The sequence below is a fragment of the Ictalurus furcatus genome, chromosome 9, assembly GCF_023375685.1.
Source record: "Ictalurus furcatus strain D&B chromosome 9, Billie_1.0, whole genome shotgun sequence".
Taxonomy (NCBI): Eukaryota; Metazoa; Chordata; class Actinopteri; order Siluriformes; family Ictaluridae; genus Ictalurus; species Ictalurus furcatus.
The window spans coordinates 24,921,971-25,061,970 of NC_071263.1; the positions used below are offsets into that span (position 1 = coordinate 24,921,971).

Here is a 140,000-nt window from a genome sequence, read left to right on the forward strand (position 1 = left end):
TCGGGGGTTCAAGCCCCAGCACCGCCAAGCTGCCACTGTTGGGTCCTTGAGTAAAGTCTTTAATCCTCTCTGCCCCAGGGGTTCTGTATCATGGCCAACCCCAACTTTCTAACAAGCTGGGATATGTGACCAATAAAGGCTTCTTCTTCATATTCCCTCAGTTGGTATATTGATGATGATGGGGTGGAGAGAGCCACTTGTCAAAAATCTCCAATTAGGTTGGGATCTAGTGACTGTCTAGGCCGTAACATATCTGCCCTAGGGGTCTAAACCGTTCAGTGAGGCCTCATGCCGTGTAGATAGGAGCGGACTCATCCTGGTAGCACCATCATGATTTGAACAGGGTGAAACGCGTAGGCGGGTGTTTAAAATGGAGGACTTTGTAGATTTTCGGTAACAAGACGAGCTACAATTTTTTTGTCTTCAGGACAGACTGGTGATGGAATGACTGTTAATGGCTGCTGCAGCAAAAGTGGTAACAGGAACGAACTTGTTTCATGGATTTTACACAACATTCAAGTAACTCTAAATGGATAAAACAAAATCCTCATGACAGATTCAGTACTACTACAGTACGTTTTCTTTCCCCAAACTGAGCTCTTGCTCCGTCGTGGTTTCAGTCTGACCGAGTGACATTATAAAGTGGGGCTTTATGTGCTGCTTGCTCATGTGTGTAAACTGCTCATGAGCTGAAACATGCTCAGTAGGCGAACGTCCCCCAGTCTGGCACCTGTTGGGTCACCGGCTGTTAGTTTCGAGTTAGAGGAATTGTAAGTAATGTTACAGTTCTTTGTTAAAGGAATAGCTGCATGGAGTTTAATTTTCTATAACGGACAGAAGTTCTGGCATCAAGGCAAACATATTTATGCACTCATTTATATACCTTATTCTTCTATCGCGACGTCTAATTCACAGAGACTTGTACAGTGGATACGACACATCTAAACCAAAAACAAATTTAATAATAAAAGGATTGAAAAACATGTATGGTTCTTGATATCATAAAGCTTTTCTTTAGGGACATATTTAGTGTTGTATGGGAGGGATGCTTTGTTTGTTTTGCTGGGGTTTTTTTTTTAATATCAAGAGAGAGCGAGAGAATAAAGAGAGGCTAGATAGGGAACAACTCTTTATAGCTGCTGGAATGTAAGTGCTAACAGGAACTAACTTGTTTTGCAGACGTTCCAGAGAACTGAAAAAAATAGTAGGACGTGCCTTTGTTCAAATAAAGAAATATGATCATTATTATATGGTTATAAATACGATAACTAACAATAAGTGTAATATAAAAACTGAGTAAGTAATTGTTGTGATATAAGAGGATTAAACCACTTCAGGTCATGCTTTTATTAGAAAATAATCAACTCCAGGGTGGTGGGGTGGTGATGGGCCACATCAAACCACTTCATTGTTGACTATTTATATATATATATATATTTAAAAAAAACCTAGTGTTTAATTCCTTGCTTATCACCATTGCTTAGCATTATCACATCCAAAATGTTGATGTTGTTTAGGACACAGCGTAACTTAAAATATTTTATAAACATAAACAAATCTTCACTGTGTAGCTGTATGTGGTAGTTGTTTCGTGGTTTATTTGTTTGTTTGGTGCGGCCATCTATAATCCTTAGTGCAGCATTGTTCTGCCCTGTAAGCGTCCGCTTCCCAGAGTCTGAAGGCAGAGTTGTTCAGAAGCCTGTCATGTATGCAGGTGATAGTATATTTAGTTCCACTTTCCACTAAAAATGTGTTACAAGGACCGAACTGTACAGCTTCGTTTAGAAAATGGTTTGTTAAAATATAAGGTTATGTAGCTTAATGTGTCATTCAAAGTGAAAATATTGGATTTGTGCATAGGGCTGGGCGATATATTGATATAATATTGATATCGTGATAAACGATTATACGATACACTTTTCTGCGATTTCATTGGTATGGTGATGTATTTTTTTTTTATGCTTTAAATAATTACATATTAAATGATACTGAATGGATGCCACTCATTTTTTTTCACCTAATCTTCTTTGTCTTTGTAGGCATTAAAGAAAAATATCGTCAAACTCATTTTAACGGGTTTTTGTCTATTGCAGATATTTTGTTAGCTAAATTATATATCGTGATACGCATCATGTATCGTAGAAACGTCCTCAAGTATCGTGATATATTTTTGTCATTTCGCCCAGCCCTGTTTGGGCATGTATTTAAGGAAAAGATTTTGTTATGAGATAGACGTCCACATTAGACCAGCTGCATTAGTCTCGTAGCCGTAGTGCAGAACTAAATAAGCAAAACATCGGGCATGAAATTTCTTTTTCTTTCTTTACTTATCGATCCCATTCAAAGGAAACTGAGCAATGTTTAAATGTGATGTTTGGATAGAGCAATATGACACTGTTCCTGTCCTGATTGTAAAACAGAAGGTGATTGGTTGGTAGGGCGAGAACGTGCTACGATTAGTCAGTGCAATGTGGCGGTTATCCGATTGGCTTGAGTAGACAGTGGGCGGAGTCCAACTATTTGTGGATTTGTGTGCACTCGGCAATCCACAAATGCACAGGACGCGATCCACAAATGAATAGTGTTTGTGACATAAAAACATATATATATACTACTAACATATATTTGTGGATCTCATTCAATGCATTTGGGAATTTGTTTAATTTTTGTAAATCTCACTACATTTGTGGATCGTAATCTATTTCTTTGGAAATATCAAACAATTCTAACCCCATAGTACTGCCTCAGCACTTGTAGCAGAAACACTGCCCGTGGTGATAACAGCACACATTTACAGGCTTCTGTATGGCTTCTGTATACTTTAGTTGTGTGTGTGTGAGCTTAGATTGAATCGACAGCCACTTTCCAGTAAACACAGACACAAAACAATGGTGACCTCCAACTCTTCAGGTCTCAGAAGTGTGAGAAGACACTTTGTCCTCTGTTTAGCTCCAAAGCAGGAGTTTAATTACCCATCGATCTCCCATCCATTACTGCGCTTCAGCACCGTCAGCCTGCTAACATCAAAGAGCTGCATATCAAAGACAGTAGAAAGCTGTACTCTACCTTTTTCTCTCCTTCTGCTTCTGTCCCTGTATTACCCTGTCTGTCTGTATAACACACACACACACACACACACCCACACACACACACACCCACACTCATTTCTTTCCTTTCGCACTGAAACCTTTGATGGCATCATCAGTAATTCAGGATGACCTTTTGAAATATAAATGTGTATGTGTGTGTGTGTGTTTACTCTAGGGTGTGGCATATGCATTATGTGTGTGTAGGCGTTCTCAGACCAGGCTTTTGTTGTTTGGAAAGCTACAGTTAGACTGGTGTAGCCGATAATGTAGTTACATTGGAAAACCCCACTGTACATATGTAACTCAGATGTCATCATATGATAAGCTTTGTGGGATAAATACAGAACACCGTATCTCAGGGTGTTTGGAGATAAATATAAATTTGCAATACAATTCGTACTGTTAATAAGTTTCATGTCTGGGCTGCTAAGATAAAGCATATCTACCGATGAACTCACTAAAATATTCTGAAGAAGGTCTGATCTTGTCTTAATTTACAACCTAAGATCACATAAATGTACACTTAACATTAAAATAAGTTGAAAATATACACACTCATAAAGCTCACTCTGAACAGGTCTGTACGTACTATACAGTATGTAGTCAGATTAGCATTCACCAACCACAGGTTTTATCTTATTACTCAGTAGCCTATGAGATTATCTCATTTACTCACCACTAACTACATCACGCAGAACTCTTTAATGACTTTTAAATATCGGATTTCGTGAATTTGACTGAATTGAGTCCAGCGATCAAGCTCGTTGTGTCATGCTGTTCAAAAAAAAAAAAAAAAATGCTTTCCTGAGCAAATTTGCAGAGAGCCAATCAGATTCCAGCCTTCAAGATCCTGAAGCTTGTGGCCAGAAAAGTGAACAAAACACTGGGCGATATATCACTCATTATAATATCAATACCGTGATAAAAGATTACACGATACACTTTTTTACGTTGAATGGAACGAAATGGATGCCGTTGATTTGACGTGATTTAAAAAAAAAACTTTTGTTTATACCGTTTATTTTACTAGAGTTTTGCGGACAATTTGTTAGCTAAATTATATATCGTGATACGCGTCGTGTATTGTAGAAATGTCCTCAAGTATCGTTATATGATATTTTTGTCACATCGCCCAGCCCTACCCGTGAACTGTGAATAGAGGGTCTGAGACTAGTGTGTCCATGACACCCTGTGTATAGTATATGACCGTATACTGTCATATAGACATAGACATGATGAAGTATATAGACATAGAAAAGCATAGACATGATGACGCATGACTAAAATTCTAAAGTTCACATGTAATACACTCTGTCTCAACGAAGACTTGAGATTGATATTTTTTTGGTCCAGTGAGTTCTGGATTTCGTTTTCAGTTATCAGGCGAGGCTTTTTCATTTTCATTACAGATCAGCACTACAGATGAGTAGAGGAGGAAGGGGGAAGGGTTGACTGTTGTGCCATGTCCTGTATGGGTGTGGACCCTATTTGAAGCATGTGTGTAAAAGGTGGCGATTTAAACTCTTAGGAAGTTGCGAATCAACCACAACATTTACAGTTTTTGGAGACGTAGTATTATTAACTCTTTGTAGGGGTTGGAACGTGTGGGAATTCTCGCTGGCATTCTGAAACATAACAAAGCGAACGATTTTACACCGGACAATGGGTACAATAGCAAATCTGTGGTCCCGTATTGTGTGGTTACTTCCTGTGTTGTATTGCGGAATCCGTACTGAATTTGGTTATTATGTGAGCTGAACTGTGGCATGTGGGCGGATGTGGGCTATAAATTGTGCACTATTGACTATTGATTGGCCAAACATAATTATCAGCGTAGTGATTAATGTTAATAGTGTAGTGACTCTCTACGAGAGTTTTTGTTGGCTTTAGGAGGCACACCATATCACAATTGTATGATATATTTTTTTTTTATTTGCTTTTATTTATCTATCGAGTTTCCTCTGATAGTTAACACCATTTTACATTTATTACCCATGTAATGTAATTACCTCATTGTAAAACCTGCCATGTCCAAGCTGAATTCCAAGTAGCTTTAATGATATAACCTAACAGCTTGTACAGCTGTACTCAACTACCAATTGTTGGCACCCTGGGCCTTATTTGGGTCGTTCTGCACCATTATGGCAGTCCAACACAATCACTGGGTCTCATGATCAATAGTTAGACAAGTGATAGCGCCATGCACATATTAATATAGAGTTAAAGCTATATGCCAGTCTATTAAATTTTGCATCAAAGAAATCAATTTGGAAATTTCAAGTAGTAATTTACTACTCCTGGCCATCACTACATCACTGGCCATCACCCCACAACCTCCTGAGGACTCCTCCTTTTGAATGTTTTGGGGTGCCCGTGTTCAGCATTGAATTTATTCATGATGTCAAACTCCACAGTAGTGGTTCATTGATCATATGAAAGTAGACACTCCGGGTATTAAGAATTTACAGTTTTTCAGCAAATGTATTTCTTTTGGGGTTTTTTTTACACAGCCTACAAGGTTTAAATGTTATCATTTTGTTGTGGCAGTTGTATACGGTGTTTTAGTATCAAAAAAGCGTTAGTTGTGCTGTCTGATTTATCTCTGTACCAGTGTTATAGTGGAGAGGTGTGAATTAGTTGCCCAGTTGGGGGCTCACACCCCCTCCCCTCAGTTAAACACAGAGTCACGAAACTACACACAGAAACCCAACAGCGTCCTGACTCATCTTATAACAGACTTGCAGTGATAAAAGAATTCATTTGTTTATACCGATTGAAAACGTGTGATAAGTCGATTTCTATTCCAAAGGTGGAGTGAAACGCCAATGTACTTTCAAGCAAGGGTTACACACAGTAAACACAGCAGACTTTTAGTTACATTAATGTTGTGGAATGTCTGAGAAAACAAGTTAGTTCCTATTATCGTTTATGCTGTAGCAGCTATAAACAGTCGTTTCTTCACCAGCCTCACTCCTTCTTAAGGTTACAAAAATGAAGTTGGTCATGTTTCTGCAAAACCACAAGCATCCAAAAAGCCTTTCCCATGGCAGAGCCTACTGACTGTTACAAAGCACTGACACTCGAGACTCCTTTCATTAACATGAAATAAATCTCCTTGCAGAAAACTTCACCAACCTCAATCAACGATCAAGTCTTTGTGTAAGTTGTTACTATAGAAATAATAACACGTTTCATTACAGTACGTATTACAACGGCATTAATATAAATCTGCCGGAACTGCTTTCAGAGCTGCTGTTATAGAAAATGAATCAATACTTTCTGACCAATCAGAATCGAGCATTCACCAGCGCTGTTGGATAAAACCAAATATGAAGCACTGAAGGCTTAAATGTCTGTTTTAAAGAGCAACATCAATGTTAAAATGTGCTTCAGGTCTGGTATTTTTGGTGAAACCTAAACTATTCTCTCTCATAAGATGAATTAGTTGGGTGCAATTGCAAGTCATGTAGGCTTGGACTATGAATTGAACATTTGTACCCTTCTTTTGCAATTTAACATTGAGATTCCTTTTTTGTTTCTTCAGAAACATGCAAATGTGTTTGAAAGGGTTTCAGTTTTTTCTCTCGATGGTGACTTATTGCATTTGGTTACACTGCATAGAAAGAGTGCTTACTCATCACTGTGGTTTAGATATGAGGAAAGGATCTGACATTTCCTCTCAGTTACCCGTGTACGTACGTGTGTGTGTGTGTGTGTGTGTGTGTGTGTGTGTGTGTGTGTGTGTGTGCGCGTAAGCTGCTGTGACCCAAAACTTTAGTCTTTACCCCTTTGTGTGATGCCGGTTTTTGCCTCCAGGTTCTCAAATAGAGAACTGGATTGTTTTATTTCATCTGATTTATTTTATTTTTTATTTCGTAAATTTTTTTATTAGCAGTTTTTTAGAAAGGGAAGTATTGTGTAGTACTGTTGTTCTCCTGGATTGCGCTACACCCTGGTGTTTTGAGTAATGAGGATGGATTTTAAGGGTCCTGGAACTACTCCAGCCATCTAGTTTTGTGCGAGTATCGCTTAGTGTGAATGATTTCAAATCAAAATGATGTCCTCATGAGATTACAGAAATTGATGAATGGTTAGGCAATTATAGTTAGTAAAAGATTTATTCTGGTCAAGGTTGTGGTGGATCCAGAGCTTATCGCAGGAACACTGGGTGTAAAGCGGGAATATAATCTGGAAAAGCTTGAATTTAATCCAATTTGGAATTGGAACCATAGAAATGTGCCTTAAAGTCGGTCTGATTAAAGTCATAGAGATGTAAAAGTTTAGTTCCTGGTCGTTATATCAAATATCTTCACTTCTGCTTTCTCCAAATCAGTATTAATCACTCAGAAACGTTTCTCTCTCTCTCTCACACACACACACACACACACACACACTCACACTTTCTAGTACAGCAGCTATAATTCAAGAATCCAAGTTCGAACACTGCCAACTTCAAACCTACCTCAAACTTATTTACATGTTTGAACTGTCTAGATTACGAAGCTGGCTGGTGCACATCTGTTTTTCTAGAGAGGAGAAAAAGGAAAAGAAAATAGGATCGAACTACAGAAACTTGGCCTTTCTCTCCTTCCACCTGTTCTTTGGTCCAGATGTTAGTGACAGGTGGAAAGCTCGTTCAGCTTAGGGACAATGCCAGGCCTCTTCTTTTGACTGACTCACACACTCTCTCTCTCTCTCACACACACACACTCATAGATGCATGCAAATGGAGTCAAAAATTCAGAGACAGTGACGTCCTTATGCAAATGTGCATAGGATTCAGCGCCCACACACACACACACACACACACACATACATACATACATACATACATACAAAGCACTTTGAAATCTTGGCACATGATTTGCATCCTATTTTGTGGTTACATTTGATTCCCTATACGAAACTCATAAAATGCAATGGACTGTGTTAGGTTGCCAGTTATTTACAAGCAAATTAGGAGATAATGTTCAGTGTCGAACTCCTAAAGGCTCCTTTATGAAAGTTTTTAGTTTCTCTTTTACTTTGCATCCTGAGCCAACCCTGATCTTTTTTTTTACCCCCACTTTAATTACTGTAAAATTCATTTTAAAGCTATTGCTGTCCTCATGCAGCATTTTGCATTATTATCATCTGTCAGTTATGAATTTGAAAGGAGGAAATAATTCAGAGAAAATTGCCAGTGAGCATCATACAAGTTTACAACAGATAAAAAAAATAAATTAATCATTGGATAAAAAAATTCGTCTTATTTCTTCAGATACTGTATCAGTCCAGCACTGTAGGACAAGACTGGTCTGATGAATGTCTTCTCTTTTTTTTTTCATGCTATTGTATCCATCATATTAACACTTTTATCATGTTTTAGTAATAATTCTGAATAAAGTAGTAATAATTCTAAGCCTGAGGATGGGTGGTTTAATTCAGTCGTAATGAAGCAGCAATGAGCCTATAAAGGGCGTTCCTCTATAGGTAACACCACTTCCTGGTGAATTGTGGTTTCAAAGCCTTCTTCCTTTCTCAGATTATGGCCACACTCCTGAGTACAGATTAGGGCAGTGATTGGGCAGTGATTGCATTTCAGTGTGACATGACTGCAACGGTTCGATTCCCGGCCCACGTGACTCCACATGCCGAAGTGTCCTTGGGCAAGATACTGAACCCTAAGTTGCTCCCGATGGCTACCATTGGTGTGTGTGTGAATGGGTGAATGAGACACAGTGTAAAGTGCTTTGGATAAAAGCACTATATAAGTGCAGACCATTTTTATTGTAGACATGGATGCTAAAATCATAAAAATATGAATAGTGAGCACTTGAGCATACACATTTGTTCATGTGACCTGTCCAAATTGATGGCATAAATGCAAGCCATAATGTTTTATTACTCTTTATACCACAGCAAGTTGCTAACAAGGGCATTTTTGATGATCAAAGAAAGACCTATTGCACGGGGGGCACAGTGACTTAGTGGCTAGCGTGTTTGTTCGCACCTCTGGGGTTGGGGGTATGAATCCCACCACTATTAAGCCTTGTTCACACCGGGAAGATTTTCACAGTGCGAAAAACGGTACGTTTAACACCCCAATAGCTGTCAGTGAGAGTGTTCACACCCAGTCGTACAACGTGTGGCGTCAAAGCGTCAAATCTTTCTAATGTCAAGGGGTTAGTTTTGATTTTTTTGTTGTTTGTTTTTTTTTATGCGTAGCGTTAGATGAATAAAATAACATAATCTGTGTCTTCCCATAAGTATGTGAATGCTATTGTTGTGACTTTGATATAATTCAAATCATTACTTATTTAAAAAGTGTATACTGTTTAAAATGAGAACTTCAAGGATTTAGCTTTACGGTGCACCTATTATGTTTTTATTTCCAAATATGACCTTTCTTGTAGTTATATAGAGCTGTTTGTGAATGTAAAAACATCTGCAAAGTTTCAAAAAATCAAAGCGCACGATAAACGGAGTTATTGACTCCCAAAAGAAGGAATCGATTCTGAACAGCTGAAACGAGTCGTTAGTGATTCCAGACTTTACTTCCTGTATAAACCTATGTAGGTTTGTAACAAAAAGCCCCGACTCTGGTCTACATCGGCTGCTCGCTGACAGACGGAGCTGAAACTCCTTACGTTAGTGGGCGTTTCCTTTTCGACACACACTGACAGCGGTTGACCAATCACAACAGACTGGGACATCTGACCAATCAGAGCAGAGTATGCTCTCTGAAAGGAGGAGTTTAGAATGAATCCTTTAGAACGGATCATTTAACGAGTCGTGTGTGACACTGAGTCAAAAAGGTAATACTGCAATTAAAAGTATGAGCACATTAAAGTGTTTTTTGACCTTGGATGCATGTATATTTATTGTATGCGACCTTTAAAACAAAATTAGGCACGTTTCAAAACCATAATAGGTGCGCTTTAATTAAGTATTTGTTGCAGTGGCCAAATCACCAAATACCTTACATTTCAGAAAACTGCATACGTGCTTTTGCGAGTTCACAAAAAATGTGTGAACGTCTTAAAGGTGTAAAGACTAACTCTCTTCTTCTTCTCAGTGATAAGCCAGTGTCAGAAACGGAAAGTTGTGCAGCGCCACCTTGTGTACCGGTGTATTTCTGCTTTTCAGAAGCGCCATCTACTGTCAGGGAGTGAATTTGCACTTTCATTCAGCGCATTGCCCGCGTTTAACACCTGGGTGTGAGCACAAAAAAACATGCTGGGAAAATCGTCCCGGTGTGAACAGGCCTTTACAAAGCACTGACACTGGACACTCCATAAATGGTAAATAAATATCACCGTACAGAAAGCTTTACCATATTAATGTTTTTTTTTTTCTTCTTCTCTCCCAGGCAAAGAGGCGGTTGGATTTGGAGGATCCCCTCTATCTCCCAGATTTCCGCACACCCAAAGGAAAAGGGAACACGCCCTTGGCAAGGCTGTCCAGCCCAAGGAGTGAGTGAGAGAGAGACATTGTGCTCTAAATAACTGGTGATATGAATGATATACAGCATATTGTGCTATCATGTAAAAGCACTGATTGGCAGGCTATAAACAACAACCAGTGCTGTCTCATTATTTTTTAAGTTACTTAAATGTCTATCACATTTCAGCGTGCACGTTGCCACTAGCTTAGTGGTTAGCACGTTTGCCTTACGCCCCAGCATTGGGGGTTTGATTCCCGCTGCTGCCCTGTGTGTGTGGAGTTTGCATGTTCTCCCCGTGCTGTGTGGGTTTCCTCCGGGTACTCTGGTTTCCTCCCCCAGTCCAAAGACATGCATGGTAGGCTGATTGGCGTGTCCGTAGTGTATGAATAGTTGTGTGAATGTGTATGTGAGTGTTCCCTGTGATGGATTGGCACCCTGTCCAGGGTGTACCCCGCCTTGTGCCCGATGCTCCCTGGGATAGGTTCCAGGTTCCCTGTGACCCTAAAAAGGATAAGTGGTATAGAAAATGGATGGATGGATGGATGTTGCCACTATAAATTTTACCTTCTGTCACATTAGTGCAAAAGGCAAATATTTCAGATTCTCACAGGATTATACACGCAATAAAACAATCTTCCAATATTGTTTCATTTCACAAGACTTTTAGGCATTTCAGGCTTAGTATGAACTTTAGGTCCAAAGTGCATTTTTTTATTTTTTCTTCCTGTCCTCACCATGACCCATCGTACCCTAGACCTAGATAAAGCTGTACTGCAGATGAATAAATAAATGATTCTTGTCCTCTTCATCACACAGCACCGAAGTCTCCAGGCGAACGAACGCGCTACGACACCTCCCTCGGACTGCTCACTAAGAAGTTTGTGGGGCTGCTGAGCGAGTCAGCAGACGGCGTTCTGGACCTGAACTGGGCCACCGAAGTCCTGGAGGTGCAGAAAAGGAGGATTTACGACATCACCAACGTGCTGGAGGGAGTTCAGCTCATCCGCAAAAAATCCAAAAACCACATTCAGTGGCTGTAAGTGTGTTCAACCCACAGCACACTGTTAAAAAACAAAAAAAACAAAACTATCCATATATGACAGTGTTAATAAAACATCAGGGATGGGGAGAGTGATTATAAAGATCACTTAAAACATGACATGAGACTGAATAAACAGCATATTATATTTACAACAGTTTCCCAAATCACATAATTGAATACTTTAGTAAACATCGCACTGTATGTAATTTAGGACATCATTCTGCACTTGATTATCTCGCATCCCAAACCTCCTTTGAATTGCCGGAGTGATCTTACAGATTGTCCTAGAGGTCTGTATGGGACTAATCCCACTCTCACCCACTGCCAAAGAGATGACCAATCATGTGCATTCCCAAAAAAAAATCATGACGAATTCCACCCACAAAGAAAGAAATTGTGGCCAATTCTGTTCATTCTCAAAGGAATTATTACCAATCCTGTCCACTCCCAAAGGAATTACCAATCCCGTCCACTCCCAAAGGAATTATAATCAACCCCGTCCACTCCCAAAGGAATTATAATCAACCCCGTCCACGCCCAAAGGAATTATAATCAACTCCGTCCACTCCCAAAGGAATTATAATCAATCCCGTCCATTCACAAAGGAATTATAATCAACTCCGTCCACTCCCAAAGGAATTATAATCAACCACGTCCACTCCCAAAGGAATTATAATCAGCCCGTCCACTCCCAAAGGAATTATACTCAACCCCGTCCACTCCCAAAGGAATTATAATCAATCCCGTCCGCTCCCAAAGGAATTATACTCAACCCCGTCCACTCCCAAAGGAATTATACTCAACCCCGTCCACTCCCAAAGGAATTATAATCAATCCCGTCCATTCACAAAGGAATTATAATTAATCCTGCCCACTCCCACAGGAATTATGACCAATCCCAACCACTCCCAAAGGAATTACCAATCCCGTCCACTCCCAAAGGAATTATAATCAACCCCGTCCACTCCCAAAGGAATTATAATTAATCCCGTCCACTCCCAAAGGAATTACGACCAATCCCGTCCACTCCCAAAGAAGTTATTACCAATTCCGTCCACTCCCGAAGGAAATATCACCAATCCCATCCTCTCCCACAGTTATTTTGTTTGTATCGTTATATAGGATATAGGATCATACTGAACATTCTGCATCTTTACAACCCAGTGTTTACCTTTGTGTCTATATGACCACTATAATGATCTATAATCCCACAATCTGGTGTCACTAAGAAGAGGATGCATTCCCTTTTTTAGTAGGTTTCTCTTAAGATCGTTTTTCCTTGTTACTGTCCTCTCTGGCTTGTTCATTAGGGATCTAAATCTACATCCCGATTTAGTTTTTTGTAAAACTGCCTCATGACAACGTCTATTGCTAAAAAAGCGCTACACAAATAAAACTGAATTTAATTCATCATTCACCTTTTAGAAATGCGACATCAGAAGCTGATGTCGCATGTTGGTGTGTTTTACGCCTAACAAACTATTACATTTCTTATTGGAAAGGTCAGAGTGTTTTCTTAAAAAGTGAACTTTATTGCTTAACGTTATTAACTAGTGTGTTGAACAAGGTTTAAACGTGTGTCGAACCACGTTTAAACCTGCTCTGGTTTAATGTTTTTGTTTCTGGATGTGTGTTTTAGGGTAACTGGAGTGTTTGAGGGCTCTGCGAGTGCTTCGGAACGGACGAATGCTCTGCAGAGAGAACTCGCTGAGTTGGACAGGAAGGAGAACGCACTGGATGACCTCATCCAGTCCAGCACCAATCAGCTGCGAGAGCTCACTGAAAACAAAGACAACCAACCATATCCTTTCAGCCCCATCTGTGTGTGTTGAAATATTATATGCAGACGCCCTTTTGTATGTATGTGAATGACTGAGTGTGTATTTGAACAGTTTATTTCAATCAGATAAATGTACATGCCATGCAGTCATTAGACCTTAACTCACACCCACATTTGGATATGTGACATATCAGGACATTCGGTCCATATCGAGCCTGCAGAAGCAGACAGTGATTGCAGTCAAAGCTCCTTCTGAGACCAAGCTGGAGGTGCCAGAGGTATCTGAGGTGAGTGTCAGGTCTTCATCTTACCCCTTCCTTTAGGTCTTCAACCAATCATCTTTCAACTCTTTCATCCTCCAGTTTAGAGCCGATCCCTGTCTCTCTTCTCCCAGGGTCTTAGTGCTAAGCCGATTACACTCCTTCCTCTGAAAGTAGTAGTGGGAGTAGAAAGAGCCTCCATCAAAAAACATTTCGGGATTCAATACAAACATCAGTGCCTCTCTTAATATACAGAACAAATACACGATAATGTCGTTATATTTGAGCTATGCAACTATGTTCATCGTGTGTGTAAGATCATTTAAGGTGCCATTCAAATCTCACTCAATTCTGTGTATTGAATATGATACATTCAGTCTCTTTTTTTCTTTCTTTGTTGGCATCAGCAGGGGTCTATGCAGATCTACCTGAAGAGTAAAAACGGTGCTATCGAGGTGTATCTGTGTCCAGAGGAGGTGCTAGAGGATGAAAGCCCGGTAAAGTGTGGCTCTGCCAGGAAGGACCACTCATATGGGATCCCACACACGACTCACTCCAACACGCCGTCACGTCCAAACACGCCTAAACAGCCACATGGCCTAGAAGGTAAGAGAGTGGCATTAATAATAATAATACAGCTAACACTGAACACTAGCAGACCGTGGTCCACATGAGGACCCTCTCTGGTCTGATTAGAGAACTGATATGATTTGTTGAAATAGTTTAAACAAAAAAGAAAAAAAACAGTTTGTTTTTTTTTTCTCCTCCACAGCTACACCATCTAAACCCCAGATCCTCAGTAACAGTAGCAGCTCCACCCTGATGGATGTAGAGGGCATTCTGGGGCTTCCTCCCAGCCTGCTGCAGATCACTGAAGATCAGCTCCCAGGCACAGCCTTGACCTCTGACCCTTCATTCGTCAGTTTCTCGCCACCTCTCGACCACGACGACTACCTCTGGGGGCTGGAGAACGGAGAGGGGGTTTCGGACTTTTTCGACAACTACGATCTGGGGGATCTACTCCAGAGCTGAGACCATATGTGAAAATGGTACAGTCCTCATGTGTGAAGCGGAACAGTTTTTAGCTGTACGTATAATGGGACGGTCCTCGTTTTTATGTTAAATATGGACTACTTTTTTCTAGGTGCAGTTTGTGCTATGTTCGAAAATGTGACGAGCCAAGGAAAGAAAATGAGTCATGAGCCATTTTACCCAAAACATATCACGTTGTGAGTTTTTGTTTTTTTTTAGAAATAGTGATATCAGGGTTTAAATCAGATCTAAAGCTTGAACATTTTGAAAACACAGAGGATCTCAGAAATAACTCCATGCTCTTGCTGATACTCAAACACGCTGAATCACAGAGCTCCCCCTAGTGGAGCTAACCAGCCCTGTCTTTTACATGCTCCTGATTGGAATTATGTCTCAGATATGAAAAGGATATCATCTGTAGGCTTTTACGACAAAATCTAATATTTCAATGAAATTATACCATGTTTCCCAATCCTCCTTCTTCACATTTAGTTGTGTTTGCGCTAAAACACTCAGTTTAACCTCACAAAGTGCCTGTAAATGCACAAATTTGGTGTGTTCGAGCATGAAAAACACACAAAATGTGTGGCAGAAGTGAAATGACACAGATCAGGCCTGGGAAATGATGAACCTAATCTGAGGATAGGTTTAATCACACTAGAACGCCATCACTGATTTGCTATAGCTATAGGTAATTAGGTAGCTAGTTAATTAGTTCATTGTAATAGATATTTTCTGATAAAGCAAAGATATTTTTGTACCTTGTAATGTAATTTAGCCAAAAAGACACTGTAGGAAATTTTGGTTGGTACAATTGTTTAAATTTTTATAGTGTTTCCTGTAGATGAGCTGAACATGCATTGTTTTATTGTTTTCATTGATTTTGACTGTAAACTAAAACTCAGGAGTTTTTTATTTTTAATTTTTCTGATGTCTTGTGATGTCCAAAGCTAAGCATTTGTATTGTTGTGAATTGTTTATTTAGATTTTTATTATTATTATCATTAATATTATTATTATTATTATGATGATGATGATGATGATGATGATTTTGCCACTAGAGGGCAGGAGTAGACCAGAATCACTCTGTTGTTCACATATTTCATATCGGTGCTTCTTATATCCAGTATGTTCTCAGAAAAAAAGGGGTCCTAAACTGTACATTTCCTTGTTTCTGGGGTGCTACTCTTATCTTTTAGACCGTTAATACATACTTTTCATATAGAAATCTGGATGTAGTGGCTTAAAAAAAGATTTAAGGTATATATTTGAACAGTACTTACTGTATACTATATGCAATATGTACTATATGTATAATATATGCAGCATAAGATATGTACTAAAGGTACAAAAGGTTAAGGGTACCACCCCACTGATGAGGAATGGTACTTGGGGTACCAGTACCCTATTATATATATGTATGTGAGTGTGTGTATGTGTGTATATATATATATATATATATATATATATATATATATGTAAAAGACAATTTAACCGCCACTGAAGCCAGTATTTCATCTCTGAACAAAAACCCAAAAAAACTGTAGTGAGACATGTACACAATAAGAAATCTCACAGTCGTGCCTGTGAAGTCCAGATCTAGCCTAAACTCAGAGCTACATAATCCAGAATAATCCAGGCTAGCTCTCCAGCGCTGTTCTTTCTACCTCTCAGGTTTGACGTGAGTGCGTTACCACTTAAACACAAAGGATATACAACGTTTTGGCAGCTAAAAGTTCATTGGCGTGATCCTTTTGTTTTTGTTCTAGAATTTCTGATCGCTTTCTATTATTATCTATACACAAATGCTCATCGATCCATAAATCTGGATTAAAAGAGAAATCAGAGCGTTCTGATTTTAACGACTTGTGAAAGGAAAAAAAACCAAAAAAAAACAATGACACCAGTTTCCTACTTATTGCAGATGCAGTCAATCAGCCGAGACTAATTTTCAGGCCTAAGTGATCACACATGCTTCAAGTGACATTGTTAGGGACGACTATTAACAATAATAGCGTAATAAAATAAAATACGTAATAACAGAAATACGTTTTTAAAATGATAATTGATCAATGAAGTGGGATATCTACATCAATAAGTCATAGATTTTTATTTGACATGCACTTAAATAGTATGTATTGATCATATTACTTGATTAAATCTCCTTGTTTTATTTCACAGTATAACACTTATTTTACAGTGTAATTTGAGGCGAGTGTGCGGTGATTTTGGCACGCAGTTTAAATTGGTCATGAACAACATTATCCTCGGTGGAAAATTCGACATTTTGGCTGATCTACATTGATTTCTTTCTCCAAAGAATCCGTTTGGAATGTAGTCACAAATCGCCTTCCTGCAAGAACAACAAAGGCGATGTTGTGTCTAATTTTTAACGTCATTCCTGCCCCACCAGTCCTAAAGGCAGAACCAGAACTAGTCTGGTGTGGGCAGATGAGCCAAATCATGGCTCACTTTAAATGTGATTCAGCCTCGTCTCTCGCCGTGTGCTTAACACTGTTTCTAAAAGGTGATACAGTAGGCTGAAACGTTCAGTGACTCATTTAAAGAGGGCTGAAATTGTGCAGCAAATTTTATGTTTCAGCTTGATAGAGAAAGGCTGACATGGGTGTGATTTTAAGCTTTATTTAAGAATTCAACCTTAGACAGGATTTTATCTGTCGAAGTGATTAATATTTCCATAATTTATGTTATAAAACTGATTTTCGTGAACATTATTGATTCTCCAGTTTCAAAACCGAACCTAAGATTTGCCTATGTATGAATGTTTAGATGGTTTTCTTCCCCCCAGGGTTCCTTGTTTACTCGTCCCACATGTGGGACTAACGTCCTGTCCTAACAAACTTGAAATTTGTGTGCTTTTGAGCATGTGTGTGTGTGTGTGTGTTTGCATGATGAGGTAATAGGTAGCGAGTTTCATTTAGTAGTGAAATTGTTTAGTTGAATTTTATAGCATTCTTTGTAATATGCATTATATTTGCTGTCAGTTGAAGAGAATGATTTTGTATTTATATTGTATTTGACGGAAATAACTGTCTTAGTGTAACGTGTAAATAAGCATCTGTAAAAAAACAGGGAGCACTTAATGTTTTGTGGTGTGTGTGTGTGTGTGTTGTTTTGTTGTTTTTTTTTAAATAAATAAAACCCTGGCATTCTGATGATGAATGTTTGTGTAACTTGATCGTTCTCAGCGGTAACGTCTCGTTATACCACAGCGCGTTAGAATTACCGAACCTAAATGGCTGGAAAGTGTTGATTCATTTTCTCGAACAGCAGCTCTGAAGGTAGTTCAAATGGAATTCAAATCACAAGTTTGTATTAATGCATGTATTAATGATCGATATGCTGAAGTTTTCTGCAAGATGTTTATTTAACGTTTATGGAAGGAGCCTCCAGTGTCGGCGTTTTTTATAGCTAACAGTCAGTACATCCGCCATAGGAGAGTCTTCAGGACAGACGAGTTTGAGCGTTCTAGTTTGTCTATAACATGACAAGCTGCTTCAAAAAAAAAAGTCTTTTGACAATTTATAATGATAATGAGTCTTTATTAGTCACATATACATTACAGCACAGTGAAATTCTTTTCTTTGCATACCAGCCTGTCAGGAAGTTGGGGTCAGAGGACAGGGTCAGCCATGATACAGCATCCCTGGAGCAGAGAGGGTTAAGGGTCTTGCTCAAGGGCCCAACAGTGGCAGCTTGGGAGTGCTGGGGCTTGAACCTTGAACCCCGACCTTCTGATCAGTAACCCAGAGCCTTAACCACCAAGCCACCACTGCACCTATATTTATAGCTGCTATAACGTATATAAGTGATAACAAGAACTAACTTCTAACTAACTTGGATGTTCTACAAGAATAAAAAATAATAAGAAGAAAATAAATAATAAACAATTAATAATCCTAATAATCTATATTTTTAAAAAAGTAGAGTGTTCTTTAATGAATAAAAGTGGAATCGTTGGCAAGGTGCTGCGGTATAAAACACATCAGAACATGTTATTGGAAAAGAATCAACTTCAGGACTGCTTCATGTCGTGCTTCATCACACCACCCCATCCTTGATTATTTTCCGGTTTCATTCCTTACATAACTAAATTATTATTGAGTCATTTCCTTCCACTGGATCTTTATAGTCATGACTTTAATAGTTCTGAGTATGTATTGCGTCCATTTCACGGCAGATTTCCCACAGTAACGCGGATGTGACACGAACGACGCCATTGTCTGATTCAGACAGGTGCACGGCTGCGTTAATTATGACTCAGTCCTTCTTTCTTTAGGCGTCACCTCGGAAACCAAACGTCATCAGTGGCAGCCAGTAAAATGTCAGAGGTCAGAAGCTTGGTTTTTTTATTGCAAGCTCCCCCAAAGAAAAGTTCTTAGACGTTGTGCTTTTGTTGAAAATACAAAAAAAAATCCTGAAATGCATTCAGTTGAATCAATCTATGAGGTTTATATTTCCTCTTCAGTTGATTTGCATGTTATCTGTTTTCCCAGCACGAGTCCGGACCTGCCACTTGAGCTCACCGTTTACTTAGACAACAATATTGGACACACACACATACAAACACACGCTTGAGGTTCCGGAGCTGCTTTTCCTTTTTTTGTGTTTGTGTGTGTGTGTGTGTAATTGTGTCTTAAACATAAAAGTCTCTGTGTTGCTGTGAAAAGAAAAGAACGTTTGTATGGCTGTGAAATGTATGATATTAATACTGTGTCAAGTGTGTAATGTTTGTTTTTCATACATGCGCCATTGATTGGGTTCGATATTGAGACTCTGTAATTTCTCGTTCAATTCTAATGGTTCCACATGGTAACATACACACTAGTGCTTACTGGTGGAAATATACAGTACACGTTATAATTTGAGGTATATTCCTTTAAAAGAAATCACGGTAGTATGTGGATAAGTAAATCTCACAAGCATGCTTAAGACCATAGGTCTACATTATATGGCCAAAAGCGATTGTATACAAAAAAAAAACAAAAAATTCATATAAATTCTTGCCTGATGTGTCCATAAGGCTTTGCCCAGTACTGTCTAGATATTTGTTTGTATCTGTAGCACATTTTTGTATGTAACCTGGCCTTTCTGTTCTCAAAGCTTTCCAGTGGATTGCTTTATGCAGTAAGAGGAGACCTGTTGAGTCCATGCTGGCATTTTCTTCTCTTTTTTCTCTCAAGTTGTTGATATGTTCAAGAAAACTTCACCAAGTATGAAAGATCTACTCCTTGTGATCTTTGACAATCCACTATAAACTAGCCACTCTCTTTTTGCTTCTAACATACCAAACCTCTAAAGCTTTGACTTTGACTCACTTTACCCTCATTCTTCACTGTTGTGTTTTTTTTTGGTCTTCGTGAGATATAACAGGAACAGGGTCTAGATGCAGGTGCTACATCTCACATCAAGATCTTTGGACATCTCTTTGTGGGTATGAATGATGCAACAATACATAGCTAGCCAAGAAACAACTGTCCAGGCAATAAAAAATTTTTTTAAAAAACAATAAAGCAACAACCACTACATGTCGCAACACATCAGTGCTTTGTGTTTTGTATATTTATGTATAGTGGACGTTTTTCAAGCATGGGTTCATGTAAAATGGGGAACTGTGCTTTTATTTGCTATACATCCATTCATCCATTTTCTGTACCACATATCCTACACAGGGTCGCAGGGGAACCCAGGGTGCAAGGAACTACAGACAATTTGGAGATGCTTACAATGCATGTCTTTGGACTGGGGAGGAAACCATTGGAAGCACAGGAAGAACATGCAAGCTCCATGCGCACAGGGTGGAGCTTGGATTTGAACCACCAACCCTGGAGGTGCAAGGCAAGCATGTTAACCCTAAACTAAGCTACCGTGCCCCCCATTTGCTTTTAGACCTGACATAAGAGGACTGCATTATAAAGAGCTGTATACGCGACACTAGTCAATCATGGGTGTCTGTGAACTCATGTATGCAGAAAAGGGCAGATAGAGTTTTCCTCTGAGTGTGTTATGCTTCACATGTCTCAGAGGAAGTACGTGTTAGCCTTCACCCGCCGTGGTTGTTATTTGTCAGACAGTATGATAGCTGACTGGTGGGTGGGAATGTGAACAAATTGGGCAGAAAATGTGAGAAACGTCCAAGAAAAAGAGCAGTACATTGTATATGATCCACCTAACACAGAATGCATATTCTACCCTCACTGGTGTTGCTATAGTTCAGATCCATTGTACGGGACCAAAACAACAAACATTGTTTCCTTATTCCTGTAAAACCAGTCATTTATCAGAATAACTCAAATAGTTTTAATTACACTGGGTTGGGATTATTGCACAAGTTTAAACACATTGTCTGACACCCAGATAGACAACAGCTCTGTGTTAGATGGTTACACCCAGAGTGTTAAGTCATTTACAGTGTGTGTATAGTGTGTCTTCATTTTAAATTGTATTCAAATTCTTTTGACCAAAGTGTCTCCAGGGCAGCCCTCGCAGCTTTTTACATTCAAATGTGGGAAAAAGAAAACCGATACACTGTTTACGTCTAAATAAAGAAGCGATGTGTGTGTGAGTGACAGTGAGAGTCTTCTTTAAAGGCTGAGCCTGGGGACTCATGCTCATTTTTTTTTCAACGCTGTCATGTTGCTGGAGTTTCATTACAGCTTATGAATGCTTGCCGTCATCTAATCTATACACACATTTGGCTTAAAGGACTCCTGAACATGCCAAAATGTTTTTAATGGCTTGAGAACATCTCAGCAGCCTTACCCATTAATCATTTCTATGAAAGGTCCTATGAATATACATGAATATAGTTTCATTTACTGCTCTTTGTAGTTTATTTTATATATATATATATATATATATATATATATATATATATATATATATATATATATATATATATATATATATATATATATATATATTCTTGCCATCAGTAATAGCTATCCAGCTGGCAAGGCTATCTGCTAGTAAACAAGCTCACATTAGAAACATTAGAATCTCTAAAGTGAGCACTATTATGTTCTCACTCAGATCTACTTTACAGTAGCCAATCCTGCCAAAATATCATGTTACCATAACGACCACCATTTTCAGCACATTAGCCACCCAGTTAAGAGAGAACTAATTCAGAAAGTACAACAGGTCAACAGTACAGGTTTTAAGAATGTCAAGCTGTCATGTTTCAAAAATAACCTTCCTAAAATGTTCTTGAAACCTGTGATATAATTACTGTTTGCTTACACAAAGAGCTTACAAACAAAAAAAAAAAAAAAATTCGCAGCAACTTTCTTTGTAGGATGGTTTATAAACTTATGTAAGAAAACCTGACAGAGTCTAGGAACCACAAGTTCTTTCAAACAAAACAATATACTCGCGTATAAATGCTAGCTAAGTCTACATTTTCCACATGATATATTATTATTGATTTGCGTATTTGAGCCGTCTTAGATTTTGTGACAGCACCCGACTGAAATCTAGCCCTTCATCAAAGATTCCTCGATAAGTCAAGGTTTTTTAGGTTATTGAAAGAGGAATTCCTGTATAGACTCTTCTGGGTTTTCTATATAGGGGCATACTATAGGATCTATGTATATTTTATATAGAGGAAAGTCTCTGTTTTAAATCAAATGCTACAAGCCTTCCCCCACTACAGCAACAGCTATATCAGTAACTGAGGTATTTCCCTATATATTAAAAGTAAAATATAAATAAAAATTAAAAAAAAAAGTCTGATAGCAATGACAGGAATGTATAGCTTAAGGAATTCCACTAAACAAGACTGGTTTTTAATGCTGCACTTCCCAGACTGCTAGTAAAATCATTGCTATATTTACACTGCTCAGTAGCTATCCATCCATCCGTCCATTTTCTGTACTGCTTATCCTACACACGGTCGCTGGGGAGCCTGGAGCCTATCCCAGGGGATTCGAGGCACAAGGCGGGGGACACCCTGGATGGGGTACCAACCCATCGCAGGGCACAATCACACACACATTCACACACTACGGACCTACAGTGCATGTCTTTGGACAGGAGGAGGAAACCCCCGGGAAAAAAAAAAAGTCATATTAGACACTTGGTCTCGTTAAGTAATTGTGTTTAAAAAGTTTATTTAATGGGTTGTTGGGTAGTTTTATCATCAAAGAAGTTCAAATGGAGAAAGGAAGGTGTGAGCTAGCCAGAAAAAGGCTAGATTTGATCTTTTAATGTCTTCTATTGAAAGGCTCTTTGATGCACAGGGCCTCTGTGTATGTGCCAGATTTCCCAGCCAAAACCCTAATCTCTACAACCATCATCTGTCCTAAAGCTGTTAGCCATTTTAAAATCCTGTTTTGAGTTCACTTAAAACCTGGCTGTCGTTCCTTACTTAGCTCATCTTACTATACTGCAACGTTTTACGGTAAATCTTGTCATTTTACCTGCTAACTGATGGCATTCCTCATGTGCTTTAGTCAACAGATTTTTTGGACCGTGAGGAGAAGAGTCATCTGTGTGCTGGGAAATGTGACGTCCCCTCACGCACTTTTACAGAAACCGATTTTTAGAGGCTTCGCCCTTGACGTGGATCATTGGACATACTCTGATCCAAAACCCGCCTCTGTCTACGCCTGGTTGGTCACAATGGAAGGTGGGGTTTGGGGGAGGTTGGAGTGTGAAAGCTGGAGAAAAGACAGAGGTTGAATAGGGCAGCTCACTTCCACTGTTATTCAAACAGTATATTCACACAAATCCCCCCCACACACTATATCTTCTTCCACACATGCTCTCTATAATGGCTCCAAGCTCTCTCTCTCTCTCTCTCTCTCTCTCTCTCACACACAAACACACACACACACTTTCGTTTCCTTTCACCCATTCTCTTTCACTCTTTGTGACACTTCGACCACACACACACACACACACACATACACACACACCTGTTCTCTTTTACTCTCTTTGTGTAATAGCTTCAGTAAATACACCATTCACTTTCTCTCTGTAGCACCTTCCCCATCAACAACGCTCAATCATTTACACAAAAAAAGCTGCAAAGGTTTCTGGGTGATTATCCATCACACCAACTATGGCTAATAATCTGTATTTATGAAGCACTTTTCCTTTTTTTTTTTTTTGACCAAAGTCTACAAAGTGTTTATGATAAAACACAAAACGAAACATTGCACTATGATTTATTAGGTCATTTAAGAATTAAATCTATGAAAATTGCTGCAAATCATGAAAGATATAGTAAAATAAAATACTTCACAACAACAAATAGACCAGGTCAGAACGAACACACACACACACACACACACACACACACACACATCATGGGTCAGTGTTTTATAACCCAGCCTGGGTTATAAACCACAGCGTACATTTTCCAAGCAGAGGAAGAAGGGAGGCCTCATGTCTTGTACAGAAAAAGAAAAAAGAGAGAGAGAGTTAGAAAGAGAGAGAAAACAGTCATAATTGCTTGCAGAACTCTTTTGGACAGAGTCAGAGCTCAGATACGTCCCATATGGTGTGTGTGTGTGTGTGTGTGTGTGTGTGTGTGTGTGTGTGTGTGTTTTTTCCACGGTCGCTTTGATTTAAAAGAACAGTCCCTGATTCTCGAACCTTCCATTTAAAACCCGTATTTGTGATTTATATGTTTTTGGTGGTTTGGATCAGGTAATGGATTATAATGTGGCAGAAATTCTGCTAGTGAGGTTGCTGATGTAGGGATTTATAGTGGTGTAGTATATTAGCTGTGTTAGTAAAGATGGTGGGAGGGCAGAGGCAGTTTACCGCGTGTAAAAACTAGAGCAGCCGTACTTGTCTCGCTCACCAAAATATAGTGAAAGTTACATAGTTCAGTAGTTGAGGTCCTGTGATGGTGACTGGAGGTTTGCAAATATGAGAGACACTACTGAAACCCTTAAAGTCACTCAACCTTGCTAAAAAATTTAAACGCTCACACTTTGCAATACTTTGGGTTGTGTTGTTAGGGAAAAATAATCCATCCCTCCATTCATTTTCCAAACCACTTATTCTACACAGGGTCACATGGAGCCTGGAGCCTATCCCAGGGACACCCTGGATGGGGGGCCAACCCATCGCAGGGTACGATCGGACACACATTCACACACTACGGACAATTTGTAAATGCCAATCAGCCTACAACACATGTCTTTGGACTGGTGGAGGAAACCGGAGTACCCGGAGGAAACCCCCGACGCACAGGGAGAACATGTAAACTCCGCACACACAGGGCAGGGGTGGGATTCGAACCCTCAAGCCTGAAGGTGCGAGGATAACACAGCACATCCTGAAGTGTTTTATTCCATTTACAGCACAGCAATTCGACAACAATTACAGTTGTGTATTTATTAAAGAACGGCATGTTGTACTTTTTGTCCATTTATAGTTACATTCAAAGTCTGTGAAGTTATTTTCTGTTAAAAGTTATATTATAGCAGCTATTAACAGCTGTAAAAACACAAATCAATATATATATTACCGTAAAAGGAAACTGGAAAGCCCTCTGTCCTGACTCCTAACATAAAACCTTACCATATCAACGATTAGAAATTCTTTTTTTTGTTAAATCACAACACATTATTATTATTATTATTATTATTATTATTATTATTAGATGGTGTGTTATTCCTATAGTGAATAAGGCAGTTGCTAAGGATTATTATAATCCACAAACCTCAACTTTAAAGAAATGATATACACTTTTATCCAGCTTTCACAAAATACACAGAATCAGTGGTACACCAAAACTAGACAAAAACATTAATACAGTATTGTTTATCATCCATGAAAATCTGTCTTTACCAGAATACATTAATCTGGACATCAATCTTGTAGAAAAATCTTGTATAATATAATAGCGCAAAGATGTATGTTGTTCCACTGAAGAATGAAATGGGGGCAGGGGAATGTGGTAAAACTTTGTTTTAAAATGCTACAGATCAAGTTTAACTGGTTGAAGACACTTGTAGAAGAATCATACCAGATGCTTTCAAATGACTTTTTCCAAGTTAAATATTCTAAGCTAATGGGATAACCGTCCTATCTGAGAAAATTAAGTCCTAATGATATTGTGATATGTCCTCATGGATGCTAGTTAACCACATTTTGTGTGTTGGCTAATTCTATGCTGGACCAATGTTGAAAAGTTATAAGGGCTGAATGTCAACCCAATTGGGGAATCAGTCACCTAACAAGCCTTTATTCTCCATAATACACTACGAAATAGTACCAAACAGTAATATTTTTCACCAACGTTCTCCACCAAACACTGCTGTGTAGTTGATGGTGATCCTTATGGCTGGGGACTGCTTTGGTGGCAACATGGCCACTACAAACAACAACTAACAAAGTTGGAGGTCTTCATGAGACCTGAAGTGATTTGATTCAGTATGTTGACACATTTCCTTTTGAAACAGAAAATTAGAGAAAAAAAATCATGTTGAACTGCTTGACACAGCAGCCAATAGTGCACCCCACTGCATCCAAACAAACTTAGCTTACTACATTTGGCAGACATCCTTATCCAGATTGACTTACTTAAATCTGACCAGCAGTTGAGAACTCAAGGGCCCAACAGTGGCAACTTGGTGGTCCTGGGATTTGAACTCATAACCTTCTAACCAAAAGTCCAATGTCTTAACCACTGAGCTACCACTGCCACAGCAGAGGTAGGAGTCGGGTGTGCCACGTAACGGGTGCACAGCTGTAGCACCACTGAGAGTGAGTACTATTAAAAATGGTCTGCACTTATATAGCGCTTTAATCCAAAGCGCTTTACACTGTGTCTCATACACCCATTCACACACACACCAGTGGTAGCAGAGCTGCCATACAAGGCGCTAACTTGTCATCAGGAGCAACTTGGGGTTCAGTGCCCAAGGACACTTCGGCATGTGGAGTCATGTGGGCCAGGAATCAAACCGCCAACCCTACGATTGGTGGACAACCCGCTCTACCACCTGACCCACAGCCGCCCAATTAGTACTACATTAGCACTAGCTAACTAAATATTAAGACCAATGACATTTTTCAACTGTGGAGGATTTGTTTCCACTGCCTTCACCCAAGAACTAGACACTGAGATGCCGTGTGTTTTTGGAGTCATGCTGTTCATGTTCGTGTGGTGGTGTACTAGATAAAGATGGAATAGCATTCTCGATCAATCCAAAGTAGCAAAACATTCCATTATTGCATTTGATAAAACTCTTTGTTGAAAGAAACTTGTACAAATTCCATTCCCTTCCAAATGAATAAACTGCAACCATTTTTTCCCCCTCAACCAAGGCTGGAAAATGGAATAATGTGTATGAAGACGGACAGCCAGAAACACACTGACGAACCACATTTCCTGCTAATGAGCTGCTACTGTAGCGCAAGACACGCTATACCTTATATGTAGCTACAACGGATATGAATTTAGCTTAGAGGGCATTTAATTGGACAAAGGCAGCATGAGTACAGAATGAGTCATCAGAAAAATTGCTTCAACCTTTACTTGGAAGTGTCCGACTTAAATGGAAATATCTCCAAAACTTTTTCCCCTTTAAAATAAATAAATAAATAAATGTTTTTCTAGATATACTGTCTTACTGGTGTCCACGACACTAAGGGACAGGTACAAAAAGCTCAGAGACACCCCTTTTTGTTATTCACGGATACTTTCCAAAGTATTCTGGTGAGGAAATTGGTTTTGCATTTTCATTGATTCTGCCTGTAATTTGCATTAGTCGTGCTTGTTTATTCTTGCCAAAGCTAACGCTCAGAAATTTCCTCAACACGGAGGTATGTATATACGGCACACAGCGGACAATAAGCTTTTTGTAGCCTCTGTAGTTTTCCGCGCGCTCTATTTAGCATGGACTACCCAAACATTCCCACGTGACGCTTCAACGATTAGCTCACGAGCACGCGCTGCTGCAGGAGAGGGTAAAGAAGAAAAAAAAAAAAATAGACAACACACACACACACAGACACAGACACAGAGCAGTCGGTGGAGGGAGAAAGAAATGAGGAGCGCACGCCTTTCCCTCTCAGTGCACTCTTACTTGCTGATATGTTTCCGTTTCTTCTTTGCACTGTGGAAATGTTTTCATGAGGATTTACACAGGGCTCGTTCGGGCGCGTGCTTGGTGTGTTTGATTTGATTGCTTAAAAAAAACAAAAACAAAAAAAAAAGTTCACTGAAGAAAGTTTGAATTCGTGGACATCGTGGCAGCCATGCCGGAGAAAGTAAGCATCTCAGACTTCGTCTCGTTGGCGAATGAGGACATCACGTCGCCATCCACGTCGTGTTTTCAGGCTAAAATGAGCGACTGTCGGAGCACAGTGACGGGCCTGGAGGAGGTGAGTGAGTGAGTGAGTGCGCGCGTGAGCGGCCCCAGTTCAAGGCGCGTGCGGGTTACCTGTGGCACCTGAAGCGCGAGCGGTCCATAACGAACAGTTTATTTCATAACAACACTCTCTAAGTTAGATTTGAAGCTAAAAACTAACAACCTTATCGTGTTGTGGGGGTAACTTTGTTTTAAAACAGGTTCGAAGTAGATTAGAATATGGCTAATTTTAGGGTTTTAACAAAGGGGAGCGTTTGTTTGTTTGTTTGTTTGTTTGTTTGTTTGTTACATAACAGAGCTAAATAGTAAAATAGCTAATCAATATTATAGCTGTTTCTTTTATCTTCCATCAAAAACCCCACATGTAGACATAGTGATTTTTACATAGACATAGTTTTATTATCCAGTTTTATACACTTATGTACAAGTGTCATCATGTTAAGCTGTAAAGAAGCATGTAGTATTATACCAAAAGTGAAACTTAACTCCATGTAATTTGTTTTTTGGTTATTTTTTGGGGGGGGGGGTTATTTTCTTCTTTTCATTTTGTTTTTAAATAGGTCACTATTATAAGATTTCTTTCTGATTCAGAAGACACATAATGCAGCATGTTGTTTAGTGTAACTAGTTGTGTAGTTGGAAAAATGATTTCATCATGTTTTCTTTGAGAAACCAATATAATGTTTGTATATTTCATTAAATCACTTTACACATTCGTCTGGATCTTAGAGGAAAGAATTTTGCATGCTGCAAAATGTGACTTTTAGTTGAGATGTTTAGATCACAACGTGTGTTTATGGTCAGCTAACTAGGTACAAGGAGCTATATTAAAAAAAATTAAATAAACAAAAGCTAGTGATGAATCAGAGTAGTGGTTTCTACATTCAATGAGGATGATATAATGGATGTTTACTGCGAATATTTGCATTCAGAACTGGGAGTATAGCTAGCACAGTGGTTTTCATAGTGGGGGCCGCCAGGGGGCGCCCGGGGGGCCTCAACAATTTAGTGTGAAAAATAGAAAACCTACACTTATTTATTTCTCACTCTCAGACACGCACACACACACACACAAAATCAATTCCCAATGTAATGTAATGGATGTAAGATGTAATTATTAATAATAAAAAAAAGGGGGATATATTCAGACGTCTGAATTTTTAATGTGTTTTAAAGACATCTTGCAAAAGGGGGGCCTCGGTCAAATTTTAATGCCATTTGGGGGGCCTTGCCCTGGAATAGTTTGGGAACCACTGGTCTCGCTTACTGAAGACCCACTAGTAACAACACGACACGGCGCGTAATAGATAAATAATCAACAAAGGGGTGGTGTGATATTTTATCAACCTGAGGTTGACTCTTTTCCAATAACAGTATGTCTTGTAGTATTTTCCTCCTTGTGTACTATAGCAAATAGCCGGTGATTACAATGTTTATTTCTTAAATAATGACACGATGTACTTTTGTTTGTCGCTACGTAACTGAACGTCAGCAAAAGAATACCGCCTGTAATTTTATGTCTTCAGTGAATAGAGGCGAGACCAGTCAGCGAGAGTTTACAGGAAAATACGTGGTAACACTCGTGTCTTATCGGCTCTCAATTCTGTTTTCAGTCTTTTACAGTAGGTCTATATTTAAGTAGAACCGATCTACAAAACTGATCCTGATCCACTCCGTCTTTCAGGTGTAAACATATCAACTGCTTTTAGGTTCTCTCTAGTGTGTGCAATGTATTGCACCCAGAAATCTTTACTTCTGAGGGGCCGTTTACACGACAACGTAAGAAACGTGTGTTTGTGAAAACGATGAAATCACGCGCACACGTATTACGTGTTCAGTCTGTAAGCATGCGCGTGGGTACTTCAGAACTAATGTTGGACTACAGGACTGTGTTTGTGCTGCTCAAGATTTTGAGTTTATGGACGCTTCTCCAGCAAAGTGTAGATTTACTGCATCACTACTACGACCAGCGGAGACGCATCTGTTACACACACCAAATTATTAACCCACATCTACGCCAACGAGGGGTACTCAAAATCTTATAATTAGGGGACTGTACCCCCTATAGTTTCTTTTAGTTTTCTTCTTCTTCTTCCTCACTGGGAGTCTATGGCAGCCCTATGGACCAAAAGTATGAAAATGATGAAATTTTTCACACTCATAGATATGACCATGAATAGTATCTGGACCAATTATGGAGTCTCTAGGACCAACTCTATAGCACCACCACTAGTTCAAAAATTCACTTTTACATTTCTTTTCTCTGGGACAAAGTGTTCATTCGATTACTCCGCTCATGGTGATCACAATCCATGTCTTACTTTAAGACTCCACCAATGACAGTAGTCACCATTTTTAAATGTATAGTATTCAGGTTTTTGGCTACTCCTCATTCAAATTTTGTTACAGAATTTTGATATTCATATTTGTTCAAGGGCGCACGGTGGCTTAGTGGTTAGTACGTTCGCCTCACGTTAGCCTGGGTTCGATTCCCACCGCTGCTCTGTGTGTACGGAGTTTGCATGTTCTCCCCGTGCTGCGGGGGTTTCCTCCGGGTACTCCGGTTTCCTCCCCCAGTCCAAAGACATGCATGGTAGGCTGATTGGCATGTCTAAAGTGTCCGTAGTGTATGAATGGTTGTGTGAATGTGTATGTGAGTGTGCCCTGCGATGGATTGGCACCCTGTCCAGGGTGTACCCCGCCTTGTGCCCGATGCTCCTTGGGATAGGCTCCAGGTTCCCCGTGACCCTGAGAAGGATAAGTGGTATAGAAGATGGATGGATATTTGTTCAAAGTTGTGGTCCAGTATCTGTTAACATTTTAACTAATGCTTTTGTGTGCTCATTGTCACCTAGGAAGCTCTCCTCAGCATCAAACAAAGGTGTATTCTCTATGTGTGGTGCACTGTGATAAGCGACAAGCTTCAGTTCTAAAGGTCTGGTTCCCAGTTCTTAAAAGTGTCTGTAATCTTGTCATTCGGTTCCTTTCTTTTGTGGCTCTGCATTGCACGAAACTTGCAACCTCTTGGCATACAAATAAGTACCTACCTTTTATTCATTGCGCTTGCTGCGCCTTTGGGGCTTGGCCCCATTAATTGCTGCTTGCAGCTATAATTATCTTTGTCATTGTCTGTTTTGGAGTATATCTACTCTTTTATGGCTAATAAATATAGAAAGCAGACTGACTGCAGGTCTCACTATTTAATGATGATGAGTGTTTATTTATCACATATACATTACCGCTCAGTGAAATTCTTTTCTTCGCATACCCCAGCTTGTTAGGAGGTTGGGGTCAGAGTGCAGGGTCAGCCATGATACAGCGCCCCCTGGAGCAGAGAGGGTTAAGGGCCTTACTCAAGGGCCCAACAGGGCCTAACGGAATTCTGACCTGGAGCACAAGAAAAGCTAAAAGATGCTGTTGAAGACAGAAAAATCCATTTCCACAATGGAAAAAAAAAAAACCTTTATGCACATTTCATGTACATTAAATTATATTACATTAGGAACGTCTCAGCATTTATTAACCAAGAAAAATAATCCAGATCTATGCTCGACATGTGAGTTTTCACAATTCTTTATGACGGTGAATAATTTTCCTAACTAAAAAGTCTTAACTATCGAGATTCGAAGTAACTGGAGACAGAACGTGTTTTTTTTTGTACTCCACGTAGATCATAAACCATTGAAATCGGTTGAGAAATATAAACGTTATTGTGCTTTTTATCCAGAAAAACCGCAGCTCCCCCGTTTACTTGTATTTGTTTATAGGGCGCTCTCACACGGATCAACATGGCGGACACGTTGACGTGAATGCGCGTGTGTGCAGGCGCGGAGCGTTTCTTTACGACGTGACATCGCCAACTACTGGCCTGGCATGCACAATACGGCGTTTTTGCAGATCCATGTGAGCGGGGATCGTTTTGACAACGTTGTCGTCTGTACGCGAAGCTTTTCCAAAAAACGCAAAGGAAAAAACTTTTCCCGTTTTTAGTACGTCGTTGTCGTGTAAACGTAACGCAATATTTAACCCAAGTTAAATACAGACCAACACTCATGTCCCGGTGTAATTGATGGTTTTACATGTATAATTACTGTCTTTCGATGTTTTAAACTTGATCACACCACCTGATACATAATTAAAGATTAGCTTTCACTTTTCACCACACCTCAGAAGAGAAACATGATATAACGTTTATATGCATAGAGTCAGTAATAAAAAATATATTTTATTTTGTCTTTTTTCTCATAACCGTTTATTCTTGGAGGGAGCACACTGTATGTGTAACTGAATGTGTCACTATACTCTGACTGTTTTTGCATTGTATATTTGATCCCTGGCTACATGAGCCAAGACTCCCCATGGGGCTGAAGGGGTGTGTGTGTGGATCTGTTAGGGATTATTTCAGTTCAGTCCCGCATTAATTCAGTTCCTGGTGGGGCAGTTGTGGAATGTGGGCTGAGATTACCTGGGCTGTATTGACTTAATGCACTCTGTGTGTGTGTGTGTGTGTGTGTGTGTGTGTGTGTGGATCTGAAGCATTCTCAAGGTTATGTTAAAAGGAGGGGAATATCTGGTGATTCTGGAGTGTGTGTGTGTGTGTGTGTGTGTGTGTAAGAAGGTCAGTTGTTGGCTGGCAATGAGAGGCCTGAAAGGCTGTTTAGGTTAGAGAGCAGAAGAGTTTGTTTTTGTTTAAATTCGATTAAAGCCTTGGAGCCTTTTGAGCCTCTCGGCAAAGGAAGTTTGGAAGAGCTATACACACATGTAGATACACACACACACGCGCACACACACGTGCAGCACGTCTTTGTCTATTATACAAATGTGCAAGTAATTCTTTGCACAAAATAATATAATTTGCAACACACATGGTATTTTTATATCATAGCGAATTGCATTCCATCTCTTACCATCCTGATCGAACAAACTGCGAACAAACAATGACTTCCCCCTCAATCCAACAGTAGTTTATTAGCTGAGACTGGATTGAGCTCTGAAATTTGCAGCGTTGCCTTTCCATTGAGCGATAAGAGGTTATGAGGCTGACATACTGTCGAAGTCATAAGTTTACATGCACTTTGCAGAAACTGCAAAATGTTCATTTCTAAAAAAAAAATTGCATTTTGCTTTTTATTTAGTTCTGCCCTGAATAAGCTTTTTCACATAACACGTTTACATATAGTTTACAAGACGCAATAATGACTGAGCTTGATTCTTAATACCGTGTGTCGTTACCTGGATGATCAGCGACTGTTTTTATGTTTTGTGAGAGTCGTTCATGAGTCTCTTGTTTGTTTCCTGAGCAGTTAAACTGCCCGCTGTTCTTCAGAAAAATCCTCCAGGTCCTGCACATTCTTTACTTTTCCAGCATCTTCTGCATATTTGAGCCTTTTCCAATGTCGTGATCCATCTTTTTACACTGAGGACGACTGAGGGACTCGTACACGACTGTTATAAAGGGTGCAAACATTCACTGATGCGGAGAAGAGAAGGCAATGCGATACATGTCGGGGGGGGGGGTGTAAACATTTGAACAGGATGATAGCAAGCTAGCTAACAATAAACAATTATTCACATAACTTTCTAACATCATGAATATTCACTTTCCAGGTAATAGCCTCTCTGTCAATTTCCAGTCAATAATCCGTCAATAATCCGTCGCCGCCTTCTACATTCACTTGCTTCGGGAGGCAAACAAAATCCCTCGAACCAAGCTAGTAACTGCTCAGTCTGAATCTTTTCTCATGGATGCTACGAGGGAGTTTTCAGCCACGTGAATGTAGTGAGGAAGCTTCGTCGCTTCAGTCGGTGAACTTTCAAACACCGCTTCTGTTAATGCGAGCGCTACAATGGTAACGCCGGAACGCACTGAATCGGTGGTGAGCGAGCGTTTCAGTAGCAGACGAAACGGTACGCTAAAATGGCACGGAATTGTCGCATGTTCATCTGTGGCAAAACTTAAAAGTTCTTTTTATTTGTAGCTAAATGTTCCAATTTTGCAGTGGTGGTGCACATATGTAGACACCTGACCATCACATCCATATGTATTGTTGAAGATCCCGTTTCAGATTGATTGATTGATTGATGATGATGAGTCTTTATTGATCACATATACACGCATATCCCACCCAGCATGTTAGGAAGTTGGTGTCAGAGTGCAGGGTCAGCCATGATGCAGTGCCCCCTGGAGCAAAGAGAGGGTTAAGGGCCTTGCTCAAGGGCCCAACAAGGGCAGCTTGAACCCCCCACCTTTCGATCAGTAACCCAGAGCCTTAACCACTAAGCCACCACTGCCCAATTTAGTCCCCCTTTGCTGTTATAATGACCTCCACTCTTCTGGGAAGGCTTTCCATTAGATTTTGGAGGATGGCCGTGGGGATTCGTGTTCATTCAGCCACAAGAGCGTTAAAGATATCAGGCAGTGATGTCGAGTGAGGAGGTCTGGAGTGCAGTCGGCCTTCCAGTTCATCCCAAAGATGTTCGGTGCAGGACACTCGAGTTCTTCTACTCCAACCTTGGCATACCATGTCTTCGTGGAGCTTGTTTTGTGCACAGGGGCGTCGTCATGCTGGGACAGGATTGGGTCTCTTCGTTCCAGTGAAGGGAAATTGTCAGGTTTCAGCCTATGAAGACATTTTATACAATTGTGTGCCTCCAGGTTTGTGGCAACAGTTTGGGGAGGAACCACATATGGGTGTGGTGGTCAGGTGTCCACATAGTTTTGGCCATATCGTGCACATTTTCATTGATTCTATTTAAAAACCATGGGGATGACAGAGTTTGTGTTCAGTAGTGTATTAATGTGTGTGTGTGTGTGGGGGGGGGGGGGTTAAGGGCAATAATCAATCGTAGACACATGCACTGCACTTTGACGTGTACACCAGTTAGACTGCTGTGTCTCTGTTACTGATTAGCGTAGCTTCAGATAAACCCTGATAAGCTTGTTTGGAAGAAGAGAGATGGAAAAAGATCCAAGGTTGACACTCAGGGCTGTAAACAGAAACGGATTCCTAGCAGTGCGTATTTTTTTTTTAAATATTTTTTATTTTTAATAGAATTTTTTTATAGCACAGTGAATGGGGTTGAGACTAAGCTGGGCTTCCTGTCTACTAAACCGTACACTAACGTATCTGATCCAGCGGATCATTCAGTTTAACCTACTTTCATTCGTAAGGCAAAATATAGGATGTGAAATTATACACACTGACAAATCTAAGCAGCGGTGAAGGAGTTAGGTACAATATTAACGCAAATCGGCGTGTTTTTGACGTGTGCCGTTCTAGAAAGCGTAAAGTTTGCAAAAACTCGAGACTGCATTCAACTCTGTCATTGACATAAACACCAACCAGACGCGTATGTTATAGGTGTACGTCTTAAAACATATTTTTATGCAGATTATGTTTGTGGTTTGACGGCAAAATTTGTATCACCATCATACCTGTGATGCCTGACCCCCCCCCCCCACCAACCACCAACCCCCAAGAAGTGTCACATCATTGGTCCAAGAAATGTATAGTACTTTAATTCTTTATAAAAATGGAGAAAATCACATGCTTCCATAAGTAAGAATGGGGGGAAAATATGCCAAAAAAATATGATGTCATGATGATAATTAAAGACTTGATTTATAGACTTGCTGTTTGGAGCGTGTCCGCTTTATAAAATTCTGCTATCTGTAATTGAGACTGTGACGTTCTAGACAGACAACTCCTACAGAGCTCATTTGTGTATGAACAAGTAGAGTGTGTTTACACCAATGGTACCAGTGTATCGTGGGTGGTTTTGTTTCTTTGCATGTAAACCTGCATGGCCAGATTGCTCCGTTCATACATCGACAAACACACCAGCTGGGACATGTTCATTTTCTCTTACACACACACACACACACACACACACACACACACACACACACACATTCTCTTTATTTACAACGTGCCAGTAGTCAGCTATTGGGATGAAAGTCCTGTTTTTTTTCCTTTTCTTACGACAAAAAGCTTGTATTTCTTATTGTTCTGTTCATTTCTGGTAGAGTACTATCTAGCATATTGATAAGAACATTAGTTATTTTATTGTTTTATTTCTGTTGCTTTAAACAGACGCACTATGAGTCAAAAGTTTGGACGCACCTGCTCATAGGTTTCTTCAATTTATTTTGTAGTGTTTTAGGATAATAATGAAGACATAAAGGCTTTTTTTTTTTAATGGTCGTGTTGAACAAACCAAAACTATTTTACGTTCTTTATTCCGAACATAGTTTTGATATGTTTAACACTTTTCATGGTTGTGTTGAATGTTCCTATGATGAACAATGCTCCCGATGAAGCTTTGAACGCTCCGTCGGCTTCATGAGGAGCTTCACCATGTCTACAGATAGTCCTCGCTCCTCGCTGCTTCTCTCAGGAGGCTTTCACACTGGCAGTTTAGTCCGGAACAGAGCACGGTTTGCCTGAAAAATGGGTAATGTGAACGCCGTCATGCGGACCAGGAGGCGCACCGCGGTACCGAACCCGAGACTAGCTGTAGGAGGTGGTCTGATTTGGGATGGACTGGAACTGTGCTGAGATGTGAACGCAACTTGTGCGTATGTATTTTAGACGACATATTCGTTTCCAACAACGCGCGGGTACCATGAGTGGTAGAGGAACACTGTGGGACACAGAAGAGGTCCACTGCTGCGCATTAGGGATGTCGATTTATACAAATTCCCATGACCGAACGTCATTTAAATTAATCATCGATTAATCGTTAAGCTTAAGATTCGTCTGCTACAGTGCAAAATTCGTCTACTACAAGATTCGTCTGCTACACAATTCGTCTGCCACACGATTCGTCTGCTACAAGATTCGTCTGCTACACAATTCGTCTGCCACACATTTCGTCTGCTACATGATTCGTCTACTACACAATTCGTCTACTGCTGTGCAAGATCCGTCTACTAAAAGATTCGTCTACTACAAGATCCGTCTACTAAAAGATTCGTCTACTACAAGATCCGTCTTCTACAGTGCAAGATTTGTTTACTACAAGATTCGTCTACTACAGTGCAGGATTCGTCTACTGCAAGGTTCGTCTACTACAGTGCAAGATTCGTCTACTACATGACTCGTCTACTACAGTGGCATGTAGCCACCGGCATGACATGGTGTGAAAATCCCACTGAAAACGGCACCTTCCTCACCCAAATGAAAAGAGGTTGTTTTTTTTTATTTTTTTTTTTTTAAAACTCTAAATAATAGGCTAGTAGGACTGTAAAATGAATCAATGTGAAGGAACAGTTGCACGATTCGGACCGCAGCAAACATGCCCAGTGTGAAAGCCATCTTAAATTCGACATGAAATCTACTTGTTTGGGGAAACATCTTAAATTTAAGTAAAAACTACCGCATTAAAAAACATTCAGAAATACATTTATACGTGGGGCAATAGGGTGGCACCTTGTGTAGCATTGCTCATTCAATCCTGAGCTTGAATCTGTGTGGTGTTTCCTCTTTGTTCTCAGTTTCTTACTAAAACATGCCAGTAGTTGAATTGGCTATGCTCAATTGTATTTCCAAGGTATTTTCTCGACTCATGCCCAGTGTTCCAGGAACTGACTCCAGATTCCACCACTTACTTCCAGTGCTTACTCAAGATGAATGAATTTATACATGCATGATTACCATCACTATTTCCAATTGTCTTAGATACCAATTTCAATCATAAGCCTTTTATCAAAATGCCAATTGATCATCCAGTCACAAGCAGTTCTGGCTAATATCAGATATTGGTTATCCAATCAGTAGCCTTCCTGCTTCAAAATGATCTAACTTTCCATATGGAGAGAAAGCATCTCTGTAAGTGAAAGGCATATGAGCGTTGACCTCTTCTCTTTAGCAAATATGAAGTGGTTGGTAGGAGTAAAGACTGGAGACACAAATCCAATAATATTTTGCAGTACTGCTGCCAGACTCTCTCTTTCTCTCTCTCTCTCTCTCTCTCTCTCTGTCTGAGAATATAATACAGACATGTGACTTGAATTAGAGCTGGAATTCTTTTCAGAGCTGCTGTTAGAAAATTAATCTACACCTTCTCACCAATCAGATTGGAGAATTCAACAGCACCGTGGTTTAAGGATCTGGAGGACACTGGACAAGCAGGGTCACATAATGAGTCCAAGAAATGTAAAGTACTTAATTACTCGCAAAAATAGAGAAAATCACATGCTTCTGTAAGTAAAAGTGAGGAAATATGGAAAACATTCAATACAATATACTATATTTGAATACTTTTCTTATATTTGAAGATTTAGATACTTGATTATTTAAAATTTTTTAAGCAATAAAGCGTTCTATGCTATCCTGTATAACTGTCAATAAAGCTATTAATATCTACTCCGATGTTCAGAGTTCTGCAGGGTGTCCAAACGTCTCCGTACACAGGGGAAATGAACACTATTTAGCGAAATGTCTTGCAAAACTTTTCATACTTTAGTTTATATTATATATATTTTTTCAGACAGCCTTTAAGAATGCTTTTACGGCAGATATCCTTATCTAGAGCAACTGACATTTATCTCATTTATACAACTGAGCTGAGGGTTAAGGGCCATGCTCCAGGGCCCAACAGTGGCTGCTTGGCAGTGCCTGGATTTGAACTCATGACCTTCTGATCGGTAGACCGACGTCGTTACCACTGAATTTTTGTCTTCTTTTTCACAAAAGAAGAACGTATTGAAATCATTCTCGCGGCTAGATCGGGAAGCTGTCGCAAGGTTGCGATGGACTTTAACAGGAAACATGGAATGCCCATCACACACGACACTGCTGCCAAACTTATTAACAAATTCAAAAAGACTGGAAGTGTTGCGGTGCGACCGAGAAGTGGACGTCCACGAACATCCACTGACGAAGGCACGACCGACGTGGTGCTGGCAAACATAGTCGCCTGTGTATGGAGACTCTTGGGACACCCTCTATATATATATATATATATATATATATATATATATATATATATATATATATATATATATATATATATATATTTTATATATATTTATATTATATATATATATAATATAAATATATATAAAAAATATATTTATATATATATATATATATATATAAATATATTTTTATATATATTTATATTATATATATATATATATATATATAATATAAATATATATAAAATATATATATATATATATATAAAATATATTTATTATACACCCTATATACAAGATTTCGATCTCTTATCCATAAGTTTCACTGCCTTGGTTACCTGTTGCTTTATTGCTGCTCATGTGAATGTAGTGTTTCTGTGTTTATGTGTTGTAACAGGTTAAATGAACGTTAAATGAGCGTTTATGCGTAACCTGACATCTCATTGGGTGTAACTTTTCTGACTCTCTCTCTCTCTCGCTCTACAAACCTGTTTTTGATTCATCTGTCTGTGTGAGATTGTACGTGTGTTTACCTGAGTCAGCAGACTCACCTGTCTACATTACCAGTATGTCCAGGACGAATTCAAGATGGTGAAGCTGTAGATTAAGGGTGTTTTCCTAAATGCTAGTGAGAAGTTCTTCTTTGAATTAGTTCTGAAAATTAATAGTCATTGAGAAAATGTTTTTTTTTTTTTTTTTGAGATCTCAATAACGTCACATTGAGACGCCACTAGAAAACATTGCACTGTTGTAGTCTGTTTAGTTAAAAACACTCAAGCTGAAAATAAGGCTTCTAGATACAAATGTTTGAGATATCATAGCTTATGTTAACCTTTAATTTATTCTACAACAGTGGAAACTTAGATCTGTAATACGGCAGCCTGTACAGTATGCACTATATGGCCAAAAGTATGTGGGGTCTGAATACGACACCAATATGTGGTTCTTCCCCAAACTGTTGGCACAAAGTTGGAAGCACAATGATTTGTATAAAATGTCTATTTATGCTGTAGCATTACAGTTTCCTTTCACTGGAACTAAGAGGCCCAAACATGTCCCAGCATAGCAACGCCCCTGTGCACAAAACAAGCTCCATGAAGACATGATTTGCCAAGTTTGGAGTGGAAGAACTCGAATGTTCAGCACAGAGCCCTGACCTCTACCCCACTGAACACCTTTGGGATGAACTGGAACACCGACTGCTCCCCAGGTCTCTTCACCTAACATCAGTAGCTGACCTCACTAATGCTCTTGTAGCTGTATGAACACACATCCTTCCAGCCACGCTCCAAAATCTAGTGGAAAACCTTCCCAGAAGAGTGGAGGGGGGATAAATCTGGAATGGGATCTTCAACAAGAACATATGGGTGTGATGGTCAGGTGTCTACAAACTTTTGGCCATATAGTGTATCTGTATAAATAGTCTCTCATCTCTCTGGTCTCGTATACATTTTTGTACAGTAGGTCTTTATTCTGGGCGACACATTTGGAGTCAATTATTGAATCACGCTAAAGGCGAACACTTGACACATTTCTGAATAATTGTTAAACATATGTTTGATTTGCATCAAGCTCAACAGCGAGGCGTTAATTTTAACCAGTGTACGTTCTGTACAGCGGTGCATATGGAAGGCAGGTGGTCTGCTTTGAATTCCAGATGTATATCTTGAATAGTAGGTTGTTTCAATAATAATTTTTTTTTTTTGCAAGTTCACACATGCTGAATGAAAAGAGGCAGTCTTGAGGTTGATATCTGATAGGGGTGTTTCTCAAAATGGGTATTTTTCTGGTGAGGTTACTTAGATTTTCCATCGGAATTTTTTGTTTCTTTTCAAAATAAGCCACAATGTAAGTACAAATCCAGAAAACCTAGGGTTAGGATGCTGTGGTTTAACACTGATCTTTATTTTTTGTCCCAGATTCTGGAGCAGGACCAGAGCTCTCTGCAGAGGATGAAGAAGATGGTGAAGGGCATCCACAGCTCTGGTCTCAGTGAGTGTTTGCGTTTTATATATATATATATATATATATGTGTATATATATATATATATATATATATATATATATATATATATGTATGTGTGTGTGTGTGTGTGTGTGTGTGTGTGTGTTTGTATGTATGTCAACACACAGTACTGCTTTAATCATGTCACGCTACAGAGGAAACAGCTCAGCTATGGCAACTCGGTGTGAATAAGATAGGTGTTGCATGGAAAGTTATAAAGTGAACAGAATGAGAAGAATGTCATGCAAATCTAATTGCTAAGTACCATCCGTGTTAAATTTATTGTTGTGACCGACGTGAGAATTTAGCCATTAAATTGGTGTTTGCATTAAATTTAAGGCCAACACTAATGTATTAATAAGCAATGCAATGCATGGGGTCATTCCCCCCACCAGCCTCTTTTTTTTTTTTCTTCTTCTTCTTTCTTTCCCCCCCTCTCTTGAAGAACAAAAAATCTTACTGTGAAACCAGAAAGCCCAAACTTCTCCTGAAGTCCTGAAGACTTTCCTGTGGTGGAAAACCGTACAGAAAGCTTCAACATATCAACAGTTATATATTTTTCCTTTGTTAAAGCTGGCGTATCGAACTTTTTCCTGTTAAAAATGAACATAAATTCAATTACTGAGCAAGTACATAAAAAAATCAGTGTTCAAAACTGTCTCCCTAGCTTACACAAGGGTAAGCTTATAATAATGATTTATAAGTTGAGCTGTCAGGTCGGATTACACGGAAAACCTCAGTTTGACGTCATTTGCGTGGTTACGTCACGTCCGTAAACAGAAAGAAGAAGAGCCGGCTGCTATATCGCCTGTGTGGGAGCTGAGGATGGTGGAGTGTTTGTAGCTTGTTCTTTTTTTTTTTTCTGTTGAACAGGTCAGACATTTCAATGGCTCAATAGATAGCTAGCTAATATTAGTGCACTTTTTCAGTTGTTTCAGCTAGGTATCGAGATTTCTATGTAGATGGGGGTATTGTTTTGTTTTAATAAAATAAAACAACGCAACTCGCGATTTTTTTTGTAGCGACTTCAGAAAACAAGAAGCCAACAGTCGCGTATTATATGCGGACTTGGCAGCCATGATAAGTATTCCTCAAACCATCAGATTCATGTGCGCAGAGGGGAAGTGCCGAAGCACAACCCACTTAAAAAACCAACAACAAAAAAAAAAACCTCAGCAAGGAACTTGCAGTTTTACATTTCAAACAGAGATGGCGATAGAGAGACAAAAGTTCAGTACTTCAGCTTTAAATAACAGCATGTTTATTATTTGTCCCTGTGTTAGTTGTTGTTATAGAAATGATCATTTATTAGAACAAGCTCACTTTCATAGGCCTGTTATTTGAATTGCAGCCGGAACTACTTTCAGAGCTGCTTTTATAGAAAATGATCAAATCTAGCAAATCTGAATTGAGAAGAAAATTCAGTTAAATGCTGCATGCTGGTGTCCGGTTCTGTACGCAGACTGCACGAATGATCTCCAACCTGAGAGTCTTCACACCTTACTGGCTCTCCCTCCCTCCTTTTTATCCCTCTTTTAAACATGACGACTCCCTGTACAAATATGGGAACTGCCTACTAGAGCTGCCAGCTATGTAAACTTTCTCAATCCGGGAACTTCATTAAGAACAGACAGCCGTATCTCTCTGTCCCTGACCTGTGTAATGTGTGTTTCTGGGAAATGAATCGTTAACCGTCAGAAATTCTTCACATTTGGGAAGCAGATATATTATATGAGTCACAATGCTACAGTTTGGCTGTAGACCCCTATACTCGCTCCCTCTCTTTTTATCCCATATCCCCTCTTTATTTTTTTTTTCCTCATTCCCCCTCTTCCCTAACCAAACTCAGATGGTTTATTCCAGTAAAGGCACCGTGCTCAGGGAGGCCCTAGTTTCCTGGCCTCATTGGGTTCTAATCCTCCCTCAGGGTATCTGATGAAGCTCTGAATCACCTCCTTTCTCTTTCCAACTTCTCCCTGTATTTAAGCCACATTGATCATTCACTGCGCCGTCTGTGTGAGAAACAGGGCATGACCCCGTTGAAGTTTAACTCCTGTAAGTGTTTAGAATGTTTTTGTTGAGGTGATTTATGACTGGAGTCCGAGGTCAGTGCATAACTATTACTAAACACAGTCATGTAATGCATATTTTCGTATCAGTGCTGATGTGAAAAGGAAAAAAAGTATATTTATGGACTATTATCTGCTCTCAGTGTTTTTCTTTTTAGTCCCTGTTGCCAGGGTGAGGAACTCGCGACTCACGTAATGCCACGTAATTGCCTTTTACAATGCTGCTGCTGTAAAACATGTCTTATGCCTTGATGGTTCATAAACAACAGCTGAACTTTTCACACGTGGTTGACGACGGGTTAATGACCGTTTCCTGTCCTGCACCCTTATCAACAATTCAGAAACGTTCCATACTTTTTTTTTTTTTTTTTAATGCCGTTGAAAAGGCAGGTCTGTGCCATTTTAATAGTGCTGCAGGGATGATCCAACCCGGAGGTTATTGCAGACAATAAGCTCTGTGACCAATAAAAGCTTATGATTCTTACACGTTTTTTTCATCAAGATAATCTTCACAATTGAACACAGTTTTTATGAATTTTTTTAACGCCTAAATACAATCAGAAGTAAAAAAAAAAAAAAAAAAGCTAAAGTTAGGCTATAAACAGACTACACCACTGCACTTCCGACAACTCTTCCGATCTTTATTTTAAAAAACACTACAATTGGAAAATCCTATAAATTGATAAATCTGCAAGTTGGAGTTGGAATAGTTTGAAAGAGGGCGAGTATAAACAGAACGAGGCTGTAGTAGATGAGTTTTCCTGTTCGCCGTGACGACGTTTAATGTCCCCGACAACTTCTGTAGTACCATTTAGCCACTCGTTAGCAACCGCCTTTTTCAAGACACGTAAAAGCTTTAAGAAAAACCACCAGTGGGGTGTTACTGATGTATTCTATGCCGTAGAATAAATCGTGAAAGTATCTTGAGCTTGTGTTAACCACAGACCTTATTTCAGGAATATTTAATGAAAAACCTGTTTTAAAAAAACCCCCACCGACGATGAACCGGAAGTGCTAAAATGCTAACTCCTTTCCGGGTTTTAGGACTCATTGCTTTGGGGTTTTCTCTTACTCTAGCTCTAGTGGTTCTTTCTCTGAAGGTGCAATGATTATTTTAAGATACTGTTATAGATCAGAACGACATTTAAAAACACAACAAAAAAAAAACCTTTTCCCCCATTTTGGCCCTAATTTGGTCACTTGCCAGTTCCCACCCACCAGCCAGCTCTTTGCTACGATCCGACAGCTACTATCCAGCGAGGGTGAAGGCTAACACGTGCTTCCTTCAAGAACCGTGACGCCAGCCAACCACATCTTTTCAAACTGCTGCTCATGCTGCGTCACATGCTGTGGCCTCTTGGCGACACAAGGACATGACACAAAACATACCATGCTGTGAAAAAGTATGTGCGCCCATCCTGATTTCTGATCTCCTACTAAATTGTTTGAGAAATGAAAACAGTATTTAAGATAAAACAAGGGAAACCTGAGTAAGGCAGAGCCAATAGTCTTTATTCTCAAAGCTTATAATGTTAACCAGTAATTGTTTAATATACACAAAAAGGATTGGTCAGATTGATGAAGAGCGACATTAGTAGGTCAAATCCCACCTGTCCTTGTCTTCGAGCCAACATTTCACTAAACCGAACCAAATTAAGCATAGCGGAAGTAGCTAGAAAACAATTCTGCAAACAAGATGAACTGTGGAATGCTTTACCAATCGGCTAAAACTTGTTTTTTTTTTTTTTTTTTTGAGAGACTGGTTAAAGACATGATGGAACAAAATGCCATTCAGGTTAAAGTGGCAAATAATGAGAAAGCTGAGCTGAATGTGATCGTGTTTATTGTGTATTCTAATACATGATCATTTTTATAGTAACCGTTTACACAGGGACATCTCAAGTATGACCAAAAAAGCTCCACATAAACAATTATAGGAAGCATCTATAATCGCTGATGAGATGAAAATGTCCGTGATGGATTCTGCAAAGGATTCGCCAGTGTCTGCGCTTTGTAACGGTCAGAAGTAAAGCTGTAACGTTAAGTTGTGGCAACCTTTGAGTTGCCAGGTTGCGGTTTAATGGTAACATAAAAAGCTGCATATTTATTTATTTATTTATTTATTTATTTAACTTCAAGAAAGGGTTCAAAGAGAGTCTGGTGCAGAAATGACTGTTATAACAGGAAATAACTTGTCTTTCGGACATTCTATACATACACCTGAATAGCTTTAGGACATGGTAAGCTAACAGCAGTGATGGTTGTGAGATGTTTCAGCAACACAGAGGATTGATAATAACGGCCTGGTTGTAGTTTATGTAACGTGGCACACGTGGCGATTCCGCATAGCTGCTTTGATGTCTGAGTATGTGTCTGCTTGCCGTGCGTCTGTGCCATGAAAGCAGCGTGAGCCTTTTATCTCATGCTATGCCTGAATGGACAGAGCTAACGGCCCAGCATTACTTTTACAGTGCGGTGGCTTTTTTTGAGTATCTTATCGCTGATTTGAATACATTCGAAAGCAAACTGGGATGTTCATCATGCACCGGAGAACATGAGATTTAAGTGTTTGTAATAACTCCTCTTGGGCGATGTTGAAAAAGTTGAAATGTAGCTAATATTATTGTAAAGGAACAATCCAATATCCTTTACAGAAATATTGAAAAGCAAGGATATTAGAGTTTACAGAGCTGTAATTTTACTGAAATATGTTGGACTACGTGCCACTAATTCCGTAATTCCTCTTCACTGTTGAATTGATGTATGTTTCTAGTGGGGTTTGTTGTTGTTGTTGTTGTTGTTTCTGTTTTACCAGATAACTGATACCAGAGGCCAAAAATGGAATTTGGACCTGTTTTGGGAGTGTCTGTGTTCAGCACTGAATTTATATGTGATGCCATACACAGTAGTGGTTAATGGCTCATATGAAAGTAGACACTCAGGGTTTTAACAAATTGCAGTATTTATGTATTATTTGTACTTAGTCTACTAGGGTTAAATATTAGAATTGTATTGTGGCAGTTGCATACACTGTTTTACTTTCTAAAAATAGCTTTAAGCCACATTTAAACCCAAACAATTAGTTCCAGGAACTTTTTTTTGTGTTTCCATTGTGGTCTAAAGTACCGTGAAGATTAGGCAAATTAGTCTGATGGTCAAACCACTTGTCGGGCCGCTGGTCGGGACCGCTCCTGTTATTGTGATCCTTCATTTTCTTGTCCTGTTTGAATTTCTTGAGCTGTTTTCCTATGTGAACAACGGCCAGCTCGCTTAAACGACTTGATATTTTTAAGTATACTCTTTCATTGCCGGTCGCCGGTTCCAGTTCCCGCTGTATTTCATCCTCAAAATAAATACTTAATAAGGCCTGGACCTCGTCGTCGGGCCATCGGTCGTGTTTTTTAAGAAACTCCATTGTGTTGGTTCGAATCTCAATGAACAACTATTACTGTACGCACCGCAACAGACGGTGGGTGAAATAAAATGCTGCGTGCACTCAACCAATCAGTATGTTCAGCATCCAAGTCCCACCCCCAAAGTTCCTGAACTTTGAAAAAGTACCACCTCCGGAGTAGGGACTTTGCAAGGGTTAGGGATAGAAATATTACACCTGTCTAGAAATGCTTTCTCTTTTTTTTGTTGTTTTTTTTTGTTTTTTTTGTTTTTTTTTTTTGCTCTGGTTTGTTAGCATAAAAAGTAAGCTAAGCTGTTTTGAAAGTCTTGTATGGACGAGCTACAGCTCGACCTAATGTTGTCATTTCTGACCTGATTTCACATTTCCATTGCACTCCTTTTGATACAAATCGTTTATATTTGCCTGTTTGTGCGTTTCAGGTCACGTGGAGTATAACGAGCAATACATCGAGGTTTTGGAGAACCTGGGAAACAGTCATCTATCTCAGGACAATATTGAGATCTCCACAGGGTTCCTTAACCTGGCAGTGTTCACAAGGGAGGTCACCGTGCTCCTCAAAACTCTGGTGAGACTAAATATACAGTCGCCTCCGAAAGTATTGGAACGGCAAGGTTATTTCATTTCTTTGTGCTGTATACCAACGACATTTGGGTTCGAGTTCAAAAGATGGATATGAGACGAGCGTTTAGGATTTCAGCTTGTATTTCCTGGTGTTTACATCTAGATGTGTTAAACAGCATAAAACATAGAACCTTTTTGTATCAGACCAGATGATTTTTAGGCGAGCAAAAGTATCGGAACTGATAAGTCTTGAAGTAAATTAAAGTAAATATCACTTAATATCTGGTTGCATATCCCTTGCTTGCAATAACTGCATGAAGCCTGCAACCCACTGACATCACCAAACTGTTGGTTTCTTCTTTTGGGGTGAATTTCCAGGATTTTACCGTAGCAAACAAACTGGGTGGTCTGATACAAAATGTGCTGTTTTACGTTGTTTAACACATCTACATATAAATACCAGGAAATAAAAGCTGTAATTCTAAACTCTTTTCACATATTCATCTTTTGCTCTCAAACACAGATGTCTTCAGTACACAGCAAAAACAAATTCATTGGACTTCTTGTTCTAACTGTGTGTGTGTGTGTGTGTGTGTGTGTGTGTGTGTGTGTATAAATTAGTTTGTATATTTAACTCTATACACATCTATCAAACATTCTCTGTTATACCACAGTGCAGTTGAATGCTCGACGCTGATGTGTTCTGAGGTACTGATGTATTTTCTCTAACAGCAGCTCTGACAGTAGTGCCCAGTCTTATCATTTCTATAGTAACTGCTGCGGATAAGTTGATTTTTGCGCGATTATTGATAGGGTGAAGTTTTCTGTGTTTATGTAGCATTTGTGGAAGGAGACTCCAGTGTTTTTGTAACAGTCAGCAGTAAAGCTGTGAGTTTAAGTATCCCGATACGGGAAAACATTCAGGACCGAGCGTATTGTGGTTTATGGTTTCTTGGTAACATGACAAGCTGCGCTGTTTTGTCTTATTAAGAGGGAGAAAAGAGAGGTTGGTGATGAGGGAACAGCTCTGGATAGCCGCTATGCCATAAGGAACTAACTTTCACGGACGTTTCGTGGCATTATAAATGGATATAAAGTGCAGTGCTTTTTTTTCTAATGAATAAAAATGTCATTGTTGGCAAATTGCTGTGGTGTAAGAGGAATAATCACGGCAAGATATGCAAGGCATGTAGTAGGAGTTAACTACAGCAGTAGAAGTCAACTTTGACTTCACTTTGCCTCAGGCCACATCACACCAGCAGTGTTTCATTCCACAGTTTAAAACAGTGTTTTATTCCATACATTATAACCTCATCAATATTTTTGAACAGTTAGCCTTTTTTTTCTGTCTTTCTTTCATTCTTTTTTTTTTTTTTTTTAAGGAAGAAATGTGTTAAAGTTAATCTCTAGCTATGATGGTGGTTAGTGTTGTAGTTTTGGTTAGTGTTGTGGGAATTGTCCATATAGGAGCAGCTATGAGTAGCAGACTCTACTCAGATTGCTGTAAATCCAACATGAGCTAGATGTTCTGATATTCGGATAGACACGTGTTATTGTACCATGTGACTTTATTAGGACGTGATTAACTTCCCAGCAGTTGTCATAGTGTATAAGAGATATAAGAAGGCATGTGCTGTAAGTCATGTGTTGTGCATCAGTCCGGTGAAATACACACGCAGTATGGCTTCAGAGCTCAGTGTCTGAGAAACATTGCTCATCCTAAATAATGCTATAACCAGAACCAAGTCATGAGAACATCAGCAGGTTACTCAGGGTGCACGTGTGTGGCTGTGTGTGTGGCTGTGTGTGACATCTTCGTTTGTTTAGGAATGAATAATGATTTGGCTCCAGCTGCATTGCAAGAGTGCGCTAGGGGACTGGGAAGGACAGCTGTGTGTGTGTGTGGTGTGTGTGTGTGTGGCAGCTGCAGCCAAGGCCCTCTCGAACCGGAGTGGATCCGGATCCTTCTGACCGATTGTCTCCATGGTGACCTTAATTAATCCCAGACCCGAGTGTGTGAGTGGGTAGCGCCTGACTGCTAAGCTGTCAATCATAAAATCACCAGGGATGCTGAGCTCACACAGAAACTGGGCTTGGAAAATAAACTTTTTTTTTCTTTTCTTTTTGATCCAGTATGTGTCCTCCGCTGACTCCAGCTGTCTTACTGTATCAGCGACTTGTTTCCTTTTTATGAGTTCATTTCTGCTGCAGCTTTTTTTTTTCATTTTTTTTTTTTTTTTAATAACACTTTTATGTTTTTCAGCTTTAGTCTGGCACTTTGTATCAGAATAGATCGGCCACTCCTGTTCATTTATGGCCTATTGAGAATATCATGTTTCTCCATTGTAAAATGTGCTTTGAGATGAGAAGTTCAGCTTTATTGGAGATCCTTGTGGCAGTTACTGACGACAATACAAAACAATGAATACATTTGGGGGAAGATCTAGGGATACAAGCTGAGGCAAGCTTTCCCTGAGAATTTTCAGTTAGTGAGATTCACTGCATGACAAGAGTAATGTAGATTTCAATATGTTTAGGAAATGACATTATAATTACAGGTCATGTTACAGCATTATAGTATATTGAAGTTATGGAGCTGAGAATAGATTTGGTGTCACAATGAATGGGACACTTCTTTATATACTATGTGTGTGTGTGTATGTGTGTGTGTGTATATATATATAATGTATTATTATGTACATATGTATTGATATATGTATATTGATTGAGGAGATAAAGTTGCAAGTTGAAAATCAGCATCAATTACATTGGCTCAGTTGAAATAATGAAATAACTTTTGATCCAACCCTGCAGTTTAAGATTATATTAATAGAAAACATCTTTGTGGCCTATTTTCTAGTGATGGGTTGAGTCGCTCTTCCCCAAAACAGCCCCACTCTTGCTTCAGTTATTAATCTCAGCTGGATACTGTAGACTTGTATTTAATGCTGCAGTCCATTGCACTCAGAACATAGAAGAACCTGATATCCAACATGGAAAAGTGGCAAAGTTCTCTGACATAAACAAACCTGACGTCCCCCCCCCCCCCATGTGGATACTGTGTATCAATGTGGATACTGTGTATCAATGTGGATACTGTGTATCAATGTGGATACTGTGTAATTCTGCTGATTTCAGCTCAGGTTTACTAACATGATAGGATCACTGTAACAGGTCATTTTATGAGCAGAGATGAAAGACAAAATGTATCATTTCTCTTCGTTAATCAAACACATATTTGATGTATATCGTCTTAATACGTTTGTCAAATTCAGAAATTAGGCATACAAATATACACTTGAGCATCCATGTTTTTCCGGGCCAAAGCACTGGAACGGTTTTAAATCCAGCTGAACTCCAATCGTACAATGGATTGCAGCGTAAGAACTGCTGCTCTGATCGTTAAGCCTGTCCTGAGCTCGTCCCTGGCCTCTTCGCTTTAAGCAGTACACTTGGTGCCGTTTGCTTTGATGTACTGAATTATTTATAATCCTGCTATCCAGTTTCCGGGTTCCCTTTTGAGTCTGGTTCCTCTGAAGATTTCCTCTTCATGTCTTTTCACCGAGCTCGGCTTTTGTTTGTTTCTGTCAAGTTGCTTTGAGATGACGCGTATTGTGAATGGTGCTACACAAATAAATCTGAATGGAACTGAATTGTGCGCACTTCTGGGAAGGTTTTTAAAGGCTCAGGGTCACAGTTTTCTCTTGTTTTTTACGAAATTTAAATTCAATTTAAATTGTTTTTCAAATCTGGCCATTCTTCCTGAGTTTAGTTCGCACACACGTTGTATGCACGTACTCGCTCTGTTTTTCATTCAGGGGATTTTCTCCTGCGTTCTTTCCAAAGGAAGATTTACACAAAGTCCTCTCCTGCCAGGTTGAGGCTTTTCCACGTTTAAAAACCCACTCCCCTCCCCCATTTCAGCTCTGGGGGGGGAACGTTGACTGGAAACCAAGAAATATGGAACCGCGACTGGGTAGAAAATCGCTGACAATATATATTACACTGAAAGTTTACGTTAAAGTTGGAGAAGCTGTGTTTGGATACATGTTGGATGCTCTGTCTATGTGCCACCTGTTATAAGTGTGTGTGTGTGTGTGTCTGATTGTGTGTGTCTGCAGGTGCAGAATCTGAACAGCATCCTCTCCTTTCCTCTGGAGAACATCCTGAAGAGTGAACTGAGAGACAGCCGACTGGTGAGTTTCAACGAGATGCTCAAGTTGTCAAAGGGGCTATGAAGTCTGCGTTTAAGGTGCGATAAGTCAGCGGTCTATATTAAAGCCGCAATAAGCAATAAGTGCATAACATTGCCGATTCAAAGCTCCAGCATCTACAGTACGATCATGTCTTTGAGATGATGTCCGTGCGGGGTTTTGCCTGTTTTTCCCGTAATCCTGCGGGTTTTTCGGCAGCTTCACTGGTTTCCTCCGACCTCCCACATACATGCCAGTAGGTGCATTGGCTATACTTATAATTACCCCTGGGTATAAATGATTTGAGCTTTGTGCCATGCAATGGACTGCCATTCAATCCAAGATATATTCCCACCTCACGAACAGTGCTCCAGAGATATGCTCTGGATCTAGCACAACCCTGAACGGGATAATGCAGTTACTGAAGATGAATGAATGAATAAATGAACGACGCAATGAGGATTATATCTATATCGAAAGAGGAGTAAATCTTATTATAGTGAGGGAAGGTGACGCAGAAGAAATGTAAAAGATATAAGATTATGAAAATGTGTGACACGTTTGAAACAGTGTTGTCTGTTAATATTCCTCTCCCACCCATAATGTTCTAAGCAGCCTGTGATGCTCCGAGTTATGTTGTAAAACGGGCATTATTGTTTCTTTAATGCCTTCTTAAAAGCAGAGGAATTCAGCATCAGTCAAACCAGAGTATAACGAGACTCTAAAAACCTGGTAATGTTTTATTTATTTATTTTCTGTATAAAGTTACCCAAGAGTTGTTTTAAAGACCATTAATTCTGTTCTGTTGCAAAAAACAAAACAAAAAAATCAGACAGCAGAAGAAAGCACAGAAGCTCTCACACTCTTACTCAGTGTTATCGCATCATAAATCTAAGAGCCAGTCATGTCCAGTATGCAAATATGGAGTTGAGGGGGTGTTTCCAATTTGCATATTCAAATCTTTATGAATCAGAATAAGAATCAAATGTATATGGTGAACAAAACGATTCTGATTCATTAAGAAATCCAGGTTCTTGATTTGAAGAAACACCCCGTCAACATTTCATATCCACATTTTCATATTCGACTTGATTGGCTCTTAGATTTATGATGCAACGACACTCCCATCACATGTTCAACACTAACTCGGATTATCCAATGTTTTCTTCATCTCCCTGGGCTTCTTTAAGAATATAGAAAATATAGACATTTACTTCTTTTTTTTTTTTTTTTTTCCCCCAGTAGATCTGTCCATAATATTTCATTTATACGAGAGAAGGGAGTGTTGTATCTTAATGTAATGAGACCGCGGGAGAATGGGGTGGGGGTGAGCTCAGGGATGCCACAGACTGTTGCAGATGAGAACATAATCATCACTCCATAAGAACACATTATTGTTGATTTTGTGTGTGTGTGTTTTAAATAGAAGAATGCCTTCCGTCATGTCGCTTGTCTTTGTCTCTGTTTTGTTCTGTCTCAGGATCTGAAGAAGCATATGGAGAGAGGCTGGAAGGATTATGACGTTAAAATGTGAGAATGCTGTGCATACCTAGACAATGTATGGAGGTACAAACAAACAGACCAGGCAGCTAGACAAGGTTTCTTTGTGTCTCTGGATCTCTCAGGGGGAAGTTGGAGAAGGAGAGGCAAAAGCAGTTCGGTCTGGTGCGCCTGGACTCCGATATAGTGGAAGACATGGAGAGAGAGAGGAGGACTTTCCAGCTGCAGATGTGTGAGGTGTGTGTGTCAATGTGTGGCTGATAGTTGGGCTCGGTTCATCAAAGAGGCTGGTAAAAGGTTTTTTTTTTCTTCTTTAAGTGCTTAGGTCATGCTCTCTGTGTGTGGTTTGGGGGTTTTTTTATTTTTTTGCTTGTGTGTGGATCAAGGAAAATTTAGCTTTCGCTGCACTGCTGAACCAGGATGTTGTAATAAATTAAAATGAAGAGGTGAAAGAGAGGGGAATTCTGTTCTTCTGTAGGGACCCCTATTTTTCTCTGGCCACAGACCTGCAGATGTTCTCCAGTTGCTGCTTTACTGCAGGAGATGGATATTTATTTTCTACATAAGCAGCCTCTGACATGAACACAATGCTACAATGCACAATGTTCCTCTCTGTAGTGATCATATATAAACTATAGGTGCTATCGATTAGATTTAGACGAAGCACTACATAAAGCTAACGTTAGTTCAGGAGTTCTCTGTTTAGATTGCATGTACAGAAGTCTCTCAGCATGATGATGATCTTTCAGCAGGCTTACTTCTCAGCAAATCTATTTGAGATCAGTCTCAGAGCATGGTTAAAGTAGGCTGAAAGTAGATAGAGAGATTGAGACTAAGAACTCTCTCTCTCTCTCTCTCTCTCTCTGTGTGTGTGTGTGTGTGTGTGTGTGTGTGTGTGTGTGTGCAGTATTTGCTGAAGGTTCAGGAGATGAAGATACGACAAGGCCCTGATCTGCTCCAGAGCCTTATCAAGTATTTCCAAGCCCAGCTCAAGTATGTATTGTACAGTAGCACTACACCACTGTTCCTGTAGTTTAATCCTGTATTTACCTTCCAGAATTATTGAGAAGAAGAAAAAAAAAACATTATACAAATATTTCAAGAATGACAATTTGCTTGCATCTTTAAAAAAAAGAAAACCCCCAAAAAACGACTCACTATACAATATATACACTATATGGCCAAAGGTTTGAGCACACCTGACCATCCCAACCATATATGGTTCTTCCACAAACTGTTTCAAGCACCCATATATGTATAGGATACTTCCACAGTTGTACTGAAACTAAGAGGCCCAAACCTGTTCAAGTTTGGAGTGGAAGAACTCAAGTGTCCTGGACAGAGCCCTGACCTCCAACCCCACTGACCACCTTTGGGAGGAACTGGAACTGGAGCCTCTTCACCCTACATCAGTGCCTGACCTCATTCATGCTCTTCTAGCTGAATGAACACACATCCCAAAAGCCATGCGCCAAAATCTAGTGGAAAGCCTTCCCAGAAGAGTGGAGGTTATTATAACAGTAAATGGGGACTAAATCTGGAATGGGATGTTCAACAAGCACATATGGGTGTGACCGGCCTTTGGCCGTATAATGTATTTTTGAGGGGAGAAAAAGTGTTAAGAGTTTTAAGCTCTATGGACTTTACATGCCCTAACTTCTGACATCTTACTCTTAGTTGTTGTTGTAATATTTGTCATGTTGTAACAGTTTTTAAGTAAAATATTATTGTAAGGCAAAGCTCATTTTTAATACGTGGGTTTGGGCATATTTTGCATTTTTAAGTGTCTTACGAATGTAAAAACTGATATTTATTCTTGAAGCACATTATTCTTGAAACTTATTTACCTCCTTGTTTAGATGTTTGAATGAGTTGTTTTCAGTTAGAGACTAGATCACTTTTGTACCGATCAGTATTAGTCTATTCTGGTAAGCTAATCTGTATCGGTACACCTTCAGCTGTTTGTGATATTTGTTAGCTGCTTTGTATATGAGCATATGCTAAAGTGTAAATGGGAACAAAGTAAAATTTAGTAAGAAAAAAAAGGGCATAAAAAAATCAGCTTCCAGCCACGTATTAATTAAATATATTAAAAATAAAATGAAAAGAGGTGGGGTTTTTTCCCCCCGCCATCAACAACCGTTATACAAGCAAGACCCTTAACCCTCTCTGCTCCAGGCATATCATGGCTGACCCTGCGCTCTGACCCCAACTTCCTAACATGCTGGGGTATACGAAGAAAGCTATTTCACTGTGCTCTACTGTATATGTGACCAATAAAGACTCATTATATAACTGCAATAAGATGAAAGATCAAAGAGCAATGCTTTTGAGTAATGCTCTGCTTGCTATTTCAATTGTAAAGCAAAAAAAAACAAAAACATGGGGGATGTAAACTTTTGCACTCTTGTATATGTAGATGGATATAAAGGTATACTGTGTATGAGGGCAGATATGCAAATGTGTGTGTGAGATCATCTTTCTTCTTCTTTCAGTTTTTTTCAGGATGGACTGAAAGCTGCTGAAAATCTCAGTCCATTTGTGGAAAAGCTAGCAGCCTCTGTTCATACGGTAATGCCTGTGTGTGTGTTCCAAATATCTCCTCAGCTGTCCTAGTGTATGTCATGTCAGTACATGAACATTTTGGTGACATGCTGTAAATCTGGCCTGAGTTTTATTGTTTCATATCATGATGATGATGATGATGATGATGTTTCTCCTGCTCAGAAGAGATAATCTTGTGAGATTACTGTATAATGGCTCCTGGAGTCACGCGTTAAGCATTAAACATTAAACAACCCTGTGTGCAATTTGAAGCGCTGGTTTGGCTTCCACACCAGGAAGAGATAATCTGGAATTCCACTCAGTTGGATTGTCCGTGACCTTTCTGTATGCGTGTTGTTTTTTATAGCAAGAGGAAGTAGTGTGAAATTTTCTGTCTAATTAAAGGAGAATTTCAGGAGAATGATATGCGTCTCTGTCTGAGACAATGGAACTCGTGGTATGGGGTTTGCTTTTTTTTTTTTTTTTTACTGCCTCCTAACCTTTTTTGTCAGGACATTTGTTTAAAGACTGCGGTTAGTCTAAACTTCAAAAAGAATTCTAGAAGAAGTGACCTTGAGAAGGTGTTTATCAACGCTCCAACTTATTTTAGAATTCTGAAATTCAGAGAATTCTTAGAAGAAGCAATCGTGCGATGTTCTTTTTCAACACTTTTGATTATTCTAGAATTCTTCAATTGAGTGAGAATTCTAGAAATGACCTTGAAACGTTCTCTCTCAGTGCTGCAATTATTCTAGAACTAGTAACTTCAGCTAGAATTCTACAAATGACCTTGAAACATTCTCTCTCAGTGCTGCAATTATTCTAGAACTAGTAACTTCAGCGAGAATTCTAGAAATGACCTTGAAACGTTCTCTCAGTGCTGCAATTATTCTAGAACTAGTAACTTCAAAGAGAATTCTAGAAGAAGTGACCTTGAAAAGGTCTTTAAAGTTAAGAACTCTAAACTAACCCTTTTTAGATAAAGAGAATTCTCCTATCCTTTTTCAACACTGCAATTTTTCTAGAAGTTTAAAGTGAATTCCAGAACAAATGACCTTGAAACATTCTTTACCAACACTGCGGTTATTCTACAGCTCGTAACTTGGCAGATAATTCTAGAAGAGGTGACTTTGAAAAGGTCTTTATCTTTTAGAATTCATAACTTCAAAGGGAACTCTAGAGCAGCAAAATTCTTGAATTGCCCAACATTGCACTATAAATCATTAATCTCCGTATTCATGCTAGTTAATTCAGGTTGTTGGGTAACGGCTGGTCTGCATGCCTAAGCCTCTACTGTATTACATAATATTGGACAAACAGCCTACTAAACAAAATTCCCGGTATTCTTCCTGACTCCTGGATTTTTTTTTTTTAATTCTTTGTGAAGTTGTGTTGTGAGGCATGTTACAGCAGATCTATTGCTCTGCATAAAAACAAAACCGGTTTGGGTGAAGCTCATAAAGACATTTTCTCACATAGAGACTCACACTCTTTCGATTGAAGTTGCAAAATCATAAACGTCATTTGATTCATCTGGGGGAAAAAAAAACCAAAACAAAAATGTAAAATGTGGTGAGTCTTGAGTTCTCAGAATTGAGGTTCTCTTAAAATAAATAAATAAATAAATAAATAAATAAATAAATAAATAAATAGAACATTCGTATTGTTTCCAGCTGGACTCTGAAAAGACAGTGCGGGAAAACATTTTAGAGCCTTCCCAGCAATCACACACACGGAGAACAGGCCAGGCAATCCCAGCAAGCCAGGATGATTATATTTCCCTGAGATGAAAACAAGCAGAAATCATTTCTGGAAATCTGTGGTGGAGGTTGGTCGATCAATGCAGATTTAGAGTTTCAAAGATTGCTTGGAGGCATGTTGGTTTATACGTGATTAATAACGGAATGGGTTTTAATACGCATTCAGATATCTCTGAATTCAATTTTTATTGGTTATACACACAACCATACACAGTACGACGTGCAGTGAAATAAACCAGAATTGACTTCTATACAGGTAGAAAAGGACTATAAGTGTGTGTGTGTATGTATGTATGTGTATATATATATATATATATATATATATATATATAATGATGTATGGGATGCAAAGAAACAGTGCTGTTCCATAAACCAGTATTTCTACACTGGGAATATTCTCAGTTTGTTGGTTAGTCCTGGACTCAGAGGCTCGGAATCCATATGACTTCCAATAGCTGCTGTACTTTTTGTCTTCTTGCGTTCCCTACTGTAAACCAGGGATTTCACAATACCAAAAATCTAGTAGTCGGTACCGATACGACCAAAAGTACACCATACTCGATACCAAAGTTGATACCACGGTGTGGTATAAAATAGATAAATAGATAGACAGACAAACAAACAAACAAATAAATAAATAAACTCTCCGGGGGAACATCCTCCTCTGGCTGATACTGGCAAAAAGAGAGAGAGGGCGATATTTTAGTTATCAAACACTGTCTGACAATGACTAATAAAACAGTGGAGGCTACAAGTGCTAAGGTGCACTCCTAAGTGCGCGCGCACGCACACACACACACACACACACGCACACACATCAGCTCTTACCACCTTTCCTCTCAACCAGTCGGGGCGGAGCTAAACTTGTTTCCATCTTCTGTACTTTTTCTCGTGTGCTTGTAAGCATTGTTCTTCTTCTTTACCACTTGTGGACCGACTAAAACACTTGCGCGTATTTGCTGCCCCCTTCAGTTCCGGAAGAATTGCAACCTTGTAACTTCATTACGAACAGTACTAACTCTACTGCAGAAAAACAAGTACCGTCACGATTTAAGAATGTTGGTACCGAAGTATCGGTTCTCATGACATCCCTACTGTAAACAAAGCTCATCTCATGTTTTTTTGTTTGTTTGTTTGTTTGTTTTTATTTGTAGGTTCGCCAGGATGAGGACGAGCAGGTGAAGCAGCTCTCTCAGCTCCGTGACTGTCTCAGGAGTCAGCTACAAGTGGAGGGTAAAGAGGTAACTCCAACTCCCAGCACGACTCACTTCAATGTCTGAAAGCAAGTCACTCGGGCAGGTCTCCATGTGAACGTGCTGATTATGGTCTCAGATAAACTTTTTTTTTTTTTTTTTTTTTTTAAAGATCCAGGATACCAAGATGAAAATGACGACGATGTCCTTTTTCTTTTCAGGATTATCTAAACAGAAAGAACGCCGGTCACGGATACAGCATCCACCAGCCACAGGGCAACAAAAAATACGGCACCGAGAAATCAGGCTTCCTGCTCAAGAAGAGCGATGGGTGAGTCAGAACACCAGCTGTACCACAGTTCGCATGCACTAATCACTATTAAACCCTGTTTGGTTTTCACATCGCTTGCAGTTGGTTTCTTGTGGGAGTGAAGCAACTGCTAACACTGACACTTCTCTGGTTTCTCTGCACCACCATCATCATCATATTAACTTTCATATATTCAACACTGTTTTAGACGACACCGATACTCATGTGATATTGTTTACTTTCTTTAACAACTACAAAACTTTAACATTTTTTTTTTTTACGAAACTTTTTCCACACAAAACTCACTTCCACTGTGGTTATAATAGTGTATAAAGAATAAATATAATAAAACCAATCCTAACAAAAGACAAGACAGCATTTTTATATGGAAACTTTTCCAGTTCCAAAATGCTTTTTTTTTTTTTTTTTTTTAAAACACCCCCCCACCCCCAAATCCAATTCCAATCTCCTGTCATTTGTAACGGGATCTGATGTCTGATATGTCTTCTCCGATGTCCGAGCCAGCATTTTTTGCTGGCATCACCCTAATAGCGGTTCTGGGTAGCAGATCAGTGTCACCTCTAATTCAAGTAAACATGTACGATGTTAGTAGCCAAATGGCATACGCTCTACTGTAAAATTGTCTGAGACGGTAGACAACTCACACCAAGGGATTTACCAGTAGCAGTTAGTAAGAGAGTGGCATAGTGGTAATGTTTCTGCCTCACAGCTCCAGGTTCCCCGATTTGGTCCTGAGCTGTCCGTGTTGAGTTTCACATGTTCTCCCCATGTTCATGTGGGGTTCCTCTGGGTTCCTGAGTTTCTCTGCAACACTAACTTGGCTGTAGGTGTGAACATGTGTGCATGTTGCCATGCAATGGAATGGCGTCCCACCCAGGGTGTATTCCTGCCTCACGTCCAGTGTTCCCGAGATCCATCCTGACCAGAGCTTACCAAACACGAATGATTGATTTTGTGCAATGAAATATTGATGTGCAGGGGGGCATTATGGCTTAGTGGTTAGCATGTTTGCTTTGCACCTCTGGGGTTCAAATCCCGCCTCCAGCCTGAGTGCATGGAGTTTGCCTGTTCTCCCCGTGCTTGGTGGGGGTTGTTTTTCCTCCGGGTACTCCGGTTCCCTCCCACAGTCCAAAGACATGCGCTGTAGACTGATTGGCATTTCCAAGTTGTCCGTAGTGTGTGAATGGGTGTGTGATTGTGCCCTGCAATGGGTTGGGACCCAGTCCAGGGTGTCCCGGAGTTCCCTGGGATAGGCTCCAGGCTCTTCGCGACCCTGTTTAGGATTATAGTACAGGAACATGGATCGGTGGATACTGAAGTGCATTTCATTATCGAGCACATTTCCAATTGTAGATGATTCAAGGGCAAGTTTTATTTATTTCTTAAAAAGAAAATTAGAATGTATGCAAGTCATTTCATGATACAAAATGGCAAAGAAAATAAATAAATTAATTTAAAAAAAAATTTAATGACGCAACTAATTTGCACAGAATTAATCCGTATAAAATCATTATTTATTTTTTTATTTATATATATATATATATATATATATATATATTTATTTTTTAAGCTTAACACATTTTTTTCCGATAAACCTCTCAAACATTATGTCAGTAAACCAGACGTGTGTCAATTGGGAAATCACTAGAATGTTCTTTCTCAAACACACTTCTTTATTTGTTCTCTTTTTTTTCTTAAGTCAAACACTGATGTTAAAATAATGGTGTTTGTTGGCTCAGTGAGCTGGGGAAGATGTGCTGTGTGTGTGTGCTTGCTTACATGATTCAGCTGTTCTTCATTAAGTCTGGTTTGACCACCGACTGAGTGTAGGCTCAAATGTTCAAATCCACTGCAAGATTACATGTGCAGATAACACACACACAGACACACTAGTGTACGTTAGCGCCAGTGCACTGAGATCAGATCTGCAGTGTATGACAATCAGACTGCAACATGAATCAGTTGATTCAGCTGAAGTGTTAGTCAGCAAAAAAGCAAACAAACAAACAACAACAAAAAAACAACAACACAGACTTCCCATCTCAGAGCTTCAGGGTCCATGGTTTGATCGGGTTCCTGAGCTCATGTGTTTTTCCAGTATCCATGTGAAATTCTTCTGGGTCTCTGAATTCCTTCCACCACCCCAAGCGATAGACTCGTAGGTCGATTGGCTATGCTAAATTGCCCCTTGGTGTGAGGCCAATCATGTGGGAGCAGCACAGTGCATAAAATCATGCAGATACAGGTGAAGAGCTCCAGCTAATGTTCACATCAAACATCAGAATGGAGGCGGGTTGGTCTGATTGGTAAAGAAACAATATTCGTGCACTACGATCTGTAGAGTTTGCCCAGAATGGTGCGGAAAACCAAATGCATCCAGAGTGAGCAGGGTGGAAAAGCCGTGTTAGCGAGAGCGGTCAGAGGAGAATGGCCAGATCGGTTCAAGTTGCCAGGAAGGCTATGGTAACTCAAATAAACACTCTTTAAAACTGTGGCGAGCAGAAAACCATCTCAGAATATATACAAATGTCGGATTTTGAGGTGGACGGGCTACAATGGCCAAAGACCACATCGGGTTCCACTCCTGTCAGCCAAGAACGGAAATTTATGAGGCTAGAACGGGCACAGGATCACTGAAACTGGGCATGTTAAGACCAGGCAATATTTTCCAATCGTAAGCTGTCCAGATGTTTTTCCAGAAATTGTTCATTCATAATTTCATGTCATAACTACACTGAAATAAAACTTTGTCTATTTCATGTGTTGCAAGCAGGGAAAATGGGCAAGGGTAAGGATCTTAGTGACTTTGAAAGGATCAAATTGTGATGCCTAGACGACCGGGTCAAAGCATCTCCAAAACAGCAGGTCTTGTGGGGTGTTCCCGGTATGCACTGGTTAGTATCTACCAAAAGTGGTTGAAGGAAGGAGAATTGGTGAACCGGTGACAGGGTGATGGGCGCACAAGGCTCACTGATGCGCGGGAGGAGCGACGGCTAGCTCGCCTGGTCTGATCCCACAGAAGAGCTACAGTAGCACAAATTGCTGAAAATGTTCATGATAGGAAGGTGTCAGAACACACCTTGCATCCCAGCTTGCTGCGTATGGGGCTGCGTAGCCGTAGACCAGTCAGAGTGCCCATGCTGACCCCTGTCCACCTACAATGGGCACGTGAGCATCAGAGCTGAACCATGGAGCAATGGAAGATGGTGGATGATATGATGAATCATGTTTTATTTACATCATGTGGATGGTGTGTGTACGTTGCTTACCTGTGGAAGAGCTGGCACAATGATGCACTATGGGAAGCCAGCGGAGGCAGTGTGATGCTCTGGGCAATGTTCTTTTGGGAAACCTTGGGTCTTGGCATTCATGTGGTTGTTACTTTGACACGTACCACCGACCTAAACATTCTTGCAGACCAAGTACACCCCTTCATGTCAATTGTATTCGCTAATAGCAGTGGCCTCTTTCAGCAGGATAATGCGCATTGGCACACTACAAACCTTGTTCTGAAACGGTTTGAGGAGCATGACTGGTCCTCCAAATTCCCCAGATCTCAATCCGATCAAGCATCTGTGGGATGTGCTGGACGAACAAGTCCGATCCATGGAGGCCCCACCTCGCAACTTACAGGAAGGACTTAAAGGATCTACTGCTAATGTCTTGGTGCAAGATACCACAGCACACCTTCTGAGGTCTTGTGGAGCCCATGCCTCGACGGGTCAAACCTGTTTCGGTGGCACAAGGGAACCTACACAATATTAGGCAGGTGATTTTAATCTTATGGCTTCACAGTGTACGTTAAGAGCTGCACTGTTTAAGAAGGGCGTCTTGTTTGTGTTAAGTGTTTGGAAGGTAGGAAATGTGGGTTGAAGGCTTCCTTTGACTTCCTCCCAAGAAAATCCAGTCCAGATGTGGAGAAAGAATAAACAGTGACTCATCAGGGCATATTGGTTCCTTCCAGAACATGGTTACTGCTTTTCTTTTTCTTTTCTTTTTTTTTGATGATTGAGGACGGCAGTCATTAGGATGTAAGAGATGCCAGTTTTCTGGCCTGAGATCTGAGCTGTGTTTCAAGTCTGATGTTAAGTGCTGGTAAAAATGCTGAGCTGGGTAATAAGTCTGTGAGATCACTCTTCCATCATGTGTTTGTGTTTTTATGTCTCAGAATCAGAAAGGTATGGCAGAAGAGGAAATGTGGAGTCAAATATGGCTGTCTGACCATCTCTCATAGCACGGTGAGGTTCCAGCATCTCACTCACACACACACATCCTGTCAACTCTAATATGCTGTACCTTATAAACTGCATTGAGGTTGTATTTGCGCCGTGTTTCTCAGATTAACAGACCCCCAGCCAAACTCAACCTCCTCACGTGTCAGGTTCGGCCCAACCCTGAGGAGAAGAGGACCTTTGACCTTGTGACTCGTATGTCCAACACTTTATAACCGTTTTATCTTCTCCTTTCTAATACTGCGAAAAATGGTATATTGAATATAGGTCAGTTTATCTCATACTTCTAATTGTGATTGTACTATATCAAACATAACATAAAATAAAAAAGATTATTAACTGTATTCCTCATTTTAAGCATTTATTTCTAGAAAAGAAAAACCTAAATAGAATTGTTACTAGAATAAGACGATTTCAGTCTTGAAATGCAGTAGTTTAAATGCCACATTTCAAGAATTCATCAGTCAGCCAATGCCTTCAGACAACATTCCTACTGTTTTTAGTGTAATAAACGATCTATATTTATAAGCATTTTAATAATCTAATATCGAGAGAGGGGGGGGGGGAACCTTTCCATTGTGGTTACATTAAAAACAACATGCATGTGCACGTATTAATATTATATCATTCTCATCTTTATATGAACTTTTATTTTTTATTATTCTTTATTATTATCATTGCATTTAGTTATTTATTCCTTTTCCTTAATTTAAATGTTATTGCTATTATTATTTAATGTTTTCATGTGTCCTTGGGTATCTTGAAAATCTAGCTTATAAATAAAATGTTGTTCTTGTTGTTATTATTATTATTATTATTATTATTATTATTATTATTACGGAACATGTATTTTTAACAGAGTAGCCCATGACTGAGTAGTGGCACAGTAAAGAACACTTTACTTGGATGCATTTCTTTGTAGGAGTGTGTGTGTGTGTCTATATATAGAAGAGAGAGTGTTTGTGTATGTGTATGGGGTGGATAATGAAAAGCAGTTGTTGCAAGGGGCTTGTCCTGGCTTGTTATTTCTTCCTACAATCCCTTTGCCATTTTATTCCCCCCACATTGCTTCCTTGATAGGCTCACTGTGTTCACACCCATCTCTCTCTCTCTCTCTCTTTCTCTCTCACAGATAATCGCACGTATCATTTCCAAGCAGAGGATGAACAAGACTGTATGATGTAAGGATTGCATTTGTTAAAACCTACCACATGCCGAAATACATCCATACACACACACTGATGATTCTGGCTCTAGTGTCTGTTTCTTTGTCCTGAAATACGTTCTGTTGTTTTCTGTGTAGTCCACCATCACTTTATCCTGTACATGCTTTCCCCTGGCTCTGTGACACTAATCACCACAGCCTTTTAATGTCGCATGATATCAAATGACAAGCTCTATGGAGAAGGTGTTAGTCGCTGAATTTATGATCAACTAGTCTCTCTCTCGCTCTCACTCTCTCTCTGTGTTTGTGTAGCTGGGTGTCTGTACTCCAGAACAGTAAAGAGGCGGCTCTGAACACGGCTCTGGGAGGAGACCAGCTGCAGTATCCGGGCAGCGGGCTGCAGGATCTGGCGCGTTCTGTAATTTCAGGCCTGAGAAATCTTCCAGGCAACGATACCTGCTGTGACTGCAGTGCTCCGGGTATGCCTCGCATCTACACTGCTAAAAGCGTCTAGCGTTATTCATCATTTCCTCACTTGTTTACAACTGTTTGTTCGATTTGATCCCTATAAAGCCTGCATGCAAATTGTGGCTCAGCACGTCCCCACTGAGGCCATACGCCTAGCAATTAAAATGGTACGCAAACAAATCGTACTTGTAATATCATCGTCAGTGTTTACCGTCAGAAAACACGGGTTTACTATATCAGATGCACAATTATTTACAGTCTATAGAACATCCACATTTGATTATGTAAGGCTGCGTATATAAGCTATCGGTGGAACGGAGAAGAGACTAAACGAAACCACGGGAAGTTAGGTACCACAGACAATATCCATATCAGCTCTGCGTAACCAGAAACAATCAACAGTACTGGTTAATGATGCAAGAATGAACCCAATTCTGTAGATTAATTATCATCACAGATCAAGATTTTGGCCTACATGAATGACTTCACTGCTGCGATATATATTTGATAAGAGTACTACTCTTGAGCGTCTGCAGAACTGTGCCTCCAAAGTTGCCAGCTCTGTACATATTCACATACGTTATACCACTGCAAAAGCCTACATACTGTATACAGTCCTTTCCACTAATAGAAAGGATATGAATCACCTGTTAGTAATACGAGGACTTTCAGACACAAAATAAATAAAAGCCAAAATGATATTAGAAACGATATTCATCTATGTTAGTCACCTTGTATTTAGTTTGTGTCCTCGTTTGCCACTGATGGGAATGATGGGAAATAGTTGTATGGCATCACAAAGATAATGTTTGGATCATAAGATAAGATCTGGCATGGGTGATTATTTCATTGCGCCGGAGCAGGTCTGTAAATCTCTCTCCTTCTCCGACTATAGTCGAGCTGCTCGCTTTGTTTATTTGTGTCTAAATGTCCTTGTACGTCTCGAACTCTGCATTTCTGCTTGTGTTACTAAACCGTCTTGTTTCTCCTACAGAACCCACCTGGCTCTCCTCTAACCTGGGCATCCTGACCTGTATCGAATGTTCAGGAATCCACCGCGAGCTCGGCGTTCACTACTCGCGCATACAGTCGCTCACTCTCGACATGCTCAGTACATCTGAACTACTGGTAAAAAAAAAAAAAAAAACCACACACACTTACTCCTTATTAAACCTAACAGTTAGATACCTGAAAAAACTGCCGCATTCTCCACTACCTACCAGCGTAGTGTGCAGATCTACCTAGATATCCGCTCATGTGTGTGTGTATATAGATAGAGTTTGTGCTTATGTCTATACATATTTATACATCTTGTGTATATACTCTTTATATATCCCTGTATTGTTCTCTTTGCTATCTCTCTGATCTCTTCTTTCTTTTTTTGGCTGTTGCCGTGACACCCTAATTTCTCCATCTGTGGATTAATAAAGTATTATCTTATCTTAAACAAATTTATACCACAGCACTGTTGAACTCTCGATTCTGATTGGTCAGAAGGTGTTGATTTTGCTTTTCTATGACGGCTGCACAGCAAATCACAGGTTTTCTATTATTGCGCTTTGTTCTCATGTTTGATCGTTTCCATGGTAACCGTTTACACCAGGACTCGCATGGTGGAAGTGAATAAATTGTTGATATGGTGAAGTTTTCTTTAAGGAGACGTTTATGGAAGGAGTCTCCAGTGTCAGCACTTTGTAACTTTGCAACTTTTAATTTTTATTTTATTTTTTGACACATGACGTCTTGTTGTTGTTTGTTTTTTTTTTTGTTTTTTTTTTTTGGCGACGATGTTGTTCCACAACATTAATTATAGCTAATGAATAAGTAATAAATAAATAATCACCAATAAATCATATTAAACAAACTGCTGTGGTATAAGAGGAATATAACACTTCAATTCAGGACACGTGGTTGTAGGAAAATAATCGACATGAGGTGGTAAGAGTAACTCCACTTCATTCTGGGTCGCAATCACACCACCCCATCGTTGATCATCTTCCTATAACGCTCCCAAGTGTTTGTTTTATTCTGTGTGTGTATATATATAATTTAAAAAATCCTGCAGAACTGTCCAAAATTTTCGAAAAGGGCTTCAATAATCTTGACTATAAGAACTAGACGAATCCCATCTGTTGAGACTTGGTTTTGTATACGAACGTCGTCTTCTTCCAAAGATCAGTAGAGGTTATAATGCACTTGTGTGGCGAAACGTGGATCGGTCGTCAGTTTTAAATCTGAATTAGAGGTTTGAGTTTACACCACGAGAACCCTCAAGTCTCGTTCCAATTCCTGCTCGTTTTTTCCCACAGCTTGCAGTGAGCATCGGTAACAACAAGTTTAATGACGTCATGGAGGCCAACCTGCGCGATGACTCAGTGAAACCCTTACCGCAGAGTGACATGTGAGTTTCACAACACACCAGTAATCAGGAGGCTCTGGACGGTTACCAGTCAGCCAGCCATGTTGGAGATGTTGGAGTTAGGAAAGGTCCTTTTTGTGTGTCTTGCGTATGAACACACCACAACCAAATGTATTTTTGTGGCTGTTTTAGTGGAGTAAATCAGTAGTCAAATGGCCCTTATTATGTGCCTTAAATTGCTACAGTACCCTCCAGAATTATTGGCCCCCTTAATGCAAAAGTCAATATTTAAAGACGTTTAATATGTACGTGTATATTTAATATATCGTACTGAAATCCGTGATCAAGGGTTGAAATGTTCATACCAATTTTACACGTGTGTGTGTGTGTGTGTGCGCATTTGTTAGGAATGCAAGGAAGGAGTACATCATGGCGAAGTACGTGGAGAGGCGCTACGTGTTGCCTAAAGAGCACTCGGAGCCCCTGCGTGTGTACGATGCCGTGAAATCCAGAGACCTGACATCCCTCCTCCAGCTGTACGCCGAGGGAGAAAGCCTGTCCAAACCCACAGCTGTACCCGATCAACAGGTCTCGCACACATGCACATGCACATCTGGCAGTGTACACGCTCAGAGGAAAGAGCTGTCTACCCTCTTCCGCATACACGAGCTGACGGATGCCCTCGATCGGCTAGCGTCTCTGTCTCTGTGATCGACAGAGGAGCGAGTGTATTACATCCCTCTACCTGAAGAGCACGGCTGGTTCTGCTCCCTTGGCTCTTCATGCAATATTTTCAAATGAACACAGTTTCCAAAAATGCTAAACAATTACTAGTAACTTTAAACCACAAGGACCCTGAGCAGGATAAAGCCGTTAGTAAACAAAGCTCGTACTCCACAAGAACCATTAATCGTTAATGTGGTTCGCCATCGTGGCCTTTCTTTATCTTTTAAGCCTCATATCTAACCCCTTTTCACTTGCATTAAAACCGCAGAAGAGAGTCAAATCCCAAGCGGTCTTAGTTGAGGTTAAGTGTGTAATGATTTTAAATAGCGTAATATGATATTATATTAATATCTTGCACATTTATTGCACTAATTTATTGATTTTGTTGGTAACAGTGCAGCTTAAAGAAGCATTAAAGCTGGAAATGTCATTTATCGCCTGGGTATGGCTGATAATTGCAGTGCGAATTTGATCCGTTTTTAAAATCGCATTACGTACAGTGATGTAGTGAGTCAGCTTTTGTTTTAAAAGACTTCGTTGGTCCACCGTTAGATGTTCAGTGGTGAGTGGGTGGACTGTGATTTATTTCCACGGTGTTCAGACGAGTTTAAATTCATATCCCCGTGGGAATGTGAGGGTGAGCGTACGGAGTATTTAACATGTGGTTAACGTCTGAAGAGAGAGGCACTCTTAAATGCCTTTTACTCAAGTCATTCATTACAGCCAGAAGTCACGATGCTGCAACGCTCCTTCCTGTTATGATCTTTCTCTTTGTTTCCTGTAATTCCACGTTTCCTCCTCTGCTTTCATCTGTAATTGGATCTGCTTTGCCTCCCTTGCGATGAGCCATGTACGGTGGATATGGATTTAGATCTATTATTGCGAGGCAGAGTTCTGGGGATATGATTTCAAAAGCAGGATTTCACAGCGATAATCACTATCTTTTGAATTTACTAATCTCTATCTATCCTTTTTTTTTTTTTGTCTGTACGCCAGTCTCTTTCTCTAATTTTATATTTGCTGTGTTTTTCTCTCTTGCTCAGGATTTGAAAGAGACGGCTCTGCATGTGGCTGTGCGTTTGGCTGAGAAGAGCTCTCTGGCCCTTGTTGATTTTCTCACACAGAACTGGTGAGTTTGAGTTTGTGCGAGTGTGAGTTGAGTGTGTGTTGCTGTTTAGTCTGAGTGTGTACATCTGGCTTTTATGAAACCCCGTCGGGGTTGGCAGGTTGTTGAGATACAGTTGGAATCAAAATGATTCAACCCCCATTGCAAATCAGGTTTACGGTCAAAATGTACAGACTTTCAGCTGTTTGCGATGAACAAATCAAACAAAAACAATTGAAATAGTTCAACACAACGAACGCTTCAAGTGGTTTCCACAAATTCAACTGAAAATGCAACTTATAATGACTTCTCCAGTCTCAAAATTATTCAACCCCCTCATGGCAAGCATCTTTAGTACTTAGTAGAGCAACCTTTTACTGTTATGACCTGCTGCAAACAAGATGCAGAGCTTCTGGCGGCGTTCCTGAGGAATCCTCATGAGAAATGGCCTCCAGTTCAGTAATATTCTTGGGTTTGCGTGCTGCAACCGCCTTCTTCAAATCCCACCAGAGATTTTCTATGGGGTTCAAGTCAGGTGACTGTGATGGCCCTGTAGAATCTTCCAGGACTTCTTCTGCAACCAAGCCTTGGTGGAATTTGAGGTATGCTTGGGATCATTGTCCTGTTGGAAGGTCCAATGAAGCCCAAGCTTCAGCTTCCTCACAGACGGCATGAAGTTTTCTCCTAGGATTTCCTGATACTTCAATGAATCCATCTCGCCTTCCACACGCTGCAGGTTTCCAGTGCCAGAGGATGCAAAGCAGCCCCAGAGCATCAACGAGCCACCACCATGCTTGACTGTAGACAGAGTGTTCTTTCTTCATTCTTCTTGCTCCAGACATACCGCTGATCCACCGTGCCGAAAAGTTCCAGTTTTGTTTCATCGCTCCACAGAACAGAATCCCAAAACTTCTGTGGCTTATTTATATGATTTTGAGCGACTTTTCATGTGCTTTTGGATCAGTAGTGGTGAACGTCATGGAAACCTTCAGTGTTTAGTACACGCCTTACTTTGCTCACTGAAACCTCAGTGCCTGTTGTTACCAAGTCTTACAGCGGGTATTTTGCAGTCCTTTGAGGGTTTTTCACAACCTGCCCTCTCAGAAATCTGCATGCAGCTCCGTCCAGGTATTTCACTATAGTAATTCTACCCCTAGCCAGTTCAGCTCAAGCACACCTGGTGCAACTAATGAAGCCCTTGATTAGTTGTATCAGGTGTGCTTGAGACAACACCTGTTTTGCATATTTGTGCAGTTGTGAGGGATTCTATTAAGGGGGGTTGAATAATTTTGAAACTGGAGAAGTCATTATAAGATGCATTTTCAGTTGAATTTGGGGAAACCACTTGAAGCATTTGTTGTGTTGAACTATTTCAATTACTTTTGTTTGATTTGTTCATTTGCAAACAGCTGAAAACAGTCTGTCAATTTTGACGATAAACCTGATTTAGAATAACTTTGATTGCAACTGTAAAATGTTTTAAAGTTACTTGTTAAGCATTGAAGTGTGTGTGTGTGTGTGTGCTCCTTACAGTGGCTGTCTGGAGAAGAAGACAGTGGAAGGAAATACAGCTCTTCATTACTGTGCGATGTACAATAAACCAGAATGTCTAAAACTGCTGCTTAAAGGGAAGGCTACTTTACACACAGGTACATCATCATCATCACACTCGTGCACCACGCCCACCTTTTTACTGTATTTTATACTGAACTGCTTGAAACAGAGCTCCAGGAGACAAAGAAGGAAACTTTTTGGGTTTAAATGAAGGGCTGAGGACATCTAGAGGATGCTAATTTTATTGAACATGAGACTTTTTTTTTTCCTGTTATCGACCCCATTGGTGATTGCACAAGTATTCATCCCTGTTGCTTTGAAACCCCTAAATTACTTCTTATTCCACCAGTTAACCATCAGTTAATTAGTTGAATGGAGGCATCTTGCATGCAGTTAAACTACCACATGTTCTTCACCTATTCCTCTCAAGTAACTGGAAAGTTCTGGAAAAGTATCTAAATATTTTGTTTAGAATATCCCATGGAGCATTATTAAATCTCTTAGTAAAAATTGGAAATAATATGGTACAAAAAGTCAGCTCAGATGGGTGAAGCTGTTCACAGGACAACCACAGCCTGGACACTCCACTAAGCAATGATTGACAGATGAATGATGAGAATAAAGCCATTGTTGGGTGGAAAAAAAACCCCATATGAAATTCCCTTTGAAGTCTCAGCAAATATGAGCAAAATAGTTCTCTGGTCTGATGAGACCAATATTGAACTTTTTGGCCTTGGTACAAAGTGCTACATTTGCTCATCACCCTGAGAACACCATTCCCACTGTGAAGCATGGTGGTGGTAGTGTCTGGTTAGGGATGCTTTTTAGCAAAGGGGGCTGGGAAACTGGTCAGGGAAAGGGGAAGATGAGTGGAACCAGATACAGGCCAGTCTGTCTCATACGAACAGAACATCATATACATATAGCTGAATTATACACTCAGCCCAAGTGGTGTTAACACCCACAAAAACACATAAGATGGCAAAACTTGTTAAAAGTTAGTCAGCTGACATGAAATCTTAAGAAATACATTATTTCGCATCCTTATGAAAATACCAATGTGCCAAAATACACGTTCAGATGTTTAAGGAAATGTGAAGAGCTGATTTAATTGGATATCACCCAACAGTATGATAATGTATTCATTCTAATCCCACCTCATTCTACAATTATGTGCCGATGGTCATGCAAACACCAAAGTATATAACGCTGTAGTTCATTCTCTCTCTCTCTCTCTCTCTCTCTCTCTCTCTCTCTCTCTCTCTCTGTGTTTTTCAGCGAACACGGCTGGAGAGACCGCGCTGGACATCGCCAAGAGACTGCAGCACACACTGTGTGTCGACTTGGTAGGTTTGATCTCATTACACACCGCCTACAGGAAACCCACACCATACTACACATGCTCCACACCCATCCCAAAAACCTAATTACTGATACGTGGTGTATATTAGATATGCAACCGAATATGAATACAGTATTTTCGGAATGAACAGATACAAATACAGGTCTGAATAGGAAGCTTGTCACGGGCATCTGGTTGAGATTAGAGGTGTGTGTCGGGACTCGGATGTCACAAAAAAGTCATACGTGTGAGTTTTTTACTTTGACGTGAGCAAGCAGTTAAATATGAAGCTTGTGGGTGGGGAAAAAAGACCATATTTATTAACATGAATGTACGACGGTCATTCATTCATCCTTAGTAACTGCCTGGTCAGGGTCACAGTCATTTCAATTAGGCTATTAGTTTATTTATATTTTGGGAAACAGAACAAAGGAAATTATTAAGAAAATATTGCAGGCTGGTACTAATGGAAAAATAATAACTGCGCGTCCACATCCTCGTACATCTCTACATCACTAGCTGAGACCAGTTGTGAACTTGAGTGAAGGTTGAGGAGCTATCAGAGGCAGAATTCACACACCATGCTGACAGTGCTGATATTTCTACCTCTGGGATTTTATTCCAGGGTTTCTGGAGGTAAAGTAGTAATGGCAATGTCCTTTTTTATTTTTATATATTTTTATTATCATTATTTATTTATTTTATAAAGCCCTCTGGTTTAGGCCACACCCACTACAGGTTTAAATACAGATATAGACGTTTATATATGTGCACGTTTATGTAATTGAAGGAGTTTTTAAATCTGATACAAATATTGCTGAGTGAACTCTCGTGAATCTGGACCTCGCGGCGATCAAATCAAAGCTTCATCTTCAGCACACTGACTTGTATCAGCGGCCACCTGCTGCTCTGTAAACACAAGCTGGCGCTTCAGTACTGCGCTCCATATTGACTCGGTGTCATAACCTCCACAAAGTGTGCTCTCACTGCTGGGGACAGGAATTATGTTACACCGAGTGTATGAGAGCGTATGTGTGTGTGGGTTGCAGCTGTCCCAACTGCCATGCTCCGTCTAAAACGGTCACGCCCTTTACATGGAAAAGTTTGCTCACATTTTGTACTCATTCATGATGTTAAACTGTGTCAAAGTTACAATTACAGTTTTAAATACTCTTCCTCTCTCATTTGTGTGTGTGTGTTTGTGTTTGTGCTCCCAGCTGGAGCTGGCTCACAGCGGGAAATTTAACTCCCAGATCCACGTTGAGTACATGTGGGAGATGCCGCAGGAGTTCCTGTACGACAGCGAAGACGATCTGGATGAGAAGGTGTGTGAACATCAAGCTGTCTTCATTATACATCTATATTCATCACTCATTCAGCACTATGGAGATAATACACACTCTGTATAATACACATCAGTACTCATGAGCTCAACTGTTATCATGTACTCAAAACAAGGAAATATCACGTTTTTTTCAGATTTCAGCGTGTCACGATATGTGGCTTTAAGATAGACGAGATGCGAATGTATAGTCAATTATTTAATAATCGTTAACTAGGAAATTATTTCACAGTCCGTACAGGATTTCGCAGAGTTTTCTTGTGATTGTCGTGGCCAGAAATGCTTGATTTTGCTGTGGCTTTTGAAAAATAGCACGTTCGCCTCACACCTCCAGGGTCGGCGGTTCGATTCCCACCGCTGCTCTGTGTGTGCGGAGTTTGCATGTTCTCTCCGTGCTGCAGGGGTTTCCTCCGGGTACTCCGGTTTCCTCCCCCAGCCCAAAGACATGCATGGTCCCCCAGTGCAAAGACTAGATTGGCACGTCCAAAGTGTCTGTAGTGTATGAATGGGTGTGTGAGTGTGTATGTAATTGTGCCTTGCGATGGATTGGCACCCAGTCCAGGGTGTACCCCGCCTTGTGCGGATGCACAAGGACGTTTTACAATAGCAATACAATGAAACATAAACAATGAACAATCATGTACAAACACACAAAATGTGAAAAACGATGAGCAATCAAACAGAAAGTGAAAAACACAGTAGAGCAAAAGGCATAGCAGCAGAGTAGGACAGATTACACTGAGAAAACATACGTTTTAAGTTGGGATTTGAACTCGGGGATGGATATGATGAGGGAAGAGTCAGGCAGAGTGAATCTTGGATGCTACAACACTGAAGGACCTGTCACCCATGGTAGGGAGATGAGATCCAGGGACAGAGAGGACTCCGGACCCAGAGGACCTGAGAGAGCGGGGCGGGTTGTAGGGGGGAAACAGTTTACTAAGATAGCAAGGTGCCCAACAGTGAAGTGATTTAAATGTGAGCAGGATTATATTATATATTTAATGCGAAATGAACTCGGTAGCCAATGCAGTTCAGACAGGAATTTTTTTTTTTTTTTGTGGAAAACTACTCGGATTGGCAAAATTACAATTGCACAAAATAGTTGTGCACAGTGATGTTTGTTTGTAAACGAGACCCTTTTAGCGGTACTCGTTCGACGCACGTGAATCGAATCCCCAAATCTGCGGAAAATCTGCAGTAATTTTGGAAAATAGCAAGCTCGCCCGAATATTGCGACGTTTGCTCGATTTTGTGTTCACTTCTGCAATCGTTAAATACGAGAGCGGACTATTTCTATACAGATCCTTTTAGCATTTCGTTGCGAAAAATGATCCCTGAATCAGTGGCATGCGAGCAATCATCCTAGCTGTGGACGTACGGTCATGTCACATGATCAAGTTCCTTTGAATGATTTCAAAAATATTTGTGAAATTATTCCTACCTGTGTCTAGGATACTCCTCTCATGTCGTCATATTTCGCATTCATGTGAACACGAATTTATGACTTCACCTAGAGAGCATCATTTATACGGAGAGACACAAACAATATTATTTATTCTTGTGATAAATTTGTTCTCTTTGTGACTTTATGTTTTTACATTACATGTGTACAAGAATTAACACAACTGTGTGAACTTTTTAGAAACGGTGTGTTGTCTGTTTTTCTTTCATGTAGGTCAGTCCACCCCGGGCTCTGCGCTCGCCTCCGCCCTCTATTGGCTGCTTTGGGAATTCTCCGTGGAGCTGTAACAGCAGCGACCCTACCAGACCATACCAGAACGTAGACTTTGTTTGCGGCAACACAGCGAGCAGCAGCACCTCCTCTGGAGGCAACACACCACCTCCCCTCCCTGCTAAATCCATTCAGAGAGGTTCGAGATCTGCCTCATTGTTTTCGAGACCGCTCACTGTAGGATTTAATTCTTGAATCTGATTGGTCCGAATGGGTGTTGATTCATTTTCTATAACGCCAGCTCTGACATTAAATGTAACTAAAAATGGATAAAAAAAAAGTATGATGTATTGCTAAATGAAAGTTTGGATTGTTGGAAAATTGCTGTGTAATAACATGGAGGATAATACTAGACTTGCGGATGGTTTCGCATCAGGCAGTGTTGTTGATTACTTTCCTATAACAGTACAGCTCGTCATGTTTTATTTCTTACATAACGCATACAGAATTTAGAACTATGCTTATTATTTAAGTATAAAAAAGAACTAAAAAAAAAAAGGCTGTTCTGACGAACTTCTACTGTGCGAGTTGATTTTAATGTTTGAAATTCACATTCCTACACTATTGTAACGTTGCACACGTAAAGTTTTATGTTTTTATTTTCTGTCTTAACATGTCGTTTATTTCATCCCGCTCCAGGTCGATCCGACCCCCAAATCAGCACCTCCACCCAGGAGTCTCACCCTTTTTCCCGCCACAGCTCCAGCTCCTGGAGTGGTTCCCATAGAAACGGCCCCCCTTCACCCATGAACGAGGTCGCAGGGTCACGGGCTCCCCGCTCACCTCGCAACGGAGTGCTGAAGAGACAGACGGTTGTCTGGGAGGGACCAAGTTCATCAGTGACGCAGAGCTCCATCGGGCCCGTCGTGTAAGAGCTGCTGATCTTTATTACTGAGACAAACACACGCTGAGAATTGGTGTTATAACTGAAAAAAGTCAAAGCATCACATAAGCTGAAGAATTGAGATGTTTAGAGGTTATGGTTGGCACTAACCTCTGCAGAGTTACACAGTGCTTTTAAATGGTAAATTGCAAATGGTCTGCACTTATATAGCGCTTTTATCCAAAGCGCTTTACACTGTCTCATACACACACACACACACACACACTCGCACACCAGTGGTAGCAGAGCTGCCATGCAAGGCGCTAACTTGCCAACTGGAGCAACTATATATATATATATAATAAAAAATTAAGTATGAACCATTTTGGAAGGCATTTTAATGCCTAGGTAGTGTTAATTTCCCCTGTATGTAGAGACTTTTGGGACACCCTGTGACCATGTATTGTAACCTTGTATCATTTGATGATGTATTGTAAGCTTATGTTATACTTGCTATACACATCAGTTATGTATATTTGTATTCATAATGTTATACATACAGTCAGGTGAAAAAGTAAGTACACCCCATGGAAATCGTTGGCTTTTTTGACATATTTGGACAAGCAAACATTTGATCCTCATACAGGACATGACTGTATTTATTCAATATATCTATTTTTTTTAAGAAATAAAGTTTTATAAAAGAAACCACACATTTTCTTAAAAAAAAAAAGAAAGAAAAAAAAAAGATTGGACAATGAATGTGTCATATTTTATGTCATTTATAAAATTGATGCACTGTTTCAGAAAAGGATTCCATAAGAGCCGTGAAAGATTTTAGAGCCGTGTTCCTACGTCAAGCAGCACAGCGATCACAGCTTAAAGGTTTTAGGTATTACTGTAGATGAAATGGTTCAAATGGCATATTAAACAATCTGACAGTACTGATGGATATAATTTAATATAATATATTTAAAGTACTGCAATACTCAATACTGAGGAAAAAATAATGTAGGCTGTAGACATTTAAAAAGGCAGCATGCATTAAGATGGATAAAGAATCAACTTGTGTGTGTGTGTGTGTGTGTGTGTGTGTGTGTGTGTGTGTGTGTGTAGGTCGGAGAAGACGACGTCGTATCGGCGAACAAGTACTGGAAGTGGGAAGTGTGCAGCAGGTTCTCCCAGCTCTGGAAGCAGCATGGAGGAGCTCTACTGCAGTCTGACCAATAACAGCACTGCTAATGTTAACGCTAACCTCACCGTGCCAGTCATTCTACCACCACCTCCCCGGTCACGCAAGAACGCCATGGTAACGAACTACGGCATATGATTATGTTGGCATGAGAAAGCCACTATACTGTTTTGCTTCATAAGATGATGATTATTATTATTATTATTATTATAATTACTACTACTACAACCCCAGTTCTGAAAAAGTTGGGACAGGATGGAAAATGCAAAAACAAAACAAACACAGAGTCATTTGAAAATCCAGTTCACACTGTACTATATTGAAAACCCGTTATTAACACATTATTTTATGTTTTAGTTTGTGAACGCAATTTATTTTTGAAAATATACACTCTCTTCAAATCTGATGACTGCAACACGCTCCAAAAAAGTTGGGACAGTCGTCTGTTTAGCACTGTGTAACATCACCTTTTCTTTTAATAACACACACGGCCTGAAGCCCCTCTTCTCTCACTCTCATTCTGGGAATGTACCTGTAACAGAGACTCACACTTCATCACTCTCTATTGCTACAAGTATTGGAACCCTGTCCGGCCGACTCTAAAAGTATTGGCGCCCTATCTGTCCGACTCTGAAAGTATTGGAACCCTAGCTATCTATCCAAGTCTAGACATATTGGCTGCACATTAGCTTCAGATTTCAGACCGGCTTCGTCAAAGTTTGGCATGACTAACTTTACCATCTAGTTATATACTGCATTCTTAATTCAGAATGTTATACAGAAGTCGTTATACTGTGTGTGTGTGTGTGTGTGTGTCAGAGTTCAGTGAGGCCTCTGAAGAGGAAGGTTCGAGCGTTAGTGGACTGTATGGGTGTGGGCTCTGACCAGCTGGCCTTCTGTAAAAATGATATTATCATAGTGACTGCTGCGGATGATCCCCACTGGTGGGTAAGTATATATACACAGTGCATAAACACACACACACACACACACACAAGCTTTTTTTCGCTGCAGGACTTACAGCTTACAGTTGAACTGTAAGGACAGTATTAATCCACAGAAAATGTACCTAGAATGAAATGTTTTAAATTTGAATGTTCTTGAAACAATGACTTTTTTTTTTCCCTTGTGCAGATGATTACCAGATAATTTCACACTTACTTACTAGACAAAATCATCACCGTTAAACCTCATTGATGAAAAAGCCAGGGAGAATATGGCTTTTTTTTATTAGCTTCGTGAGGCTGAAAGGATTCTTTATCTAGATAAGAAACACAGATGTTTTGTTTTGTTTTTTTGTTTTTTTCCTGTGACCGCTAATCTCACATTTCAGTTTAAATAATAAATAATTAATTTCACATTATGTTACAGAAATTTAATTCCCAGAGACTCTCAGGCAGACGACCAAGTAGTGAGACTAGTTTGAAATGACATCATTTTCTAGGAATTGACAATATATTTGGATGGAGGTGCACACAATCAGTGTGTGAATAGATTTGCTCTTTCACAGTATTATCTGGCTTTACGGTGCTGAATATATACAGTGCAATAAGCTTGTTTTGCATTCTAATCCATTCGCCATAGAGTCCAACATTTAAACACAAATCAAAAAGTTAGTCTAAATGAAATAGACAAGACTAACTTTACCTGTACTGTGTGTTCTTTACGTTGTGCCTTTGAATAGTTTAAACTGTGTTACACTTGACTGCAAGCAGAATTGAATGCAACCACATACCTATAGACCCAGCTTACAAATGATTTCCCTACACGAAACTCTTCACTCTGAAATCTAAAAAAAAAAACCAAGCTGAAGAATAAGTAAGCGATGAGACCTTTGGGATGTGCTGTTTATTGAAAAAGAATGTGTCCTGATGCGTGACATGAAGCAGAGTTACTGTCACAATGCCAACGTTGCTTTGTTTCCAATGACATTACATATGGATATGCTTTATTCCTCTTGTGCAACCAACTTTGTACAGTTTTGTATTTGATAAAGAAAGATGCATCATACCTGATTTTGTCCATTTGTCGTTACGTTTAATGTTGTTAAACATCCCTAAAACAAGTTGCTTCAGGTTATCGCTTACGTTATAACAGCTATAAACAGTCGTCCACTCACCAGCCTCTTCGTCTTGAGGTTAACAAGCCAGAAATATTCCGCTTGTCCTTCATCCTGAAGACTTTCCCATGTCAGAAATCTCAAAGGAACTGCTTTTTCCTGGTTATGAAGTGATGACACTGGAGACTCGTTCCACAAATGTTAAATAAACATCTCTTTATCCTTAAGAAAACCCTTTCACTCTATCAGCGATATATTGCGAATTAACAACACGTTTTTTTTTAAAATCCATTTTTATTATTGTTGTTTTTTATTATTATTCATTTATTTTTACTATTAGTGTTAGATTCCATGGTGCGTCCACCATACAAGTCCAAATGGATGAGCTGTTACTGTCGAAATAATAATAATATATTAGAACGAGCGCATTTATGTAAATCGGTCCCTCAAGGATTTCGTGATTTTGCGATCAGAGAAATGAACACAAACTTCGCAGTATTCTGAGGTGCTTGTGATTTTTTCCAAAATTACCGCAGATTTTCTGCAGCTTTGAGCCAAGACGTGTCATGTGACGTCATCACAACGTGCATTCAGCCAAAGCTCTCTTCGATTCACGTGCGTCGGACATGATTAAGGCAAAAAGGTCTCATTTACCAACAAACATTACGGCGAAACTATTTCATGCAATTGCAATTTCGCCAATTCAAGTAGTTTTCCACCTAAAAAAAAAAACTCTGAAAAAAGTTGCAACAGTCACAAAAAAAAAAAAAAACCCTCAACAGTGATGTGGTACAAATGTTTGATCGTTCTTGTAATTCTGTGACCTGTTTGCTTTATACCAACATTTTAATGTTCGTTATCTCGTGTCATTTTCAGGTTGGGCACGTAGAGGGAAAGCCGTCCAAAAGCGGCTCCTTTCCAGTCAATTTCGTTATGAAACTGGGAGAATGATTCTTCCGGAAGCTTCCGCCACGCGAGACGAGCGACCACGCTGCTTTCATCTGAAAAGTGCTCATCTGTGTCGGTGTGGAACAGCGTGTGCTGCAGTAAAGTGGGTTTAAGGGGGAATTTTAGCTACACATTGTTCCTCAGACTGTTTAGCACATCACTCGTAGCACTTTAGAGACATTAAATTGGCGTGCGGAGCCGGAAGAGAGGCCGGTGCACGAAGCAGCACTTAGTAAACACACGTACGAACTCATAACGGTAACGGGAAGCCGTCGGTCTGGAAAGATAGCAGATGGATCATCATAAATGCAATGCGTTTCCTGACAGTTCATACCAAGTCCCCAGGTTTCATTGTTTAATGGATATCGTCGAGGCGCTGATGAATGGCATCCAGTGACTGGATAAAGAAACACGATCCTCACTGACTGACTTTCAGCCCAGTGAGGGAGAGACCGAGATCGAGACAGAGAAAAGGAAAGACGGAGGTATTGTGTTTCCAGGCTTTAACTGGGATGCTTTGCTTGTCTTTCTGCTGAATCAGCATTCTCTCACTGGAAGACTTTAAACTCTGTTTGGACAGCCAACATTCTGCATTCACATGGAGTCATGTGTTCAACGTGTTTACAAGAAGATTTCACATCAACGGCTCAGTCGAGGAGTTCGAGACTCTGCGTTTTCTAGATCACGAGCTGTGACACAACGTGGACATTTTTCACAATGGCTAAACCTGTAATACTCATCGTACTGAGTCTTTTGTCCGTTACTTACCAACACGTGAGGAAGATGTTGATATTTTAAACGGTTTTGATGTAAATTTGTTTTCGTGGTTATTTTGCCTTTACGTTGCCCAGATAACAAGAAAATATTGCAGCTCCATGCTAGCTCACCAAATCAGCAAACTCGGTCATTACCTAGCTTATTTTATTGTCTAGTTCGTTTATATTGTCTAGTCGTAATATTTACACAACTTTAACCAACATCACAAGTTCACCATCAGTTCCAGCGAGTTCTTTACACACAGATTTAGAAAGCAAAATGCATACAAGCCCCATTCTTTCCTAACGTTTACACTAATACCAAACTCGCCAATCTAAAAGATGCACTTAGAGCAGCCAACAGTCTGTAAATAATGATAAGTGTTTAATTGTTGCTTCACGGTCCATCGTTGTAACGCAATTTATTTTTAAATGGGGAATAAAACTCACAAGGCACGATTATTCTAGAGCACTTTCACACCTATTCTGTTTGTTAAATCTGAATCGGATTTAGCGAAATTGGTACTTTGGGTTCGTTTACTATTTGGTTTGGGTTCGCACTGCACATAATTAAAACAACAATAATAATAATAATAATAATAAGCTGAACCAGTATAGTAACAGTGTCACAGATATCAGCCGAGCACAGAGAACGTGAAGCCGGCGCTGAGCAAATGATTATATATTTATATAAATGACGAGTTTTTGAAGCGTCGTCGTGTGTGAAATCCAGAGTTTCTTTTCTCTTTATATTTATGGCATTTGGCAGATGTCCTTATACAAAGCGACTTACGTTTATACAACGCAGCAGTTGCTGGTGTTAAGGGTCTTACGCAGCTTGGCACTGGTGCTGGGGTTTGAACTCCTGACCTTCCGATCAGTAGTCCAACATTTTAACTACTGAGCTTCCACTTCTGTTTGTTCATCAGTCGAAATATCTAGAACTCGTGGCATTTCTGACGCGCTACAGCTCTGTCCTTTGGCTCAGTTTGCGGCTCACGTGTACCAAACCAACGACGACACCGTGTCTTTCTTGGTTCGTTTCCTGCAGTCGGGTCGATTCAGCGTCAAATCGGTTTCTCGCTGCAAACAAACCACGCTCGATTGCCTTCATATGGACCAGGGGTGGGCACTCTTATGTGGGTGCAGGTTTTCATTCCAACCAAGCAGGAGCCACACCTGATTCCACCTGTTTAATCAGTCGATCTTGGCTTTCAATAGATTCAGGTGTGGCTTCTGCTTGGTTGGAATGAAAACCTGCGCCCACACCGGCCCTTTCTGGATAAGATTGCCCACCCCTGATATGGACCGAGACCAAGTCGCTCGACACTTTCATGCCGGTCGTTTTGGTTCACGACTGAGTGTGATCGCGATGTTTACTCCTGCCTAAAAATCCACACAGAGGTGAAAAACGCACCCGGGTTTCATTTAAATGGACTAAACACTCTACATTTAATGTTGTCCATCCACACTAAGAGCTCTGTCCACGGGAAGTGAGACAGTCTGATTGCCACAAAATGGAGGATCAGGTTCGTATAACAAAGTGAGTCTGATGTCTGAGAGAATGAATATGTGGAAATAATTCGATTTCTACGTTCGGTTGTACAACATGGATGGATTTATCTTACTATCTTACAGCCTTGATTTTAAAAAGCAGTATTTTCCAAATTAGCCAATAATCAAACTCTTAGATGTTCTAAAGATGAGTCAGAATATGTACTGACTGTATTATGTGTGAGATTGTTCAATATTTTGTGTGTGTGTGTTTTATCGACCCACCCCCTAGCTTTAGTACTGCACTGCATTCGAGCTGCTTTTAGAGATCCCTCTGCATTATTGACGACAGGATAGGGGGGAGTACCGGCAGGTGCACTCCTGCGCTCCACTTAACTACTTCTGTGAAGCAATTAGAGGCCCCCAGTATCCAAAACATTCAGTTCAACTGACTTTTTGTTTGTAAAGGAAAAAAAAAAAAACAACCTTGTGGGGAATGAAATGTGTTTTTAGTAATGTACCTGACGTGTAATTTTACCTTGAAGAAATGTCCTTCCTTTTTATGACCGTTTATATCTTATTGTCTCGTTCATTGTTGTTCTATGTTAAGCATTTTTAGATCCAATAATGTCAATAAATTTTTTAAGCTATATCAGAAGTGCACATCCTTTAAGAAAACCAAAGGCAGGTTGAAACTTATTCTGAAACGTCCCATACACCATGGGTGCCTAAAAACTGTGATTTTACTGAAAGTGTTTGTTTATTATATGACTGTTTAAATATTACATTAGGCAAATATGGACTATCATATTTACAGTGGTGCTTGAATTATAACTTTCTATATTTCAGCATAAATGTTACCTAAAACATCGTCAGATTTTCACACAAGTCCTAAAAGTAGATAAGGAGAACCCAATTAAACAAATGAGACAAAAATATTATGCTTAAATTATACATTTATTGAGGAAAATGATCCAATATTACATATCTGTGAGTGGCGAAAGTATGTGAACCTTTGCTCTTTTTTTTTTTAATCATCTGGTGCGAGTCCCTTGTACAGCAATAACTGCAACTAAACGTTTCAGGTAACTGTTGATCAGTCCTGCACATCGGCTTGGAGGAATTTCAGCCCGTTCCTCAGTACAGAACAGCTTCAACTCTGGGATGTTGGTGGGTTTCCTCACATGACCTGCTTGCTTCAGGTCCTTCCAGAACATTTATATTGGATTAAGGTCAGGACTTTGAATTGGCCATTCCAAAACGTTAACTTTATTCTTTAACCATTCTTTGGTAGAACGACTTGTATGCTTAAGGTTGTTGTCTTGCTGCATGCCCCACTTTCTCTTCAGATTCAGTTCACGGACAGATATCCTGGCATTTTCCTGTAGAATTTGCTGGTATAATTCAAAATTCATTGTTCCATCAGTGATGGCAAGCTGTTCTGGCCCAGGTGCAGCAAAACAGACCCAAACCATGACACTACCACCACCATGTTTCACAGATGGGATAAGGTTCTTATGCTGGAATGCAGTGTTTTCATGTTACACTTCCACAAACATGTGTTGTGAATATCAGACTTTGATTGATAGATCCCTGTTTTTTAAATAACACAGGGTGCTCACTCACACCTGATTTGTCATCCTACTGATTGAAAACACTTACTCTAGACCCATGGGTCAGATCATGGGAGAGTGGGAAAATTACAGCTTGGAAACAGGAACCAACCTCCAACATATGGTACAGCCTGACGTTTGGAGTTTATAAACAATTCTTTCAGGAAGTGTGCAAGTTTAACCGGGATGTAATATGTCATGACCTTGAGACAAGCCCCACACACCTAGGGACACTCCCACAACTGAAGGAGGTGCCTCTCGAGCTGTGGGCCCAAGGGAATCATGATGTAGGCCTAATTAGAAGTGCACCACCAGTCGAGATCACGCCCCAAAACTGATTTCAGACCTAGACAAAAAAGGCCTGTGCACTACTGTGTAAAAAGCTAACAGCTCCAACTTTACAGCTTTCAGACCCCCAGTCACGGGCTACAGCAGACATAAAAGCAGTAAGGTGCAAAGCGGGTTGTTCTATCATAGAAGGTGTCTGGCAGTGCTCACAAGGCCGCCCTTGTCTCCCAAAATGCATATTCCCATATTATGCATGGGAGAGACCATGTATCAAAAGGGGGAATGATAGCTGTGATAACAAAGCATTGGTTTACCAAATGCTTCTCTAATTACTCTAAAAAAATAAAAAACTCAAAAAAATTTTGTTTACGGTGTTTGCGCAACTCATATCGTGGGTTTGAAGGTAGAGAAGGCCGCACACCCAACTCCAGACAAACCTAGTTCTCTAAACGGGTGGAAGCATTCCCTATGTCCAAACAGTACACAGACGCGGTAGCAAAGACACTGCTTAGGGACATAATTCCTAGGTGGGAAATTACCACTAAAATCTCCAGTGACAAGGATACACCTTTCGTCAGCATGGCCCTTAAGCAGGTTAGTGAATATTTGGGCATTGATCTGAAACAGCGTTGTGCATTCCATCTGGCCAGTGGTGGACCGGGAGAACTGAACTCTAAAGAATAAATTGAGTAAGTGCTGCACTGACACAGGTTTAAGGTGGACCAAGGTCTTACCTGTTGTACTAATGCAGATGAGTGAGAGAAAGACCCAAGAATGGGCTCAGCCCTTTTGAAATCCTATTCAGGTGACCTCCACACACAGGAGTTGGGCCTGTGACAGTTCCTCTTCCTGATGCAGCAACATGTGATGATGCTATGTTAAATACTGTCCAACATGGTCCTCTGCTCTGCACTCTATCCACAAGCAGGTAAAGGCAGTGCTTCCAGCTCCAGCCACAGGCATGATCTGAAGCCTGGAGAGTGGGTAGTGATCAAGGTCTTTCGCAGGGCCAAGTGGAAAATGCCATTCCAGGTCCTCTTTGTCGGCGGACTAGAAAGTGATTCTCTACCAAGAGGCCCCTAGGAGAACCAACGCTCACGAGCGATGACCTGCATACACACACATGACTCACTGCATGACAAAAAAAAATGACTCACACCAGTTCCTTGTGGTTACACAACACAAGACACCAAGTGGTATCTAGTAGCCTGCGAAATCACGGATACGGTTTTCGGAGAAAAATGTTGACGACGGGAAAACTGTACTCTTGGGAGGACTGAACTTCAATAGTGCGTACTGTATAGCCAGGTGGCCAGGACAGAGAGGGCAGGATAGACGACGGGACTCTGCTACCTCACCTCTTACTCCCCAAAGCTCCCTGACCTCAGACTACTGTTACAGACTAGACACAAATCATGAGATGTCGACCTGCACATCCACTCACACATGCAAACCTATTCCTAATCCTACACCCTTCTCCTGGTATAGGTGGTATCTGTTAGTAAGCCCTGTCACAGAAATAAACTCACAAATCACTGGGACCGTTCACGTCAACACTGGGGGTCTGGGGGTAGACCCTCAAGCTGGAAAGATAAACCAGAGTGCGATATTGGAGTTGGAGAAGACTTATTGATCAACCCTGCCAATCACATCGTTGTGGCAGAAAGAGTGCATGACGCACACACCTTTACCCAAATTTGGTATTTAGCTGATCGTGGTGATGGGACTTTAGTAGACTATTGCTGCAGATTGGACGACAATTAGTAGTTAAAAGCCTGTATGCCAAGATATTGGCCACCTCTTAAACCGTTTTGCATCACCTTTGGTCACTGTTGGATTTGCCATCAACTAGCATATAAATGGCAGACCACTCCGTTAACATATGCAATGATTAATGCTACAGACCACAGCGTTTTCCCTAAACGACACCACCCCTAAGGTGGGAGTGACCAAATGCCATAACAATATTTTGTATAATGCTACTACAGATTTATACGTCGCTAATACCACGCAGTTTCAATGCAATCTTACAACACCCTTTGATTCCACGGCAAGCACATTGTGGGCTTTTGGCAGAAATGCTTATCATGCCCTGCCAAACACGTGGCAAGGTTGTTGCAATCCAGGTCGTTGCGGTCCTTAGTTTTATGATGTTGACTCCGCAAGACAGGTACGTGACTCATTTGCGATGAAGACGCTCACTGAACGCAGAAATGCCCACGTGGTATCCATCTGTGGGATCCATGGACAGGACCCCTAACTGCGTCCACCGGGTGGTCTCTGCTCCCCGGAGAGGGAATGTGCGCTTTGTTCAATAAATTCAATGGTATGGCAGGGCAAGTATTGAAACTGAGGAAGCTTTAGAAGCGGTAGACACTGAACTGGTCTCATTAAGATCTGCCGTGATTCAACATAGATTGGCTTTAGATACTCTATTGGCAGAAAAGGGCAGTGTGTGTAAACTATTGGCTACCTCATGTTGTTTCTATATCCCTGATTCACACCAGAATTTAACCAATACCATTGAACACGTGCTCGGCAATACGCACTCCTCCACAGACGAGGGATTCGGGGGTTTTGATTGGTTAAATTCCATTTTTGGCTGATGGGGATCGTGGACGTGTCTGTAGCAGCAGTCATTCTATGGGCCTACTCCTTTTCCCATGCGTCATTTCCTTAATCCGCCGCAGTCTTTCTCGTACAGTGAAAGCACTGTCTATCGACCAAACGCTGTTGCTAGTTAAAACACCTATTGACCGTGAGTCAATACGACCCTTACGACGACCAGCCTGACCTGTATCCTAAACCTGACAGGGTATCAGATCCTCCCAGAGACATTGACGATGATGACCCATTGACATCATTTCACGCCTATTGTAAATATTCTTTTGACCATAAAAACGTTTTATTTCACCCTTAATGACCTTGCTCGACAATAATATGCATTATATCCGCAAAAACAGCCTTAGCTTTTCTATTATGACTGTGTAATGACGTGCTCAGTTGTAAAAGGACCGTAAAAGGATTCTGAAGTGCTGATGAACTCACAGCATAATAATTTCTCTGTTCATTTTAGTTATCGTATTTTGTAATGATAGAGGCGGGAAAGTGTGAGGGAAATTATTCATTTTTACTTTCTAATAGTCTTGTTCACTCTGTTCATGTTCATCACTGAATGATGCCGCTTGAGGTCATGTCATGGAGATTAGTCCAGAATGTTCTTTCCTCTTACACTGACACAAACATGTTAATGTCTTCAGGAGTGTCTGCACATCTGCTAAGACCTTGAAACCACCAAACTGGCTCGGACGACCTAGAAGTCCCTTATCGAGACTTGCAGATGTTCGGCAAGCCTTAGCTTAATCATATATAGTGCATGTGAGAGACGAGCGCTTCAGAGCGCTCTGATCTTCTATACTATATTCATCCTTCTGTCTCGATAAGGGACTTCTAGGTCGTCCGAGCCAGTTTGGTGGTTTCAAGGTGTGGCAACACTGTCACAGGCGGGTGATGTTGTCCTGTAGTTGCCGATGGCCTGATGTCGCTGCTATCCGTGAAGTGACTGCCATTTTTCTATTAGAATAAACTTTGCCTATTTTTGTATTTTAGAACTTTGTCATGACCCTTCGATTGCACACCAATAAATCATTATACAACTCTATACATTCTTCAATCGTATACTATAAAATCCAACAGTTCTAAATATATTAAAAAGGATTCAATATGTGCATACGGTGAATAAGAGTCGCGGGAAGAGCTCAGTCTTCATGAATACAGCAGTAGTTCTTAACTGCAAGTCTACATTATCCATATGAGATTATCTATTGAATCTCTATTGAGACGTGGCATAAACTGTTGTTGGGAAGTGCAAATCTTTAAGCTATCCATGTGTGTCCATCCACAGCAGCAGAAAGTGAGTTATAACTGCAGAAAGCTCCAAGCAGAAGATCATCAAGATGATAAAAATGAATAAAAGCAAACAGCAGCCAGTCAGGTACACTGATCTTAATTTATTCTCAGGCAATATAAATTAGTTGTTGTTTCATGATTCAATGCCGTCTATACAGGGTCTGTGGAATAAAAAAAACATACATTAGCATGTTTCCTTATTTTATTTCATGTTTATTTAATGTTTCTTTCATGTGAATATAATTACATAAGCCTTTATTGTTCGAGAACTCCGTAGTGATCTAGTACAGTAAATGTGATCTAGACCACAGGATTATATACTATCTTAGTTCATTTTAATTAGCTTTGACCTGAACTAACCTGAACCCGGTCTTAAAGGTCTTCTGTGAACCACTCGTGTTCGCTGATCTGCTGGAGGCTGGGCCGTTTGTTAGGGTCCTGTTCCAAGCACCACTCGATCAGATGGTGGCAGGCTGTGTGGACAGTGATGTGATCAGAGGCAGAAATTTCCTCACTACTTTTTAACTTCTGATTGCGACTTCAATATCATTTCTCTCCAATTTTCAGCTTTTTGTGATATCTTAATGTGATGCTTCTGCATTTTCTCACCTTTAGACAGGCCAGGCTTGAAATGCAGGGTCCCGGCAACAACTTCCTCGTCAGTCATGAAGGGCATTTCTCCACAGACTATACTAAAGAGGAGTATACCGAGACTCCAGACAGTAGCGGGGTAGGCGTTATACTCCTGTTGCAGAATCCATTCTGGAGGCCAGAAATCTGGAGTTCCTGAATGAAAGAGCAAGAACACCATCAGTAACATCACCCGTCCGTCCATTTTCCGTACTGCTTACCCTACACAGGGTCGTCGGGGAGCCTGGAGCCTATTCAAGGGGGTTCGGGGCACAAAGCCGGGCACACTCTGGATGGGGTACCAACCTATCGCAGGGTGCAATCGCACACCCGTTCACACACTACAGACAATTTGGAACTGTCAATCGGCCTACAATGCATGTCTTTGGACTGGGGGAGGAAACCGGAGTAGCTGGAGTAAGCCTGAAGCACGGGGAGAACATACAAACTCTGCCCACGCAAGGGAGAGGCGGGATTCGAACCCCTAACCACTACGCCACCGTACCACCCCACAGCAACATCACAAATTAGATATTCAATCCATTCAATTATATGCCATATCTGTTACTCCTCGATGTGCAATTACCTGCATATTCCTCGTAGGGTGTGTCCTGCCACAAATCGCCGCAGCCAAAGTCAATTAATTTGACTTCCATCGTGTCGGTGTTGAAAAGAAGGTTTTCCGCCTTGATGTCACGATGGAAAACGCCGCGATTATGGCAGTAGCGGGCAGCCTCGACCACCTGTAGCACGAAATCAAATAATACCATCAGTCTCACTCACTGAAAAAGAAGCAGAACACTGTCTGCCTGGATCAACAGCAAAAGTGCTGAATTTAATTCTATCAAAGCACAACTACTTATATCAGTGACTGCATCAGTAACTATGTATTATAAGAAGAACAACCAGTCACAGCAAGACTGCAACCTTACAGCCACATCACATAGTCACAGCCAAAGCATACATGAGTAGACCTTCATTAAAACAATTCACTCACACACATATCTACATACTCACAAACACAAACCAAATTATGCTGCTGTGGATTGTTATTGTTAATATTCCTATTACTTTACCATTATTATCTGCATTTTATGTGTCAGTTTGTATCGTCCATCTTTAACCTTGTTACTTTGTGAAGCATCTGATAACATTAGCAAACTCTCTAAAACAAATTCCCGGGTCCTCCAAAGAGGGGTCATGGCGGTGCGAAAAAAAAGATGAATCACCTGCCACATGATGATTTTGGCCAGTGGTTCATCTAATACGCCTTTCTGACTCATACACAGATTATACACGTCCATGCAGGGGACGGGTCTCTCCAGGACCAACAGGAAGCAGTCGGGCATATCGAACCAATCCAGGAGCTGCAGAACGTTCTTGTTGTGAGGTGGCTTTGATACAATTTGCATTAAAGCCACCTCTAGAAGGAGCTTGCAGGACTCGCCAGGCTAAAATTAGAAGAAGCATAGTTAGCATGGGTTTGGAGTAGGGCGACCACCTGTCCCACATTTCACAGGATAGTCCTGAGAATGGAAGGTTGGTCCCGAATAAACAAAATGAGCAGTTCACAGTTCACATGAATGAATTAGTATAAATTATGTTCTGGTAAAAACATTTTAAATCGGGATCTTTTACAGTTTGATTACATTTAAAATTCTCTTTGTGGGGGCGGATTCAAGCTAGTGCTTCATCAGAAGTGTTGAAGCAGAAAGTAAAAGCCAGATATACAACTAAAATAAATGACTTTGCTGTTTAGCTACTCTTCGACTCAATCTCAGTTCTTTACTCATGTGTGTAATACTAATGTGTGTAATACAGTATATCATGATGTAATTGAGCTAGTTTAGAGAGTCTGTTACCTTTAGCTTACGTTATATCACTCGATCATTTTATAACTAATATATTGTTGCTTATATGTTTTGATTCCTGCTAAATGAATGAAAAAACTCTAGTCTGATTTACTTTGAATTATTATTGATTATTAGGCTATTATTATAGTTATTATAGTTTTAATAGATTTGAAAGTATCAATAGAAGTAAAACACTTGGTGTAGACAGACAGATGTTGGTTTATGATCATTGCTGTCCCACTGTACATTTACATTCGCCCGCATCTCACTGCTTTGACCATGTTTCTCGCAGTTAGACTCAATCACACACAGTGCATGTATATTAGCATTGACAGTACTGTGCAAAAGTCTTAGGCACCCTATTTTTTAAAGTACCAACTTTGGTATAGATTTTTATTTGATGACTTCTACATTATCGAGTCAGTCCAAAAATATATTAGATTTCCAAACATTAGTTTTCCAGCACAAAATGAAATGTTACAAAAAAATGTTTGTATGTCGGTAAAGAAAGCAGCATATTAAGCGATAAGAGACACTTTTCAGACAAAAAACACAATGAAGGCTGCTGGGTTTTGCTGCAAAAATAAGAAGCAAGTGTAAAAGTCAAAATCTCAGAAGAACCGTGGCTGATTCTGCAAGCTACTCAATAAAACTTACAGCTCATTACCTTATAAAACTGCACTAATTCTTCCTTACACTACTATTTTTTTTTAAAGCAAACGGTCATCACACCAAATATTGCCTTTGTTTCATTTATTACTGTTTATTGCTCATTAATTTCATTATTTTTGAAGGCATCTTTGCTCTACACCATTTCTTTGCATGTGCCTAAAACCTTTGCACACAACTGTACATCTCTTGCTATTAACAGAAATGTATGATATCTGTAACAAGGCAAATTTTTGTAAGAATCAGTCGGACATAAAAGCTAGTTCATTTTTTCAGGGTAGAAATGCATCTCTCCATAGACTTGCACTTGTTTATGAGCAATCCTCACCCTGCTATTGTAGTGGGGGAGTCGACTTATGAATGTAGTTAGCAACACTGGCTAATTCAGCATCTAAGATTCTTATATCTGTGCTGAAACATGGCTACAAGTTGAATTGTTTTTGTTTACAGTAGCAGGTGCAAGTAAATGGAGACGTCCTCTAAACATAGTTTAGGTCTATAAAGCAATTGTAAAAGCAGGAGTAAAATAAGTTTACTTACAATGGGGATGTAGAAATCTGAGGCATCCTTGGCAATGTATTTAATTGCAACCTAAAAACAATGAGTACACTTATTACCAACAGTCCCTGCATTAGCAGTCAACAGGTGTAGATATGCTTGAAGAGTTTAATGCACAGTGTAAACAAATTTGAATAAACAAATAGGAAGACAGCCTTAGGTGACAAGTTTCCTTTATAGAGTGGTGGAACTGCAGTGAAGGAAGTATTAACTAGAGCAGTAGCTCTGCTTAATGTGTTATCTAATTGCAACAGATGGTAAAACGAACATATTTCTTTTTGTATTTTACTATTTATAGCTTCAGAGTTGGTTAGCCCTTTATGTTCTGACAGTTGGCAGTGTAATGTAGCTAACTACATAATCAACTTGATTCATGCGTAACTGAATAATAATAAATGCTGTACATTTTCACAGGATTTGCAATATTGTAATATCATCTGTACCAGCATTTCCTTCTTTCTATGAGAATGATTATCCTTAATGATTGTCATATAGTCGCTATTCTTCCGGTTTCACCTATTTCAAACGGTCACTTTAATTCCATCTTCCTGGTGTGTTTTAAATTGTTGGTAAATAACAAAATGTCAGTAGCCCATTACTGAAATAATAGAACATTTTAAATATTCTTCATAATAATAAAAAAAAATACAATGAAGATTTTGAATCATGTGAGGTACACCTACAAAAGAGGGGGGCAATTTACCTGTTGTCCATCTTTCTTACAAGTTCCTTCATAAACTGTGCCAAAGCCTCCACTCCCCAGTATGTCACCCATGGTGTACAAGGCAAGAAATCTCTGTGCTGTAGAAAGTAAAAAGTATCAAATGAGCCTCATGTTCAAGGCCAGTAATACATGAATGTTTTATTGCATATGTTTTTTTTTTAAATGAGTGATACAAAAGTACAATAACTATAATTATGTCATGATGGCCTTATTACACCATTCTGTAACCGGGCTGCTTTCATGAGCATTTAAGCATCATCTAGTCACATGACCAAAATGAGACCCAAAGAAGCCATCTAATGCCAGGTACTTTGTAAGTGTTGTTGTGCTCTGAGCCAATATGTCAGAAATGCCAGCTTTACTGATTTTGGTAGATTCGAATGTTGCATTTTGAAATATTGGTGTAAATGATGGATTATAACATACCCTCTGGTTCAGTGAGGAATTTCAGACACGAAGGGTGGAAAGTGGGCATCTCTTGGACCTGAAAGTTAAATATCATATCATATTATCATAGCTTATTCTATCATAGTTTAGTATACTGTTAATAAAACATGAGAAATCTTGCATGTATTCTGTATGCTGAGAAAGTTTGTGTCCATAGGATCCGAAATCAACTTTATAAAAGAATTCTTTTATATTGTTTAGATGTATTGCTACACCAGCATTTGGCTTAAGAATAAACTATTCTTTATTAAAGTTATATCTTATTTTTATCACCTCGCTGTCCACATCCCAGACCTCAGGCTGGAGTTCCGAAGTATTCACATAGGTGGTGGACGTTTCAGGCATCAGAGAACCATCTGACTCTGAGTCTTCATCCCACATCTCAGCCTGCAGCTCCATGGCAGTAAGATGGAGAGTGAACTTTTCAGCTGTCAGGAGACCCTGTGACTGAGAGTCCACATCCCACACCTCCTGCTGCTCTGGGATAATATAATCCTTCCCAGGAATCTGTTCCACCTTCAAAGCAAGAAGTTTTGCACAGGTAAATACTGGACATTTTTGCATGAACTACAAATAATACAACAGAAGTATGAACTAACGTAAAAGATGAAAGGTTTGTGGACAATGATGGAGAACATTTCTCAGCATTTAGTAATCTTTAAGACTAAAGTGAAGGCTTGTTTATACGTTTTTATATGCACACCTTGTGTAGGCACAGGTAGCGAAGATTTACCAGCCAGTTGGGTTCTTTGGCCTTCCCTCTGTACAGTTCCTCAGAGAGCTGCAGAAACAGACAGGGAAGGGAAATTGGTGCTCTGCATTTAAAAAAACCTGAAATCTTTTCACAAATATTGTTCATTTTATTTACCCTAATAAGACGGCTCATGAGGATGACTGTGATGTTGCTGGGGAAGGTGGCTACTGCCGTAGCAATGGTCCTGCAGTAGTTCCGGGCTTGAGCAGAATGTCCAGAATCAGCTAGCCTTCCGGCGTGAAGTAGCTTAACGATCTAAGACAGGAAGAGTCGTTCATTCTTAGTATAAGCTGTCACTACAATTTGACCAATTAGAGACCATATCATTAATATATAAAAAAAGAGATTTCAACCTGAAAGTTTGGCTGTGTGAACCCAGAGTTCAACCAGAGGGCATACTCATACACTTCAGTTCGTTCGAAGGCTTCCCTCATAGCTGACTTCCCAAATGGCAAACTGGTCAAAAAATTAAAAATAAACAAATAAAAATTTAAAAAGAGACAAGTGTATCAGTAGCAAGTGATGAAAATAATCCCACACATGCACACACACATGAACACAACATACCCTCCAGATCCAATCAGAGTGAAACTGGTTCTGTCATTGTACGAGTCCAGCTCAACCTGTGCCACCACATAACAGACGTGAGCTGGGTATATTTGTCCTCTGGACGCTGCAGAAAAATCAAACATTCATGTAAGGATAAGGGTCCATCAAATAGTCCTTGATAGAATTCATGATATCATTATAGCATAACATGAAATATATGCAAATGTATGCAAATTCCAGTAAAAATACAGTTACTGTTGTATTTATCCATACCAAGTGTGTCTCCAATTTTAATGACGGATTCCCTCAGCTCATCTTCTGCGTCATTAGAGTTGGATAAGCGACGAGCGAGAAGAAGGCACCAGTGATCCTCTGTCTCAAGATCTCCGAGCTGTAGCATGAATTGTCATGTCAGTCAGCATGATACTTGCTAAACCAGTACATAGATATATATTCATAACCAGACAGATGCATGCTGATGTGCTTTTAATACCTTATTCTTATAAGCACTGTAGCCCATCCAGAGGAGTGGAGTGATGTCCGTCATCATCACATTCTGCAAAAGAAATTTATTTTAGAATTAATCCATGTACATATTTATTAGAATGCAGAGATTTTGTGCCTTCATGGTCAATAAATTCACTTAAAATACCGTAATTTACAAAACATAATTAATACACTTACTCCATTTTGGGTGCAGAACTTCTCCATGATAAGCCAAAACACATAGGCTGCTTGTTGGTCAGGTATATCATCCTTAATCAGACACTCATGGGTCTTTCTCCGGATAAAATCAAGCAAGTCCTCCTTCTTCATCTTTTTGCTGCAACACATGTTCGTATAGGTGGATTATGGCACATACGCTTTGATAATATGTTTCAGATCACTACTGCTGCAATAGCCTGCATATTTACTGTTCAGCTCCTGGGTGTTAAATGAGAGAAGAAAGGAGGTCTCACCTCAGAAGAGGACCTGGAAAAGTTGCTATCTCAAGGTCATGATGTGACAGCCACTGATTACACAGGTAGTCAGTATCACACAGGATGACTGGCTTCCCTAGAGTCAAATACACAGTTAGAGCTACATAGAAAGACTGTGATTCTGTGTTCTGATAAATAAATGTTTTTCTTTCTCCCACAGTGAGACATTAATTGTACTAGTGCCATTGACCTTTTACTAACATGCCTCAACATGTTGTAGATTTACTCACAGTTGCTTTGTATAAACTCCATTGCAGCTGTCTTACCTGGTCCTTCTGTAGGCTGGGGTGTAGTATCCATACAGGGAGTGTTTATAAGCAGTAGGTCCAACATTTTCAACAACACTTTGGAAAAATGATCAACTGGGTCAGCGAAGGTGTGTATGTTTCTCTGTGTAAAAAAGTGTTGTGTTTCTTGGGCCTTGAAATCTACACATTCTAGAATCTAGGGTTGCTATGTGAACCGTGATTTAAATAATGCACAGCTGACACCATCTTGAATTCAGTGAAATGGAGTCAGTCAAAAATGTCCAATCAGTCTGAGTGAAGGGGCAAAGATCAAAAATAACTAGCAAAGGGGATTAAAAACTACAAACAAGTCTTTTTATGCTCAGATGACATGAGACTCACTCAGGCCTATGCATTGTTAGTGTTGTAAATGGAGAAACCTAAACAGATCTGAGTGATTTATTTTCATATGTTGATATAGTTCTAGACATTTGAAACTTTTTATTCTGGCCCTGATTGTGCTTAATTGTATGTTTTTGTTTTTTTAAAAAATACTTTTACATATATTGCGTAATCTCGTATTTTTACCTCATGGAAATAGGACACAGGGTCCAGATGGCGACTAAAATGGTCGCCAGTGCGACTAACTTTTTAATTTTGCGACCATGTTTTTTTCTGCCAGTCGCCAGTGGCCACCGTTACCCACAAACAAAATGTAAAAACAAATGAATAGAAATGAGCATCAGTCTTGTTGTGTTAGGCCACTGAACTCTCATCTCCTACTGCGCATGCGTAGGCCCTATCACCTGCTCTATCGCGTGCACTCCTGTATGGCTTCCAATAAACTCTGCACTCTTGTCCTGCGGTGGTCGAAGCGTCGGCTGTATAGATGAACAGAAACAGCTTTAATGTCACGTTTATCGGGTTTAAAAAGTTGGAAGTGTTAACTTTATTAAAGGTGTTTCATTTAGTTTGATGTGGTTTAGTTCGTTGGAATTTGAATTGATCCGTTATATGTAGGCTAGCTAACTGCATAGCTAACTAACGTTAGCCAGCTGAGAAGAAAACGAAACGCGCAAACGAAAAATATCAGACTTTTTCTCATTCCCTGCCCGTCCAAAACCTGCCTCCTCTACATCAGATGCTGACGATGTTGAGACCAACTCGACCAGTGACGGTTCTCAAGTGACATTTGAGTCATCCTGGCCCGTTTCAATCGGTGTGCAATCTTTTACACTTCGTCTGGTCATGACAATGGGAAAATGTACTGTTTTAAAACAGAGTTCATTACCGGTTCGAGGCATTTTAATGTGAGTAGATTTATTTCAAGTGTACTTGTTTTGTAAATACTGTGGTACTTTTTTTTACCACCTTTCTAATATTAATTCATCTTGTGTGATAACTAGTAAAGTTAAGATCGGTTCACTCATGGTGTTCTTAAGTCATTGAGCTTGTGAGGATGTATGTGTGAAAGCACATTTTAAAGTTTGTCTTTGTTTGTTTTTTATACAGCACACAGTTTTCTGAAGAAGATTTAATCAAGGGCATGACTGTTGGAGTCATTACAGTTGTGGATGATGTGATGGACCCTATTCCGTGTGACTGCAGTGATGTAGCCCTTGTCCCAAACATGACACATGGGTTACAATTTTATGTCAATAATGTGTTTTGAAAATGAGGACACAAGTGGTGTTTCCTTGTATTTGTCAAAAAACAAAAAACAAACAGAAAAAAAACCCCCAGACCCTTAGAAGACTTCCATGTTTACCCTTTCTTGTGAATACGGGTGGCAAATGCTGGAGCACAAATGACGCCTACTTGAGATTGTATTGAATTTTACAATAGAAGTGATTATGGCACATACCTAGTTGTCATGTTCATAGTAAATACTGATTGTATATTAACTGTTTACTGACTGAAATAGTAAGAATATATTTCTCTTGGCTTGCATGTTCTCCTTGTAGTTCAGAGGTTTCCTCTGGGTACTCCTGTTTCCTCCAGTCTGAAGACATGCATGGTAGTCTGACTGGCATTTCAGTTTTGTCTGTCGTGTGTGTGAATGTGTGTGCAATTGTGCCCTGTGATGTGTGATGTGCTGGTACTCCGTCCAGGTGCCCTGAGTTCCCTGGGATCGGCTTCAGGCCTATCCTAACTGTGACCCTGTGTTGGATAAGGGATATAGAAAATGGATGGATGGATTTCAGTTCAGAAAACCCTGCCTACATATAGTAGAAAATTTCACTATATTAAGTGTTTTCCCAGTCTAGCATACATACACTCACTGAGCACTTCAATGGGAACACTTTCATGCAGTTATCCAACCAGCCAATCATGTGGCAGCAGAGAATTGCATAAAATAATGCAGATACAGGTCAAGAGCGTTAATGTTCAAATCAAACATCAGAACGGAGAGAAAATGTGATTACTGTGACTTTAGTGCCAGACGGACTGGTTTGAGTATTTACAGTAACTCAAATAAGAACTCTATAGAACCGTGGTGAGCAGAAAAGCATCTCAGAAAGCAAAACAAATTTTAACCTTGAGAGCAGATAGCATGAACAATGCAAAACTTTATAGGTGGTTATAGGCTTCTTCTCATTGTTAGCTACATTCGTGCCATTAATTCCTTTTTCTCTGACATGTTCTTTAACAGATCGATTTAACTTCAGTGATCCATGAATGTGATTAATGCTATGGCTTCTTTTCAATTAAGAGCATTTGTTCCCATATTACTGCCATGTTTCTGGAATGTTTTTAATTGCACCTGTGTATTAATATACTAAAATCTTACTATACTAAAATATACAAAATCTTTAAAATCTCTACATGTATGTACATGTATATCAGCCATAATATTAAAACCACTGACAGGTGGCATGAATAACATTGTCTATCTTGTTACAGTGGCACCTGTCAAGGGTTGAGATATATTACACAGCAAGTGAACAGTCAGTTCTTCAAGATGATGTGTTGGAAGCAGGAAAAGGTTAATGCAGGATAATGTGCCCTGCCACACTGCAAAAATTGTTCAAGACTTGTTTGAGGAACATGACAGAGTTCAAGGTGTTCATTTGGCCTCCAAATTCCACACACGTCAATCCAATTGAGCATCTGTGGGATGTGCTGGACAAACAAGCTCGATCCATGGAGGCCCCACCTCGCAACTTACATAACTGCTGCTAAGGATCTGCTGCTAATGTCTTGGTACCAGATACCACAGCACACTTTCACAGGTCTTGTGGAGTCTATGCCTCAATGGGTCAGAGCTGGTTTGAGAATGGCGTACAATAGATGGTTATATCATGGTTACTATGATAGATTACTATTAATACCAACCATCAACATGTACATATACCAGAGTAAGGCCATGATCACGTCATGGTCAACACTATAACAACCATAGTTACCATAGTTACAATAGGGTACCATAGTAACACTATAGCACCATCATAGCTAAATACATTCCCCTCCAAAAGTACTGGAACAGCAAGGCCAAGTCTTTTGTTTTCGCTATACATTGAATACATTAGGCTTTAAGATCTAAAAAATGAATATGAGATGATAGATCTGAATTTTAGCTTGCAGTTAATGATAATTAACAACACATGTACAGTATTTAACATTTATGGACGGAGCCTCCAGTTTCAACACTTTGGAACAGTCAGTGATAAAACTGTTCGTTCAAGTTTTCCAACATGAAAAAGTGTTCAGGATGGAGGACTTTTGTTTTTTGTTGTTGTTGCATTAACTTCAAGAGAAAAAAAATATGAGAGGCTGGTGGGGGATCGACTGTTTATAGGTCTTACAACACAAGTGATGAGAAACTACTTTGTTTTGCAGACTTTCTACAACAGCTATAAACAGATAAACAGGTATGATGTGTTGTTCTTTAATAAATAAAAATTGCTGTAGTATAAGAGGAATAAAGCACTTCAGGACATGCTGTTAAAAGAAATAATTCACTTTATTGGTAACAGTTACTTCTCTACATGTCAGGCAGCATAAAAAAGACTAAAACAGTATACCTGAAATGAATAAATAAAAAAGATAAGATATTAAAAAATAAACAAAAAATCTTCCTAACATTTATAACATTCCGGTCTAAAAAAACATGTGAAACACAATTATTATTACAACAAATAATCTAGAGAGCTATAGGTTTACATTCATTTACAGTAATGCTCTCGAGTGACTTGGACGTAATTTACATCTTGTATTTTCCTAAAATACACATAAAAACTATAAACTGTCATTCAATCAAATGTCTACTTTACAAATGATTTTTTTTTTTTTGGATCGACTGCATTCAGTCTCTATCTCTTTGATTCATTTTGTCTGGCAGATTATTTTTCCACCCTGGGAGAGTTTTTATTTCATTTATTATTTTTATAGCAACGATCACAATGGAAACACACAGCATCGCTTCTGGCCTTCTGTCTCTCTTCTAACGCTCTGTCTCTCATCTAACCACAGCAGCTAGAGTCAATGATCACATCTGCAGGGCTGGCTTCTCTTTTATTGCTGCCTGGATGAGCGAGCCCATACCCTCTGCTTCCAGTGCACTGCAAATGATCTTGTGTACATAGTGGCACTTATCAGCAAGTACAAACATGTACCCATGGGGTCAGACTGACAAAATTGAAATACAGCCAGAGACTGGAAAAGAGTGGACAAGCACAAGAAGTATGAAATAAGAAGAGCTGAGAATATAGTTGAAATATAAGTTTAAAAAAAGATTGTGTGATAAAAAATGCTATTGTGGTACAAGACAAGGACATAAGTGTGCACTAGAGTGACCTATTTAATAGCTCACTAATACCATGCACACTGGGGATGTGCCCGAATGTGAATGTGTTATTCAGGCGGAACAGCTCATGTATTTTAAATAAATACAACTATAGATGCAAATAGTAGGATAGTAGGTGCAGTATTCTTCTTCTTTTTAAAGAAAGCTTCACACAACTTATTCCAAATCGAAGTGTGTTACGACCCGGTCTAGGTCGGGCCACAACATACAATAAAATAAATTAAAAAAAAAGAAAAGGGTTGGCGAGACCATGATTGCGTTTGTTTTGTTTTTATTCTCCAGACCGAGCACCTTTTATACATACAGTGGTTTCAACCATCAGTAGCCGGCCAGGCCAAAATAATAAACAAAAATACCCTCTACCTTTACCAATAGAAAACTAACTAAACTACAAGAAAAGAAAACAAACCACTCTTAACCGTGCACTATTTACACAGGTGACTATTAGTGTGTTCATTAACAAAAGTAATATGTACATATATACACGAATCGTAACGAAGTGTATCACACGAATCGTAATGGGGCAGAGCATAAACAAAGTCAGAACAGGCATAAGGTCATACAGAGGTGAAAAGGTCATACACAGGCGAAATGTCTCTATACACAACGCAACGGCTATGATCTGCCCTGGGATGGAGACTGACGAGGCTTAAGTACACTTCCGGAAGTATGCAGGCAACCAATCCTATCGCACAAGGCCGGAGCAGGCGTGGACAAGACGTGATCATCCAGTAGCAAGCCGGAACGTACGCATGCAGTAGGCGGGGCCTAGAGAAGGGGGAGGAGACAAAAGAAACCCATCCCACCAACGACAGACACACAAATGGCACATAGAGCAAACAGAAATACTTTGGATAACGTAACAAGTGCAGATGGAGAAATGAATATTTTGAGCATTATACAGATAGAGATACAGAAACTGCATTATGTTACACCACTAGAACACAGAGGAAATCCATCTTTTTGTTGCTTCTTACTCTAGTTAAACATATTAATGCCCATGAATGCCATTTGTAAGCCGTGATAATAAATAAATACATATACATACAAACATACAAACAAACAAAGAAAACAAACAAATAAGCAAGGTAGTTAGTAGCGTAGGTAGAGCTAACAGCATAGCATTTCTGGAAAAATACTAAGATTATTATAACGCAATTATAGCTAACAGGCCCGAGTGTAACTACACGCTACAGTTAAACTACACTGCAGTAAAACTATTATTTCATAGTACATCAATAACGACAGTTATACTAATTCTAATTAAAAGAACTAGATAGCGTATTAGCTGATGTGATTGACCTGTCGGTTCTCCATCTCGGCGTATTTCAGCCACAGTGTGGACATTCCGTGATCCATGTCCAACGCTCGCTCGTAGATAGAACGAGCTCTGTAAACAAGGCAGTTTAAAAAACAAAAAACAAAAAAACAAAAACCAAAGAACCAGACACCCCTGTAAAAACCCCAGTTTGGACATCTTACCTTGCGTTTTCATAATTTCATAACTAACTCTGAGTAGCTTGTGAAAAGCACATTAGCATTGCATAACAGTAGCTAATGTAACCCAGAGGTAAAATAGGCAACAAGTAAAATCAATCAATCAATCAATCAATCCTGAGTGAAATAGATATGCAATAAATGTTATGTACAAGTGTAACCCGGTCCTGGTGCTGGAAGTATAATATTAGATGAGGTTACTACTCTAAAAGGTTTTAATTATCAGAATCCTGAGTACTTAGTAGTTGATGGTGAATTGTCTAACCTCTATTTACCAGTAGCCGATGAACAGAACAGATTTAATCTGGAGATAACAGCGCGGTTCCTCCACTGAAGAACCCCCTCACTCACACATTATGAGCTAATATAATGATAATAACAAATATCAAGTATGTCAAATATATATAAACCTTACTAAATGAAAAAGAAAAGTTCAAAGCCGCCAAGTAATATGTATAACAAATATATATATACATGTACATCGTCAGCATCTGATGTAGAGGAGGCAGGGTTTGGACGGGCAGGGAATGAGAAAAAGTCTGATATTTTTCGTTTGCGCGTTTCGTTTTCTTCTAAGCTGGCTAACGTTAGTTAGCTATGCAGTTAGCTAGCCTACATATAACGGATCAATTCAAATTCCAACGAACTAAATCACATCAAACTAAATGAAACACCTTTAATAAAGTTAACACTTCCAACTTTTTAAACCCGATAAACGTGACGTTAAAGCTGTTTCTGTTCATCTATACAGCCGACGCTTCGACCACCGCAGGACAAGAGTGCAGAGTTTATTGGAAGCCATACAGGAGTGCACGCGATAGAGCAGGTGATAGGGCCTACGCATGCGCAGTAGGAGATGAGAGTTCAGTGGCCTAACACAAGAAGACGGATGCTCATTTCTATTCATTTGTTTTTACATTTTGTTTGTGGGTAACGGTGGCCACTGGCGACTGGCAGAAAAAAACATGGTCGCAAAATTAAAAAGTTAGTCGCACTGGCGACCATTTTAGTCGCCATCTGGACCCTGTGTCCTATTTCCATGAGGTAAAAATATGAGATTACGCAATATATGTAAAAGTTTTTTTAAAAAACAACAAAAAAAACAACAACATACAATTAAGCACAATCAGGGCCAGAATAAAAAGTTTCAAATGTCTAGAACTATATCAACATATGAAAATAAATCACTCAGATCCCTTTAGGTTTCTCCATTTACAACACTAACAATGCATAGGCCTGAGTGAGTCTCATGTCATCTGAGCATAAAAAGACTTGTTTGTAGTTTTTAATCCCCTTTGCTAGTTATTTTTGATCGTTGCCCCTTCACTCAGACTGATTGGACATTTTTGAATGACTCCATTTCACTGAATTCAAATGGTGTCAGCTGTGCATTATTTAAATCACGGTTCACATAGCAACCCTAGATTCTAGAATGTGTAGATTTCCAGACCTAAGAAACACAACACTTTTTTACACAGAGAAACATACACACCTTCGCTGACCCAGTTGATCTTTTTTCCAAAGTGTTGTTGAAAATGTTGGACCTACTGCTTATAAACAGTCCCTGTATGGATACTACACCCCAGCCTACAGAAGGACCAGGTAAGACAGCTGCAATGGAGTTTATACAAAGCAACAGTGAGTAAATCTACAACCCGTCGAGGCATGTTAGTAAAAGGTCAATGGCACTAGTACAATTAATGTCTCACTGTGGGAGAAAGAAAAACATTTATTTATCAGAACACAGAATCACAGTCTTTCTATGTAGCTCTAACTGTGTATTTGACTCTAGGGAAGCCAGTCATCCTGTGTGATACTGACTACCTGTGTGATCAGTGGCTGTCACATCATGACCTTGAGATAGCAACTTTTCCAGGTCCTCTTCTGAGGTGAGACCTCCTTTCTTCTCTCATTTAACACCCAGGAGCTGAACAGTAAATATGCAGGCTATTGCAGCAGTAGTGATCTGAAACATATTATCAAAGCGTATGTGCCATAATCCACCTATACGAACATGTGTTGCAGCAAAAAGATGAAGAAGGAGGACTTGCTTGATTTTATCCGGAGAAAGACCCATGAGTGTCTGATTAAGGATGATATACCTGACCAACAAGCAGCCTATGTGTTTTGGCTTATCATGGAGAAGTTCTGCACCCAAAATGGAGTAAGTGTATTAATTATGTTTTGTAAATTACGGTATTTTAAGTGAATTTATTGACCATGAAGGCACAAAATCTTTGCATTCTAATAAATATGTACATGGATTAATTCTAAAATAAATTTCTTTTGCAGAATGTGATGATGACGGACATCACTCCACTCCTCTGGATGGGCTACAGTGCTTATAAGAATAAGGTATTAAAAGCACATCAGCATGCATCTGTCTGGTTATGAATATATATCTATGTACTGGTTTAGCAAGTATCATGCTGACTGACATGACAATTCATGCTACAGCTCGGAGATCTTGAGACAGAGGATCACTGGTGCCTTCTTCTCGCTCGTCGCTTATCCAACTCTAATGACGCAGAAGATGAGCTGAGGGAATCCGTCATTAAAATTGGAGACACACTTGGTATGGATAAACGCAACAGTAACTGTATTTTTACTGGAATTTGCATACATTTGCATATATCCCATGTTATGCTATAATGATATCATGAATTCTATCAAGGACTATTTGATGGACCCTTATCCTTACATGAATGTTTGATTTTTCTGCAGCGTCCAGAGGACAAATATACCCAGCTCACGTCTGTTATGTGGTGGCACAGGTTGAGCTGGACTCGTACAATGACAGAACCAGTTTCACCCTGATTGGATCTGGAGGGTATGTTGTGTTCATGTGTGTGTGCATGTGTGGGATTATTTTCATCACTTGTTACTGATACACTTGTCTCTTTTTAAATTTTTATTTGTTTATTTTTAATTTTTTGACCAGTTTGCCATTTGGGAAGTCAGCTATGAGGGAAGCCTTCGAACGAACTGAAGTGTATGAGTATGCCCTCTGGTTGAACTCTGGGTTCACACAGCCAAACTTTCAGGTTGAAATCTCTTTTTTTTTTATATTAATGACATGGTCTCTAATTGATCAAATTGTAGTGACAGCTTATACTAAGAATGAACGACTCTTCCTGTCTTAGATCTTCAAGCTACTTCACGCCGGAAGGCTAGCTGATTCTGGACATTCTGCTCAAGCCCGGAACTACTGCAGGACCATTGCTACGGCAGTAGCCACCTTCCCCAGCAACATCACAGTCATCCTCATGAGCCGTCTTATTAGGGTAAATAAAATGAACAATATTTGTAAAAAGATTTCAGGTTTTTTTAAATGCAGAGCACCAATTTCCCTTCCCTGTCTGTTTCTGCAGCTCTCTGAGGAACTGTACAGAGGGAAGGCCAAAGAACCCAACTGGCTGGTAAATCTTCGCTACCTGTGCCTACACAAGGTGTGCATATAAAAACGTATAAACAAGCCTTCACTTTAGTCTTAAAGATTACTAAATGCTGAGAAGTGTTCTCCATCATTGTCCACAAACCTTTCATCTTTTACGTTAGTTCATACTTCTGTTGTATTATTTGTAGTTCATGCAAAAATGTCCAGTATTTACCTGTGCAAAACTTCTTGCTTTGAAGGTGGAACAGATTCCTGGGAAGGATTATATTATCCCAGAGCAGCAGGAGGTGTGGGATGTGGACTCTCAGTCACAGGGTCTCCTGACAGCTGAAAAGTTCACTCTCCATCTTACTGCCATGGAGCTGCAGGCTGAGATGTGGGATGAAGACTCAGAGTCAGATGGTTCTCTGATGCCTGAAACGTCCACCACCTATGTGAATACTTCGGAACTCCAGCCTGAGGTCTGGGATGTGGACAGCGAGGTGATAAAAATAAGATATAACTTTAATAAAGAACAGTTTATTCTTAAGCCAAATACTGGTGTAGCAATACATCTAAACAATATAAAAGAATTCTTTTATAAAGTTGATTTCGGATCCTATGGACACGAACTTTCTCAGCATACAGAATACATGCAAGATTTCTCATGTTTTATTAACAGTATACTAAGCTATGATAGAATAAGCTATGATAATATGATATGATATTTAACTTTCAGGTCCAAGAGATGCCCACTTTCCATCCTTCGTGTCTGAAATTCCTCACTGAACCAGAGGGTATGTTATAATCCATCATTTACACCAATATTTCAAAATGCAACATTCGAATCTACCAAAATCAGTAAAGCTGGCATTTCTGACATATTGGCTCAGAGCACAACAACACTTACAAAGTACCTGGCATTAGATGGCTTCTTTGGGTCTCATTTTGGTCATGTGACTAGATGATGCTTAAATGCTCATGAAAGCAGCCCGGTTACAGAATGGTGTAATAAGGCCATCATGACATAATTATAGTTATTGTACTTTTGTATCACTCATTTAAAAAAAAAACATATGCAATAAAACATTCATGTATTACTGGCCTTGAACATGAGGCTCATTTGATACTTTTTACTTTCTACAGCACAGAGATTTCTTGCCTTGTACACCATGGGTGACATACTGGGGAGTGGAGGCTTTGGCACAGTTTATGAAGGAACTTGTAAGAAAGATGGACAACAGGTAAATTGCCCCCCTCTTTTGTAGGTGTACCTCACATGATTCAAAATCCTCATTGTATTTTTTTTTATTATTATGAAGAATATTTAAAATGTTCTATTATTTCAGTAATGGGCTACTGACATTTTGTTATTTACCAACAATTTAAAACACACCAGGAAGATGGAATTAAAGTGACCGTTTGAAATAGGTGAAACCGGAAGAATAGCGACTATATGACAATCATTAAGGATAATCATTCTCATAGAAAGAAGGAAATGCTGGTACAGATGATATTACAATATTGCAAATCCTGTGAAAATGTACAGCATTTATTATTATTCAGTTACGCATGAATCAAGTTGATTATGTAGTTAGCTACATTACACTGCCAACTGTCAGAACATAAAGGGCTAACCAACTCTGAAGCTATAAATAGTAAAATACAAAAAGAAATATGTTCGTTTTACCATCTGTTGCAATTAGATAACACATTAAGCAGAGCTACTGCTCTAGTTAATACTTCCTTCACTGCAGTTCCACCACTCTATAAAGGAAACTTGTCACCTAAGGCTGTCTTCCTATTTGTTTATTCAAATTTGTTTACACTGTGCATTAAACTCTTCAAGCATATCTACATCTGTTGACTGCTAATGCAGGGACTGTTGGTAATAAGTGTACTCATTGTTTTTAGGTTGCAATTAAATACATTGCCAAGGATGCCTCAGATTTCTACATCCCCATTGTAAGTAAACTTATTTTACTCCTGCTTTTACAATTGCTTTATAGACCTAAACTATGTTTAGAGGACGTCTCCATTTACTTGCACCTGCTACTGTAAACAAAAACAATTCAACTTGTAGCCATGTTTCAGCACAGATATAAGAATCTTAGATGCTGAATTAGCCAGTGTTGCTAACTACATTCATAAGTCGACTCCCCCACTACAATAGCAGGGTGAGGATTGCTCATAAACAAGTGCAAGTCTATGGAGAGATGCATTTCTACCCTGAAAAAATGAACTAGCTTTTATGTCCGACTGATTCTCACAAAAATTTGCCTTGTTACAGATATCATACATTTCTGTTAATAGCAAGAGATGTACAGTTGTGTGCAAAGGTTTTAGGCACATGCAAAGAAATGGTGTAGAGCAAAGATGCCTTCAAAAATAATGAAATTAATGAGCAATAAACAGTAATAAATGAAACAAAGGCAATATTTGGTGTGATGACCGTTTGCTTTAAAAAAAAATTAGTAGTCTCAGGAAGAATTAGTGCAGTTTTATAAGGTAATGAGCTGTAAGTTTTATTGAGCAGCTTGCAGAACCAGCCACGGTTCTTCTGAGATTTTGACTTTCACACTTGCTTCTTATTTTTGCAGCAAAACCCGGCAGCCTTCATTGTGTTTTTTGTCTGAAAAGTGTCTCTTATCGCTTAATATGCTGCTTTCTTTTCCGACATACAAACATTTTTCTGTAACATTTCATTTTGTGCTGGAAAACTAATGTTTGGAAATCTAATATATTTTTGGACTGACTCGATAATGTAGAAGTCATCAAATAAAAATCTATACCAAAGTTGGTACTTTAAAAAATAGGGTGCCTAAGACTTTTGCACAGTACTGTCAATGCTAATATACATGCACTGTGTGTGATTGAGTCTAACTGCGAGAAACATGGTCAAAGGAGTGAGATGCGGGCGAATGTAAATGTACAGTGGGACAGCAATGATCATAAACCAACATCTGTCTGTCTACACCAAGTGTTTTACTTCTATTGATACTTTCAAATCTATTAAAACTATAATAACTATAATAATAGCCTAATAATCAATAATAATTCAAAGTAAATCAGACTAGAGTTTTTTCATTCATTTAGCAGGAATCAAAACATATAAGCAACAATATATTAGTTATAAAATGATCGAGTGATATAACGTAAGCTAAAGGTAACAGACACTCTAAACTAGCTTAATTACATCATGATATACTGTATTACACACATTAGTATTACACACATGAGTAAAGAACTGAGATTGAGTCGAAGAGTAGCTAAACAGCAAAGTCATTTATTTTAGTTGTATATCAGGCTTTTACTTTCTGCTTCAACACTTCTGATGAAGCACTAGCTTGAATCCGCCCCCACAAAGAGAATTTTAAATGTAATCAAATTATGAAAGATCCCGATTTAAAATGTTTTTACCAGAACATAATTTATACTAATTCATTCATGTGAACTGTGAACTGCTCATTTTGTTTATTTGGGACCAACCTTCCATTCTCAGGACTATCCTGTGAAATGTGGGACAGGTGGTCACCCTACTCCAAACCCATGCTAACTATGCTTCTTCTAATTTTAGCCTGGCGAGTCCTGCAAGCTCCTTCTAGAGGTGGCTTTAATGCAAATTGTATCAAAGCCACCTCACAACAAGAACGTTCTGCAGCTCCTGGATTGGTTCGATATGCCCGACTGCTTCCTGTTGGTCCTGGAGAGACCCGTCCCCTGCATGGACGTGTATAATCTGTGTATGAGTCAGAAAGGCGTACTAGATGAACCACTGGCCAAAATCATCATGTGGCAGGTGATTCATCTTTTTTTTCCCACCGCCATGACCCCTCTTTGGAGGACCCGGGAATTTGTTTTAGAGAGTTTGCTAATGTTATCAGATGCTTCACAAAGTAACAAGGTTAAAGATGGACGATACAAACTGACACATAAAATGCAGATAATAATGGTAAAGTAATAGGAATATTAACAATAACAATCCACAGCAGCATAATTTGGTTTGTGTTTGTGAGTATGTAGATATGTGTGTGAGTGAATTGTTTTAATGAAGGTCTACTCATGTATGCTTTGGCTGTGACTATGTGATGTGGCTGTAAGGTTGCAGTCTTGCTGTGACTGGTTGTTCTTATAATACATAGTTACTGATGCAGTCACTGATATAAGTAGTTGTGCTTTGATAGAATTAAATTCAGCACTTTTGCTGTTGATCCAGGCAGACAGTGTTCTGCTTCTTTTTCAGTGAGTGAGACTGATGGTATTATTTGATTTCGTGCTACAGGTGGTCGAGGCTGCCCGCTACTGCCATAATCGCGGCGTTTTCCATCGTGACATCAAGGCGGAAAACCTTCTTTTCAACACCGACACGATGGAAGTCAAATTAATTGACTTTGGCTGTGGCGATTTGTGGCAGGACACACCCTACGAGGAATATGCAGGTAATTGCACATCGAGGAGTAACAGATATGGCATATAATTGAATGGATTGAATATCTAATTTGTGATGTTGCTGTGGGGTGGTACGGTGGCGTAGTGGTTAGGGGTTCGAATCCCGCCTCTCCCTTGCGTGGGCAGAGTTTGTATGTTCTCCCCGTGCTTCAGGCTTACTCCAGCTACTCCGGTTTCCTCCCCCAGTCCAAAGACATGCATTGTAGGCCGATTGACAGTTCCAAATTGTCTGTAGTGTGTGAACGGGTGTGCGATTGCACCCTGCGATAGGTTGGTACCCCATCCAGAGTGTGCCCGGCTTTGTGCCCCGAACCCCCTTGAATAGGCTCCAGGCTCCCCGACGACCCTGTGTAGGGTAAGCAGTACGGAAAATGGACGGACGGGTGATGTTACTGATGGTGTTCTTGCTCTTTCATTCAGGAACTCCAGATTTCTGGCCTCCAGAATGGATTCTGCAACAGGAGTATAACGCCTACCCCGCTACTGTCTGGAGTCTCGGTATACTCCTCTTTAGTATAGTCTGTGGAGAAATGCCCTTCATGACTGACGAGGAAGTTGTTGCCGGGACCCTGCATTTCAAGCCTGGCCTGTCTAAAGGTGAGAAAATGCAGAAGCATCACATTAAGATATTACAAAAAGCTGAAAATTGGAGAGAAATGATATTGAAGTCGCAATCAGAAGTTAAAAAGTAGTGAGGAAATTTCTGCCTCTGATCACATCACTGTCCACACAGCCTGCCACCATCTGATCGAGTGGTGCTTGGAACAGGACCCTAACAAACGGCCAAGCCTCCAGCAGATCAGCGAACACGAGTGGTTCACAGAAGACCTTTAAGACCGGGTTCAGGTTAGTTCAGGTCAAAGCTAATTAAAATGAACTAAGATAGTATATAATCCTGTGGTCTAGATCACATTTACTGTACTAGATCACTACGGAGTTCTCGAACAATAAAGGCTTATGTAATTATATTCACATGAAAGAAACATTAAATAAACATGAAATAAAATAAGGAAACATGCTAATGTATGGTTTTTTTATTCCACAGACCCTGTATAGATGGCATTGAATCATGAAACAACAACTAATTTATATTGCCTGAGAATAAATTAAGATCAGTGTACCCGACTGGCTGCTGTTTGCTTTTATTCATTTTTATCATCTTGATGATCTTCTGCTTGGAGCTTTCTGCAGTTATAACTCACTTTCTGCTGCTGTGGATGGACACACATGGATAGCTTAAAGATTTGCACTTCCCAACAACAGTTTATGCCACTTCTCACTGTTGCTTCAATAGATAATCTCATATGGATAATGTAGACTTGCAGTTAAGAACTACTGCTGTATTCATGAAGACTGAGCTCTTCCCGCGACTCTTATTCACAGTATGCACATATTGAATCCTTTTTAATATATTTAGAACTGTTGGATTTTATAGTATACGATTGAAGAATGTATAGAGTTGTATAATGATTTATTGGCGTGCAATCGAAGGGTCATGACAAAGTTCTAAAATACAAAAATAGGCAAAGTTTATTCTAATAGAAAAACGGCAGTCACTTCACGGATAGCAGCGACACGCGGCGCATGTGGCAGGGCGTTCAGGCCATAAGCAACTACAGGACAACATCACCCACCTGTGACAGTGATGCCTCCCTTCCAGATGCTCTGGACAATTTCTACGCCCAGTTTGAGGCGCAGAATGACGTGGCAGTGAGGAAGACCACCCCTCATCCCAACGACCAGGTGCTGTGTCTATCCACGGCTGACGTGAGGAAAACTCTACGAAGAGTCAACCAACAGAAGGCTGCTGGACCAGACAACATTCCTGGCAGAGTGCTCAGAGGATGTGCAGATCAGCTAGCAGATGTTTCCTCTGACATCTTCAACATCTGCCCGAGCAGCGCTATCGTTCCAACGTGCTTCAAGGCTACCACCATCGTCCCTGTGCCGAAGATGTCTTCAGTGTCCTGCCTCAGTGACTACAATCCTCTTGCACTCACATCCATCATCATGAAGTGCTTCGAGAGGCTCGTCATGAGGCACATCAAGACCCTGCTTCCGACCACAGTGGACCCGCTGCAGTTCACGTATAGCACCAACCATGCAACAGATGATGCCATCGCCACCACCCTATATCTGGCCCTCACCCAACTGGACAAGAAGGACACCTACGTTCGAATGCTATTCATAGACTTCAGTGCAGCATTCAACACAATCATTCCTCAGCACCTGATTGGAAAGCTGAACCTACTGGGCCTGAACACCTCCATCTGCCACTGGATCCTGGATTTCCTGACTGGGAGACCTCAATCAGTCCGGATCGGGAACATCTCCAGCATCCATTGTAAATAATAATTATATCGGAGTACCTACAAATAACAATTAGTTTAGAAAAAATGCTGAACCCCTGATAATACGTACGTCATGTATACCACGTGAACCACGGCCTTAGAAAAAAATAACCTGTTTAATATAATATATACAAGGATTCCTGCATATCATTCTCATATACACACAGCAGCAAAAAAGAAAAAAAAAAAAAAGGAAAACAAAGAACTCACAGATGCGTGGATTAGTAGATGCTTTCATCCAGATTATGTCTTTACAGATCCTGTGTGTAATCGAGGCCACATGGATGCTAGCATTCAGTTTCTGGGTTAAGTGAGGATCTTGCATAATTCCAGGTGTTGCATCACTGCATGGAGGGTACACACACACACACACACACACACAGGAGATTTGCTGGCGATCTGCAGTGTAAAGCTGAATAATCCAATTTTTATTCATTATTTTATTGTCAGTGATGCTTTTTGGTGTTATCTTTTGGGACACCACTGAAGTCTGACAAGTGATTTCTTTTTTTGCTCAATCAAAGGGAACACTCTAACCCACTTTTCTGTTGAATCGGGTTTATCGAGGGTACACAATTTTAGATGGACCATGGTTGAGCAGTTCAGTGTGTTTAGTTCGCTCGTTCGCTCATTCATAGTATACCTTCATTTTAATCCATTTCTGAAATAAAATGAAATCGAATAAATAGAACGAGATTAGTAGAATTTCCTATCTTTACTGAAACCCACATTTCCTGGAAAGTCAGCTCACCGCCAACCTTTCCTTAAGCTCACACCATTCCCATAAAATACCTATTTTCTTACCAGCTTGTGCCAAGAAGCTCATAATACAAGCCTGTTATTACATAACAAAACAGTAAGTGTATAGAAGTGAACTTTGTCATGGTGTAGCTTTATGGCTTTTATATATACTCCTAATCTCATTTTATGCATTATGCATTAATTTCCACTCCAGACTTGAACAACTGATGCTACCATTTCACAATTATAAGCTTATGCAATACCATGGCGACGTATTTTAGTACATATCACTGAGATTATAAGAGATCTGCCCACATGATAACTAAAATATGCAGATACTTAGGGGAAAAAAGCTCAAACTAATTATCTAAAACTAATTATGTCAGCCTTTGATCAGATTAAGTGTGGCTGTGAGTGTTATGACCTCTCTTCCTGCTTCCTGAAAACTCAGAATTACCAATTAAACTCAGTCATACCGGGCAGCCATAACATTAAAAGCACCTGCCTAATATTGCGTAGGTCCTCCTTGTGCCACCAAAACAGCTCTGACTCATTGATGCATGGACTCCACATGACCTCTGAAGGTGTGCTGTGGTATCTGGCACCAAGACTTTAGCAGTAGATCCTTTAAGTCCTGTTAAGTTGTGAGGTGGGGCCTCTATGGATCAGACTTGTTCGTCCAGTACATCCCACAGATGCTTGATCAGATTGAGATCTGGGGAATTTAGAGGTCGAGTCAACACCTTGAACTCTTTGTCATGTTCCTCAAACAGTTCCTGAACAATTTTTACAGTGTGTCAGGACGCATATATTATCCTGGTGAAAGAGGCGACTGCTATTAGGGAATACTGTTACCATGAAGGGGTGTACTTGGTCTGCAGCAATGTTTCGGTAGGTGGTACGTGTCAAAGTAACATCCACATGAATGCCAGGACCCAAGGTTTCCCAGCAGAACATTCCCCAGAGCATCACACTGCTGGGACACAAAGCTTCAGAGCCCACTGATATTTGGTTTGCGGTCAACTGCGGTCATGTTGAAAGTACACTGTAATTAAAATGAGCATTGACAGCAAACCTAACGATCATATGTTAAGAAATACTGAGAAATTTCAACTCGTGAACCCTGAGGTGTCTGATCATTTCTGTCTTCATAAACACCATGAACACAGCAAAAAATTTCCATTCGCTTTCATCTTATTAGGTGAGAGATGAACTGCACTGGTCATGATGCACAGCAAGGTGAGTTAATTTCAACACTACCAGGCCAATGTTTGGACAGATCTGCTGATACAAACACTTTTCTACTGAACACTAAGAAATAACATACATGGAATATACATGTGTGTGACCAACTATTTCATATTTTAAATTCTTAACAGTATTCCTGATGAAGCTTTACACACTTTCGGCATTTTCTCAACCAGCTTCATGAGGAGCTTCACCAAACAGACCAAGCTCCTCACTGCTGAGAAAACTGCTTGCTTCATTTCAATCGGATTCAGGAATAAATTTATGCACGGATATTTCCATTCGTCCTGGGAACAAAATTTAACCATAATCCTTTATCAGAATGTCTATAAGACAATGAGAAATATACAGTACAGTGGGGCCCAAAAGTCTGAGACCACATTGAAAATTAATGAATTAAACTGGGAAACAAACAATGTTTTAGAATTTTGAACTATTTAAATCAAAGAAAGTAAACGCTCAATATCTTGAATATTTCATATTTTAGATTCTGCACTATTTCCAGGTCTCCGTTTAAATGTATGCAAATGTGTGATAGTGAGCATTTTAGCTGCTTTGTACAGAAGGTCAGATTTTCTTCATGTCTAATCTCTTCTATTGAAGCCTGTGTTCAGAAGACACTCCGATGGATTTGATCTAAAATGGTTCGAAGGTTTTGTACAAACCTGTGGAGTCCATGCCAGCTCGAGTGCACACAGTCTTGAAAGCAAAAATGGGTCGTATCAAATACTAAGAAACTCTGAAATTTCAGTTCGCTTAACACTAATTCATTAGCTATCTGACCAATGATGTTCTGATTCCTTCTCTTTTATCATAATAAATGTTTTCTCAGTGACCATTACTTGTTAACAATATATTTAATGAGAACTTTAACTTTGTGCTCTAGCTTAGACTAGATAAGTGTTCATTTATTCATTTTGGAATTCATATAAGGAACTTATATACTTCATTTTGGAACTTATTCATATAAGGGACTTACAGTATATGCCAGACAGTCTGCATAATCTAAGGCTGATAATAAAGAGACTACAAAAACATGCAAAGGAAGATGTATAATTGATGAAGCACTCTTTTAGGAGTCAGTTAGTTTCCCTCTTTGTGTGTTCTGGTTTCTCACAAGCTGCAAAACAACAACAAAAAAAAGTGCAAATAAAAGTATTTCATTATTTTGTCTTATCTTTATTAACTCCAAAGACAAGCTGGTGAGGAAACGACTGTTTATAGCTGTTATAATGTAAGTGGTAACAGGAACTAACTGGTCTTGCAGACGTTCCACAACATTAAATGTATCTTATAAACAGTTCAAATGCACACCGTGTCATTCTTTAATTAATAAAAAAAAAATCTCATTGTTGGCAAATCACTGCAACATAAAAAACATTGCAGGATGTGCTTTTATAGGAAACTAATCAACTTTGAGGTGATAACAGCCGCCTGCTTCTAATCAGGCCGGATCACACCACCCTCTCATTCATTATTTTCTGATAACAGCACAGCCCATAATGCTTTGTTCCTTATTCATCGAACTTACCATTATGAACTAAATTAGTTGTTAAAACTAACATAATTAAAGTACAATACAACGCTTGTATTTCATTCATCTGAAGCTTCGTTGCACCTCACAAAAATCATGGACTTGCATTTTTTGTTCATATTTTCATTCATTTTTATCAGATTGTCCAGGATACAAAGGAACAAAGGTCAGCTCTAAATATAGCAGAACACATCTGGAGCACTTCCTCTTCATCACCTGACCTATCAAATTCTGCTGATGATCTGCTCGGTGGTTAAATCCAATGTTGTGCAATTGCAAAGGTCAGTCCTTCCAAACAACAGACAATTCTCAATCAGCTTTAATTAGTCTGATTCTTGTATTTGCCATCTTTACGCAGTGTACATGTGACCAGAAAACGCACAGTATAAACATAATTCTGCACACAGCATGGTTTATATATGGTCATGAAATATATTCATTTATTATTTCTCAGGATTGTACATAAGCAGCAACGCCCTACATTATTGTAATCATATGCGGTGTGTTAAGAATAAAGAAAAGGCCTGACTATATCATTTTATTACATATTAAAGCATATAATGTGCTTTAAATACAATCTTTTTTTCATTTTTAAAAAGCACATCAGAGCAGGTTTACATTGCATAACCCTAAACAAAGGTACATTCATGCAGAAAGCCTGGAAGCAAGAAAATAAAGAAGGTAATAAACCAGATTATAAATCTGACTAAATTGTAAAAATGGTACTTGAGTAATTAATGAAGCATATTTAGTAAGAGTAAGAGTATGGATTGCTGATGATCTGGGGGTTAGGGGTTCTGGTATCAGGTTTAGGTTTCCTACCCCAGATAGCAGACCAACACTGAATCAGCATTGAATCAATCTTAATGCATCAACCAAACTATCATTGAATCAATATCATTGAATCCAACATTGATTTTTCATCACGTTTGCACCCTGAAATATTGTTATTTCAACTATGAAAAATAAATCAAAATGGAGAAAAAATTATATATTTGTTCAACTAGAGGGAAGGATCATGAGGTCCAAAAATGAACAGGATTCAGCATCTGAGGAGTATGAATATGCTCACTAAATTTCATGTTAATGCGCCCAACTGATTTGATATATGTTGAACGAAGCTCACCAAAAATCAACATAGATTCACTGTTGGTCATATCAATACTGAAAAGCAATGAATTATCAACATTGATTCAATATTATTTAGCATTGACTATTCAACCTCAACCAAAAAGATGATTCTGATGGAATTTCAACATTGAATCATGGTTACCTTGCTATCTGGGACATCACTAAAACAACAGAGGTATTCAGAAAATAGACAGAATAACACAGAGGTTTAGGACATTAGGATGTACGGTACATTCATGCTGCAGAGTGGGCCCACTCACTGAGGTCTTTGGGGAAAAAATTGTTCTCCTTCACAGCAGAACTCAATGGCGGTGCAGTGCAAAAAGACAAGAGGCAAAGTCATGGCTTTGTCTATACCTTTATATATACATTTATACTTTTAATCCTTTATATACAAACTATACAGACTGAGTAAGGTATTGGATGAATAACTGGCATTATACAAATGTAGATGCAGATACAGAGATACAGTGGTGGGGAAATATTTGAGTCCCTGTGCTCAGTATACTGTAGGAGTTAATAAAGAAGTTGAAGAATGCTAAGTTTCTGAGTGAGTTTTTGTTCTGTGGGTTTATTTTTTTGAGACTTAAAAAAAGTAACACAAATGTCCTCGAAGAAATGATGCAGTCTTTTATGCACAAAATGGACCAGGTTTGGTGATTTTAACATCCGTACACTGTCATAAAAATAGCTATTATTGATACATTTTTGTTTGCTAAAATATAAACTATATAAATGTCCCCTCAAAAGTCCAAATATTTACCATACATTCATCTTAAAGGTGCACTACATTCACTCTTCCAAGTACTAATAGTACAAAATATGTACCCCTGAGGGGAGAAGCCTGGTGACAAGTGTTTGTACCCTGGATTTGTACAGTTTACTGTATCTTTTCTGTGTGTGTACATGTACAACCATGTGAAATTATGCTACTTTGGGCTCTTTTTTTTTAGTATACTGTATGTTGAGTAATAATGCATAGAAATGAATAGTCTCAAGTCTGTTAGTCAAAAAGCTATTGATCAAAAATAGCCAAAATATTGCATTTTCCCACACCACTGTAGACTCCATAATAGGCTATTACCATAGTATGCGGTTCATAAATTTATTGAGCAGCTTGTGTCTGTGAGCTGAGCGGCTTTTGTTTGTTTTTTTGTTTTGTTTTTACTGTCTATGCTTCAAGTTTGTTTGAAAGCTGAGATCATATTTTACAGGAATGTTAAGAAAATGTTATTTTGGTATGTAGTTGTACACTATATGGCCAAATGTTTGTAGACACCTGACCATCAAACCCACATGTACAGGTTGAATATCCTATTCCAGATTTATTCCCCCTTTTGCTGTTATAATGACCTCCACTCTTCTGGGAAGGCTTTCCACTAGATTTTGGAGCATGGCTGTTGGGATTTGCCCATTTAGCCACAAGAGCATTAGAGAGATCAGGCAGTGATGTTGGGTGAGGAGGTCTGGGGTTCAGTCGGTGTTCCAGTTCATCCCAAAGGTGTTCAGTTGGGTTGAGGTCAGGGCTCTGTGCAGGACTTCCACTCCAAACATGGCAAGCCATGTCTTCATGGACCTCACACGGGTATTGTCATGCTGGAACAAGTTTGGGCCTCTTAGTTCCAGTGAAGGGAAATTGTAATACTACAGTACACAAAGACACCTAGACAACTGTGTGCTTCCAAGATATGTGGGAAGGCCCACATGTGGGTGTGATAGTCAGGTGTCTACAAACCTTTGGCCATATAGTGTATATTACAGAGATGTGTACAGTACATATTTTAAACCTCTACAAATGATGGAGATTCATGTTTTGTTACAATTATGGAGTAGCAGGAAGTGGATTATTAACCTATTTTATCATATACTTGCACATAACTGGGGAAATGTTGGCATTAATATTTTTTCAGGTGATAAGTAGCCCTTTGTTGAAAAATTAACCAGTATGAGAAAGTTGAGCAAACATACTGTAGAAAGGGCTTTAAAGCGCTGAGCACAACGATGGGGAGAAAAGCCCTTATAAATTCCATACACAGCTGTCCAAGTCCAAAATCATGTCCAGTGCCAAATGAGTATTGTTATTAATATTTGTGATTAAGCAGTATTCAAACAGTTTGTGTGTTTGTTAAAATGGAGTAATATTTTAAAAAGTATATGTGGATATAATTAATTGGATGTAATGGTGTTTTACTGTACGTATAATACATCTAACGTGTCTAAAACCACCAGTATTTGAGTATAATTGATCTAAAATCCAACATGGCGCTGAGCCTCAGCACTTCAACAATCAACCCGAGTGACGTAGGTTCAGCGCTGCAGCAACGCGGGCTCGGCACTGCGCATGCGTGACAGCGCAGAGACAGCGGAGGCGGGGTCAAGGGTGCGCGCGTGCCCTACGTTGCGCGAGTTTGAAGCCGAAGGTTCTGGAAATCCTGTCAGCTGCTCGCTGCTTCCCGACTTGCTTATAATGCTAGTGTTCTTATAACGATATAACGTTATTTTAATTTAAATACTTTCACAATCCCGAAAACGGAATACTTCGTAATGTTCTTGTGTGTACTAACCCAGTTCATGCAAACGTGAGGGGGAAAAAATACACTCGGAGCATCCTTCTGGATAAAAACTACAGTCAAATGAATGGTTTACATCTTTTCTCCATCGAGTGCAAAATAAAATTCTTGCATCTCTAACGAAATTGTGCGTTCGTGCTTAATATTAAGCGTTTTTACTAATCAAAGTACACAAATGAGACTCTCATGGAGGAGTATAGATCATCTCAAAATGTAAAGACCTCATAAATCCAACTCCAATAAACAAACTCTCTCTCTCTCTCTCTCTCACACACACACACACACACTCACTCACACACACACACACACACACTCGCGCTCTCTCTCTCTCTCTCTCTCTCTCACACACACACACACACACAGAATCTTCCTATCCTAACCTGCACTTGCCAAGAATAGAAATCCCTGGTGACTTTCTCTTGAGCCTCATAAACAGTTTTTTTTTCGCCTCACAAGTACACAAGGAAAAATGTGCACACAGACAGAAAGAGATCACATTCTGACCATGTACAGGACTGGGCTCTAACAACTTTCTGATGTTGATCATAATGAAAGACAATGCTCAGAAGACAACAGATAGAGTTAGAAATGCAGCGTTGGTGCTTAGAGTGACTTCATATCGACCCTGTTGAACCGGCCGACGTATACGTACACCCAAAAATGCACCCGGAAACCACCACATCGGTTATGATCTTTTGCACCTGTGTTTTCATCTTATACCTGAACGTTTAAATACTAAACATGCCCTTACGGACATTAAAAAAAAAAAAAAAAAAAAAAAAACACCACCACATGATATATGAACTTTACATAGGTCCTTGTGTCATTAACTAAAAGTAGAACCTTCTAGAAACCCAGCCTAAGATAAAGCAGCAACATGAAAGACTATTAGTCGATGTTAATCTAGAGGTTCTGTTGGTATTACCATACATTCTGAAGCAAACAGAAAGTAGAAGAGTTTCTCGCCAGCAGAGACTTAACAGGAGGCCACGAGTGAGGTGACGATAGCTCATTCCCCTGTGACCAAGCTCTGAACCCAAGAGAGAAGAGCAGCATCCATAACAACCACCACAAACGCAGGTCTAACATCAACTCTACACCATTCGAGGACTTTACATCCATAATAACCGCCACAAATAATGCAATATGTGACTTGAAGACGCAGGTCTGACGTCAACCCTACACCATTCGAGGCTGTAGGCAAATTGTTTCTCATAGAAAAAGAGAGTTTTGAGAGCTCTCCGTCTCTTAATGTCACATAATGTGAAGTTTCACAGCACCTCTGAGTCTCTCTCTCTGTTCAAGATCAAAGACGTACTTAAAAAAAAAACAACACACACACAGTCTGCTATCTTCACACATCCACAACACAAAGAGAGTGAAGCATCTCCCATACATACAGTACACAAGATCTCTGAGCAGTAGTGTGGTGTCTCACACGGCAGCGAAGATTACACAAGTCTCACATAAAAGCAGCAGGACTCATGAGTGTTCTCATCTCTGTCCTCAGAACAGATATCACGTGAAGAACAAAACTTAAAAAAATGTTTAGGGCTTTCGGAAATAATTTCCCTTATATGAGACCCGAGAGAAAGTTCTTCTCATCCGCTGCTATTTGAGTTTGACGGGCCATGGCAGACACGTCCTGAGACCCAGCATGGACGAGAAGATGATGGTGGGCCGATACCGTTTGAAGCGCAGCCCCTTCTTCAGCCGCTTAGAGTTTTCGGAAACGTAAAGTTCACTCTGCTGAGCAGTGGCCGCCACTCGCGCAACCAGCTCACCGTGCTCAGCCGCTTCACGTTCCGAGCGAACGAACATCTCACGCAGCTCTTCCAAGCGGCGCTCCATTTCCTGGATGACACGCCGCCGTTCCTCGACTTCCAGCAGGCGGCGTCGAGCCGCCTCAAACTCCATGCTTGAGCTTGGGGTCACCAGTTTGGAGGACGGTGCTGTGGCGGGGGCAGACGGCGTCTCAGAACCAGGCTGGGCGCGACGGAAGTCACCCATAGAGATGGATCTCCGGGTTGGCGGTGGAACCAGGGCAGATGAGGAAGAAGAAGATGGTGGAGCTGTACAGGATGGAGTGCCATCAGCACTCTCGTCCTCCTGCTGCTGCTTCATTTTGCGTCAGAGGTGTTGATTATTTGCTCGGTACCAAAGGTAGAGAAGCCTCTGAGGTTGTTTTCACCTCTGCAAAGATGGAGAGAAGTGAGTGACTGTCAGATAGAGAGAGAGAGAGAGAGAGAGAGAGATGAGGAGTGGTGTGATGTTAGCAGAGAGATGCTCCATTCATTAATAACAGCAGCAGAGCTGCTTCCCTGCACTGAAGCAGCCAGCTCTGATGCCATTGGATGCAGCCGATGAGGCATCTGCTCCTGATTGGGCAGTAGCATTACCTCTCCCTCCTCCATCCACTCTCTGTTCTTGTCCAAACGGTTTCCATTCTCTCCATCCGTCTTACTTTCCCATCGTAAAACCTCCTACCTCAGAGACTGCCTGGGTTTATTTGCCTTTTCTCAAGAGGTTGTGCTCCAAATTTCCTTTTCCTTTCAACCATCTTTTCTTTGCCCTTAGCAACACTGTCTCCATATCATCATCATCAGCATCACAGCCCCGTATTAATCATCCTCTCTCGTCTCTCCGTCATCCTTCTCAGCGTGGGTCAGAAATAGCCGAGCATGTGCTGGACCACTTTCAAACGTAACATTTGGTGATGTGGCTTGACTCTCTTGTTGCTAAGCAACAGACTCTGGCACTGATAAATGATGGAGCAAGAGGCAGAAGCACAATAATAGTGACTCACACTGTATGAAAAATAAACAGCATGGTAACTGCACAGCTCATATCAGTTTTTGGCGTACTGCTTTAAAGGTCACATTTTCAAAAGGATGATTTTAAATGGCATATTACACTGCACCTGGAGTGCAGATATGAAATTAATTGGATTAATTGGAAATTGGAAATTTTCAAAAAGTTTTTAACAATCAATCAGTCTGATAAACAGGATTATTCGTCTCTTACATCGGTGATACAGTCATTTCTAGATCGAGATTTCTCTGAAAGCCTCCTGATCTACTATGGAGGTGAACGTAAAGTGAAACCATTTCAATGTTTTTGTTAGCTGCCATCCTCTCCTGTCCTCATTACCCTCCCCTTAAAACACTCAACCTGTTACAACACCTAAACAGAGCATAGCACTTTTCAATTCTCAAATCTGATGGGTCAGAAGGCTGTAACTAAGTTTTCTGACATGGGAAAGTCTTCAGGACATAGGACCTATCACAATGAGGTTTCTCAGTTACATGACAAGCTACAAGTTCTTATTATCTTCAACAGACTAAAAAGAGAGGCCGGTTAGGAACAACTGCTTATAGTGGCTAACGTAGGTACGTTAAATGTAACTTTAAGTAAAAATTAAATAAAATATATAACGGGTAATACTTTAATTAATAAAAAAAATCGAATTGTTGGTTATTAGAGGAATAGAACTCTTATAGGTGAAAAAAAAACCCTTTCTAACCTAACTGGTAGTGCTTGCTCAGTTTGTCTGTCCCATTTCCTGTAAGAGAGGAAAGAGAAGATGAACGCCATCTTACTTACTATTTTCCTCCTTGTCTTATCCAGTGTGACAGAGCTAATGAACTAACAACAGGCAAATGGAGAAAGTAAACCGATAAAAAATCCATAAATGTGTCAGCTTTAATTTAGTACTTTCCAGGATAATGCCTGTACAACTACTGTCTGCACCCTGATCATGTTTCAGTTAAAAGGAAGACCACAGAAGCTTCTTCCCATAAACGATAACGATCAATACTGTCTAGACACAGGAAGTTTGAGAGACGCTCTACAGCTCTGTAGAGTTTATGTGGTTCATGCGCTTCTGACACACAATGCCAATAATGTTAGGAATGATGATATGGCCTTCGTGTTATTCGACACTGAGGTTTAGTTTGTGAACACTTTGGCCTTGGCACAGAAAAGCAGGTTAAGTGTTTGGTGATGGAAATCTTCGGGATAAATAAAGATTAAAGTGGTGGCTCATGCTGATTGCAGCATCTTCCCCAATCCAGCACGTTTCGGTTTCCCTGATATAACTCTGGGTGTTTTTGTTCTGTTATTTGTTTAAGAATCAGGAAAGCCCCATTATTAGCATTGAGATTGCATTGAACACATGAGACAATGTGTTATTTCATCATAAATTAGAAGAGCCAATCAGGTTTCAATATGCAAATATAGGCCATGCAATATATACTCAGCAAAAAAAAAAGAAACGTCCTCTCACATTCAGCTGGTTTTTATTTCCAGCAAATTTCTTAACGTGTGTAAATATTTGCATTAACATTCAACAACTGAGACATAAACTGAACAAGTTTCACAGACATTTGACGAACAGAAATGAAGTAATGAGTCCCTGAACAAAGGGGGGGGGGACGTTCTCGATCACGTCTGGGGGGGACACATGCTTACATGTAATTTTCCACTGCAAGGATGTTCAGCTGTCCTTCCTGTCTCCCTGTAGCGCTGTCTTAGGCGTCTTACATTACAGACATTGCAGTTTATTGCTCTGGACACATCTGCAGTCCTCATGCCTCCCTGCAGCAGGACTATGGCATGTTCACGCAGGTGAGCAGGAACCCTAGACATCTTTCTTCTGGTGTTTTTCAGAGTCAGTAGAAAGGTCTCTTTAGTGTCCTAACTTACTGTAACTGTGACCGTAATTGCCCACTGCCTGTAAACTGTTTGTGTCTTAAGGACTGTTCCAAAGATGCATGTGCAATAATTGTTTATGGTTCATTGAACAAGCACGAAAAACATCGTTTAAACCCTTTCCAATAAAGATCTGTAAAGCTTATTTGAAGTTTACAAAATTATATTTAAAATACAGTCTCCTGAAAAAGGGATGTTTCTTTTTTTTTGCTGAGTATAGTTTCACCAGAGCAATAGGGAGGCACCTGATTGGGGCTTTTTAAAAAAATATGTATTCATAAAATCTGAATATTTTTATGGAGATAAATGTGTAGACACTTCTGTGCCTTTGCTGTTGTCTGGTGCACACATCCACCCATTTTCCATACCCATTATCCTACTGTACACAGGGTCATGGGGGAACTCTGAGCACAAGGCGAGAGACATCCTGGACAGGGTACCAACCCATCACAGGGCACAATCGCACATACACTCTCAGACTACAGACAATTTGGAAATGCCATTCAGCCTACAACACATGTCTTTGGACTGAGGGAGGAAACCAGAGTACCTGGGGAAAAGCCCTGAAGCACGAGGAGAACAAGCAAACTCCGCCCACCTAGAGCAGAGGCGGGATTTGAACCCCAACCCCGGATGAGCGAGGCAAATGTGCTAACCGTCTTTCTGGTGTACGTTACATACAGTGTTCCTGGGATAGGCTCCAGATTAACCATGACCCTGAGCAGGATAAAGGCAGGGTAAGGCAACAGTAAGGCAATTTGAAAGTCAGTCTGTTTAGACCAGTAGATAGGAAGCTGAAAAATAATTGAGCAGCTGGTAAAGATGGGTTTGTGTTTTGGCAGCTGGTCAGACCAACCTGGATTTTATATATATATGTATGTATGTATGTATGTGTATATATATATATATATATATATATATATATATATGTATGTATGTATGTATGTGTATATATATATATATATATATATATATATATATATATATATATATATATATATATATATATATGCAGAAACCACATTTTAATAGTAGCACATCACAATCAACACTATATTTTCTTTTCTTTTGAATGAACTCGAGCTGTAAGTAGAAAAGTTCAGGATTATTCCTAGTTTAGAGTGAGTGGGTTTTTTGGCCTTAACTTCAGCAGGGTTCACTGACGCATCCCACGTTTACCTTGAATTAGATTGTGAAGGACTGGCAGTGCGCGCACACACACACACACACAGCCCACACATTATCTACTTTACACACACATATCTTAATACACCCACACACTCGACACTCACAACCTCAAAAACACCCACACCCTTGTCAGAATGGATGATGCAGCTCCACATCTACCTCAGCAGCAGAGCTGCCAAGAGTGAAGTGAAACTAACCACTACCAGCAAAAATGTACCTCTCTCACACCCCTCGCCTTTTCCACTTCAATAATGAGCTTTTTCTGTCAGGGGGAGTTTCATGTGCACGCGATCAAACCGCATGCTGAAGAAAAAGTGAAGTGTAGTGTTCAGATGTCTCTGTGTACATCACCGTAGTGAGCTTGAAATTTTGTTTTTTAAATGCCATGGATGAGCTGTACATGTTGGCACCTCTGCAGAACAAATTAACACACTGGATTAAAACAAAAACACACACACACAAAAAAAAAACTTAAGGAAATTCAAGGGATACTTCAAGTGTCCTTTGTGCATCCCTGTGTGTGTGTGGTGCAGGTTTAAACAATTAGAAAAAGGACAACATGGTTTCCTCGCAGTTCACCTGTTTGTGAAACCCAACTGCCAGCTTAAAGGATGCTCCATTACTTTATTAATGCATGTGACATATTATATAAGAGGTTCTGGGTGTGGAGACCATGTGAAGGCTAAGAGAACAAATGTGTACACGTGGTGAAGTTTTAGCACTTTAATGGATGATCGGTGTAAATTATTTATGATGTTTAAAGATCTTGTGTTTTCCATTTAGTACTGCTCTTCAGCAGCTGCATAAAGATACTCACACATTTCCCGGAAGACAAAATAATAATTTACACCGATCATTCTGTTCAAAAGTTTACACCCCCCGGCTCTTAATGTATCGTGTTGCCTTCTTGAGCATCACTGAATGTTTGCATCTTTAGTAATAGTCGTGTATGAGTCCATCAGTGTGTCCTCAGTGTGAAAAGATGGATCTCAACATCATGTAGTCGCTGTTGGAAAGGGCTCAAATATGTAGAAGGTGCTGGAAAAGTAAAGAATGTGCAGGACCTGAAGAACAGTGTGCAGTTTAACCGCTCAGGACAAACAAGGGACTCATGAACAACGATCACAAAACATAAAAACAGTCGTTGATCATCCAGGTAACGACACGGGATTAAGAATCAAGCGTGTGTAAACTTTTGAACTGGTTCATTTGTGTAAATTCAGTTTTTATTGTGTCTTGTGGACTATATGTAATCATCTGTTATGTGAAAAAGCTTATTCAGGGCAGAACTAAACGCAATTTTTATGATCCCTCTTATTATTAATGTAAAATATATATTTTTGCAGATTCTGCAAGGCAGCTGTAGCTAACATGGTTTTAGACAGCTTGCAGACTGACTTTTTCTTGAAGTGTTTGTAAAATTGTCTACTTACCCGTTTGTGGGATTCAAAACGAAACAAACATTCCCACACTCTTTGTTCGTGTCGATTGTGGGGGTATTTTAGTTATAATGAAAACTGCTGAGTCAGTCATCGCTTAAGTAATGAAAATCACAGTCATGCAGCACTGATGATGAACCGCAAATACATTCTGCTCAATAAAAACCCTCTCCAAACTGCTGTGAGCATTTCAGTCACTGCTACAGAGCACAGCAACCTTAATTCCTCAATATCGACAGCAACTGGATGATCCAGAGGTCCTAGAATAATAATAAAAAAAACAGAAAAGAAATAAAATAATAATAATAATAATAATAATAATAATAATATCACTGACATTGCGTACTACACAAAAACAAAGAATGAATGCTCACATCAAATACAGAGTTTTATTTTTGAGAGGTTTAACAAATGACAGGCATGGATACACTGTGCTACATAAAACACCGTGTCAATCAATACTCTAATTAAATGGAACCTAAAATACAGACCCTGTCATAAATATAGACTACACAGACAATTCCTGTATCAAATCAGTACGACTGTCTGTCATGGCGTTATTTCATGACCTCGCACACGTACATGAGCATCATCATTTCGTCGCACCAGGGTTCAACCCAACCTTTGCTCTTATCTTATTGTAGGAATCCGGGACAAGGTCTGTGCTGCGTGACTCCAGCTGGCCATATTGAGCGCGTGAGGTTAATTCAGTCCATCCTCTGTGAGCTGAGTCAGATGAGTTAGTACAGGGAAAGCACTAAAATGTGCAGTGATGCTGGAAAGCTGTTTTAGCTGATGCTCTCTCTTTAGGTCAGGTTTGTTAGAGTTAAAGGGATACACAGCATTGCATTCCGGATTTAACCTCCCCCACTTTGGTGTTGTAATAAGCTGCACTAATTTGAGTTCAACAAGAGACCTTAGATAAGGAGTATTCAACCAAAATTGATAAAAAGGTCCAATTATATATAGTTCCGTGCTTAGAAACATCTGGATAAGCAACTAACATGGCTAAACGGTGATTAGCTGATGGCAGTAAACAAGACGACGTGAAGCGCTGATGTTTTGTTTCGGCACTTCGTCATGAATCCATTCTGGAAAGAGCCACAGGGACCCTGAACAGATGAGTTTATGTTGTTAAATAAACTGAAAATTCTATGAAAGGCTAAGTTCAAAGTACAAAGTCAAAATGACAAATATGTGGTTCATTTTTAGAAAACAGTCGCTATGGACAATGTATATATATATTTTTTTAAATACTCAGTTAATAATCCAGGTCTGGACCACAGTCTGCCAGTTCGAATTCATTATGAGAATTTCCAGTTTTCGTAATTCTCATCCATCCCATTATGCACCTGCAGCAGATAAACATGTTTCAAATGCTAGAGCTTTCCTTTAAAGTGTACCAGAGCTAAATAAGCACACTATTTTAAACTCTTTTTAGGATGTAAGCAGAAATAGCACAGACTCGCCCCATCGTAAGAAGATCGCAAGTTCAAAATCCTCACAGCGCCACAGGCGCCCATGTCCGGGAGCCGAAGGAGCAAAAATTGCCATGCACTCTCTCTCCTGTCAATCACTAGCCAAATCAAGGATGTCTATGAGATCACACATGCGGAAGAGTGCAGATAGCGAGTATGTTACACTGCCCTGTGATGCAGCATGAGCAGCAGTTTGGAAAGGTGCCGTTGGATGGTTTCATGCGTCTCAGAGGAAGCACGTTAGCCTTCACCCTCCCCGAATCGAATGATCCGAGAGAGCTGGCTGGTTAAAGGGAACTGGCAGGGGTGAAAATGTGGAAAATAGGCATTTTCGAGGAATTTAATTAATTAATTTATTTTTTAAAGACCTGATTTTTGTTTTTTGTTTTTTCCAAAAATGAATCATGAAGAGATCACAAAGAACCAAATCCTCATGTATAACTGCAAACGTCACAGTAATCCAATAAGGAGATAACAAACAAACAGAGTACAGAATCAACACAGTGCACAATCGCCAAAAATTACACTTCTCTGATGACACTGTGCATCACTTTTTGGGTTTGAGGTCTTTTTTTCAGAATTCCCTTAGCCACTTGATCTCGGCTCTGAGGAATTCATCGTAAATGTGAATAAACAAACAGTTTGGTTTGTTTAAAAGTGATGGCACGTACGGCTGAGAGTTCAAATCCTGAGTCCGCCAATGAGCAAAACCCTAGGGCGCGATTTTATTTTATACAAAATCAGTTTAGAAAAAAGCGGCAAATGAGTACAAACAGGAATAAATGTCAAATTGTGCTGATAATGAGAAGTCATATCCTGTGCTATAATATCTGTGTATTTTCTCTTCCTTTGGGTTTGTCTCATGAAGGGCTGAGCGGCTGTATTTTATCTTCTTGGCTTTTTTGTAGTTAAGTACAACACTAAAACGAAAGATAGAGCAGGTTACATGTGATGAGGCTTCACGTACGGTGGAGCAGATTATACCACGCGGCTCCGTGTACAAGTTTGAGCCACAGAAATGCAACAGAAGCAGAAACGGTGAAAGTGGAGGGCAGAAAAACTGAGTTTAATAGAAATGCATCAGGAACTGAATAGACCTGACTCTGGTTCTTCAGAGAACAAGAACATACACTCTAGAAGACTGTCATCCCAACAACACGAGCACACGCATACAAACACACACAGAAAGCACCGTACACCCCCCCCGGGATCAGTGTTACAAACCATTTGAGCAGCCCACATCAAATAAATACCCATCCTTCCTAAAGTATAGAAAGAGACTTTTTTTTTTTTAAAGCATTTTTTCTTTTTCTTTACAGAAGACATGAAGAAAGCAAGTGCCACTTTAGGTCAAATCTCTGAAGCAAACAGGAGGAAAGAAGTTTTCGACCAAACTTCCTTGGTCTAGAAACCAAATCGCTTCTGAACACAGGAAAATATATATAATATACTTTAACAACATGTACAGTACAAAGACGCGTCACATAATTACTCTGCCCTAAAACACCATCAGCTGTCACACACTGCTCTACCACACACCGCCCTTTCAGTTAAGTATAATGACCACAGAGTTGTTAAGGAGTGATTCAATGTCTACACCTAATCGAGTCTTTGGCTAGCGATCGATTGGATCAGTTGAGTCATTCAGTGATGAGCGATTCAATATGAAAAGCAAAGCGATGTTTGTAAGAGGCTCATAAGGGAATCATTTAGGAGTGAATCACTGGATCAGTTGAGTCATTTAGTGATATGCGATTCAATATGAAAAGCAAAGCGATATCTGTAAGAGGCTCATAAGGGAATCATTTAGGAGTGAATCACTGGATCAGTTGAGTCATTTAGTGATATGCGATTCAATATGAAAAGCAAAGCGATATCTGTAAGAGGCTCATAAGGGAATCATTTAGGAGTGAATCATTGGATCAGTTGAGTCATTTAATAATAAGCGATTCAATATGAAAAGCAAAGCGATATTTATAAGAGGCTCTTAAGGGAATCATTTAGGAGTGAATCATAACTTAAACCGAACCCATTTTATAGTGATTCATAATTTAAATTTTTCATATTGAGCCATCTGCTAATGATTCAGTACACAACATTTCATTCTGAATCACTCCTAAATGATTCAATATAACTATATATATATATATATATATATATATATAACTATATAACTATATATATATATATATATATATATATATATATATATATATATATATATATATATATATATATATATATTAATATAATGTTTTGGGGGGGGTGCAAATATATGAAATGTGAAAACTCTCCCTCCTGTCTGGCCAAAATGACAGATGAACCTGTGAATCGTTTTGACACCATACCACAAGGCAGATGATGATTTTGAAAATGTCTGTCAAAATCTAGACTATGACAGCATGCATGTCCTTCCTAAAGTCAGTGTCATTTAGCAGAAAACAAGGAGAGATGGGTGGAGTTTCTGTAGCCGCCCCCCCCCCCCCCCCCTATTTGAAATGATCAGAGACCTGAATACAAGTTCAGATATTATGTCTGGGAAGGAATCCTCTATATTAAGCGTGTGTGACAGCAAATTACCAATCCATACACTTTCACGACTGGCATCTGAACACAAGAAAAACAGATTATAATATATATTTTAAAAAAAAACAAAAACAAAATCAACACACACAACAACAAATACAAAGGCCTGCAGTCACTTCTCTGGCTCTTACCTTTTTCTCAGTTGTGCTCAGCATGCGTTTATAAAATTATTTTACTTTCCTTTGACGGAATGAACAAAACAACAGAATCATAAGCAACTAACAATGAAAACACAGAAGACAGCAGTCAACATCCAGAAAAATCACGGCATTGAAAAATACAAGACTTTAGCAATGTCACTACAGAGCCTCGGGCCTGGGAGATTTAATTCATCATCATCATCACCATCATCATCCTGTTTTTATACACTTAAAAAAGCAAGGAAACACTGGAACAGCCAGAACCCTGTGCAAAAGTGTGTCACAAAGCAATGTGCAGCATGTGAAGCAACGACACAGCATTTTACACAGCAGCCATGCAAAACTACCCCATGTACCCACAATGCACTTGGTCAGAGTCTCAACTGTCATGCTTTTATATCCATAGCACAAAAAAAAAAAAAGATGCTTAAACATTCCCAGTCTGTGTATAGTCTCTTTGTATTCCAGACTCAGAGTCAGGATCAAACTGATTTAGCCATTTACATTAAACAAAGCAAACAGGAAAAAACCCCACATCGTAGACGAATAAACGGAAACAAACAAAACAGAACAGCAGGACCACAAACAGGCCACCAATATTGACTGCTTCCTAATGGGAGCTTGTAGCTCTATCTGGCACTCTTCCACACACACACACACACACACACACACACACACACACACACACACACACACACACACACCCTTTATGGAACACTGAAACCCTGGTGCTCCAATGTCCATCTGCCAATCACAGCCACTGTCTACTCTGATTGACGGCTTGTCTAAGCTCTGTGAGCCTGCTGATGGCACGTGCGAGGTGAAGAGAGCGTTTTCAGTCCACAGAGCTTCAGAGTGGCTTTCGTACAGTACTGCTTTTGTTCCCTTCAGTGGTGCGCTCCTTCTCCGTCGTGCTCTCTGTGTATCTACAGAGAGGTAGAGGGTAGCTTTTTCACACGTCTCTGGGCGAGAAACGAGGACTCGATAGGTTTGAGTTCGGGGGTCGGCTGGGAACTCTTCAGGGCCGAGTAGGTGGCAGCCATCGCCCCCTGTCACATACAGAGAGAGAGAGAGAGAGAGAGAGAGAGAGAGAGATGTGTAGTGATCAGGTGAAAACCTGTTTGATGATGCTGTGGCCAAACTATGACAATGACATTATTCTGACAAATAATGGAGGTTTCTGGGAAGGCGGAGACTGCAAGAGTTATGGGGGTTAAGCTTCTGTAGTCAGGATGAGAGTTGGAGTATGCAGGTGTCAGGTGAAGGCAGGGATGGATTAGTAAACCCCTCCCTATCTCACCATGAATGAACAACCATTACAAGTATCTATGCTCACACTAAGGCCCCCCCGAGTAGCCAGCTTGGCATGTGTCTAGTAACCTCAGTTAGTAATGGCTGAATGTTTAGGGGTTTAGTGGTGTGTAAGGACTGAAGGATTTACCTTGACGAGCTTGGCATCCTGGTGCTGCAGCTGGCTGTTTGGTAGCTGATCTCTCTGCACAATCCAAGGGTGTTTGAGCACCTGCTTCGCTGTTAGTCTCTGATGAGGGTCCACATGCAGCATCTTAGACACCAGATCCTACACACAGTGTGTGTTTAAAACAGACACGCAGCATCTTAGACACCAGATCCTACACACAGTGTGTGTTTAAAACAGACACGCAGCATCTTAGACACCAGATCCTACACACAGTGTGTGTTTAGAACAGACACGCAGCATCTTAGACACCAGATCCTACACACAGTGTGTGTTTAATACAGACATGCAGCATCTTAGACACCAGATCCTACACATAGTGTGTGTTTAGAACAGACACGCAGCATCTTAGACACCAGATAATACACACCTTAGACTCCAGGTCCTACACATCCTAGACCCCAGATCCTACACATCCTAGACCCCAGATCCTACACATCCTAGACTCCAGATCCTACACATCCTAGACCCCAGATCCTACACATCCTAGACCCCAGATCCTACACATCCTAGACCCCAGATCCTACACATCCTAGACCCCAGATCCTACACATCTTAGACCCCAGATCCTACACATCTTAGACCCCAGATCCTACACATCCTAGACTCCAGATCCTACACATCTTAGACCCCAGATCCTACACATCCTAGACTCCAGATCCTACACATCTTAGACTCCAATCCTACACACCTTAGACACCAGATCCTACACATCCTAGACTCCAGATCCTACACATCTTAGACCCCAGATCCTACACATCCTAGACTCCAGATCCTACACACCTTAGGCCCCAGATCCTACACATGTTAGACCCCAGATCCTACACATGTTAGACCCCAGATCCTACACACCTTAGACACCAGATCCTACACATCCTAGACCCCAGATCCTACACATCCTAGACTCCAGATCCTACACGTTAGACTCCAGATCCTACACATTTGTTTTTAAATGAGACCTTTTAGCCATACTCATGAATCGAAGAGCGCTTTGACTGAATGCACATTGTGATGACCTAAACTGACGCGTCTTGGCCCAAATCTGCAGTAATTTAAAAAAAAAAAAAAAAAAAACGGCAAGCTCCTTCAAATATTGCAGAGTATTCTTGATTTTGCGTTCAATCCTGGAGATACTGACAACCCCCCCCCCCCCCCCCACTGTTGGAGAGACCTGACTGTGCCACTTGAGACAAAAAGTATTGATAGAAACTCTTCTGTTTCCTCATGTCTTATCAACACCTGTGTGCATAAAGGTGCCCCGGACATTCTTTGCCAAACCGCGTGACGTCTACGTTATAGTTATGCAAGCGTTATCCGGTTTAGTTACCCGTGAATGTATTCCGTTGGTTAATTTGTGGCAATATTCTATCTGCGCCATATCTCTGTAAGCGATAAAATAAACTGACCGGGATTTATTATTGTTAACATTCTCCATAACAGATTATCGACCTAGCTCTGTGTGTCACCTTGGCTGCGTCAGACACCGCGTCCCAGTTGCCCCCGGTCAGGGTGAAATGTCCGCTTCCTATCCTACCCAGGATCTCCTCCGGCGTGTCCTCTGGACCATTAGCAAAAGGAGTGAAACTGGAAGTACACAGAGACACACATGAGACAAGCGTCGAATGTTTATTTGCACGTGTCAGGATGGTGATGAGTGAACAGGTGGGTGTGTGTGTGTGTGAAAATGTGTTCTCACCCTGCTATCATGGTGTACAGCAACACTCCCAAACTCCAAATGTCACATGCCTCATCATAACCCTGCCTCTTCAACACCTATATTTACACACACACACACAAAACACACAATGTTATGCAATACTATATTATATATATATATATATATATATATATATATATATATATATATATATATATATATATGTACATACACACACATATTATATATATATATATATATATATATATATATATATATATATATATATATATATATATGCAATTGTTCTAATATGTCACTGCTAGTGTAGTAACAGCTTACACAGGGACTGATTTGATGCACATGCCAGAGAAACTTTTTTTTTTTTTTTTTTAACTTGTTTAATTGGTGACATGGTGAAGTTTTCTGTGAGGAGGCATTTATTTTTGGAAGGAGTCTCCGGTGTCAGCACTTTGCAACAGTCAGAGGTTAAAGCTGCAACTATAGTTTTCTGACAAAATCAAGTGGAATTCGAGGAATTTTTAGAGACCATTCAACTTATTGCCGCTTTAGACAGAGTTCATGTGTATATATATTGTCCTGTTCCGTTTACATTCTTGGTCCTGCACTCATCTCACACTGTTGTGTATTTGCACTTTAATGTACACTACCGGTCAATAGTTTAGACACGCTCATTCTTTATTTTTATTTTTCCACATTTTAGAAGAATAATAAAAGTCATCAAAACTCTGGAGTAACACAAATGGAACTATGGGAATTATGTCGTGATAAAAAAAATCCCAAATAAATCAAAATAATTTCGTATTTTAACACTTGTTATCAGGTTGATATTCTCTTCCTGAGGCACCCAACCGGGCGTTAATGGCTACGCAAACGTCAGGTATCACCTCTTTTGGCGGATCATAAAGGCGGTAGATCCTTCTCTCCGACAGACTCGGATAATGCCTCTTTTATTTTAGCATCTTCAGAGCAGACGGCCTTTCCGCCTAGAATTTCCAGAAATGTATTCTTGGCGTTTTCTCGTCAGATTTCTTGAGGAATTTCTCCGAGATGCTTTTTAAACAGTGTTAAAGGAGTTCACACCGACGCCGGACTCTTATCGGCTGCTTTTCGGAACATTTCACTCCGAGTCGTCCGTTTAAAAAAAAATATTTTCTGTAAATAAAATGTTCGTTTTCTAATGAAAGAAATGAATATGTCGGCACGATTATATTTTTGTCTACAACACCGACTTCGAACATTTAAATCATACACCTTCAGGTCATGAGAAACATTTCAGTCTCCAAACTTTTCACCGGAGGTGTACTAACATACATATCAACTTTCTTTATGTGCAGTTTTTGCATTTCTGCCAATAATTTCCCCAGAAGTGAATAAGTTCGTAGTAAGTACATGATGTCACTGACGCCCTAAATAGTTTAAGGCAGATGTTAACAGAGTAGATTATGACTGAGACAGAATTTCATTGGCTGGCTGACTGCATTTGGGGTAAGGAGGGAATTGGGTACATTCGTGGCCAATGCTTTACCTCAGGAGCGACGAAGTTAGCCGTGTAGCAGGGAGTCATCAGGAGGCCGTTATCTGCACGGAGCTGTTTAGCGAAACCGAAGTCACAGATCCGCAGAGACTCCGGATTTCCAGATTCATCGACGTACAGGATGTTACTGGGCTTCAGGTCTCTGTGTACAACCTACAGAAGATTGCAGTCAGCATTAGACTTACACACACACTTCCAAACTAAAACAATACAGGATTCAGGTCATTATACACATTCTGTCATTTATCTTGATGAAAACAATGGCATTGTGTGTGTGTGTGTGTGTGTGTGTGTGTGTGTGTGTGTGTGTGTGTGTGTGTGTGTGTGTGTGTGAGTTCTTAGGAGCCATTTCTTCTCAGGTCGTTGAGTGTGAACTCTGAAAACAAGTGCTGGAGCGGATACAATTGATGTGTGAATGCGTGTGTGTGTGTGTGTGTGTGCGTGTTCTAACCCCCTGAGAGTGCAGATACTCCACGGTCTTGGTGATGGTGTGCAGCACGGCGCTGGCTTCTCTCTCGGAGAAGAACTTCTGTTTGAGGATCCGATCGAGCAGCTCACCGCCTCGCATCAGCTCCGTCACCAGGAAAACCAGCTTCCCGTTATCATACATCTGCACATGCAAACACACGTGCTCTTCTTCAATTCGCACACACAGCTCTTCCGAATCTCAAACAACGTTAGCAGTTACGTTACATAATTACATCAGCTTTACAGACTCCGAATAGACAAAGTCAACGATGGCATTAGGCTGGCAGCGACAAGAAAGAAAGAAAGAAAGAAAAAAAGAAAGCGCTCTGTGTTTCTTCAGCAGGTTTGTGGTGTTTATTTAGAGAGTTGTTATTTCACACAATGTGGTATATTAATAATTGCTTGCTATTTTGTTTGTTAAAGGCCCGAAAGGCAATTAAAAATGCAGCATTTAGACAGTGGATCAAGTTTAACAGTCAGTCTTTTCTTTAAAATTTCATTCATAATTGTGTTCCAGATGATCTCTATTTTATATTTAAATTGTGCAGAATAAGCATAATACGAACAAGATCAGAATAAGGATAAGAATCATGTCAATATCACCGGTCATGTGATGTGCAGTGTTAAATGCTGAAAATGGCAGCGAGAGGTTCGAGAAAGGGTTTGTTGAAGAAAGGGCATTGACATTAGAGATAATAGAGACTGACTTATATTAAGAATTGTTCCACAACATGACAAATAAATATGGACAGAACTTAGAATGCGTTGTGTCCCCCCCCCTCGAAACCACCCCCTCCCCCCCAAAAAAAAAACTATGGCACGATTGCTGTGGTATAAAGGGAATGCAACGCTATTGGGCAATTTTGTCTTGTGTCTTTCATCATGCTGAAGCTTTATAGGGAAGTGTTTGTTCATACGTACATCTTTCAGCGTGATGATGTTGGGATGTTGGCCGTACCGCAACAGAATCTCGATCTCTTCTGAAGGATCGGTGTTTGTTTTATTGATGACCTTCAGGACAAATCACATTTATTACATGTTAACGTTGATAACTTCCTCGTCAATCATCTACTGACACCCAGGCAGCGGTCTGACTGACCCCTGACCCTGCGATGTGTGTGCGCGTGTCGGGGACGGACCTTGACCGCGTACTCCGTGTTGGTGGCTTTATGGACGCAGCGCTTGCACACGGAGAACGACCCCATGCCGATATCCTCCTTTAGCACGTAGCCATCGTTGAACACCGTGTTCTTACCGTGCAGCTGCTGCTCACACACACACACACACACACAGGGTGATTCATCGATATTATTAAATGTTGCATTACACCAAGCTTGAATTTAGATGTTTCTCTAAAGCACATCAGAAATATTCTCGCATAATTCAGCTGAAAGGGAACACTTTCCTGTACAAATGTCTCCATCTAGTGGAAACTAAAAGTAACTTCATGCTCACAATGTTGTGCGTTTCCTGCTGGTCCACATCTGCTGTTCCAGCCAGTGGTTTATTTATTCTGTACATGTTGTTTATTTTATACCACTGATAGAGAACGAGTTGCTGCCTTGCTTACTTTTCCTTACAATCATGTAGATGATTCGGATGAAACGATAATACAACATGGAAATTCCAAACCAGCAGAAGGAAAGCTAGGAGGCGGGGTTTAGCAGACGATTGACATATACAGAGCACTCACCTGGACCACAGGGTGGGGAGGGGGTTGAGCGGACTCCTCTGTGCCCTCCTCCTCGAGCAGTGCCGTGGCCACGAAACTGAAGCCACGGAAGAGCTGATGAGCTCCGGCGCTCGGGGGAACACCAGGGGAGTCTAACACACACACACACACCCCAACCAATTGTATACATTTAGTACAGAGTACATAGTTAAAAACCTAATACAGTAAGAAATCTTGCTTTCATGGCTTTCCATTCATTTCATTGCTTTCCAAAAAGGACATCTACTTTGAAGATGATAAAATATAAAATTATTTTGATTTATTTTGGGTTTTGTTTTCATCAGTACTGTATATAATGCTTCATTTCTAGGCTTGACCTCTGACCTCTCACCTTTGGGGGTGCGGGAGGTGAACTCTGAGTCGAAGTAGAAGGTGTCGTCAGGTCGAGCCACGGCTGGTTTAAATGGCGGCTTGATCTCCCGACGAAAGAGTTTCTGAAACACACACACACACACACACACACACACACACACACACACACACACAAAACAGAAGACATTAGTATGCTAGTAAACCAGCAGCCTATAAAAGCTGATACACACACAATCTGATCGGTCAGAATGCATAATAACCAGGAAGTACGTTGTTTCATGAACATTTCAACACAGTAAATAAAACTATAAACTGTTAAAAAGGTATGACGTCCTTTATTTACTGAAAAAGTAAAACCACAGTGGTGTAAGAAGAATAAAACACTCAGGATGCTGATTCTTTTTCGTATTACATCCTACCCTGTCCTCTTTAATTCCTCATGCCATGACGCCCAGTCTGTACAAAGCAGGAAGCTATCAGAAGCTTGAATGATTTCTTCACTGCGTTAGCCTCGAAACTTGTGCTCAAAGCTAAAGAAATAAAACGGTCTTGATCGACATCATTTGAGGTTCCGTTGAAATTTGATCGGAAACTCATTCTTTACACGTCGTCATCATCCGAGCGTACGAACTCGTCGACGTTTTTAACAGCGCACGGAGAACGTAAAAAACCGCCTGGTTACAAAATAAAATCAATCAATCAATCAATCAGAATCTTACATTCCAGTCAATGGTTGAGAAGAAGGAGTGACGTTTGATTTCCTCAGCACCGTCTGGCCCAGAGCCTGCAATCAATCAGTAACATGCACAGAAATCAGAAGCAGAAGTTGAATTTCTGATGCATTGTACACACACACACACACACACACACACACACACAACAGCATGGGTGCAGTGTTTGAATCTATGAGAAGTGTGTGTGTACATATCCTGCCATTAGTGAGAACGATCACAATGGTAGCACTGTGTTAAATGTCCTCACAATTACTCGGTTCTCAGAAGAATTACAGCATTTTTACAGCCTTAATTAAAAAATATATATATTTAAAAGTTTCCTTTTGGTTACTGAGGTTAATGTTAGGTTGAGGGTTAGGTGGAGCATAGCATTAATAATTAAGTCAATGGAAGTTACTCACAAGGATAGTAATACAGTGAGTGTGTGAGTGAGTGAGTGAGTGAGTGTGTGTGTGTGTATTACCTAGTCTGTTGGTGGGGTTCCTCTTAAACAGTGCTCTCAGCAGACTCTGAGCTTCTGTGCTTAGAAACTGGGGCATCCCTAACCGTGCCCTGGAGACAGACACCGAGCAGGAGAAAACATAGGAAGAAAGAAAAAGGAAGGAAGAAAGAAACAAATTTAAAATAATGAAACATTCAGCACACACAGTCAGCATGGAAGCAGGGCGAGACTGTATGTACGTATTACTGTGTTACATGAATATAATTTTAACGCTGGTGAAACATTTGAAAACCGTATCTGTGTACATGAAGCTCAATTTTAAGCGTTTGGTCTTTCTTGCCAGAATTGATGTTCCACTAGAGGCAAACAAATCAGACCATAACTCGGAAACAAATGCATCAGGACACCAAGATCCACCCTAATAGTTCCAGCTTCATGAATAACTCAAAAGGTTCCTGGAACTACAGCCCGAGAACTAAAACTGTTCCTGTAAAAGTTTCTGCAATGGAAATGAGGCTCATATTTCAGGGTTTTCCAGCACGCACGCACCTGAACTTGACAAGCTGTCTGTTAAATCAGGGGGGAAAAAAACAGGACTACTGCTTCTATCAGCCAGTGGAAGGACACCATGATCACTTTTAGAGCTGTCGTGTGTGTGTGTGTGTGTGTGTGTGTGTGTATGTATATGTATATGTATATATATATATATATATATATATATATATATATATATGAGCTGCAACAACTAATCTCTAAAATCCATAATAATCAATTATGAAAATCGTTGTCAACGAATCTCATTATCGATTAGTTGGTCTGCACGTGGCACATTTACTCACTACGTTACTTCTGTTCCGAAAACACGCTTTGGAGCGTAAATACTAATGTTGTGTCCCAGATGAAGTACTGTACACTTACACTATGCACAGAGTACTCCACCGTCTAGTGCAGTGTTTCCGAGGACCCCTAGTGGTCAGTGGTGTAATTGTGTAGTGATCAGTGGGTGCGTAGAAAAGTTTTTAAAATGTTTAAATAACAATTTTTTTTTGTTAAATGTACCAAAATATATTGAAATGAGATGCTTTAAAATGAATCAATTTGGTTCTTCGCGTGCATTCATCAGCTGACGATCACTCACTGATGGATTTACTTTAAATGCATTTACAAATGAAATGATAATTTGCAAAAACCTACGAGTGGTAGACAAGTTCAAGTGTCGCAATGATGGATAAAATAAACAAAGGATAATGCAGGGAGTCAAATTCAATGTCACACCTACAACAGAATGTAATTCAACCTGGCATTTGTACCAATCCCTGGGGAAAGACAAATACTAATTTATATATATATATATATATATATATATATATATATATATATATATATATATATATATATA

At 39.9% G+C, this 140,000-nt stretch overlaps 6 protein-coding genes across 11 annotated transcripts in view; 3 read left to right on the forward strand and 3 right to left on the reverse strand.

Moving 5' to 3' along the window:
* e2f2 (E2F transcription factor 2) overlaps positions 1 to 15,420 on the forward strand; it is an 18,658-nt gene extending 3,238 nt beyond the window's left edge. Inside the window, exons 2-7 of the mRNA XM_053633572.1 lie at positions 10,441 to 10,543; positions 11,332 to 11,551; positions 13,197 to 13,358; positions 13,510 to 13,624; positions 14,008 to 14,203; positions 14,370 to 15,420. Coding sequence (XP_053489547.1) covers positions 10,441 to 10,543; positions 11,332 to 11,551; positions 13,197 to 13,358; positions 13,510 to 13,624; positions 14,008 to 14,203; positions 14,370 to 14,629 — 1,056 coding nt within the window. The 3' untranslated portion in view covers positions 14,630 to 15,420. The remainder of the gene's footprint in view (positions 1 to 10,440; positions 10,544 to 11,331; positions 11,552 to 13,196; positions 13,359 to 13,509; positions 13,625 to 14,007; positions 14,204 to 14,369) is intronic.
* Positions 15,421 to 27,341: 11,921 nt separating this feature from the next.
* On the forward strand, positions 27,342 to 82,260 carry asap3 (ArfGAP with SH3 domain, ankyrin repeat and PH domain 3). Its single transcript, XM_053632746.1, has 26 exons — positions 27,342 to 27,997; positions 40,825 to 40,897; positions 46,814 to 46,959; positions 51,077 to 51,151; positions 52,629 to 52,678; positions 52,774 to 52,885; positions 53,556 to 53,641; positions 55,144 to 55,219; positions 58,107 to 58,193; positions 58,367 to 58,476; positions 62,645 to 62,714; positions 62,816 to 62,903; positions 63,841 to 63,889; positions 64,186 to 64,352; positions 65,336 to 65,469; positions 66,651 to 66,742; positions 67,108 to 67,288; positions 68,470 to 68,555; positions 70,065 to 70,180; positions 71,364 to 71,431; positions 72,645 to 72,752; positions 74,448 to 74,643; positions 75,144 to 75,372; positions 76,444 to 76,636; positions 77,339 to 77,467; positions 79,455 to 82,260. Exons 1-26 carry the CDS (start codon positions 27,872 to 27,874, stop codon positions 79,527 to 79,529), a joined length of 2,922 nt encoding a protein of 973 aa, XP_053488721.1. The 5' UTR covers positions 27,342 to 27,871; the 3' UTR covers positions 79,530 to 82,260.
* Positions 82,261 to 87,671: 5,411 nt separating this feature from the next.
* On the reverse strand, positions 87,672 to 95,472 carry LOC128612491 (myosin light chain kinase, smooth muscle-like). The gene is made up of 18 exons (XM_053632753.1): positions 95,016 to 95,472; positions 94,729 to 94,825; positions 94,454 to 94,592; positions 94,263 to 94,325; positions 94,043 to 94,160; positions 93,788 to 93,893; positions 93,574 to 93,676; positions 93,335 to 93,475; positions 93,170 to 93,247; positions 92,740 to 92,982; positions 92,446 to 92,503; positions 91,999 to 92,096; positions 91,278 to 91,328; positions 89,445 to 89,666; positions 88,802 to 88,958; positions 88,195 to 88,371; positions 87,946 to 88,058; positions 87,672 to 87,746 (listed from the first exon to the last, which is right to left on the reverse strand). Exons 1-17 carry the CDS (start codon positions 95,080 to 95,082, stop codon positions 87,958 to 87,960), a joined length of 2,019 nt encoding a protein of 672 aa, XP_053488728.1. The 5' UTR covers positions 95,083 to 95,472; the 3' UTR covers positions 87,672 to 87,746; positions 87,946 to 87,957.
* A 7,011-nt stretch (positions 95,473 to 102,483) lies between these two features.
* On the forward strand, positions 102,484 to 110,425 carry LOC128612492 (serine/threonine-protein kinase pim-1-like). The gene is made up of 17 exons (XM_053632755.1): positions 102,484 to 102,882; positions 103,073 to 103,169; positions 103,306 to 103,444; positions 103,573 to 103,635; positions 103,738 to 103,855; positions 104,005 to 104,324; positions 104,424 to 104,564; positions 104,652 to 104,729; positions 104,917 to 105,159; positions 105,396 to 105,453; positions 105,803 to 105,900; positions 106,571 to 106,621; positions 108,234 to 108,455; positions 108,939 to 109,095; positions 109,526 to 109,702; positions 109,839 to 109,951; positions 110,151 to 110,425. Exons 6-16 carry the CDS (start codon positions 104,244 to 104,246, stop codon positions 109,937 to 109,939), a joined length of 1,407 nt encoding a protein of 468 aa, XP_053488730.1. The 5' UTR covers positions 102,484 to 102,882; positions 103,073 to 103,169; positions 103,306 to 103,444; positions 103,573 to 103,635; positions 103,738 to 103,855; positions 104,005 to 104,243; the 3' UTR covers positions 109,940 to 109,951; positions 110,151 to 110,425.
* Positions 110,426 to 117,446: 7,021 nt separating this feature from the next.
* On the reverse strand, positions 117,447 to 122,181 carry LOC128612493 (TMF-regulated nuclear protein 1-like). Its single transcript, XM_053632756.1, has one exon. It carries the CDS (start codon positions 120,802 to 120,804, stop codon positions 120,292 to 120,294), a length of 513 nt encoding a protein of 170 aa, XP_053488731.1. The 5' UTR covers positions 120,805 to 122,181; the 3' UTR covers positions 117,447 to 120,291.
* An 8,208-nt stretch (positions 122,182 to 130,389) lies between these two features.
* Positions 130,390 to 140,000, reverse strand: part of rps6ka1 (ribosomal protein S6 kinase a, polypeptide 1) — a 94,117-nt gene continuing 84,506 nt past the window's right edge. For 5 of the 6 annotated variants that reach the window (XM_053632749.1, XM_053632750.1, XM_053632751.1 and 2 more), the window contains 12 exons: positions 138,623 to 138,711; positions 138,145 to 138,209; positions 137,445 to 137,547; positions 137,075 to 137,205; positions 136,521 to 136,646; positions 136,303 to 136,392; positions 135,365 to 135,523; positions 134,905 to 135,066; positions 133,395 to 133,471; positions 133,165 to 133,282; positions 131,663 to 131,800; positions 130,390 to 131,270 (listed from right to left, as the gene is read on the reverse strand). In XM_053632749.1, coding sequence (XP_053488724.1) covers positions 131,148 to 131,270; positions 131,663 to 131,800; positions 133,165 to 133,282; positions 133,395 to 133,471; positions 134,905 to 135,066; positions 135,365 to 135,523; positions 136,303 to 136,392; positions 136,521 to 136,646; positions 137,075 to 137,205; positions 137,445 to 137,547; positions 138,145 to 138,209; positions 138,623 to 138,711 — 1,381 coding nt within the window. In that variant the 3' untranslated portion in view covers positions 130,390 to 131,147. The other variant, XM_053632752.1, reaches the window with a different exon arrangement.

Bases quoted from the DNA above. Each gene is read 5' to 3' on its own strand.
- asap3 (XM_053632746.1), top strand. From the start codon at position 27,872: ATGCCGGAGAAAGTAAGCATCTCAGACTTCGTCTCGTTGGCGAATGAG. The intron at 65,470-66,650 runs GTAAAAAAAAAA...TTTTTCCCACAG, and splicing joins TCAGTACATCTGAACTACTG to CTTGCAGTGAGCATCGGTAA. The intron at 70,181-71,363 runs GTACATCATCAT...TGTGTTTTTCAG, and splicing joins GAAGGCTACTTTACACACAG to CGAACACGGCTGGAGAGACC.
- LOC128612491 (XM_053632753.1), bottom strand. From the start codon at position 95,082: ATGTTGGACCTACTGCTTATAAACACTCCCTGTATGGATACTACACCC. The intron at 91,329-91,998 runs GTAAATTGCCCC...CATTGTTTTTAG, and splicing joins GTAAGAAAGATGGACAACAG to GTTGCAATTAAATACATTGC. The intron at 88,372-88,801 runs GTAATTGCACAT...TCTTTCATTCAG, and splicing joins ACCCTACGAGGAATATGCAG to GAACTCCAGATTTCTGGCCT.
- LOC128612492 (XM_053632755.1), top strand. From the start codon at position 104,244: ATGAGGGAAGCCTTCGAACGAACTGAAGTGTATGAGTATGCCCTCTGG. The intron at 104,730-104,916 runs GTGTGCATATAA...CTTGCTTTGAAG, and splicing joins GCTACCTGTGCCTACACAAG to GTGGAACAGATTCCTGGGAA. The intron at 105,901-106,570 runs GTAAATTGCCCC...CATTGTTTTTAG, and splicing joins GTAAGAAAGATGGACAACAG to GTTGCAATTAAATACATTGC.
- LOC128612493 (XM_053632756.1), bottom strand. From the start codon at position 120,804: ATGAAGCAGCAGCAGGAGGACGAGAGTGCTGATGGCACTCCATCCTGT.